Source organism: Rhipicephalus microplus, chromosome 4 (assembly GCF_043290135.1).
Source record: "Rhipicephalus microplus isolate Deutch F79 chromosome 4, USDA_Rmic, whole genome shotgun sequence".
Classification (NCBI taxonomy): Eukaryota; Metazoa; Arthropoda; class Arachnida; order Ixodida; family Ixodidae; genus Rhipicephalus; species Rhipicephalus microplus.
In genome coordinates, this window is record NC_134703.1 from 96,791,714 (window position 1) to 96,935,892 (window position 144,179).

Here is a 144,179-nt window from a genome sequence, read left to right on the forward strand (position 1 = left end):
GTTATTCTTTACATGATCTACGATAAGACACTCATATTCATTACGACCGTGAGCGGAAGCATCACGGAAACAATATGTGATGGTCAACGACGGCGTTTCTGACTCGTTACATGTACACTCAGGAGTGCGGCAAGGATCTGTGCTTGCCCCATTATTGTTTTTAGTGTACATAAATGATATTTATTTCTCAGTTCAATCACCTGGGAAAATCCGACTTTTTGCGGACGATTGTGATATTTATGCCGACATTGTTCAGCATTCTGATCAAGTCAGACTCAACGATGCTTTGATATCCATCTGCGCCTGGTGTGGTAAGTGGGGCTTGAAGCTCAACGCATCAAAAACGCATTCATCACAGTAACGAACAAACAAAACCCATTAGAATCCCTATATAATATTGATAACGCTTACGTTAAAGAGGCTACGCGAGTGAAATATCTGGGTGTCACGCTCACAAGCAATTTAAATTGGGAAACTCATATAGATAGCATCTGTAGCAGTGCGTTAAAGAGGTTAGCATTTTTAAAACGTAAACTGCGTCACACTTCACCTTCTATAAACCTAATAGCTTACAAAGCGCTTATCAGGCCTAAGTTAGAATATGCAGACCTGGTCTGGGCGCCGTATCAATAATACCTAATTAAAAAATTAGAGAGGATCCAAAACCTGGCTCTGAGGTTCATTTACTCTAGCTACTCTCGTTTTGCAAGCGTCTCTGCCCTTTGCGAGAAGGCAAATCTGAAAACACTCGCTCATCGTAGAATAGTCTCTCGATTAAAATTCATCTACTGATTGTACCATGGTCACTTCAACATTCCACCGAATCGCTATATAACCAACCCGTCCGTGCACTTTGATCATATTTATCATGATAAAACAGTTAAACAACCATTCAGTCATCTGAACGTTCATCAGTACTCATTATTCCCTCATGCTCTCTCAATATGGAACAAGTTACCTCAGGAGGTCGTTAATGCGGGCACGACACAATCGTTCGCCCATCTCGTCAATGACCAAACACTTGATTTTTATTATGCAATATATTACCTTCCTCATTAGTGCTTAGATTTTTCGTATTTCGGTATGAATGCCATTATTGCTATGTATTATTTATATTTTCCCTGATGTTGAGAATTTCCTTATTTTTGTACCTAGTATTGTATTTTCTTATATTTTTATATTCTGTTTTGTCACTGACATTAGTTACCCACTCCTGCTTGGGCCCGAACAGGGCCTGCAGTACTTGTAAATAAATAAATAACATCACATCTTGTGTGCTAAAGCTGTCATAATTTATAATAACCCGTTTACTGAAAGCAGCACCAGACACAAAGTTGCTGGCCTACAATACACTCATTCATCACGCCCTGGAGCGTGCAAACAGTGCCTGGTTTATTTACACCAGAAACTTACCAGCAAGTGGGAAGGCGTTCAATGAAAAGCGCTTAGGATAATCGTCAACAAATTTACCCAATCAGATTCGTTAGGAAGGCTGGATTACTAACCCCTAAAACGTGACAAAATTGGCTTGCTTAAATGTAATGTATCATCTAGAGCATACTCATCTAAATCTAGGCAAGTCTCACTAAATAAGCCATATGGCCCAGCTGGAACTACCCGCCATAAACACTCTCATAACCTGGCACCTTACAAATTTTACCCAGATATGTTTCAAAATTCTGGGTATTCGCACTTGCTGTCAAAATATAAAATACCCTGTGCCCCTTCATTGCCACTAGCATGCTCGTAGCCACTTTTTCAAAACTAGTAAAAGGCGACTTCATAGCCTTCATAGCCTCCAACGTTAATACGGTTTTACTTTTTTTCTGTTCTCGCTTAAATAAAGGGCCAACGTGTTCATAGTTGAAAAATTAACTGGTATGTTAACTTAGGTTTTTGTATTTGTAGTTGAGTTTTTCCTTTGTTCAGTTCTTTTTCTTTTCGATGTACTATATCACTGTTAGATTTTACACCTCTCATAATCTCTATGGGATTGACAGTGTGTATTAAAAATATTACCTAAATAAAATGGCAGCCGTAAAAATAAGAACGAACCACTGTACAGACGGAACAGCGACTATGCATTTTTTTCAGTGTCGGAGTTTTGATGCGGTTACATCTAAAAAGCAAAGCACTGGTTCAAATTTTACATCTCTTTTTAATGGGTTATGAGAGGACAAAGTTTCTAGTTGGTTTCCACTGTGAATCGACAAATAGCAAGCTTTTCAATCATAACTATTTTTACACTTTGTGGTGCTATGCTGTTCTTTTTCCCCTAATCAGTGGCCATGTGTTTTTTATTCACAAATTCACCCTCGTACGGCCCGTTTTTAGGCGCTTGGGGGGATTATTATATAAATGACCGCAAAGAACAGCAGTTCACCCCGCTTCTGCTCTGAATGCAGGGGAACTTTTCCTTCATTAGCCATTTTCACTTTTCTAGAAATACGTCTTCATGTGCTTGTACTAGTAGTTCAAGCATTTATTATAAAGATAAACTGGACAGACTAGAAATCTAGTGCCCCGGATATATACATGGTGAATTGCGATGTCTGCCCGGCAAGGTGGTGCTACAATTCTAGGATCGCACTGGTAGATTTGTGCCAAAACAAACGACTGCTGACTTACTCTTTAACTTATCCCCCCCATGTCAAACCCCCCCATGTCAAATATCTCAGGACTGACTGATCACAAAAAGGTGCTTACTATTTCTTAGAATAGAAGTCACATAGCGCGTCATAACCTGGGCGCGCCTTATGCGTACGAATGTAAAAGAACTACACGTGAAATTCACATGCTCTAAAGAAGATAAATCGCATGACCACAGGCTTTCTTTCTTTTGCATTTTATACAAGTACAACATTTCATCCTTTGCCGACTGTATAAATAGCATGCCACATAACGGTCTGTCTACTCCAAAAGGAGGCAGACAATCGATGGCTACCTTTGCAGTACTAATAGTTTTGGCCGTTGCCATGGTGGTGTCTTCACTTGATCTACACACGTTGATTCAGAACCCAAGCCTTCTTCAATATCAAGACCCCTCAAGGGTGATTATTTTTCATGTTCATTTTCTCGGTGTCAAGAGGTTAAGTTTTTTGACGCTGATTGCTATTCTACTAGTATAGCTTACGTTTTTTGTATTCATGACGGATAATTTTTGTCATAATGTCCTCATAAACTTTCCTCATATCTTCAACATTACGTAGCTGTGGTCACTGCAGCCTTCAGTTACATTCAAGTTAAATTTATGAAGCGTTTTTGGCGTATTTCTGTGGTTACGGGCAATAGAGCAATTTAGTATCTCCCAGGTGCCCTGGGTTCCTAGGTGACCTCACCACACTCAAACGTTTATGTTTCATAAGTTCATGACGCTGGCAGCCAGGTTGACGGCGACCGTCTGCCTTGCCCGGTGCGAAGAGCGAAGCGAGTTTTTGCAGTCCTCCCAGGCTTACCCCCGAATGCAGAAATGTTACTTGGCTCGCGACTTCAACTTAACTTGAGCAAATCGGCGTGAAGCAAGCAGCGGACTTCAAAACGCTCAAGTCAGCCTTTGCGTTTCATAGATGCTCAGGCTGTCTTGCTTGGTCAAGTCAAGAACGAGCTTCAAAGCAGAAACACGCTGCTCACCTGCTAACGAGGGTAATTTTGAAGCTGTTCGCGTAAGGCATGCATTACAGCAAAAAATACCATACGTTTTAAATTAACAATAAAAAAATTGCCTGCAGCTTCGCTCGGGGGAACACTGAGGAGGATGCGGAGCATATAATTGGTTAACGGGGTGTTAAAGTGCGACTTACTTGGGTCGATGGCTAAATTGGTTAACGTGGTTGTGAAATGGGGTGTTAAATTACGACTTACTTGGGTCGATGGCTAAATTGGTTAACGTGGTTGTAGGAGGGGGTGTTAAATGAGTGAACACGTACACACGTATGCGAAAGGGCGGCGCTTGTCGAAGGGACGTCGATCATTGTGTTTGTGGATTCGTTTGAATTCATTTCACCGCGACCTTGGACGTCGACGCGCCGTACAAACCAACCGACGAGCGGCAACTGAGCGAGCGAGCGCCGACCTTGAGTATATATACAGTGCGACGGCGCATGCACTGTCAGCTGTCGAATGTTCGAGAAGGGGGAGAAGCGCAACGGCGCATGCGCGCGCGTCAGCTGCCGATGTTCTCGAAGCGCGACGGCGCATGCGCGCGCGTCAGCTGCCGACGTTCTCGAAGCGTGACGGCGCATGCGCGCTACATTATACAGCTAGCGAATGTTCGTGAAGAGGAGAAGCGCACGCGGTGTGTAAAGGAGGAAGGGTGCACAGATGGTGGAGGAGTGAAGCGCGCGCGGTGCGTAGAGGAGGAAGGGATGCACAGATGGTGGAAGAAGGAGGAGGAAGCTTGCGGACGGCGCCGCACTACAAGCCTCGAGTATTAGACGCTCCGCATCTAAAACGAAGGGCCACAAGCATATTCTTGCCATTTTATGGCTAACGAGTGGCACGTGGTGCCAGCCGCCACAGCGATGCGCAGTGTTGCTTCTGTAAAGCGTTCGTTGCCCGCTGGTTTTAGTGGCCACCCAAATGCGGCGCGTTTCTTCACGGTTGCGTGTTTGGAGGTGAAACAAGCATCTCGTTGGGTTCTTTCGTCGTTTTTTTTTTCTTCAATGGAACGCCACGGCACGTATTTGTGCTCACCTGGCTCACAAGGTGTCGCGATTTTCACGGTATTTGCCTTTCTGCTCACCTGTGTGCATGCCTGTGATGGGCTAGGTCGCAGTAAATATGAAAAAAAAACAATTTCTGCGAACAAATGTGATTCGTATCCTTCTGTTGAGCTTCCTAAACAAGAGAAAAAGTGGGGGTCAGGACATTGCCCTCAGCAGAATTCTGTCTCGCGAGGTGCAGCAATGTATCGCTGCATGATGGTGAAGAGAGAGAGATAAGTAAACGTTTATTTTGAAACAGTGCCCCGAGCAATGCCCGGTGTCACCTTGAGGTGGGAGGGCTCCTTAGTCCAGGAACCCTCTGGCTTCCAGTGCCTTCTTGGCCCTGGCAACGAGTTGTTGTTGGTCTTCCAGGTTCTCGGGGGCGAGCTTCGCCTCACACGTTTCGGTTAGGTCTTCGCTCGTCCATCCTGCTTCGTTATCAGTCGTGTGTTGTTGCAGATTACGTCTGGCAATACACTGGCATGGAAGAACAAAGTGCGCCAGTGTGTCCGGTACGTTGCAAAGCGGGCACATAGAGCTATATTTCGTTGGGTAGAGACGGTGCATTAGGGCCCCATGTGTGTACGTGCTGCTTTGCAGGCGTCTCAGTATTACGCTTTCCTTTTTAGATGCGGAAGCATCTTATACTCGCGCCTTGTAGTGCGCCGTCCGCGCCGTCCGCGCCGTCCGCACCGCCTTAGTTGAGCTAATTCATTACGTCTGATACAATAATCACTCGTTCTCTGCTACTGCAATATTCACGCGTTCATCAAGTATAAGGTTATTTGTTGCACTTCAAAAGCATACATGTGTCCGAGTTAAAACGGTCAAAGTTTCACATTAAATGCACCAGGAAGGTAAAGTATTGGTACGGAAACCAGTAACACAAACATGAGCTTGTACGGTAAAGTTAGCTATTTAAAACCTACGCGAGCGTCGGTGCACACTGAACCATGCCTGTGTATTCAGGCATGTGTCTAACTCTGTTACCAGCCACTAAACTGTTTTAGCGGGACGGCTCAGTGCTCTCCCATAGTTGAGTACGAAGTACTCAAAATCGTTCAACATATTACATGCGGAAGCATCTTATACTCGCGCCTTGTAGTGCGCCGTCCGCGCCGTCCGCACCGCTTCTCGAACATTCGACAGCTGACGCGCGCGCATGCGCCGTCGCGCCGTCGCCCACCATCTGTGCCGCGCGCGCTTCTCCTTCGAGAACATTCGACAGCTGACAGCGCATGCACCGTCGCGCTGTATATATACTCAAGGTCGGCGCTCGCTCGCTCAGTTGCCGCTCGTCCGTTGGTTCGTCGCAATAAATAAAACGCCGCCCTTTCGCATACGTGCCGTACGTGTTCACTCATTTAACACCCCATTTCACAACCACGTTAACCAATTTAGCCATCGACCCAAGTAAGTCGCAATTTAACACCCGTTAACCAATTACATGCTTCCGCATCCTCCTCAGTGTTCCCCCGAGGGAAGCCGCGGGCAATTTTTTGTCATTTTTGGGTGTGGTGGAGGGTATACTCGTTGCTCCAGCCTGTAATGCTGGAGTAACGACGAGTAGGTGTTTTGAACAACTTCCGTCTCTTCAACGACGGGTCGAATGTCCTGAGGGCAGGGGGCAGCCCGGCTGATGTGCTCGCGGGCAGTGGCGTGGGCCGTTTCATTTCCCTGCAGACTCTCGTGTCTTGGCACCCATAATACACAAGTGTATGGGAGTGGAGTGCTTCGTCATTTAAAAATATTGATGGCATTGGCTGAGATACGGCCCTTCGCAAAATTTCTGCAGGCGGCTTGCGAGTCGGTGAAAATTACGGCGGCATCTGTACATGCTGTGATTGCTAGAGCGATTGCCGATTCTTCTGCGGCGTCGGAATTGAGTGCGTTGACCGTGGCTGACGCTAATTCTTGGCCTTGAGAATCGACGGCGCTGATAGCACACGAGTTTCTATGCGGATACTTGGTCGCGTATGTGTAGCGGGCGTCCGGGTCTTGCTTGAACTTTCGTCGAATAGCGTTAGCTCTAGCCTTGCGTCTCCTTTTGTGGAAAGTAGGGTGCATGTTGCGTGGAATAGGTGCGATGGACAGCGACTCTCTATTGTACAGCGGGATGCGCTTTTTCCGGTCTGCATCGGCGATGAACGTGTCGCTGTAGTTTAGGTACCGGAGCACCGACCTGCCCGTGGGCGTGAGCTTGAGCCTCTCCAGCTGACTGTTTCTATGCGCTTCGATGAGCTCTTGCCACGTGTTGTGGACGCCCATCTTTAGAAGACGTGTGGTAGTCTCCATTGGCGGAAGTCCCAGGGCTACTTTAGTGGCCTTTCTTATCACGTTATTGTCACGAGCAAAACAAGACCTGCAGCAAGGAATTCACTTGAACCAGAGCAACGAAGATGTTCTTTTCTTCGCAGCCCAAAAACGCGTATGAGCCACAATGGCTCGTTCATCAATGGTGGCATTACCCCCTCTCCCAAGAAGCATCTTCTCCATGCTGTACATGAAGGCAAAAAAAAGAAAATTAGATGAAAATTAGCATGCGAGCAAAATGAATTGCGTAAGGCGGAATAACGTAGTTGGTTGTGGGGACAAAATTTAAATGAGAAATAAGAAAAATAGAAAAAAATGTAAGTAAAATACGAAACAAAAACAAAGACGCGAAGTTACCAATAAAGTCAGTCCCTCACTGGCGATTCACAGTGCCAAAAGTATGGTTTGAGACGTGAAACGTGAATGGCTTCAGTTTGCGGGGTGAAACGAGAACGTCTCGAATTGCCTTGTGGGAGAACCTCGTAAGTGACATCGCTGAGACGTCGTACAGCCTTACAAGGGCCGAAGTAGCGCCGAAGCTTTTCTGACCGTCTACGCTGTCGGATAGGGGTCCACACCCAGACTTCATCACCTGGCTTAAAAATAACTTCACGGTGGCGAACATTGTAGCGGCGCGCGTCTGCGGTTTCGTTACGTTGAATACGGTGACAAGCAAGTTGACGGGCCTCTTCTGCGCACTGCGCGAATTTGGCGGCATCCGTGTGGTATATTCCTAAGTTATCGGGCGGGAGCATGGCGTCGAGCATCGTCGTGACGTCGCGATCGTGGACTAAGCGAAAAGGTGTGGAACCGGTACTTTCTTGAACAGCACTGTTATACGCAAAAGTTACGCAGGGAAGTATGGCGTCCCAGTTCTTGTGATCGATGTCCACATACATTAACAGGATGTCTGCAATTGTCTTATTGAGTCGTTCAGTCAGCCCATTTGCTTGCGGGTGGTAAGCCGTTGTTTTACGATGTTCCGTGCCACTTAATTGCAAGACTTCCTGCAGCATCTCTGCGGTGAAAGCTGTCCAACGATCAGTTATGACGACAGCTGGAGCACCGTGACGTAAGTCGATGCTGTTAACAAAAAATTGGGCGACATTTGCTGTCTTGGCTTTTGGAAGTGCCTTGGTTTCACAGTAGCGTGTTAAGTAGTCTGTAGCGATCACAATCTACCGGTTTCCAGACGAAGACGTGGGGAATGACCCCAGCAAGTCCATGCCAATCTGATGAAAGGGCGCCTTTGGTGGGCCAATCGGGTGCAGTAGTCCCGCTGGTCGTAAAGGTGGAATCTTATGCCACTGACAGTCGCGACATGTGCGAACGTAGTGCTTCACAGTCTTCGCGAGCCGTGGCCAGTAGTACGAACGTTGAATTCGTTGCAACGTGCGCGTATAGCTGAGGTGTCCGGGCGATGGCTCGTCATGACACGCACGTAAAATGTCACCACGAAGCGTAGTTGGCACAACAAGCAGATACATAGCTTGTGTAGGATGAAAGTTCTTTTTATAAAGCACTCTATCGCGGAAACAAAAGGAGGATAGTGAGCGTGCGAAGCTTCGAGGAAGGTGGGAATTGCGTCCTTCCAGGTAGTCATTGCAGGATGCCCCGCCACGGTGGTCCAGTGGCTAAGGTACTCGGCTGCTGACCCGCAGGTCGCGGGTTCGAATCCCGGCTGTGGCGGCTGCATTTCCTATGGAGGCGGAAATGAAGGAGGCCCGTGTGCTCAGATTTGGGCGCACGTTAAAGAACCCCAGGTGGTCTAAATTTCCGGAGCCCTCCACTACGGCGTCTCTCATAATCATATGGTGGTTTTGGGACGTTAAACACCACATATCAGTCAATGCAGGATGAGCTCCGAGTCGCGACGCTGTTGCTCAGCTGAGCGGGTTGCTGATACGGCAGAAAGAAAATTGTCGTCGTCTTCAAGGTTAGTGTTGGAATTTTCAACCGGTGCACGTGAGAGTCAGTCGGCGTCGGTGTGTTTCCGCCCAGATTTGTGGACGATGGTGACATCGAAATCTTGTAGCCGAAGGCTCCATCGTGGTAGACGACCTGAGGGATCTTTGAGATTCGCGAGCCAACAAAGGGAATGGTGATCGCTAACTACCCTGAATGGGTGGCCATACAAGTATAGGCGGAACTTTGTTATGGCCCAGACAACAGTGAGGCATTCTGTTTCGGTTGCAGAATAATTTTTCTCCGCTGGGGATAACGTTCTGCTCGCATAAGCGATCACGCGCTCTACGCCATTATGCCACTGAACTAATACCGCTCCTAGTCCAACGTTGCTGGCGTCAGTGTATAATTCCGTGTCAGCTTTCGTCAAAATGACCAAGTACAGATGGAGCCTGGAGGAGGTTTCGGAGGGTGTCGAACGCATGGCACTGATCGGGACCCCAAACAAACGAGACGCCGTCTTTTGTAAGCTTGTTGAGGGGTTCAGCAATCTTCGAGAATTTTTGACAAAGCGCCTGTAATACGCACTGAGGCCCAGAAATTGGCGTTGGTCGCGCTTATCTGTGGGCACGGGAAAGGCGGCAACGGCGCGGGTTTTCTCGGGATCTGGGCGGATGCTGGCTTGGCTCACAACGTGACCAAGGAACTCCAGTTCTTCATATCCAAAATGACAATTATCGGGTTTGAGAGACAACCCCGCTGTTCTGATTGCCTGAAGAACTGCATGAAGGCGTTGGACGTGTTGTTCAAACGTGTCTGCAAAGACCACGACGTCATCAAGGTAAACAAGACATGGTTGCCATTTGAGCCCCGTAAGAACCGTATCCATCATTCTTTGAAAAGTAGCTGGCGCTGAGCATAGACCGAAAGGCAACACTTTAAACTCGTACAGGCCGTCGGGAGTAATAAACGCCGTCTTTTCGCCGTCGCGCTCGTCCACTGCAATTTGCCAGTAGCCGCTACGTAAATCCATGGAGGAAAAATATTTAGCGTTGCGTATATGGTCCAACAAGTCATCTATCCGGAGTAGAGGATAAACGTCCTTTTTGGTGACCTTGTTCAGTTTGCGGTAATCAACGCAAAAACGCAACGTACAGTCCTTCTTCTTTACTAGCACAACTGGCGAAGCCCAGGGACTGGTCGATGGCTGAATGACGTCGTCCTGAATCATCTGCTGGACTTGGTCACGTAACGCATCCTGCTCTTTTTGCGACACCCTATAGGCTTGTTGTCGGATAAGTCTCTCGGTGGGTTCCGTGATGATACGATGTTGAGCAAGTGGTGTCTGTTTAACCTTTGACGTAGTGGCAAAGCAGTCTTGAAATGAGCCGAGTATACGCAAAAGGCTTTCTCGTTGAGCCGAAGGTAGTCTCTTGTTTACGTCGAGAGCGCTCGCGAAGGCCTCGTCAGGGTGGCCATTCAATGAAAATGAAGCTAACGTAGACGGACCATCGGCATCGGCAAGTTCTTCACAATATGCAATGGCAGTGTGTCTCGTTAGGTGGCGATATTCGTCGCTGAAGTTCGTGACCAGCAGGTGAGCATACCGATTGCTAGTCTGAATGATTCCTCGGGCAACAAAGATTTGTCGTGAAATAAGGAGAGACAAATTGGCCTCATAAATTACCGCGTCAGACACGTCCTGTGGCAATACTACTTTGACAAAGAGGCTGCTTCGAGGCGGGAGAGTCAGAGAATCGTCGTTAACACGGAGCGCTCTTTTCCGGAATTGCGTACTGTCAGTTGCAGCGCAAAAAGGATCCTCGAACGACACAAGAAATTCACGGAGGTCGATGACGGCGCCGTATTCACGAAGGAAGTCTATTCCTAGAATGACTGGCCGAGAGCACACGCGCAATACGATGAAATAGGCCGCAAATGTCGACGTACGTATTCGAATGCGTGCCGTGCACATACCAGTAGGCGTCCCCAGATGGCCACCTGTCGTGCGCAACTGGGGTCCTTGCCATGACGTGGTAACCTTCCTCAGTTCAACTGCCAGTGTGGCGCTCATTACGGAATAGTCGGCACCGGTGTCGACGAGGACGTTAACAGCATGATTGTCGACGAAGACTGCAATTTCGGCAGAAACAATCGTTTTGCTGTCGGAGAACACTGCAAAACTGGAATCGTCCTCGTCCGGTCGTTGCGTCGAAGGAGGGTGTTTTACAGTTCGCCGGGCCGCGACTTCACCCTCAGTTGGCGCCGTTACTAGTTACCCTGCGGGGCTTGGTGACCGGCTCTTGAAAGGAGCGGAAGACGATGAGGGCAAACTGGTTGACGTAGACCGGCGAGGCGATAGTGATCTCGACTGGCAGTGCTGAATAGTCGAAGGAGTACGTTGGCCTGTGAGAAAGGTTTCTATTTCGCGGGGGCGCTCACCATAGCGCGGGCATTGAGCATCATTGTGGAAGCTGCGGAGACCTAGTTGCCGGTATTCACAGTTCCGGTATACGTGACCCGCTTCGCCACAGTGAGAACAGAGCGGACGGTTATCCGAGGTGCGCCACATGCTTGCCTTGCTACCACTTTGTCTTGAGATAGATGGCAGATAAGTGGGTGGGCTCGAAAACCTTGAGCCGAGAGGTGGGCTCGAAGCAGTGTCGCGGAATGGCTGCATAGCCTGGTACCTTGGCCGCTTAGCAGTATCTGTAGCCGGTGGCGCAGGGGATCGCAATGCATCTGCGTATGTCAGGACTGGGGCCTCGGGAATCGGTGGTGCGATTGGGGCCAAGGGTGTGACGGCCTGCCGGACTTCTTGTCTGATTACATCCGCGAGGGCTGACACAGGTGGATGGGATCCCACTGCCTGAAGCTGTCGCAATTCATCCCAAATGATATTTTGAATGAAGTCTGCGAGGCCTGTCTCTCGTTGTCAGAGCTAATAGAGCATGTGGTGGCCGGGATTTGGCGTTCGTATTGTGACGACCACTGCTGCAGCGTACGTTCTATTGTGGCTACCTCACTGATGAACTGGGCGACTGTCGTCGGTGGATTGCGCACGACCCCAGCGAACAGCTGTTCTTTTACTCCGCGCATCAAATGCCGCACTTTCTTTTCCTCGGGTGCTTGAAGAGCCGAAGCATGTCCTCGACAAACATGGATACTTGTTCGTTCGGCGGTTGGTTTCTGCAGGATATGGCTTGTTCAGCCCTCTCCTTCCTCTCGGTGCTGTGATAGGCGTCACGTAGCTGTCGGCTAAGCTCTTGCCATGTTGCAAAGGAGCCCTCGTGGTTCTCGTACCACGTCTTCGCAGAATCCTCCAAGTAGAAGTAAACTCGGTGCAGCTGGCGAACATCGTCCCATTTGTTGATACTGGCAACCCGATCAAACTGGTCGAGCCAGTCATCAACATCCTCGAAGATGTATCCATGGAACAGCTTTGATGCCTTTGGCACGTGAAAAACATCGAGAAGAGAACCATGGGAATCACTGGTTTGGACCGCCTGGCTTGTCATCGCAGTTGCCATACTTCTGGGTGTCGATGCCAAGGGACGAAATTTAGGGGGTAACCCACGCAGGCGGCGCCTGATTCTTGCTCTGGAAGATGTAGCTGTCTCCACGATGGCCGACACAGCATAAGTACACGTACCCAGCGTCTCCACCAGTAATGCCATGAGCAAAGCAAGACCTGCAGCCAGGAGTTCACTTGAACCAGAGCAACGAAGATGTTCTTTTCTTTTTCGCCACCCAAAAACGCGTATGAGCCACAGTGGCTCGTTTATCAATGGTGGTAATATTAAGTTTTTCAATTTCAACGGTTTTCAAGTTCAGGTATGGCGTGCCGTACGTAATGCGGTTGGTGAACAAAGCTTGCATTATACGTAGCGTGTCGTGTTCCTTGAGTTCCTTTTGTTCATTCGCGATCCTCTTGACGAGGTGCGTCAGTTGTGATAGTGTCTGTTGGAGTCTCCGTATGGCGGTAGCTCCCGATCCATCCTTGTAGATGTGAACTCCAAGCACTCGCAGGGTCTCGACTTTTGGAATTAAGGTCCCTTTCAGCGTTACGCTTGGATCAGGCTCGTCGTATAGAAGGGGTCTGCCTCTTGTTCTCGCTTAGAGGACGAGGCGCTCTGATTTCTCGGGGGCATAGGAGAGACCGCAGTTTCTTAGATATCGTTCGATGGCATCTACGGCAATTTGTAGGCAGGTCTCTTGTCTCCCAGTGTTCGAAGCCCTGGTCTAAAGCGTGATGTCATCAGCGTAGATCGCGAGCCGTAAATCTGGTATTTTGTCGAGAATTTTTGGCAGATTGATCATAGCCACATTAAAAAGTAACGGCGAGATGACCGAACCCTGCGGCTTTCCTTTTTTCGGTAGTTGGAAGCTTTTGCTGCGGATGTCGCATATGCCCACAGTTGCCGTACAGTCCGTCAGAAAGTTTCTGACATACGTATAGGTTCTAATGCCGCAGCCAACGTCTTCGAGGTTGTTGAGGATCACATCGTGGCTGACGTTATCGAAGGCCGCCTTGACATCGACTCCGAGTATGGAGTACTTTCTTCGATGGGTTAGGTGATCAAAGAGGTCTTCTTCGAGTAGTAAGAGCACGTCATCCGTCGAAAGATGCTGCCTGAAGCCAAACATGGTGTCCGGTAGGTGTCCACTATCTTCCAGGTACTGAGTTAAGCGGTCGTGCACCATGTGTTCGAACAGCTTTCCAACGCACGAGGTGAGAGAAATCAGGCGTAGGTTCTCAATGCCAACTGGTTTGTTAGGCTTAGGGATCATGGTGATTTCCGAGTGCTTCCATACCGCAGGTAGCTCTCCTTTATCCCAGCAGTCGTTGTAATATCGGAGAAGAGACGCGGCGGCCTGGTGCGGTAGGTTGCGTAAGTGCTTGTTGACAATCCTGTCTATTACGGGGCTGGTATTTCTTGTCAATTCGTTAGGGTTGTGTGCAGTTCAGCCAGACTGAAGGGCCAGTCGAGTTCAGTGTTTGGTGCACCAGGGTATTCTTTGGTGTGAATTGAAGACCCAGTGGGTGCATAACCAAAGAGCTTCTTTTGAAATTTTTTTAGGAGGTGTTCTTTTGCACTGGCGTAGTTTCGAATATGCCTCTGAAGGTGCTGCTTCTCTGCAGCTGTGGAGGGTTGCATGGCTAGAAGTGTGCTAGCAGATGCCAGGTCTTCTTGGTGCTCAGAGTCCCCTGCAGCTTGTCACAGAAAGCGTGCCAGTTCTTCATGGCCAATTGGCTCGCATAATCTTGAGATTGCTCGGTGAGGAGAGAAATGCGTTTCCGTAACTTTCTGTTTAGTTTTTGCCGCTTCCACTGTTTTAGACATCCTCTTCTAGCCTTTCAAAGGTGGGGATGTGCGTCGACGGCAGGTGTATCGGCGTCCAGCTGTATGTCCTTAGTGAAGCGTTTGGCTATCTTGAGCACATTCTTAAGCCGTTCTTCAATGTCGATTATGGTGGTTTCGACGTCGAGGTCATTCCTAAAGGATTGCCATTTCGTTAACCGTGCTATTCCAGGCTTGGTGTGTTTACGAGTGTACGCTACGGAGAGTTGGATGATGTGATGATCACTACCTAAAGTTTCCGGTAGCACACTCCACTCTGCCCCAGTGGCGTTCGCTGAAATGTAAGATCGGGATTTGTATCCTTGAAGACGCTGTTCCCGATTCTCGTCTTCTGAAGGGGGTCGTTCCACAGGGTTAGTCTGTGATGTTGAGCAGCATCGTACACCCTAGAACCCTTCCTCGTGGTGATATGACAGCCCCATGCCGTGTGAGAGGCGTTAAAGTCTCTCATTATTATGATCTGGTGGCCTCATGGTGAAGCGGATAAAAAAACCGTGATAGGGGCACCTCTTTTCTATGTGTGTGGAATTTTACGTAGCGTTGTGCTACAAGCCATGCCTTTCTGAGCGAGAAACAGCGCCCTAGACGGGACGAAAAGATAGACGAGGTACACAGACACAGCGCCGAGTCAATTTTGTACCGAGAGAGGCGAAAATTGTCATCTTGTCGTCGTGTTTAAGGAAAACAGAAATGACCGTTGTGGTTTCGGAACACTTCGGCGTCGTCCCTACCGAATCTATTAATACGCACGTGTGTGTAGTCGACACAGCTTGTAACACCAGGGAACTCAGCCACTTCATAGAAGTCCCGCATAACTATAGAAAGTGCTGCCAGCTGCGGAAAGCGCACCAGCATTGCTAACAGGTGCTTTGCGATGAGTAGCGTAACTTTTCCTTCTGCATGGCAAACTATCGACTACGGAATGCGGATGAGATTCCCGGTGACTGTTTGGAATGTGCCAGCGCCATAAAACCCAAAATCCATCAGTAGCTGTAACACTGGAAAAACAGGCTGTCCTCGGTTGTCCCCCCTTTCACGGAGCGGCAACATACCCAGCAGCTGCCGCACGGCGTTCTTCGTGAATCTGTATCGAGCGTGGAATTGTTCCTCATCGTACTATTCCATCGTATTTCCTCGGTCACGTAAAGCGGGTCCAAGAATCTTCGACAGGCAGTGCGCCTCAGAAAATGGTACGCTAAAGCGAGGCAAGCAAACTCAAAAGCCGCCACCCTCCGCTCGACGTCCATTCGAGAGGTGGCCATGTTGGAATAGCGCATGAAGTCGCTTTCAAGCTATCCCCACAGCTGACTTGAAACTTGTCCTGACTTCGACCGAGCCAAGTCACCTTCAAGTCGTCCGCAACTTCGAGAACGATTTATGGTGACCGGCAAGACTGTCTTGAGTCAAGAACGAGTTAAGTACGAGTCAAGTAACTTCTCTGCATTCGGGGATTAGAGTGGCGCGGCCCACCGGGAGGACGAGAAGGCGCACACAACAGGAGAATATTATGGCGTATTCGGTTGACCACTCTGGTGCTCTTGGTCAGAGTTGCCAGGTACAGAGGCTGCTCGAAATCGGAGCACGAGAGGCAGCGTACCAACTGAGTACATCGGTGATCTCAAAGCGGTTAGAGCAGCGCGCTTATCGCGCCACCGTGCAGCCAGCGCGGGAAACTGCCGGGTAAACATTGCTTCGTTGCGTCAACAAATGGTGCCGATGAGTTCAGTGGACATGTCTAAGTTGTCCGACCTTTCTAATACTATTTCTCTCTATCTCTCTCTCTCTCTCTCTGACATGTCTGTATGTAGCGAAAGCCTTCTGATCTCAGCACATAAGTCTGGTGAGCGTCCTTGTCCGTGCTCCTATTTTCAAGGCAAATCACCAGGCCGTCTGCAAGGTTCTGTAGCGATAGCATTGACGTTTCCTCCGCCTACGCCAGCCGCCTATTTAATGACATGGTGCATTTATTGCTTCGTAGATGTGAATTCGCCCCACACAGGCGCAAAAAATGGCTGTAAAAACACACGTGTACGAAGTATTACGTTCCTGGCGATACCCCTTCCGAAATGCACGCTCGCGTTCCTCAAATTGTTCACCTGCCGGCAGCCACCTGATTGGTTAGTTTGTGTCACGTGATCCATCCTCCATGTCAGATCGCGCCACGCTCTCACTGCAAAGTGAGAGTGGTCAGGAGCGCTTAGAGTCAGCGGCCGATGCTCTGAAAGAACCAACCAATTGTAGTCCGAGCACTTGAATTCTAAAAGTGCAGCCACTTTTCAGAGCGCTACAGAGCACTCGAAAACGCCCAACCGAATACCCCATTACTTTGGTTTGCCCTCGGTGCATTGCCCAGATGGCAGGAAAGTGGAATGGATTGGTAGTGGAAGAGAAGGGAGGGGGTTGGTAAGGCCTACGTTTGAAGAGGGCGTCATATGTGCTGTTTACTTGTAGTAAGGGAAGACTGAGGGGGCGATACAACTGCTTTTCCGCACGAACATTCTCGATAGGCTCAGCAAAGGTGCACGCACACTCCTTCCAGAAACTCCCCGATAGGCTCGCCTGCGGCCGTTTTCTCGACCTTCGAGCTAAAAAATCGGTGACCTCATCACCAGGGTTTCCCGATTGCGCGACCAACCAGATGAGCTCGACGGTGCGGGACATAGGGGGATTCTGGGTCAGCATGGTGTAGGTGGTACGGTGAACTCTGCACCTAGGATAATATAGCAATGCAATTTTCGAATCGCTTATGCTGCACGTGACATTGTAACTGCCAAGCGCTTGCACGATTGCCATCTCTTCCGCTTCTCAAGGTGATGTCCGTTGAGTTGATTATTTTATTATTGGAGTGGTGCGTGTGTAGGCCACCACAGGGGCTGCGTGCTTATCACATGCGGCATCTGCCCAGATTCCATCTCGTTTAGCAGGGAACTGTATACTAGATTGTAATAAACCGGATAACCTCCAGTACAACTACAATTGCCGTTACACACGCACCGTCACCACAACTGGTGTTAGGCAGTGGTTTGCGTGATGGACCTAGTTACGATCTGTACATTGCGGTTCCAAGCTAAAAGTCATGGCAAGTCGTTTATCAGCAATAATGTGCTGCATTGAAACCACTATTTCTAAAAAGTGGTGCTTCATAACATTCTTAAACCCGCCCAAGCTGCCCAGTGAAGTTTCCTGGGTTTTTGTTACCATAATGGTAAATAGAGAGTTCTTTAAATGCAAACTCCTGTGTCTGCGTAAAGGCTGGTCCGGTTGTACGAAGCGTCATTAGTAGTGAATGAATATACATCTGAACCTATCGAAGTAAGTAGAGGCATTCGACAAGGCTGTCTCTCTCCGCGATTCTCTTTGTATTGTGCATAGATCCATTATTGAAACAAATTCAGAAATGCACTTCAATACACGGTTCTCCTCTCCCAGGCTTGGGCGAAGTGAAAGTAGCGGCATACGCCGACGACATCTCGTTGTTTATTCGGAACATATATAGCGACAGAGCCTTTTTGCGAATTTTTCACACGCACAGTTACATGTCGGGAGCACGTCTTAATCCGGGAAAGAGCAAGGCATTGTGCTTTGGGATGCACAATGAAGAGTTCCCTGACGGCGCCCAAATCGTCCAAGGAGTTAAAGTCTTAGGTGTGGCTTTACTTTCAACTGGTGAGGTAGCCCGCACGCTATGGAAAGAAATCCAACACAAAGTGAACAGACGCATTGAAGTCGCCAGAACCTTTCAACTACATTTTACTGAAAGGGCTTATCTAATTAAATCTAGCATAACAGCGCCACTGCTTTATATAGCCTGAATTGCTCGACCACTTCGTCGGGTTTTGCGGAGAGTGGCTACTGCGTGCGGCTCCTTTTTTTGGGCTGGCCACGCCGAAGCTGTCGCTAGAGCCTTGGTCCGCCTGCCAGTAAAATGGGGAGGGCTCAGTGTTCCCAACCTTGATGTAATGTGCCGCATGTTGGCTCTCGAAAACACCTGGGCACTTTTAAAGAACTCATCGTATCGAGGCAGGCAACTTGTAGTGTATCTGCTTGGAACCTCTAGAAGACTTTTTGGTTTAGCAAACGACGCGGGACTAGCTGCTGACTAGCCACCAGCGTATTACACACATGGTAGAAAATCTTTGCAACAATGGCGAAATGATTTTCTAGTTGAAGAACTTATGAAAATGTCCCCTACCGACATGAGCAAACTAATAGCATTTAAAAGCCTATCTGAGGAACAACGCCAGAAATGCCGGGCGCAAAGACGTTGGACTCTTGCAAACACGTCTCTCCCCTTCGAAGTCCGCGACCTAAACTGGCTTAGGGAATGGGTGGCTTTACCAATGGCCGACCGCCTTGCGGCGTGGGGCGTGGCGCCCTCCGCCACATGCTCGCAGTGCGGTCGCGTCGAAACACTGAACCATGTCTTCCATGAATGTATAGCAGCACGCACCTCTTGGCGCATGGTTGCCATAATGTTCCAAATATGTATGCAGTGGAAGTCTAGCCACAGGGATAACTTCGTCGTACTCTTAATCGCTATCCGAGCCTTCGTCTTTTGGAAACGAAGGGGGCTGCTTTGTCTGAGGGGACGCTTCCAGAGAGCCATGTTTCCCCTACTACATCGGCAAAAAAACACAATGCTTATGGATCCTAATGCAGAACTACTCATGCTGGGAGAGGAGGCTTTCCTCCGATGCTGGTCGACGCGATTTATTATCCTTAAGAAAAGAGAGCGTCCATGCCTTTCCTCCTTTATTGAGCAGGTGGGCTAGAGCTTGCACCACTGTGACATTACAGTGTGTATTTTCCTTTTCTTCCTTAGAAACATGTCCTTTTGTGAAATATTCTTCTTGAGCGTGAGAGCAAACTGTCCCGACAGGTGAATGCTAAGCATCATCCTACACAGTTAATGACCCCCCCCCCCTCGTTTGTTCACATAGCCTTAATATTTCTGTAAGTTTATTCATCTCGATGTCATGAATGTCCTGTCTCTGTTGTACAGTTTCGCATTGTACGTCACTGCATATGCAATAAGTTCTTTTCGCTGTATATAACAGCTTGCATTGTACATACGCATTGTTCGCCATTGTCCAGTTTTATGTGTGCACATAAGTTGTGTATGATATATCCGGAAATAAAATTCTCCTAAACGAACGCTGCCGATGGCGGTTTCACAGCGAAAGCTGTGTATGGTTAAAAGAAATGAAATGCCACTTGACATCGGTATCATGACTTGTCTACATCGGCTGCGTTATCAGTTCCTTCGTTCGCAGCGTCGTACCGTACCCAAGAATGCGCGTCATTGGCTGCGAGTGTGAGACCCATGGTGTCGAACACGCTCGCGTCAGTTTCTACTAAGATCTTCCACGTGGGCATATGGTTTCCTAATATACACTAAAGGGAACTCTGGCGCTAGTGTCTAAGAGAACCGTAACGCACGGGGCGAGCATGGGAACGATGGGTAGTACACAAATTTATCTAATCTTGATACTTCTGGCCTGCTTTTGGCTCCGTATGTTCGTGTGGCTTGGAGCTGTTTCCTCACGAGACGAAAATCAGCAAATGTTCAGCGATTGCGCTTCACCACCTTATCCTTTTAGAGTTACCTTTTGAAATCGGGTCACGAAGTTCAATAGGGTTGATTCTTTCTTTCAAAACAAAACCAAAACACAGAAATAAACGAAGACGAAAGTGCGATTTGCCGCCCGCAAGAACGAATACTAGGCAAATGTGTGTACTACCTATCATTCCCATGTTCGCTGAATGATCGCAGTGACAGAGTCCCCTCTAGTTAATTTTAGAATTTTCTATGCACATGGGCAAGCCACGGAAAACTCGCCGGCCAATTATTCAGTCCGGGCACAAAAACGAAACTTGGAGGCCGAGTGGCAGCAGGAACTGCGTACCAATGACTCGGCAGCAAACGGGAACGCAAGCACCGGTGGCAGGTGGATTCCACAAGCCAAGCCGCCGAGTTAACTCGCGATGTGAAACACTTGAAACAACGCCCCATTGAACAAGCTCTGTTGCGAATTCGACAGCTTTAACGTGAAGATTGCACGAGCGAGTCTGCCGGGGCGAACGCTCGCTTTTGGTGGGAGTTTCTCTATTGGCACTCTGGCTTCAGCTGCGGTGCCTGAGGCCCTCTATGGTTCAAGAAAAATCACTGTGATTAACGCATTGTGAAACGCATTTAACCACTTATTTCGCTCCTCCTTGAACCAAATCATGCGAGGCACAATGTGCTGCATGTGAAGTAAACACTGTGATAAACCCAACGCAAACGTGCGTCGAACGTCATCAAGAAGCACGAACATGTAACCAATAATTGTGAAGGGCTTCAGTGCAGCATCGCGTTGAACCCACTGCCAAACACCGGGGCCGTACGTCACATATCTTGCTGGTTAAGCATTTGTACGGAGTGCTTGGGCGGTGACATTTCTTAAAACCACTAGCATTTGAATTATCTTATCTTTCCTCGCTGATCCTGGGTAGATATATACCGTCGATCACCATGCAGTGGCTCATGCCCACCTATCGAGGCCTCTGTTACATAGTTATTGTGTCACGTTGGTATAGAAAAAAGGTTTTTCCCGACGTAGAGTGTCAAGTTTTTTAAACGGAACACAGTGACGCATGGCCTGCGCGCTTCGTCGGCTGCTGGCAGTGCGTTCAAATGGGAACGAGAGCAACCACAGTCTATTTTCGCGACATCTCGCAGCGAGCAAAACAACCATCTTTTGCAGATATAAAACGGTAAGATTGCACCCCCCCCTCCTTGAAAGTGATTACCGGCTCGAGCCTAATCATCTGCAAGGGGAAGGGGGTTGCAATCTTGCCGGTGGTTTCATATCAGCTACGAATTATTGTTTTGCTCGCCGCGACATGACGCGAAAAAAGATTGTGCTTGCTTCGCTCCCACTTCAACGCACTGCCAGCAGCTGCTGGAGCGAGCAGGCGACATGCTCCCGTGTTTTTTTTCATAAAAATTGACACTGTACGCGAAGAATTTATCGTGCTGTTAGTGCCCTGACCTGGGAGTTTCTCCCAATCTTTGGCCTTCGCTAATATATATTGGCCCGCACCAAATTAAAGAGGCGATCACGAGAGCATGCAGACGTAGGCGGCTGTGTACGTAAGTACGTAGCCACAAACGTTTAATGCACCTACAGTTCATTAGAGTTACTTCGCACTTAAAAAGAGAACGGCGACGAATGTATTTCATAAGGAGCCTTAGTTGAGACGCAGCAGGAGTACCGACGTTATATTTGTAGGGAAAAATTGAGGACAGGACGCCTTGTGAAACTCGTTACTCGTTATACAAGAGATTATAACAACTAACAAATTAAAAAAGGGGTCATACGATTAAGCAAACAGCAATGTTCATAATTCCTAACATTCGAAAGCAAGCCGACCTGTGTTGTGCTTGTAAGCCCTCTTGGTTCGGATGAAAAAAGTCTTTACTGATCACACTGGCGAAAGGGGTCGATGAAATGCACGCCACTTCTCCTCAGGTACAGGTAGTGTATGCACGATACCGGAGGTACCGGTGCGTGACGGCAACCTGCAAAGAGCGGTTGTCAACGCAAACCAAGAGATATGACGGATGATTTGAGAGAAAGCCTTTGAGGTGGTGGAATTAAACAGAGAGGTGCATAGGTGGGGTGGCTTTCAACGAGACAGAATTCATTTCAATAGGCGGCTAGGTCATGAGGTGGGTTGGCGATGTGCAGGACGCGCAGTAGCTTTTTGGGGCGGCACGCGGGCTCTTCGGGGTTCGAGATAGCTAGTAACGAGAAAACAACCAGGGAGACTCTTCGACAGGTGTTATAGGCAGATACAATTCCAAAGTGGCACCAGTATCTAAGATAGGTAGAGTCCGGGGCAGAAATAGACGTAGCCATAGGCGCCGAGCCAATTCAGACATGGGTATATTAACATGCAGGGTGGCAGGAACAGGCTGAAGTGTGAAGAGATAGAAGAATAGCTAAGGGAGGAGAGGCCGATGGTATACGGTTTTGTAGAAACACATCTTTGGGGTATGAAACAACCTCTTAAATTTCCGGAATACGCGTGGAAATATTGTAGTAGAACAGAAGGAAGCAGAAAGGGGGTGGTATTGGGGCATTCATTCATAAAATTACAGACTGGCAGAGGGTCAAGCAGGAGTGCAAGGAACATTTATGGCTAAAAGGGAAAGTGGCAGGGCAAATGGCACTCCTTGGTTTGGTGTTCTTGTTGACGAGAGCAAAGGCCAAAGAGGAAAACCAGGCAATGGTCGAGTGTATATCAATGGATATTGAGGAGTGAGGATGAGCGTGCAAGATAATTATACTAGGAGATAACAATGCGCACAAAAAGATATAGATGGGTATACCGACGGAACTGGCAAAATGATCATGGATATGTGTGAAAGGCATGATTTGATCATTTGCAATAGTACCGAGAAGTGTGAAGGGCAAATAACATGAGAGGTAGGAAAGCTGCAGTCGAGGATAGATTACACACTGATGTCACATTGAATGTATAATAAGCTCAGAGAAATGCAGATAGATGAAGCTGACTCCAGAAGTCTGGGTAGCGATAACAAACATATCAAGCTAAGTTTTGGAAGAGCAGTGAAAGTGGGAAGGAGGCAAGAAGAGCAAATACAGGAAAATTTTTATTCAAAAAGGCAATCAGAAATGGCTACTAAACAAATTGAGAACGTAATCACTGCAAATAATAAAACAGTGTGTACATGCACGAATCTAGTTAGACCGTTTGGGCTAGGCTTGCTAAGGCACGTGACAAGTCACCCCGGAAAAGAAGACAGAAACCCAAGAGTTGGTGGGACGAGAAAGTTAGGAGAGCCAAAGCCAAACGTCAGGAAACCTCTAGGGAACACAGACATGCTAAGCAGCGGGGTGAACCGACAGATGCTGTTGAAAGCAAATGGGAAATCTTTCTAAGCTGTAAAAGGGATGCATTCCTTCTGATCAGTGAAAACATTAGGAGAAAGGGAGCTCAGTGGCTGGCAGAAGTACATAAAAAAGACAAAAAGGCAGCTTCGAGATATAGGAACCATCCAAACTCCCTAAGATATGAGACTAGCCTAGAGCAGAGGTTTATAACTACAGCTCAAGGTGCTAGGCTAGAAGGGGACGAAGCTATTGAATATATAAGAACAAGGGTGACAGGAAAATGTCAACAAAGAAGTGCTTTATGCACCACAATTGACAAGGAGGAATGAAGTGGCGCAATATCCCCTTTTTCACAACGAGAGTGGGAAAACGCTGAGAAGAGGGTTCTTAGTAGTACATCAACAGGCCCAGATGGCATTCCAATTATGCTGATAAAGACATTAGGTCCGAAGTCTAAGCAGGCTTTGAGAGAGGCAGTAGGCAAAACAATAATCGATGGGGAAGTCCCCGATGGATGGAAACTTAGCAGGATGAGCATGATCTACAAAGGAAAGGGGGACAAAGCTGACATACACAACCACCGTCCTATAACAGTGACATCAGTGGTCTAAAGATGGTGATGCAGATTATAAAGGAAAGACTGCAGGCCTGGATAGAGGATGAGAGGGTGCTGGGAGAACTGCAGAATTCGTTTCGAAAACACAGGAGGTTGGAAGACAATTTGTTGTCACTGACGCAGTGCCTTGAAATAGCAGAAAAGGAACACAGGCCCCTGTGGCTAGCATTTTTCGATATCAAGGGAGCGTACGATAGCGTGATTCAAGAGAACCTGTGGGGAATACTTGACTCGCTAGGTGTGGCAGGTGGAGTCACTGATCTTTTAAAGGATATCTATAAAGGTAACAAGGCCATTATAAAGTGGTAAAAACAGTGCAAAAAACAGTGTGTTATAAAGTGGGAAAAAGAGGTATCCAAGTTGCAGAGGTAAAACGGGGGCTTAGGCAGGGGTGTCCTCCGTCTCCCTTGTTGTTGATAAAGTACCTACAAGAATTGATGGCCAAATTAGAGGGAAGTGGACTGGGCTTCAACCTCTCTTTCATCAAACAAGGAAAACTCATTGAACAGGCACTAGCAGCATTGATGTACGCAGATGATATAGTACTAATGGCTGACAACAAGGAAGATTTGCAGAGATTGATGGACATCTGCGGTAATGAGGGAGATAGGTTAGATTTCAGATTCAGTAAGAAAAAATCAGCAGTCAAGATTAATAATGATAATGAAGGTAGTGAGCATAGAATACAAGAGGTCACGTTTGACAAACCAGATCAATACAAATATCTGGATGTATTGATAAGCATTGGGGCCGTGTACTAAGGAAACACGAAATATACGTGACGACTAAAGGTAACAGGAATGCAGCGGTGATGAAAAACAGGGCACTGTGGAAATACAATAGGTATGATGTTGTGAGAGGGATATGGAAAGGGGTCATGTGCTGGCGTTCGGCAATGCAGTCTTGTGCATGAGATCAGAATTTCAAGCAAAATTGGAAATTAAGCAACGTGGAATAGGTAGGCTTGTCTTGGGAGCTCACAGGAATACACCAAATCAGGGAGCACGAGGTGATATAGGATGGACATCATTTGAGGGCAAGGAAGCTAGCAGCAAGGTAAAATTTGAGAAGCGAATAAGAAGAATGGGGGAGGAGCGTTGGACTGGGAAGGTATTCAGCTTACATGAAGAATGTCGATACAAAATCGAGGAAGCGGACCAGAAAATTGACCAGTAAAAACTTAGAAAACAGCAGGAGACCCAACCAAAAGGAATTATTGATTAAGAAGAAGGTGAAGGAAGCTGAGACCGATATGTGGAGAATTGGCATGATTAAGAAGTCTGCACTCGAGTTCTATGGAACGTTTAAGCAGGAAATTGCCAAGGAAAGGATCTATGATAATACTCGAGGTAGTTCTTTACTGTTTGAAGCCAGGATGGGAGTATTGTGAACCAAGACATATCGGGCCAAATACGAAGGGGTAGACACGGTATGCAGTACGTGTGGAGAGGAAGATGAAACAGCTGAACACTTGATAATGTTCTGTAGAGGACTTCACCCTATAGTTCAGGATGATGGCACCGAGCTTTTCAAAGCACTGGGTTTCAGGAACAGGGAGGGCGAATTAGACTTTAAGCGGGTAGGATTAACTAGATGGAGGTTATATTGTGACAATGGAACGCGTTTATTTACAGTTTGGGTAATGCAGAGGTGTAGCTCAGCCAAGGATCCACAGCGTCGCTCGCGAGCCAGTCGAGTCTCTTCCTCCTCTTCGTCGAATCTTCGCTAGCGCGTTTCACCTACCGGTTCGCAGACGATGCCCTCTGGGCGAGTCACTCAGATGGTTGATGGTGGCACGGTTTCAGGCGCGCAACGTTTGTCAGTTGTGTTTTGCTAGAGCGGCGACCATTGCTTGTGACGCTCGAGATTACGTACGTGACGTCGCTGAGGCGGTCAAGAATGACGAATGGACCGGAATAGTGAGCCAAGAACTTTTGGCACAAACCACGTTTGCGGACTGGTGTCCATAACCACAAAAGATCGCCCTTATTATAAGATACGGAGCGATGGCAGACGCCGTAACGTTTCTTAGAACGCTGCTGGGATGCCAAGGTTCGGAGGCGTGTGATGCGACGGGCTTCTTCTGCGCGGCAGAGCGTCTCGGCTGTTGAAGTTTCCACGTCTACTGTAAAAGGTAGTATAGTGTCGAGACAAAATCGTGGCGAGCGAGCCTACAGCAGGTAACATGGAGAGTATCCTGTAGTCTCATGCTTCGCGGTATTGTACGCGTACGTGATGTAAGGTAGCACTTCGTCCCAGTTTTTGTGCTTAGAATCGACATAAATAGACAGCATGTTCGTGAGAGTCCGGTTCGTGCGCTCTACGAGACCATTGGTCTGCGGGTGATATGGTGTGGCATGGCGGAAATTGCAGGCAGACAGACGCAAGATCTCTTCAACGACGTCGGCAACGAACTGACGTCCGTGGTCGCTAATGACAACGCGTGGAGGACCATAGCGGAGAATTATACAGCGAAGCATAAACTGCGACACGTGCATGGCCGTTGCAGCAGGTATTGCCGCAGTTTCTGCGTAGCGCGTTAGGTGGTCAACACAGACGACGACCCATCGATTGTTACTGCTCGATCGTGGAAATGGACCGAGCAGATCGACACCAACAGTCTCGAAGGGAGAGTTAGGAGGTGGCACATGATGGAGAAGTCCTGGCGGCGTAGCCGTGGGACGTTTGAGTCTTTGGCATTGTTCGCATCCAGCAACGTAATTTTCCGTGTCGTGTCGCATCTTGGGCCAATAGAACCTTTGCTGGATTCGTTGAAGCGTTCTGGCGAAGCCCATGTGGCCGCAGGTTGCGTCGTCGTGTAAGGACCGAAAGACGTGAGCCCGTAAAGTGCGTGGAACAACTAGAAGCAGACGGGCGCCTTGTCCGGAATAATTCTTCTTGTAAAGGACGCCGTCATGAACCACAAAAGAGCTTGGGTTTGCGTGTTCATTTGCGGAGGCGAACAGAGAATCTAAGGAGCGGTCCTCTTGTTGGGCTGTCCGGAAAGTCGCGAGATCAGGGAACTCAGAGGCAATAGCGCCGATATACTGGTCGAAGTTTTCAGCGTCGCACTCCGTCGTCGGTAGAGGGAGGCGCGATAGGCAGTCGGCGTCTGCGTGCCGGTTACCGCTCTTGTAGCATACTGTGAAGTCGAACTCCTGTAAGCGCAAAGCCCATCGCGCCAGTCGTCCAGATGGGTCTCGGAGGCCTACCAACCAGCATAGAGAATGATGGTCGGTGATTACCGAGAAGCGACGGCCGTAGATGTATGGGCGAAACTTGTGCACGGCGAAAGCAACTGCGAGGCACTCCTGTTCTGTGACTGTGTAATTTCGTTCTGCCTTGCTCAACGAACGACTCGCGTAAGCGACCACGTGTTCAGCATTGTCATGGCGCTGAACGAGCACTGTACCAAGGCCGATTCCACTGGCATCTGTGTGGATTTCCGTTTCAGCAGAAGGATCGAAATGGCGTAGTACCGGTCCTGAAGTCAGTATGAACCGAAGCTGCTTAAAGGCTGCTTCGCAATCCGGTGTCCAGTGGAAAGGGACATCTTTTTGCAGCAAGTCAGTCAGTGATTGTGCTTTATCAGCGAAATTCGGAACAAATCGACGAAAGTAAGAACACAGGCCCAGGAAGCTACGCAACTCCCTGGGGGACTGCGGCTGCTTGAAGTTGCTGACAGCGGCGACTTTCTGCGGGTCCGGTCTCACGCCATTTTTATTAACCAGGTGTCCCAGAACAAAGGTTTCACGTTCTCTAAAGCGACATTTTTTGAGTTCAGTGTAAGCGCAGCTTCCTCGAGACAGGTTAGAACGAGGTCAAGGCGACAATTATGTTCTTCAAATGTTGGGCCAAAAATCACCACATCGTCCAGGTAACACAGGCAAATTTCCCATTTGAGGCCCCGTAAAACGGTGTCCATATATCTTTCAAATGTGGCGGGGGCATTACACAAGCCGAATGGCATAACATTAAACTCAAACAGACCGTCGGGTGTAATAAAGGCCGTCTTTTCTTTGTCAGCCGGATCCATGGGGATCTGCCAATACCCGGATCGCAAGTCCACCGATGAAAAATAGGACGCTGAATGCAGGCAGTCGATGACATCATCGATGCGAGGAAGCGGGTACACGTCCTTCTTAGTTATAGAGTTGAGACGTCGGTAGTCAACGCAGAACCTCCAGGACCCATTTTTTTTGACCAAGATAACAGGCGCGGCCCAGGGACTTGACGATTCTTTAATCACGCCAGAGGTTAGCATCTTGCTGACTTGCTCTGAAATCACCTTGCGCTCTGACGCGGAAACTCGATAAGGTTTCTGTCTGAGGGGGTGCGCAGACCCGGTGTCGATCTTGTGACGAGTGCGTGTGCTGGGCGTCTGAGGTCTATGCGACTTCCGTGCAAAATCAAATACTTTAGCGTGCCTGGCCAGCAGTGTAACCAACACTTTGCGCTTATGCGAGGGAATAGACTTGCTAACCATCTTATAAAATTCGTATTCCGTGCCGGATACATCAGCATAGTCCGAATTCGCCGCATTGCTGAGAGCTCCTATGCAGATACTGCACTTCCCTTCAAACATGGCAAGGCGCATTCCCTCTGGTAGAACAGACTCGAATGAGCAGTTAACTACCCATAATTTAGTTTTTCCCTCGGTGAGAGACACGACGCAGCGCGGCAGAAAGAGTAGACCATGCCGGTAGAATAGTGTCTTTAACTACAACGAGTTTGTCGTCTCCGCTACGCTGAGGCTGCTGGGCGAGGGCGGACAACAGAACCTCGCCTGCCCCGCAGTCGACAGTCGCACGGCACTCTTGCAAGAAGTCAATTCCAAGGATAACATCATGCGTGGAATCAGCGAGCACTGCGAATTCTGCCTTGAACGCTTTACCAGCAACACGAACAGACACAGTGCACACACCTACTGAACACAAAGCCGTGCCACTGACTGCTCGAAAAGTAGAAAATTTATCCCAATAAAACATAACCATGCGGCCAAGTCTCTCCTTGAAAACTAAACTCATTACAGAAACTGTTGCACCGGTGCCTACCAGAGCCATCGTGGGAACATCGTCAATGAATACATGAACCTTGTTGTGAAGCATGTGAACTAATAGAGGCATACTTGTGTGCAAAGCGGTACGTCCGGCGACCTCGCCTCCATCGGCCGCGCCGGCTAGTTTCCCGGTGGCGGAGAGGAAAGCCGCGGCTAGGGACGGGGAGATGGGGACCGTCGCTGGCACGTGGTAGGTGGCGTCAAGCTCCTCACAGAGGCAGGCGAGTCACTGCGGATGTTCGGCCGGTGCCCGTGCTTCTGGGCAGTTGAATCCGAAGGCCAGTAGGCGTAATCGGGCTGTTGACTTCACCGTGCAAGCATCGCTTGTCGGTCAAAAAACGTCGTGCGTGGGCGACGTTGCGATGGGCAAAACCGGGCGATATGTCCGCGAACGCCGCACTGGTAGCACACGGGGCGTTCCCGAGGCACATTGAATGCTGCGGTGTAGAGAGGATGCTCAGGGAACTGTTGCCACTCGGACACAAACGGAGGCGGTTGGCTGTCGTAGCTACAACTGCTGCGGGGCGCATAAGACGACTCGACGTAAGTAGCCTGTGGTGGCGGAGCTCTCAGCCGTGGACTGCGGGTGGAGTAACTGCGCTCGTCAAAACTCGCAGCATTGATGCTTGGGGATAGTGTATCACACTGCGGGTCTCCAGCTTGCATGGGAACAGACACATGGCGACGCAGTTCCTCCCGTACAATCTGACGAATAATGGAAGAAAGGTCGGCAGGTAGAGAATTCTGGCAGACATCGACGGTGGCAACAGTCGTGACGTTGGCCAGACGTCCGAACTTCGACGTGATGCGACAAGTTTTAAGAGCCTCGAAGGTTCGGCAGTGGTTAATCACGTCGGTCACGCATTCCAAGCTCTCCTTGCCAATGAGGAAGTGGTAGACGTCATCGGCGATGCCCTTGAGTATATGGCCCACTTTGTCTTCTTCCGTCATGTGGGCATCTACCGACTTGCACAACTTCAGAATCTCTTCAATGTAGGTTCTGCATGTCTCACCGGTGACTTGAGCCCTCTGCGACAACGTCTGCTCGGCACGTTTCTTCTTCGTTGCTGGGTCTCCAAAGCATTTCTTAATTTCCTCCACAAACTGGTCCCAGGTTGTCAATGTGTCTTCATGGTTCTCAAACCATACCAGCGCCGTGAAATCGAGGAAGAGCCCCACGTGAGACAGCTGGCTAGCCACATTCCAACCGTTCGAACGGCTCACCCGCTGATAGTGGCTTAGCCATTCGTCCACGTCATCGCCGGGTTTCCCTGTGAAGGTTCGCGGCTCCCTGTAGTGGTAGGGCGACGTCCTTGCGGCTGGTTGCTGGTTGTCTCCGTCCGAGCTCATTTCTTGAGGTAATGGTGCCAAGCCCGCTAGTCGACGACTGCGGCGAAGCTCGTGTAGCGGTTCCGTCATTAGGGGACGGTGCCTCTCTGGTATCACTTGGTAGTAGCTAGCTTACCCAGCACCTCCACCACAATTGTGACGATGGAAGGCGTTTATTTACAGTATGGGTAATGCAGAGGTGTAGCTCAGCCAAGTATCCACAGCGTCGCTCGCGAGCCAGTCGAGTCTCTTTCTCCTCTTCGTCGAATCTTCGCTAGCGCGTTTCAATATGATTGGTGGCTAAAGTCAAGGCACGAGTGAAAATTAAACCCTTCACTACAAAGTAGGAGTCTTCAACCTCATTATTTAAAGCAGAAAAATAATATAGCTTTTGGTCCACTAAGTATTACGGCTTGGTGGCGCTAGCCACCGCCTGATCTAAGGGGTGCAGCCATATCAATCCTTCCATCCATCCATCCATCCATGGCGTCTATTTGTCAACTAGTCATTCAGGTGGTGTTAGAAAGCCAGGCGATACTAGCAGATGCTAGCTCCTTCAAAAAGAGCGGCACAATTGAGCCTGCATGTATGCCATACTAGGCTGAACAAGACAGGACTGAAATGGTTTGCGGGGTGATTTCATTTATTTATTTTTCCTAACTCTTTTGCTACCACACCTATTCAAATCAATCAACGGTGATCGGCGCTTTGAATCATCGATTTCGGCATGTGGAATTTATTTCTAGTGCACCCAGAACTTCTTAAAGTGAGTCCGGTCACCCAACTATGAGAATCAATATGAATTTGCCAGTTTTGGCACACAGTGATTTTAAAAACACTTTTCTCTCAACCAATGTGCTTGTGTTGTAGAGAAGATGCGCTTGACTGTTGAACTTGACAGTAGTACGTGCCCCTCGTGAAGCTCTGTAGTCAAAAGTAGAACCTCTGAAAGTCAAACATCAAATTAGGGTGTCACCTTCGCAATGTGACAGTATTGAGCAGTAATAATTGCCAGAAGTGTATGCCAGCCATACAATAAAGACCTGTTGCTGGGAGTATGGGAACATTTATTCTACAACAATATTTCCGAAGGTTGACCGCATGTTTAAAGTGTGGAGGTAACCTTCTCAACCAGTTTCCAGCAGCTTTAGTTTCGCTTGCATCGTTATATCAGACACAAGGTCAGATCTAGTGTCACTAGTGGTTTCGATGGCGTCGTCGTCACGCGCATATGGGTGCACACCTTCGCTGCAAATGACAAACGCCGCTTGAAACTGTCTTGCAACAGAACCTGAATATATAGAGCACGGGCTTAGAGTCCGGGGATGACTGCACCTCAGCTTTATTTTTTATGGTGACGATGTTTTACGTGAGCATGAGACATATTCGACAGTTCATATGTTTGTTTTGTTTATAGCCTAAAGTTGTCTCTCGCACCGCAAAAGCGGAGCTGCTCACCTTTGTGCTCAATCGTGTACCCTGGTGATGTGCGAGGTCCACACATCACCGAGGCTTGGTGTGTGTTTCACCGGCTGCAGAGCTTTTCCTCGCGGCCAACGGAGAACATCTTGGCCCTAAATACAGAGCAGCGCGAAACATTTTAAAACAGTGCGCGATACTGTTCATTTTTCAATGTGATGTGCAAATGTGCTAAGAAATATGCTTTTATACATTACTGAAACGCCAATCTATGCGGAGTGGAGAGAGATCGCTCAAGGAAAGAGCAGATGCTAGACGAAGAAAGTTCATTGGACATCTCATTTGTAGAGCGATCATTCACATCATAGGCATTCATCTATATTGAAACAATTCACATGTTCTTATCGCGAAAAAAACTCAAAATTACTGCGAAAAGTATACCAGTTCAATTGCCTCTCAGAAAAATGAAACAATTTAACCGCATGACCGGAACAAGAAGTACCACCTCGGTTCTGATATTTAGGGGCAAAGCTTCTCAAAGCAGCACTTGTTTGTCCCTCGAAGTAGTCGTAGTCATAGTCGTCATGCGTAACCAGTATTACGTTTTGACGTGCAAGGTGGTGTCAGTGTGATATTTCTCCTGTGCGTTGTTGAACAACAAAAAATTCACAGCGTGCGCGTTAAGTAAAAGCCGAGTTCTCCTGTCTCTCATTCCTCATTAGCAGCCATTGGCATGTACATTGAGCACTATCTGACAAGAAAGGGGTGCTACCTTATACTCGCTGGGCGTAACCTCCTTGGTTTTAGAAAGGTTTAGCGAGCGTTGGGCCGCAGTGCCATGATTACAGTGAACTAGTATATACTGTCACGATGAGTCACAAGTACTGGGGGATTTATTAAACCACAGGGTAGCTAGCTCTAGGACGATTCGTCAGTCGTGGCTGGCTCTCGAGCAGAGAAGAAGCACGCCATCTTCCTTTTCCTCCAGCTTGAGAGCCGCTCTAGCTGTCGACTCACTACGTGCTGGTGGCATTAGGCCCCCTTACAAAAAGAAAAAAAACAAGTCCCAAAAAGAGGAAAGAAAAGTACATTAGCAGCACCGCGATGCTACTACTTAGGCACGTGAAAAAAAGATTGAAATTCGGATAAAGTGAAAGTAAAAATTGAAGAGCGTGCCAATATACGAAACGTCAATGAACGAGAAAGCAAGTTCACAAAAATAAACAAAAAACACACAGGACGCTGTACGGTAAAGGAAAAGTTACGAACAACGCGCAATAAATGGTTTCATGCGCAACACATGAACGACATCCGGCCTCAGTCGTGTCCTGTTCCGTGCATGGGGTGTTGAGTCCGGAACCACTTCGTAGTTCACGTCACTGACGTGGCGTAACACTTCATATGGACGAAAGTACCGGCTCAGTGACTTTTCACTAAGACCACAGCGGCGGACGGGCGTCCACACCCAAACTTGATCTCCGGGGTTGTAAAACACTTCTCTGTGGCGGGTGTTAAAGCGTCGTGCGTCTGCTTGCTGTTGCTGGCCGATGTGCAGTCGCTCGAGCTGCTGGGCTTCCTCAGCACGCCCTGCGAATTCTTCGGCGTCAGTTGCCAAGTCGTCTTCGTCTTGACACGGTAGCAGAGAGTCTAGCATGGTCTGCACTTCGCGGCCGTAGAGAAGCCGAAATGGCGTGAATCGCGTGGTCACTTGCACGGCGGTATTACACGCGAAGGTCACGTAAGGTAAGATCCGGTCCCATTTTTGTGCTGTACGTCGATGTACATTGAGATCATGTCTGCGAGGGTGTTATTCAATCGCTCGGCAAGTCCATTGGTTTGCGGGTGGTACGCAGTTGTCCTTCGGTGTGTGGTGTTGCTCAGTTTGAAAACTTTGTCCATAAGCTGCGCCGTGAATGCCGTCCCTCTGTCCATTATTATACTGAAAGGGGCACCTTGTCGTAACACGATGTGGCGCATGAAATATTGTGCTACCTCAGAAGCCGTGGCTCGTGGGATTGCCTGCGTCTCAGCGTAGCGTGTCAAATTGTCGGTCACGACGACCACCCATTTGTTGCTGTCCGCAGACAGGGGAAATGGCCCGAGAATTTCCATGCCGTTTTAGTCAAACGACGTGCAAGGTGCTTCGATAAGCTGAAGCAAACCAGCTGGCTTTACAGATGGTTGCTTTTGGCGCTGACGTTCCCGACAGCTCTTGACGTACTTCTTGACGCTTGCTGAAAATCCTCGCCATTAGTACCTCTCGCTCACTCTGGCAAGTGTCCTTGAGTAGCCCAGATGACCGAATGTGGGTTAGTCATGGCAAGCAAAGAGGATGTCGTCTCGCATGTCTCGAGGAACCACCAGCAGGTAAGCACGGTTGTTCGAACGAGCGTTCTTCTTGTACAGCACACCGTCTCGCACGCAGAACGACGTCAACGAGCGGGATAATTGGCGTGGTATATTTGCCCCCTGGCCCTCTAAATGATCAATGATTGGACGAATCTCTGCGTCATCTCGCTGCCGTTTGCTCAAGTTTGATGCGCTAACGGCGCCCAGGAAGCCTTCGTCTTCTTCTGCTTCCTGACTGACGGCATGAAGGGGTGCGCATGACAGTGTGTCAGCGTCTTCATGCTTACGGCTGGACTTATGGACGATGGCGACATCAAATTCCTGCAGCCGCAAGCTCCACCGTGCGAGCCTTCCTGAAGGGTCGCGCAGGCTTTACAACCAAGAGCGCGTGATGATCCGTCACTATCTTGAAGGGACGACCATAAAGGTACGGGCGGAACTCGGTGATGGACCACACGACTGCGAGGCACTCTTTCTCCGTAGCGGAATAATTTGCCTCGGCACGGGATAGAGAGCGGCTGGCAAAGGCTATCACTCTTTCGACGTCCTCTTGATTCTGAACGAGCACTGCACCGAGCCCAATGTTACTAGCGTCGGTATGGACCTCCGTGTCAGCATCATCGTCGAAATCAGCGAGAACGAGTGCTGATTGCATGCGCTGCCACAGCTCGTCAAAAGTTTCTTGTTGCTCGTTTTCCCAGACAAACGGCGTGTCCTGCCTTCTGAGACAAGTCAGAGGTTCTGCTATCTGTGAAAAGCCATGAATGAACCGGCGATAGTAGGCGCACTAACAAAGGAAACGCCGGACGGCTTTCTTATCGACAGGAGCTGGTAATTCGACAACAGCGGCAAGCTTGTCCGGATCGGGCAGGATTCCTTCGGCGCTAACTACATGTCCAAGAAATGTTAGTTCTTTATGGCAGAAGTGGCACTTCTGTGGCTTTAGTGTGAGGTCCGCCAATCGGATAGGCACGCTGCGCAGGCGGTGAAGGTGCTGCTCGAACGTGGTAGAGAAGACCACCACAACATCAAGGTAGACAAGACAGGTCTGCCAATTGAGCGCTGTGAGGACAGGGTCCACCATTCACTGGAAAGTTGCCGTCGCTGAACACAAGCCAAAAGGGAGCACTCGAAATCGGTGTAGGCCATCTGGACTCACGAAGGCTGTTTTCTCACGGTCTCGCTGATATACCTCGATTTGCCAATAACCGCTTTTGAGATCGAGAGAAGTGAAATAATGGGCACGACGAAGTCTATCCAGCGAATCATCGATACGTGGCAGCGGATACACATCCTATATGGTGACGTTGTTAAGCTTTCAGTACTCGACGCAGAAGCATAGCAACCCGTCCTTCTTTTTAACAAGTACGACTGGAGATGACCACGGGCTGTTAGATGGTACAATAACGCCATCCTCAAGCATCTTGCTGACTTGCGTACGTATCGCTTCGCGTTCTTTAGCCGACACGAGGTAGGGGTTCTGGTGTATCGGGCGTGCGTCCTCGTACGTGATGATTCTCTGTTGAGTGATGGACGTCTGGCGGATCTTTGTGCAACTTGCGAAGCAAGACCTGAACTCGAACGAGAGCGCACGTAGTGCAGTCTGGTTATCGGTGGGCAGATGAGGATTGATGTCAATATTACTCACCGACGTGTCGGCGGTATCCACTAGTTTTGACATGAGACAGTTCGTGACGTTTGCTACTTCGTGGGCAAACGCTATCGAAGTGCCACGGAAAAGATGTCGATGCTCGTTGCTAAAGTTGCTTACGAGCCATTCAGATCGGCCATCACGAAGGTGTATTACACTTCTTGCTACATAAATGCCTTGCTGCAGGAGGTGTTCTAAATTTGTCTCGGCCACCACATCGCCATCACCCAAACCACATCATGTTACGTCGACTAGAAGACTTGCTCGTGGAGGAAGCGTCACGCTCTGTTCAGAAATACGGAGTACGTCGACACCCATTCCGTCATCCTGCACGTTGATTGCTCGCTGGGCTGAGAACGTGACGTGGCGCTCTTGCAGATAAATGATAGCTTCATTTTCCTGCAGAAAGTCAAATATAAGAATGACGTCACGGGAGCATTCGCGTAGAACAAGGCAGCTTGCTACAAATGTATACCCTTGAATCTGTACTCTAGTTGTGCAGGCACCCAGTGGATTAACGACGTGGCCACCAGCTGTCCAAATCTGCGAGTTATGCCACGGCGTGATCACTTTTTCAGCTGCGTTGTCAGTTTCCTGCTCAGTATGGAATAGTCAGCGCCGGTGTCCACTAACGCATTAACTGCACCAACATCAATTGTCACTGCAATGTCGTGCGAAAGCTGGCCATCCTTTGCAGCAGTATGCGATGTCGGACCGCTTTCTGTACGGTTCTGCGTCAATAGGAGGTCTTCAGCGCTTCGATGTTCAGTGACCCCGCCCCTAGAGGTCGCTTCGGCTGGTTTTCCCGGCGGGGGCTGGGAGACCATGTGGTAGAAGACCGCTGGGGCGCTGATAAAAATCGCCTTGGTGATGGCGAGCGCGACTGGTGCCCGGCAGACGGTGGAGCATGCTGCTGGGAGATGTAGTATTCGATTTCACGTGGTCTCTGGCCGTAACGATGTGGCGGTGAGTACGCAGAGAAGCCGCGAAGCCCAAGACGGCGATATAGGCACTGGCAGTAGAAGTGATCAGCTTCTCCGCAGTGAAAGCACAGAGGCCGGCGATCAGGTGTGTGCCAAACATCAGACTTCCGAGGAGACGTGCGCCGATTGTCGATGTACAGAACTGGTTGCACCGAACGATGGGTGACAGAAGCCCAGGAACAAAGTTCAAGGGTGGTGGCGTGTACGTGCCTTGGTAGTATGGTACGTGCTGCGCTGACTGAAGTGAAACAGCAGGAACAGGATGGACGAATAATGGAGGCGATGCAGCAGGGCGTTTAAAGGCTTCCACGTAGCTTGTCTCACGACAGTATTCAGCAGGAGCTGGCGCAGCTGTATCAGTGGGCAAGGTGTCTCGGAGGGCCTGGTGCAGTTCATCCTTGATTACAGTTGCAATAGAGCTAACCGTAGGATGTGGTGTTACGCCAGCCTTTTGCAACTCTTCACGTACTATATCACGGATGAATTCACGTAGACAGTCGTTGCTAGTTCTAGTGGCGGTGAAAATGTCGGCAGTAGACATGCCCCTGACTTGCCTGTCGTAGTGGTTGGATCGCTGCTGCAGCATTTTTTCCATTGTCACGGCCTTGGACGAGAACTCCGCGCCCTTTTACGGAGGGCTGCGTACGAGGCTGGCAAAAAGCTGGTTCTTGACACCGCGCATCAAGTGACGCAACTTCTTGTCCACCGTCATTCTTGAATCGGCCCGTTGGAATAGGCGCGTCATGTCTTCGACGTACGTGGTCATGATTTCGTTTGGCAACTGGACGCGGATTATCTCGTAGACTTCTGCAGATCTATGCCAGTGCTGATCGCCACGAAGGAGTTGAACAAGCTATTCTAGCCACGTCGTAAGCAGTTCCTCTCAGTTTTGATACCACGTACGTGCCCTGTCTTCGAGATAGAAATAGACAGGACCCAGTTTCGCCGCGTCGTCCCACTGACTCTCAAGGTGGCTACGCACTCGAAGTCCGCCAACCAGCCCTGAACGTCCTCGTGCTCCGTGCCATGGAACGTCGCCGGTGCCCTGGGCTTTCCAACGTATAGCGGTTCGACGTCGTGCTTCCCGTGCCGGTTGACGACATTTGCACCGAAGCGCTGGTCATGTTTTTTGACGTGGTGGGAGCAGTATCGTCGACTTCCGGAGGCAATCCCCTGATTCGGTGGCTGGTCCGATGTACGGGAGTATTGACTAGCACTGGACTCGTATTAAGGCTTCCTGGGGGGGGGGGGGGGGGGGGGCATGCAGCATCCGTGAGACTACCCAGAACTTCCACCAGTTTGTCACAATGAGTCACAAGCACTGGGAGATTTATTAAACCACCGGGTAGCTAGCTCTAGGACGATGCGTCAGTCGTGGCTGGCTCTCGAGCAGAAAAGAAGCGTGCGATCTTCCTTTTCCTCCAGATTGAGAGCCGCTCTTGCTGTCGACCCACTACGTGCTGGAGGCAATACCATGAACTCGAGGTGGTTAGAGGTGGGAAGTAGACACGAAGCGCAAGCCGTAAGAAAGTGTGACCTCTCGTTTAGTCCTTGAAATGACCGCCGGATGGCAGTGCTTCTATATGCGGAATATTTGATGAATAGATGCGAGACGGTGGTATTTGAAATGTTGAATAGATGAACGAATGGACACACAGACAGATGCATGAACGGACGCATGGATGGCTTCATAGACGAATGGACGCAAGGACGGACGCAGGGGCAGATGCATGGACGAACGCAGAGACGGACACACAGATGAACGTACGGACGCAAGAGCAGACGCACGCACGAATGGGTGGATGGACGCACGGATGGTCACACAGACGGATGCATCGACGGACGGAAGCAAGAACAAATGGAAAGACGGATGCTTCGCCCCACTCTCCATCATTCACTCCGTGGATTTGCTGCCATTTTTTGCCTGTGTGAAAAGGAACATTTTATGCAACATTTGTTATTATTCATACCTTCCTCGGTCATTTATTCTGAAAATGTACATTCTAAATTTTCTTCGATCTGCATATTCTTGCATTTATAGTGTTTTTATTTCACTTTTTACCAGCTCACAACCGAAAATCACACGATTTTAACGTGATAGCAATCAAAAGATTGTTCCGCAGATATTCCGGTGTCGGCATCGGCGGCAGCATCGTTGGCTTTGAAGAAAACATAGTCATCTTGTGCATGAATGAAAATTCAAGAAAGATGCAAATAGAAAACATATAAAATATTTGGGGTCAGAGTGATGTTCGAACGTTTGCGTGGCAATCTGTGTTCTACCACAGAGCCACGCATCTGCTTGAAAATACAGTGAAAACAACATCACCTGCTTGTGAATGCAGTGAAAGTAACACACGCTTTACAAACGAGCGCGTCCAGTACGCATTCTTTACTATCCAACGAGTAATATCGCAGTAAAAATGCGTGGCACATGCGTTCGTTGCGCTCGGGCGTGAGAACTTGTGATTATCATGATTTCATGGTTTAAAGCCAGCCATCTACTACAAAAGTCACATATGCTACTGCTCCTATTCTTGTAAGGCCACGTAGTGGGTGCATAGCAAGTTCGGAGAGATTTCACGCGCACATTTACAAGTATTTTGAAGCATGCTACCCATTACACGGAATGCAGCTATGTGAGAAAGCTAAACTGACACGAGCCATTAAACTCAGTACGCATTCGGTAAAGGATATAGCTATCACGTTCAACTCTTGAAAGTGGAGCTTATTGGTCTCTCAATTTTTCACATGTTTAATAATTCCAATGTATTTTTGTACTACAACATATATATTTCGGAAAGAGCGTCTCATTGTGCAAAATTTGGCGTGCCGCAACGCGTGCTATGTTATTTCACAAACTGGCCAAAACTATCTTCCCGAAACTATTTTGATGCAGTAACAAAATAATGTAATACCTGTTCATTTCATTAACTTATGTACATCTGAAAATACCGATTTCATTAATTCTCTTCATTTCCAACATTTTTATATGTTCGAATGTATACTCAACTTGATCATACGTTTGAGTATTTCTTTTGAGAAGTGACAGCGATGATCAAGCTCAAAACACCGGTGTCCAGTACGTAACTTTCAGATCTGTTCAAATTTAACCAGTCCAGTTGCTTCGTTCCCGGCTGAGGCACTGAACTGGTCATGCTTGTTAAGTCTAGGAGGCAGTGCATGATGCGTGTCATAGGCGACAAGGGTAGCCCGTACAAGAACAAAATGACAAAACATGTCTAAACGAGAAGTGGTCATGTTGGGACAATGCTGTCGTCTCTGTTATACTGTATAGATACTGTCACGTGTTCACAACGATGATGAAGTTGGCAGTCGGTGTGTTGAGGACAAATTCACTTTTCGGCTAATTTGTGCCCAGGGTGAACTCTGGCGAATTTACGTTCGTTCTATTAGTTACACCTACAGAGGCGACGCCTCTCAATGCAGAGTGAACCTGACAGCTATGCTCTAAAATGAAATATAACAATTAATGTGGTGTAACATCCCCGAACCACCGCATGATTATGATAGCTGCCGTAGTGGAGGGCTCCGGAAATTTTGAGTACCTGGTAATATTTAACCCACGCCTCAATCTAAGCACACTGGTCTCAAGCATTTTCGCCTACATCAAAACTGCAGCTGCTGCAGCCGGGATTCGATCCCATGAGCTGCGAGTCAGCAGCCGAGTGGCTTAGTTTTTTAACCACCACGGCGGGGCCTCCAAGATGAAGGATTTGTTACAATATCTTGCCCTCCCCCCCCCCGTAACTGGTGAAGCAAGCCATTCCCTATTTAGGGTGACAGTCATGAAAAAAAAGGCGAGAAAAATGTGCCTAATCACCAGTTACGTACCTGGACGTTCGTAGTTACATATGCTTACCTTTTCCTCGTTTCAGTTTATTACGAACAGGAGTGAAGTTTATCTTTTGCGTGCATCTCTACCAGCGGACACGGCCCGCCTTATACCACCTACAACAACTCCCTGTGTGCGATCACGCTATTGGACTAATGACACAGAAAACGTTCAGCGGTCTCTCGATGTTTATAATAAAACGAATCACAGGTAAGAGTTTGAATATTTTCTAAAAAAACGTGGCATGAAGTGAAAGTAACCGAAAGTAAAATAGCGTCTCTTTTATTTGGTGTTGAAAGTTAGTGTTACATAACTCATTAATACAAGCTGCAGAGGAATTGGAATAGACGTTTTTTTGGTAGACTATATATATACCGCATCGGGAAGAAATAATTTCCAGCATTTGAAGACGAAAAAAATTTGTCTTATTAAAGTCACCTTGAAGACATTCTGTCACGCCTGTGATCTCGCAAAGCTCAATATTATCAAAACTTGAATGTAGAAAAGTTCGAAAAATTAAGAAATATTAGCCTGCTAAGGCCCACAGCATGCCCTTTCAGGAAAAAAGAAGGCATCGATCGCTCGAATGGTGCCAAACATGAGAAAAAAAATGGCAGCATATCCGCGGAGTGAATGATGGAGAGTGGGGCGAAGAATTCGTCCGTCCATTCGTTCTTGCATCCATCCGTCCATGCGTCCGTCAGTGTGACCGTCCATGCTTCCATCTGCCCGTCTGTGCGTGCGTCTGTTCGTGCGTCCGTTCCTGCGTTCGTCCATGCAGCCGCCCCTGCGTCCGTTCATGCGTCCATCCATGCAGCTGTCTGTGTGTCCGTTCGTTCATCTATTCAACACTCCAAGTACCACCATCTCGCATCTTTTCATCATATATTCCCCATATAGAAGCACCACCATCCAGCGGACATTCCAAGGACTAAACGAGAGGTGGAACACGCACACTTTCTTATGGCTTGCGCTTCGGGTCCACTTCCCACCTTTAACCACCTCGAGTTCATGGTATATACTAGTTCACTGTATTCATGGCACTGCGGCCAAACGCTCGCTAAACCATTCGAAAACCAAGGAGCTTACGCCCAGCGAGTATGACGTAGCAAACTTTTTCAGTCAGATAGTGCCCAATGTACATGCCAATGGCTGCTAATGGGAAATGAGAGGCGAAGAAATCGGCTTTTACTTTCTTACGGCTTGCGCTTCGCATCTACTTCCCATTTTTAACCATCTTGAATTCATTCATGGTATATACAAGTTCATTGTATTTATGGCACTGCGGCTCAACGCTCGCTAAACCTTTCTAAAGCTAAGGAGGTTACACCGAGCGAGTATAACGTAGCAACCCTTTCTTGTCAGATAGTGCTCAATGTACATGTCAATAGCTGCTAATGGTGATCGCAGCCTGCGCGTTAAAGCCGAATGCTCCTGTCTCTCACTCCCCTTTAGCAGCCATTGACATGTACATTGAGCACTATTTTTTATTGTTCAACAACACACAGAAGAAGTCTCTCACCGGCACCACCTTGGAGGTCAAAATGTTATACTTGTTACATACTACGAGGAACGAACGGGTGCCGCTATAAGGAGCTTCGCCCCTAAAAGTGGTGAATCACTCGGCTGTTTTCAGTGGTATGTAGAAGCAACGAGGGGGTAGAGTGTGGCTTGAAATGGCACCGTGTTTCTCGCCTGTGGAAACCATTGTTAGTCAAAGGATGACATGTGTGATAATTTTCAGATTTATATTTCGGGTTGAACGTCGCAAAACATGAGAGACGTCGCAGTGGAGGGCTCCAGAAATTTCAGAATACCATGACGATACGGGGTGAATCTTTTAGTGTAAGCTAACAATCATTGCTTAAAGAGTAAGCTTTGTAATTTTTTTGGTGTTTTTATTGTCAATCTTTTACGAATTGTTGCAACAATTCAACTTTTTTTCTTCTTAGCAGTTCCAAGTCGTATAATATTACTCTTACCGTACAAAAAGACGACTGGACAACAATTCTGTATATTAACCCTCAAGGTAAGTCAAATCTCCACCATGAACAAGGCTGGTTCGGAGCTTTTTAGCATGTGGTGGAAAGAAAACATTCACATTGTTTTAATTTCACTCCCTTATATAAACATTCTCTTTTAAATAAATGTCTAGACAGGTAAAACCAACTATCCAGGGCAGACAAAGATAGAGGATGAGCCGGTTGGTCAATTATCAATCAATCAATCAATCAATGAAGCTTTATTTTCATAAATAGATATATGCAATTACAGGAATTATTTGGACCGATAGCCTAAAGTGGCTAGTGGACGGTCCAATACAATGTGCAACATAAAAAAGTGTACAGGTCAGCTCTGAGGTAACAACATAAAAAAACAATCATGTGATACAGATAACACAGTAATACATTTTTTCTTGCAGATATGCATACTTATTAGCTTGCAGCTAGTTTCTATACATAGGCACTTATTAAAAAAATACAATGAAAATCGAATCACACACACATGCTTACATGTCTTGACTCCACAGAAAAAATGATTTACATGCCATGCTGAAATTACGTGCCGTTTTAATCTCTAGGGGGACCGTGTTCCATATTTTTGTTCCACTAAACTGTATCAGTCTTTCTCCGTAAACATTAAAACATTTGGGCAGATTGAAATTACCATTCGAAGCATGTCGCGTATTGCGTTTAGGAATTGAAAAAAGATCAGCAGGCAAAGGTGAATTTCTATTAATTATGTTATTTACTGAAACAGCAATTTTGTAGTCACGCAACATCGGAACCGAGAGAATGCGTTGTGATTGGAAAATATTACTTACTGATTCACCTTGGCTTATGATTTTTATTATTATTAGTTAGTACTGGCTAAAACAGTCTTAAGCTTAACAATTTTGGCTAACTCTCAGTTAGGCCTTGATACTGTTTGCTACAGTCAAGCAGTTTTGCCTATCCGCTCGTATAGCAAGTAAGAGAGGGAGTTTCGCTGCAAGCACAAAGTAATGAATGCATTAGCACCAAATGGCCATATCATGCGCACAAAGGATAGCAGTTCACACCTTTAGCAAGAGCAGCTTCTGGAACGAGTGAAGTAACTTTCGTGCACTACGCTTTCAATGCAAACACTGTCGTGAAAGACCAATTGGCACAAAGCTTTGAGATATCTGTCGAACCCTCTCTACACATTGCGGGCGGGAAGGTATGAAGTCGCCTCTATTGTTCGCTCCAATTTGTGCGTGAGGTACGATAACGCCGACACGCCTCTTGTGTAGCATTGGCTGTCCGCGCTCTACACAAATACGAGGCGGAAGCCTTGCTGAGTTTTTCTTTGAATACCTTCGAAAAAAATAATTAGTTGGAGTAAAAATGTACAGTCTGAAGCAATAAAAAGAACAGACTTATTCACAGCAGGTATCTGTTTAGAGACTAGTGCATTGAGCCCACATTGCACGTGGCTGCTGCAATGGGGTATTCAGAAGGAGGTGTCTTGCATGAAATGCATTAGATCTCTGAAGGTGAACTATGAGACCTACACTACCAAAGTTGTCTGTTTGTATAAGGAAGTATACCAGAAAGAAGCCACCACTAGTAGATAGCGCGGCCGCATCCTACCGGGCATTTATAACTGCATACACATGTTGCCGCTCAAGGGTGATCGCTATCAAAGCTTTTCTAAAGTAATGTATTAAATGTTTATGCATCGACTTAATTTCACGCCATTGGCATGATTTTTATACCTTCTTCTTCATTTCATTGTCAACCTTTCTGATGAGACCTCGCTCTCCGCAGTTATGGGTCTCCTAAGTAAAAAATGCCCTATGACAATCTTTTTTTTTTTTACTCTAGTGCAATATTTGTTTGGGGCTCGGGAAAAGATGAATGTATGGTGTGCCTTTTTTTGTACCATGACCACTCCTGTTTCTTCTAAAATAGTCATTCAGCTCCCCATATTCTATAACATTGAAACATACATAGTTCCAAACTTCCCAAGTAGTAACAGTGAATTAGAAAGCGACAATCTGTCGCACCCCAAAATAAGGTAACTTTTGTTAGGCAACATTCGGTTTCAGCGTTTATGCCTTGTTGCGTTTTATCGCCCATTGTTATTCATAGCCAGCCCATGCGTCCTATTGAACGAATCAGTGTGAATTGGACACCTGAATGAGTCATTTGCTCTCGCGAGGCTTGCGTGTCGGCTGTGGGGAAATTTGTTTTTGTGCCTGCAGCGTTTCGTGTATTGTGGTATGAAGTAGCTACCCCATCTTTTGGATCTGAGTCAGACGAAAACACGTATTAATTGATAACACATATGACTACACAGTGCACTTCCTGATCCCGATTTCCAGAATGGTCTGCGGTCTCTACACGTTCAACAGACTGTTATTTGGTTGTTTCTGTAGGACTTGCACCAGGCAGACGCCTATGGTACCTCGTGAATAGATTGATATTAACCTTTTGAAACCGCAAAGGACAGTTTGTGCAGAATAATCCATGGCAGCTGGAACGATGTAAGCTTCTACCACACCGACGGTGGAGAGTGTTTTTATTGTAGCGACGTAAAAATACGTCCCTAATTGTCCATAATTTACACTAGGCAACTGTGGCAGTGTTGCTTTGCCACATTGGCGATTGCTAAAGAAAATTTTCATAAATAAAAATAAAAGTAGGCCAGTTGTTTGGGCCCGAATCCAACTTCGGTATTCCGCGTGGCAGTCAGGTGATATATCATGAACCCACACTATTGCTTGTGACCTCGGCCTAAAATTCTTAACTTCGTCGTTATTTTTTTTGAGGAGTCCCATACACACATGCATAATGTTGCAGAGTATAAGTATACAATCGCACCAGGCGTTGCACCATGCAAATTTTCCAATGTGAGGGTGGTTTGAAGGCGAAATCCTTAAGAAAATCTTCATGCATATTAGCGGCCTTCATCAGCTTCAGTGCCAACGAAGAATGTTGTAGCAAAAGTGCACGCACTGCCTTACCAACGAATACTTCTCATATTATCGGAGTTTCAAACAGACAATGTTACGCACACAGCTGTTCGTTTCCTTCCAGCATGGTTGGAATGTCCGCAAAAAAGTGAAGATTTTCGAGCAAGTGTGAAGGTGGTGTGAACGGTGCCCAGCTTTGCTACCACGTTCCACTCATGAAGGGGAAGCTGAAGCACCTTCAAAGTTTTTGTTTGCGATTTTAATTCCTCACCTTTGATATTATCGCGTTATTATAGCATATCATGTTTGTTGTTCCTTCTTTGTTTATTCTTTGGTTCTAATCACTGTTCTATTTTGTTCATAGCGTTTATACTAACCAGTAGTTCTTATTGCACTTTTCTTTCAATTATGGGAAGAAAGAGCACAGGAAAATATATTCTTTAAGATCTCACGGCTCGATTTTTTTTCAGGGCAAAATATTACTATACTGAACGTCTCTGATGTTTATATAGGCATCTCTTCGCGAGCAAACGAAACGGGGTACCTTGTTTTATTTAGTGACGCTCATTGCCTTATTCTGGCCGAAAAGGTTAGAACAGGTAAGATTGAAGCATATTACAATAAGAAAAGTTCATTTGATACTCTCGTTGAAATTTTTAGTAAAGCAACTTTATTTTTCTTTTTTTTCTTTCTTTTAAAAACATTATGCAATTTTCTCTCATCAATATTGTTTGATACATCATGTGCAACGCTATATAAGCTAGAGAGCATTGGTACCAAAAATATTTGAATAATATTAGCTTTTATACCGTGAGTTTTTTAGCTATCTCAGCGAAAAAAAATTGCTTTGCACTTTAAAAACCGGCGCACACTTTTATTTACTTTGTTATTGTTATCTTTTCTATTTTAATTAGTTGCCCATTGTTTTTATGTGGCGAGATTCGACACGAGAACGCTGAGGCTTTGTAGATACACAAGGAGGCAGATAGTTCTGTAAGTACACCCCCCATTTTCTCATCAAGGGGTGCTATGCATGATGGCCGAAACTTCTTGGGCAGACGACTTCTCTCCAAGCTCTTTCTACGGCGGCATGCATGAGGACAGTGCGGTGCTCGTGATAGCAGCGCTAATAAAATGGCTACAACGCGCGTGACGTCACATACGCACGTGAAGCATTGGCGGTGGTTATCAAAGAAACATCGCGTGCGTACGCGTCAGTGCCAATGTCAATCTAGATTGGTCCCGAATGTCGGAACGAAAGCGGTCTGAAACCTATTAAGAAAGACATTAACAACCGCGTGACGATTGTAGCGCGAATTGGTGAGGAAGGGACAAACAACCAAAACAAAAAACTCGATATAATTTGGTCTTGCAATCGTCGTAAATTTGTAAATGTCAAATTTAACTATAAGCTTACATTGTATGTCAAACCTGGCTAAACGTAGCATCGCCTCAATTTTTCGTCGAGTGCCATAAAAGAGGACGGGGGACATATCCAGGCAATTCTCTATCATAGCTTGTGTTTAGTTCTGCGTGTTCATTGGATCGGCGCATTCCCAGGTCCATGAGGCATCGGTCATTTTTCCGTGGTAGTTTCGTGCGTACCTCAAGTAGTTTACTGATTAGAGACGAAGCTCTTTAAGCGGTGTGTCATGCGTCCCCAATGTATGTATGTAGTAGTAGTAGTAGTAGTAGTAGTAGTAGTAGTAGTAGTAGTAGTAGTAGTAGTAGTAGTAGTAGAAGTAGTAGTAGTAGTAGTAGTAGTAGTAGTAGTAGTAGTAGTAGTAGCAGTAGCAGTAGTAGTAGTAGTAGGTAGCCACCTCTGGTTTAGTCCTCGGAATGTCTGCTGGATGGTGGTACTTGTATATGATGAATATATTGTTACGAGAAGGAGACCGACTCGGAGGGATAGTCACCGATGTATTTACAGCCGCTTAAGCGAGCAGCGCCAGCCACAAAGATTAGCTCGCGCCAGTCTATCTGCTTTGTCTTCTTCAAATCCATGCACTGGCACGTAGCATGACCCCCGGCGGCGGAGGCACCGTCCCGGTGCTTTAAAGGTCGTTATCTGACGCATTCTTGTAGGGCTTGATCCGCGGGACGTGTACAATGTCACTGGACCGCATAGTAGATGATGATGGATAGATGGGGCTTATCTCGTATGTGACAGGTGTGACTTGACGCAATATACGGTAGGGTCCCGTGTAATGAGACAGACTTTTTTCTGATATGCCAAGCAGACGATGAGGGGACCAGAGTAAAACGAGGGTACCGGGAGCGAAATGTACATCTCTATGTTCCGCATCGTACCGACGCCATTGGTTGGTTTGCGACGCCATCAGCTGAGCGCGAGTGAGCTGACGGGCATGATCGGCTCGCGCAATCGCGTCGCGGGCATACTCGCAGGTGGACGAGGTGTGAGCTGAGATGAATGTGTCCAGTGGTAAAGTCGGCTCTCTTCCATGCAATAAGTAGAATGGCGGAAAGCCCGCTGTGTAGTGACGGGATGAATTATACGCGAAAGCTGCGTAGGGTAAGATAACGTCCCAGTCTCGTTGGCTGGGCGACACGTACATGGCGAGCATATTTGTTAGGGTACGGTTAAATCGTTCCGTGAGTCCATTCGTTTGAGGGTGGTAAGCGGTTGTCAGCGTGTGTTGCGTGGAACAAGAACGCAGGATGTCGGCGATGACTTGAGATAGAAATGTACGGCCGCGGTCTTTGAGAAGCTGTCTCGGAGCACCGGGAATCAATATAACGTCCCGTAACGTCCCGTAACAAGAAGTCAGCGACGTCGGTTGCACAGCTGGTCGGTAGAGCTCGCGTAATAGCGTAGCGTGTAGCGTAGTCTGTAATAACGGCTGTCCATTTGTTTCCCAATGTTGATGTGTGGAAAGGACCAAGCAGGTCTAATCCAACACGGTAAAATGGTTCCGCGGGTATGTAAATTGATTGAAGATGGCCAGTGGGTAGCAGTGATGGTGTTTTACGACGTTTGCATAGGTCACACGTGGCGACGTGTCGGCGTACCAAGCGAGCAAGGCCTGGCAAGAAGAAACGGCGCCGGACGCGCTCGTGCGTGCGGGATACGCCAAGGTGTCCACGCGTAAGAGTATTGTGAAGTTCGGTGAGAACACAGCGGCGCAAATGCTTAGGCACAACAATGAGAAGGTCGGACCCGTCTGGTAGGAAATCGCGACGGTATAGCACACCCTTTTGAATGACAAAGTAGCGGACGGAAGCATCACTTGGGTAGCATTCCATACGGCTGATGATGTCAAGCAGCACTGGATCACGCTTGTGTTCTTCCCCACTATTAAGGAAGTCGGACACTGACATGATCGAGTTCTCCGTGGGCTCGTCAGTGTCCTCTGGATCGTCGACAGGGTACCGGGAGAGCCAATCGGCATCATTGTGTAGGCGGTCAGATTTGTAGACCACCGAATAGGAAAACTCTTGCAGGCGCAAAGTCCAGCGACCAAGGCGGCCTGATGGATCTTTCAGAGAGTTGAGCCATCAGAGCGCGTGGTGGTTGGTAACTACCTGAAATGGGCGTCCGTATGATAAGGTCGAAATTTTGCCATCGCCCATACAAGAGCCAAGCACTCACACTCTGCGATCGAACAGGTACACTCAGGGGCGGATAGGAGGCGGCTGGCATATGCAATAACGCAATCATGGCCATGTTGTTTCTGAGCCAGCACTGCACCAATGCCATGTCCACTTGCATCTGTACGGATTGTCGTAGGGGCAGCGGGGTTGAAGTGTGCCAGAATTGAAGGAGTAGTGAGAAGAGCGACGAGAGTCGAGAACGCAGAAGCCTCTTCGGAGCCCCGTGAAAACGGGACTTCTTTCTTGAGGAGCTGAGTGAGCGGCCTCGTTATGTGCGCAAAATTTTTCACGAAGCATCAGAAGTAGGAGCATAGTCCGATAAGGCTACGTATATCCTTCGCAGATCGTGGTACAGGAAAGTTTTTGACGGCGCTGATTTTTGCCCGGTCTGGTTGTACACCGTTGGCGTCTACTGAATGGCCAAGTACTGTCATTTGATGGCCTCCAAAGTGACATTTGGATGAGTTGAGCTGCAGGCCAGCGTGACGGAAGATTCCTAAGATGGCTGAGAGGCGCTCTACATGAGTTTCAAATGTTGGTGAGAAGACAATGACGTCGTCCACGTAGCACAAACAGGTAGACCATTTGAATCCCTTGAGCAGGGAGTCCATCATTAGTTCGATGGTGGCTGGAGCGTTACAAAGGCCGAAGGGCATGACCTTGAACTGATATAGGCCATCGGCGGTGATGAATCATCGGCGGTGATGAATGCCGTCTTTTCACGGTCCATTTTATCTACCTTTATCTGCCAGTAGCCGGAACGAAGGTCTATGGAGGAAAAATAATGGGACCCATAGAGGCAATCAAGCGCATCAACTATTCGTGGCAGAGGATGCACGTCTTTTATGGTAATTTTGTTGAGGTGTCGATAATCAATGCAGAAACGCCATGCATCATCTTTCTTGCGGACTACCAATACAGGAGAAGCCCAAGGACTGCAGGATGGCTCAATGATGTCCTTGGCGAGCATTTTGTAGACCTCACTTTGGATAATGTGATACTCGGCCGCCGACACTCGATATGGACGCCTATGAATAGGATGCTCATTACCAGTGTTTATGCGGTGGGTCATACCGATAGCTTTCCCCAAAGGACGGCTGCTGAGGTAAAAAACGTCAACGTAGGACAGCAGAACCTGGTGGAGCTCATCAGTCTGCAGCGGCGTTAAGTTGGAAGCGATAATCGACGTAATAGCGCTGTCGGAGCAAGTGGTAGATTGATGTGGAGCGTGGGGGTCAGAAGGAGCGGCCATCGTGAAACCATTTACTGCATTGTCTTCTATAGTGCAGAGCAACGCCAAAGAGATCCATTGTGGCAGAATTTGAGGTCTCAAGATAAAGTTGACAACTGGGAGGCACGTAGAATTTCCTGCGACGAACAGAATGGTGTGCGGTATTGTAATGCCGTTGTTTATGAGGACATCGGTGAAAGGGGTCAGAACATATTCACCGTCGGGAACTGGTGGTATTGAGAGGAGCTCTATGTAGGTCAGTGTCTGTGGAAGGAGGCGCGCGTGTCCCGTTGTGCAGAGGCGACTCGGCCGTTGTGCAAGAGGTTCTCTTGCGGGCAAGTGTAGACGGAGCGTACTGGTGGAACAGTCTATGAGGGAAGAATGCGCGGACAGGAAGTCGAGGCCTAAGATTACGTCGTAGGGGCATCTATCAAGGATGGTGAAGAGAACAACTGTGTGTCGATCCGCAACTCTCACATGAGTGGAGCACATTCCAACGATAGACGCTATTCCACCATTCGCAACACGAACGAACTGACTGGTCGCAAGTGTGAGAACCTTCTTGAGCTTGCGGCGAAAATCACTCGTCATTACGGAGAGTTAGCGCAGGTGTCGACAAGAGCAGTGGCATGTACGCCGTCTACTTGTGCGTCTATAAGGTTCCGCTTTGACAGTATCGCCAAGAGAGGATTTTCGGTCAGTCCGGGAAATGCAGCGCCACCACTGGGGGCTGCAGCACTTAGGTTTCTGTCGGAGAACCTCATAGGAAGGCGGGAGAAGATGGTCGATGGGGCTGTGGAGAACGAGACTGGCGACGTTCGAGGGATGGAGGGCGGGAGTAGTGGTATTCAGAAGCAGGTTCCTGGGCAAAATGGTGGCGGCTGGTCTCATGGCGATGGGCAGGACGTGCATAGAAGGGACGGGAGGATGGTTGTGCAAGAGGACCCCAGCGACTTCTGCAATGGCGAAAAATGTGCCCGATTGTGCGACACGAGAAGCAGATCGGCTTGCCATCGTGTGTTCGCCATGCGGATGGATTACGGAACGTTGAGGGAGAGCTGGTCGGGAAGTGACGTGTAGGTATGTATCGGGGCTGGTCGTCGGTGCAGGGAGGTGGTGAGATAGAGTAAATTCCCAAGCTGGTGATTTCCTGCCGGACGACTGCTTGAATGAGAGGCAACGTAATTGGAGGAAAGAGGTCAGGGGACGTTGGTCCCACCTTAGCTGGAGCAGCCGCTCCAAGTTCCCGCCTGACGATTCGCATGAAGATGTCATAGGTGTCTGGTGGCTGATATGTGTCGAGACACGAGGACGTCGCAGTGGTGTTCGGAAGGCGCTGAAACTGATGGGATATGCGTCTGCGTTTAGCTTGTTGGAACCGGCGGCATTCTTGAATTATTGCATCAACAGATGACACATTGTTGAATACCAACAAATTGAACGTGTCGTCGGCGATGCCCTTTGGGATATGTGCAACTTTTTCAGGTTCGGACATGTTTTCGTCAGCTTGGCGGCATAGTGAGAGGACAGCCTGAATGTAACCGATGTAGGGCTCTGAGGAAGATTGTGCGCGAGTCGACAACTCATTTTTCGCAGCTTCACGATGACCAGAGATGTTGCCAAAAAGCTCATGGATCTTTTCCTTGAAGCTGTCCCAGCTTGTTATGTCATGCTCGTGGTTGTCAAACCAAACACGAGGGGTTCCGTCGAGATAAAAGATGACATTTGCGAACATAACAGTGGGATCCCACCTGTAAGTGGCGCTGACGCGTTCGTAGAGGCGTGGCCACTGGTCGAAGTCGGAACCCTGGCTGCCCGAGAACACGCCGGGGTCTTTGAGCGCGAGGAGCGTCACGAAAGTTGTCGTGGGCGCTGGGTTGACTGGGTTGACAGGCCGGGCAGAAGGGCGGGCGAGCGGAGAGGATGTAGCCGAGTCTTGAGTTGTCAAGTTGTAAGCCGCGAGGAAGCGTCCGCTTCGGAATTCCGTGGCGAGGACGGGGATCGCACAACTCCGCCAAATAAGTTACGAGGAGACCGACTCGGAGGGGTAGTCACCGATGTATTTACAGCTGGTTAAACGAGCAGCGCCAGCCACACAGATTAGCTCGCGCCAGTCTATCTGCTTTTTCTTCTTCAACTCCATGCACTGGTACGTAGCAATATGATGAAAAGATGCGAGATGGCGGTACTTGGAGTATTCACTAGATGGATTGATAGACAGAAGGTCAGATAGACGGACAGACGGAGTCATGGTCGGACGCACAGACGGCAGATGGACAGACAGGTATACAGACGGATAGATGAACGGGCCAAAAACAGACAGGCAGACGCACGTACAGACAGACGGACGGACGCATGGACGGACGGAAGCAAGGACGAATGAACAGACAACAGCACGGACAGATTGATCGGCGCTTCACCCAACTCATCATCCTTCACTCCGTGGATATGCTGTGATTTTTTATGTGCTGTTTATTCGTGTGATATTTCAGAGCTGAGCTAGCTCACAGAGTGTGTAGATAGCTGCTCCTCACCCTGCCGACTGCTTTCGCTGATGAACGGCCGGCATGATCTCGCCTCTGGTGACAGTGAACACCCCACGCTAAGCAATGGGACGCTGTGCTATACAGCTACCAAGACTATATTTTCATATAGCTTTTGCATAGCCTTCATATAGCCTTTGAGACCACTGCTTCGTGGGCCTGCTGCAAGGCCCAGAGTTGGTCACCGAGGCTGTAGCTGCACAGGGCACCGGCCCAGTGCGGCGGAAAGGTTCCGGATATAGCACCTTGCGGATCTTTGGCACAATCTCAGAGCATGTGATTTAGTGTCGCAACCTCAATAGTCCGAACAATAAGATTTCAAATATTCTAGTTCAATCAAAGAGGTTGAACAAAAAAGCACAGCATATCCACGGAATGAATGATGATGACTCGGGTGAAGCGTACGTCAGTCCATCCGTTCTTGCGTCCGCCCGTGCATCCATCCATGCGTTGTCCATCTGTGCGCTCGACCTTCCATCCATTCGTCCATGCAACTGTCTATCTGTATGTCTGTCCGTCCATTCATTCCTCTCTTCCTCTCTTTGTCTGTCCGTTTGTCCATCCGTCTATCCGTGCGTTCATCTGTTCTTCCATATAGTGAACCTTCCTAGTACAGCCATCACGTATCATTTCATCACATATTCATCACACACAAGTACCGCCATCCAATGCATATTCCAAGGACTAAACGAGAGGTGGCAACCTACTACTACGACTGCTAATACTACTATTACTACAACTTCATACATCGGGGACGCGCGACCCACGGCTTATTGAGCTTCATCTGTGAAATTGCTGAAGCAGAAGCTCCCGCAATGCCTTGGTATAAAAAGTGAAGCCAGCTTTTCCCCTCCAATGATGTCGGAAACATGCTCTTTTCTGGTAGTGCCCCCTTAGAGATAACGTGGCTTCGGTATGTTAGTATAAATTCTACGTTAATTCTCTATTAAAAGATAGTGGTTCCCAACGAAACAACACACATCAACGAGTACGGGTGACTGAATCTCCCATGAACTTTGCCTCCTATTAGAGATATACTAAGAAAAACTAGTAACACTAGGACGCACTTGTAGCACTATGTAACGCTCAATAGTTTCCTGGTCGTAGTTTATTGCAATAGAAACCAGAACTCTTAGAGCCGCTTAGGTACCGGGGGCCGCAAGCAAATCACCTTCATGCCTTTTATAAAGCACCAGTGCGCCTCAAGCGTTCGATGTCGACGCCACCAAAGAATACCTTGCCAAACTTGCAGTCGCGCGTGTTAGTGAAATGCTGGTCGGTTGCTCCATTACTGACCAGAAATAACAGAGATGGAGGCTCAGCAAGTGTCAGAAATGGCCAAAGTATGTGCCGGAAGTCGCTAGAGAATTCGATTGACTGCGGCGGTAGAACGCGTTGCCCACTTCTCAGAGACTGTCACATTAGGGCGTCGTTTCGAATGATCACGGCCCCCCAGCGCTGCAAAAGAGAAACGATGTGCCATATGACGTTTGAATGCGTTGCAGCCAAAGTCGCGTGGCACGTCCTGTGTCGTCAGTTCGAAGCCTCAGTTTCTTCGTTCGGACAGCGCAGAAGGGGCTTATTTGAACAGCTTGTACTTTATGCAGCGATGTTCATCTTGTGGCGTCAGCGCTGTGCAGCCGAAGCATGCCAACGACCCCAATGAGTTGCGTATCCAACGTCGCATGTTGTAGGGTAGCCAACCGGATGACTTTTTTGTTTAACATCCTTGCCTTCTCTCTTTGTTCCTTCTTTCCTGGAATGATCATGGTTCCCAACCTTGCCGAACAGATAGAAACGCAGTGTGAAGAAGCCTTCGCCAGAAGATGGCATTCATGATTTTTTGGGGGCGAGGAATGGGAATGCTGAATTTTTATACTGACATTTTAAAAGCCTCTGGCAAAGCCAACAAAATGTTGCTTTTCTTCGCAAACAGTATGTGATCATTGTTAAGGCTTTGCAATTTTTGTGTTTCCTTTTCTTTTTCTTCGTAAATATATCGCAGTGCTATAAGTTACATCGCGTAGATGTCCTCTCGTTTATACGTGCCACTTGAGTGATCTTCTTATACCAGATGTAATCACCTGAAGTTCTGTTACCAGTATGCAATAACGTTCTTTGCTTCAATCGCTGAAACTTGATAGTTCATTAGGCTCCTAGTAAGATGACCACCACAGCCGCCCTTTTGCCATAGGCATGGCTTCACTCATGCGCAATGGTTTCCATTCCGGCAATTTTTTTAAAACTTCATTGGTTTCAATTACCTTGTGTGCAATTAGAAAGATCGTGATTAGTACGAAGCTATTTAAAATATTTTATGTACGACAATCATAATTGTCATTATAATATTAGTGTTAAATTACATTGTTTAACTTATTGCGTTTATGATTAAGGTAACGTTAATTAGCATAGTTTAGTTATCCCGTCAACAACCATACTTTTATTAGAATGGTCATAGGTTTACATGGCTTGTTGAGCATGGTTTTATTAACATGTTGCGTAATTATCTCGGTCTTGACATGACTTGGCCAAATTAGCTTGGTCATAGTATGTCCTGGCCTAACTGGCCAAGTATACCACCCAGGCAAATGGATAGTTAGCCGGGCGCACCTGCCCCGGTTCTAGCAGATGATGGAGACGACGAAGCCGGAGTGCACCGGCCAAGCAGTGCCTTAGAATGTAGAGGCCTACCACTATGATTAGCACGTGGCTTCGAATTTACCTGCGGCCGCGATGTAGTAAGGTACTCAGCCGGATTTCAGAGGTCAACTTGCTGATTTCTTTAAACCACACTTAGCGCAGGCACTGAAAACGTCTAAATAATTGAAACAACCCTCGCTTTTAAAAAACTATCACCGTGAAACTTTTCTGACAGTTTTATTGCATGGGTGCACTTTGGGCACTCAGCGAAATGGCAAATCGATAAAGAATATGCCTCTCGCCTAAAAACACCGCCATATTTTGTCGACAATTCTTGACGCGATGCCGGGTTACACCGTAACTAGTGAAACATTGTGCACTCAGGGGTGTGTTCGACGTTTTCGTACTGTTGGCTCATTCAAAGGGGTTTTCGCCAGAGCTCGGAAAAATTCTGAGTTTCGCCAAGCTTGAAAAGAAATCGGCTTCTTTTAAGGCTGCATGCGCGAAGTGTAGATTGGCACGTGCGGCTGGCATTGACGGCAGATGGGTGATGTCACTATCAGGTTAGATTGTTTTGTTGTTTGTTTACTTCGTTAATCACGGGTTCAGAGTAAAATTTGCAGTTCAAGTTTAGAGGTAGCCCCGTTTAATTCTTCCTTTTAGTCTATCTTGTGCCTGAACATTATGTGTTTAATTCTAAATGCAGGTAGCAAGTAACCACTTTATACCGTTCGCTCCGGTGTGCAACAGAAATTTCTTAGCTACGTGGAGCTTTGCGGACTTGATTGCGCTCCCAATAAAATAGAATGCCATAATTGGGCATCGCACAAAACTAAACACACAAGAGAAAGAAATAGGACAAGCACTGAAAACATAACAAGAGAATGAATACGGGCAAGCGCTGGAAACACACAAAAGATGGAAACAGGGCAAGCGCTAAAACACACAAGGAAACACGAGAAGTGCTTAACAATTGCTTCGCATGAGAGGCATGGCTAAAGACAACACAGCTGCTTCATTGCTGTGGTCTAGTGGCTAAGTTATTGGGCTACTGACCCGCAGATGGCGGGATCAAGTCCCGGACGGCGGCTGCATTTCCGATGGAGGTGAAAATGTTGTAGGCTCGTGTCTTCAGATTTGGGTGCACGTTAAAGAACACCAGGTGGTCGAAATCTCCGGAGCTCTCCACTACGGCGTCTCTCATAATCATATGGTGGTTTGGGAGGTTAAACCCCACATATCAATCATCGAAAACAACACAGATATCTCCATCACTCTTCCCGCGGGCACAATCAGACGAGTGGAGAAGACATGGTCCTGGGCCTATACTGTCAACAACCACTCCGGTATTGACACAACAATCACCAAAGTAAGGAAGGTAGGAGACCAGGTGGGTCGCATAATTCGCAGGGTCTCCAATAAGACGTGGGGACTTCGGTGCACAAATGCGTTGCGGCTAGCGCATGCTTTTCTCACCAGCATAGTCATTTACTCTGCCCTTTAGCTCCCCCTCCACCAACATGAGAAAGAATAAATTCAAGCAATCAATAAAAAGATAATAAAGTGGGTTCCTGATCTTCTGATATCTAAATCAAACAGGCGCCTCAAGCCATTGGGTGTGTTTATTTCGTACCAAGAGTTGGGGCAAGCCCATCTTGAAACCAATACACACGGCTAGTCCAAACCAACTTTTGCCAACTCCTGTTTGCACATCTGCACATATAGCATGACTTCGAACAACAGGAGTGGGTCAAGGTGTCCGAGCTGTGTCCCATCTGGTTTTTCTCGTTCAACCTCTACCCACCAAAAACGAACAGACGTGGACACACCAGGTGGGATAACGTGCGCGCTCAGGAGCTGGAACGAATATTTAGACAGAAACCAGGAGTATATTTCGGGGACGTTGCGACCCCAACCTCCGAGGGCTAGTGCATGGAGGCTGCTGTTCATGAAGGCACACATGGCGATAATCAAGCCTTAAGGGTGTATTATGTAATACAGGCTGAGGACGTCGCCATTGCCCTTGCGGCCTCCCACCATGATTTCAGATATATCATCACAGATTCTCGGAGAGCATGTCATAATTATATTCACGGGTACATATCGCCTTTATTTGAGGCAATACTGCGCTACTGCATACGCGACACGGACCCTCACCCGAAACACAATATATACAATCCGGGCCGTCAGGGATTACGGGGAAATGAGGCAACTAATGGGGCTTCCAGAAGGCTCATTCACGGGCTACCTTCATCAATGTGGATGGATACCGACGGGGAGGGTTGTCCTCTCCTCCGATATAAGGAAATTCTTCATTATTATCGAGAAAGTCATCGCCGCTACCCTCTCCTCGCAAGAGGTTGGAAGAAAGGGGAGGAGTGCATTTCGCTTCGACTCCAGAGCAACACAATGCTATGTCCTGCCATGGTCAAACATTTTGACTATGCGGTCACAGGACACTGGCAACACTGTGGGGAGGTGGCACACCTACCACATGGTGCGGGTGTAACGAAATAACGCAGCATTTAGTCCTCATTGAAACCCTAGGTGAGAGGGCTGGGAGGCGACCCTGCTCGGCTGCTAAGACCTTCAGGCTCAGTATATAGGCTTTCGTTCAGAGAGCTAGGACGTCAACTTTAACACATATTGTCCTGGAATAAAGAGTCCACCTAGTCTGTGGGATCTGTAAAGAGGTCCTACATTTTTTTTCGAAACAAACATTTTTCACGCCACCCCGAAACTGTCAGATAATTTGAAAGTCGGATTCCACTGGAGCACACGTTCTCGAAATGCAGATTTGGTGACAGCATTCTCGTTCGCAGCTACCTGCTCCGTTCTTATTCCAGTTTTACGCACAGGTGGGGGGGGGGGTGTGTTGCAAAGTTAAGGTTAACCTGGCCTAAAAGGTCGGCAATTGTTCTGCCTGAGCCTCTCTTAAAATAAAGGGGCTTGTCGCCAAATGGCACTCAGTCTAGTGTCTCGCAGGAAAGTCATGAAAATAGGTTGCATGGTCTTCCTCGTCGCCATGGGTCCTTCAGGAAAAATCACATCATCCAATGCCCCATGCTTGAGACAACCTTCTGACAACCTTGAGAAACCTGACACTATCTCCCATTGAAATTCAACATACTAGTATGTCTCATAGGATGTGGCACCAAATAAACAAAAAAGAAGTATGAATATTTCATTCTTCCGGGTGTTCTTCGGGCTGCCCTATTCAAATTTCTGAAATTCTATATTCCCTCAGAACACGCAGAGCGTCGCGGGCGCAAAATTTGTGCGCTTGCGTTACTGGGAATGTGGCGACGTCCGTGCACATACACCTTAGTGTTAGCATCAGAATCATCGACGTGACTTATTACAACAGTCATAAACCACCACGCCTTTCGCTATAAAGTCACTCATCCGCATGTACAACGCATCTGTTGTAGCGTAGTATATCACGTGCATCTCCCTTATTCCTGCTTCTATTAAATGCTAAATCTGTAAAACTTACAGGTACCAAATTTTGTTCTCGGCTGAGGATATAAACGTCTTTTGATTATACGACTGCTCATTATTAATTGTTTTCACCCACATTGAATTCTACGCCAGGATTTCTCTTTAAAGTTGTAGGTCTAAGTTTATACTCATGCGGCAGCTTGAAAATAATATTAAGGGCTCTTATCACCGAATATCATGAATCAAGGATGGACTCTTTTTTTCCCTGAATCATTCAATCTTTTAGCAGTAATTCATTAGCCATTAATAGCACGTGTATACCTTAAAAACTACGGTTCACCCGTCAATCTGAAGCGTTGGCGAGTGAAACCGAGCCAAACCGCGTATGGCTGGCTACAGGTAAATGGTCATACTGATCAGGGCCTGTTCGACGTACTTTACCGAGTGAATGTCATGCATTTGAGAATTATTTGCTGAATTGTGGGGTAGACCCCAATGCTTTATGTTTACGCTTGTTTTCATAATGCATGTTCACGTATGGACTTCATATTTTCACTATAGACCTGTCAATCTAACAGAACTAAATTGAATTGTGAACTATTTATGTTTGAAAAATGCTACGTTGGTTTCATTTAATCGCTTGTTTACTTTCCAGCACGCATCAAGCGCCCTTGGCTTCGCTGTACCATGTGGGTAACGCAAAATCGTTTAGAAAAGCCACCAAAATGTTGCAAGTTTGTTTTTGAACTTCTGTGCGCTTACATGGTTGATTCTGTTGACTTTTCGGACAAATCATGCCTAAATAATACACAACTCCCTTCAGCTGCTTGAGAAGCTTCAACTTCTGCACAACATCAAGACTGTTGAGGAAAACGGATGAGCTGCCTCATATGACTTCACACATGTCCAAATAAAGATTCTGGTAGCAGAATACATGCAGCTTGAAGAGCATTGTAAATACATATCGATGGTTGTGCGTCATTACTTAAAAAAAGCCCGAATGGGTTTTGGACACAGAACTTCAATTTATGTTTAGATGTCCAGCGTTATTTTATTTGTACGTTATGATTCCACATGTACATATCATTGTTCCACAGTGAGCAAATTAAAGCAGCGATGTTTCTATATTGAGACAAAAACAAAAAAAGAAACCGTATAAAACTAGTGAGTGGACTGGATCAAATGATTACACAATTATGTTCTTTCCGTCAAAATGAGAAAAAATATCAGATCGGAATAGTCACGCGATTACCACGAAGAAAGTGGAGGCTATAAGTTTTACTAGAACGCTCTGTACTACCATTTGTTTGCTCAAGCACACTTCTCTCTAGTAAAGTGCGAATGATTGTGAAGGGCCAATAACCAGACAAAGCATTTGTATAGGCTGGCTTTTGTTAACATCCTGTCAACTACAAGCTACAAAAAAGTGATAAACATTATCAATGCCGAGAACCGCACGGTGTTAGTTGTGAAGGAATGTCTTACCCGTCATGCTTACTAACAACCCTCGTAAATGTTGAAGTGCAATTAACCTATTTTCACGCCCTCATACATCTTCAACAATTTTTAATGATCATCAGCTACACGGTGCTAATTCTGGTGAACTTTTTTACAATGCTTTCTCTTCTCTTTTTACTCATGAGTCTGACATTTTTAAATGCGAAGCATTTCCTAGTGCACTTCAGTGACATTGAGCGTATCTATCTATCTATCTATCTATCTATCTGTCTATCTATCTATCTATCTATCGATCTAGCCACCTACAATATTTAGCTCGCCTGGCCGTTCCGATAGTGGTATCGCTACCAAACTTGATATGACATTACATGACTTTATGAAGACTATATTTGACTAGTCAGAACATGTAACTCAAGATATGTATGTCATGAATGTCATGATTTACATTTCATGGTCCTGCAGCTCTTGCGGTGGTTCCACTCACATGGCATGTTGCAAAACTGGTATGCTATGGCATGATTGCATGGGGAACACAAGAGACAGACCCTAACATGATAAACATGAGATGCATGTCATTTAACAACATGACTACACGCCGCGCTTATGATGCGCTTGCGGCCGTTTCCCTAGCTTTATTTGTACCAAATTTGGTATTACGGGACATGAATGGATGACGAAGGTATGATACTGGTGCAGACATAATAATCATAAGATGCGTGTAATGTAACAACGTGACTACATGCTACGCTCATGATGCGCTCGAGGCCTTTTCGCAAGCTTGACATGTACCAAATTCGGTATTATGTGACGGCAATTGGTGGCGAAGGTTTTTGACTGGTGAAAACATGATAACCATGAGATGCGTTTCATATGAGAACATGACTACAAGCCACTGTGAAGGCGCCAATAAATTTTGACGTGACGTGGTGCGCTTGCTCGCCGGCGTTCCTTTCATTGCCTCACGCCGGCGAAGCAATGCCAGGCAGGCAGGCAGGCAGGCAGGCAGGCAGGCAGGCAGGCAGGCAGGCAGGCAGGCAGGTGAAGAACTTTATTAATATCCGGAGGCGGCGCTCAATACCCCTTAGGAGGCAACACCGGTGGGCCACTCCCACGATGGGACGAGGAGGTTAAACGGTGAGGGGGGGAGGAGTGGGATGGGGAGGCTATGTCGTGGGCCCTCTGGATGGCCCTAAGCTGGTCTCCTTTGTCGTGGCTTGTGAGGAGACAGGTCCAGTTCGCCTCCGTAGAGGGAGACTCGCTGCTCGCGCGCATCGCAGGGCATTGCCCCAGCATGTGTTGGAGAATACATTTGGGATGACCACAGCGCGGGCACCCCGAATTTATGCCATCTATGTATTTAGAGCAAGTTAGAGGCGATGCACACGCCTCCGTCTGTAAGAGTCGTAGAGTTATGGACTGAGGTCTTCTTAAGTGTCGGTACGGAAGTGGGTATTTCCGCCGCTCCAACTGGTAGTGTTTGCAAATTTCATTAAAAGTTAGCAACGGGTATCTGAAGAAACAAGTGACGTCCTCAGCCTTCGAGAGATTCTCCCCGGCGTTAAACGTGAGACATTGCACCCGGGAGTAAGCCAACTCGTTGGCATTAAGAGTGGTTCCGTGTGCGTGTCAGCCAACGTTTGCCGGGAACCAGATTATGTGCTTTTTGCCTGACCAATTGGCAGCAGAGAGAACGCGCGCGGCTTCCCGACAAACTGAGCCCGTCATGAAAGCCCGTGCGGCTGCGCGCGAATCCGTGTAAATGGCGGTGCGATCGGTGGCACCGAAAGCTAGTGCCACAGTGACCTGCTCGGCGCGATCAGCATTTGAATTTAACAAAGTCATAGACGACAAGTGTTCGCCTTTGAGTGTTGTAACCACTGAGACAAAGTGGTCCGTAGAGCTGTACTTCGCTGCGTCTACGAAGGCCACGTTATCCTCCATAGCGGCTGCGGTACTGAGTAGGGCTCGCGCCCGTGCCTGACGTCTCCCAACGTTATGGGTGGGATGCAGCAATGCCAGGCGCCGGTCCTGCCATATACTCGCAGGCGCGCGCCGCACTGCGTTGCTTTGACGCATGCGCGGCCGTTACGAAAAAAGGTAGACGCAGTGTTGTCTGGATAACGCATCGGCACGAAATGCAGCATGTCGCGATTCGCGCTGCTTGCCGTCGGGCCACGCCGACGTATGCTAATCGCGCCTGGCCTCAGACTATAGAGTACAGTGCCTAGAATAGTGCCTAGAATAGTGCCTAGAATATACTTACTAGTGTGCCGACCGCGGCCTTAGCGGTGGCACGGATAATGATGACTTCCACCGGTGGCCACCAGGAGGCGATAGCCGCAGGGACCGTGCTATGCCATTGGCTGAGCGGCCCGAGCCGGAGCCCGAGCGGAGCGGTGTCAGCAGCGTCTCTACCACGGCCGTGTCTCTACCAACACTCCAGCCAACGCGCGCGTGCGGTAGGCGCTGATGGGCTCTCCCAGCCCACTTAGAACTGCCGGCAGGTGATGCGTAATCAAAGCAATATTTTTTCGTTGCACTTACACACTTACGTGCGCATCGTTTTCTATAATACAGTACACGATATCGAGTGTTTGACAAAAAAATTCAAAAAATAATGAAGACGCATGGCTTCCGAGGAAACAAGAAAACTCTAATGAAGTTCAATAAAATTCAACAGCTAAACTAGCGGCATTTGGCTGGTTTAATTATGCCACAACATTTTTAAGTCAATTTTTCTATTGTAGGATGAGATTTTCCCATGAGCTTCAATAGTCAATTGAAGTAAACGCTCGCTTAACCCATTAAACGCAAATAGTTTATTTTCATAACTAATATGTTCCGAGTGCTAGAGCACATATTCAAATTTCTTCATTCTTGGGGGTTTTGGACACATTGATTGAAACACCCGGTACAGATGCGGACATTGTCGACTGGTGTAAGAAAAAAATGAATATTAACGCAACTGCATTAAAGAGCCCATTTCGTAGTTATGCCGGTGTCGGTGACACCATTCTAAACGGGAAATCATCTTGGCCGTGAAAAGAAATCGAGAGAGTTGCAAATAAAATGAAGGACAAACATTTTTGGTTTGACTTTTTTGCGGGGAATTACACTGATGACACCATCGGCTGTAATTTTGAAGGAACGCAATGAGCGCTAAACGCAGCATTCCCTAAAATGGTTCTCACTAACGATAGCCGCCGCAGTTAGTCTTCGATCCTATCGCTTTTTGTTTTTCTTTCTCTCGGATCAGTGTTCTGGGTCTGCAAGGGCACTGAATAATAAGTTCCGCTGGTTGTTAAAGCAGTATCCACTCACACAATATGAAAAAAAATGGCAGCATATCCACAGAGTGAATGATGGAGAGTGGGGCGTTCGTTTTTGCTTCCGTTCGTCCATGCGTCCGTCTGCGTGACCATTCATCCGTCCGTCTGTGTGACCATTCATCCGTCCATCCGCCCGTCCATGCGTGCGTCTGTTCATGCGTCCGCCCCTGTGTTCGTTCATGTATCCGCCCCTGCATCCGTTCATGCGCCCATCCATGCATCTGTCTCTGTGTCCGTTCGTCCGTCTTCAACACTCCAAGTACCACCATCTCCCATCTTTTCATCATATATTCCATATACAGAAGGACCGCCATCCAGCAGACATTCCAAGGACAGATCGAGAGGAGACCCACGCACAATTTCTTACGGCTTTCACTTCGTATCTACTTCCCACCTTTAACAACCTCGAGTTCATGGTATATACTAGTTCACTGTACTTACTCATGGCACTGCGGCCCAACGCTCGGTAAACCTTTCGAAAACCAAGGAGGTTACGCCCAGCGAGTATAACATAGCAACGTTTTCCTGTCAGATAGTGCTCAATGTACATGCCAATGGCTGCTAATTGGAAATGAGAGACAGGAGAATTCGGCTTTTACTTTCTTACAGCTTGCGCTTGGTATCTACTCCCCACCTTTAACCACCTCGAATTCATTCATGGTATATACTAGTTCATTGTATTCATGGCACTGCGGCTCAACGCTGGCTAAACCTTTCTAAAATTAAGGAGGTTACACCCAGCGAGTATAACGTAGCAACCCTTGTTGTCAGATAGTGCTCAATGTACATGCCACTGACTGCTAATGGGGATTGCAGCGTGCGCGTTCACTAAAAGCCAAATGTCCCTGTCTCTCATTCCCCATTAGCAGCCATTGGCATGTACATTGAGCACTATTTTTTATTGTTCAGCAACGCACAGAAGAAATCTCTCACTGGCACCACCTTGGAGGTCAAAATGCTATACTCGTTACATACTACAACGGCCACGCGTGATGAACGGGTGCAGCTATAAAAAGCTTCGCCCCTAAAAACATTTGTGGCCCTCGCGTACCTTCAGGATTCACTGAGAGCGTCACTGTGGGGTATGGGGCAAAAGCTGCCGAAGCAGCTGCACCTTGCAGTCACGTGGTAATAAACTCTGAAATGCAGATTAAAAATCACGTGATAAAAACTCCCGACGTGGTAAAACTGGATTTTGACGTCTTTTTATTACGTGCCTCAGAGGCGGTGGTAAATATATGTCATGTACCATCTTTTACTCGAACACAAGGTAGTAATATTAAATGCCAGAGAGTTTTCAGAGGTCATGAGCCACAAAAACCCCAAACTCGGATAGTTTTTTGTTTGCAGTGTATATTGGGTTCCTTCATGATGCGCTTGCGGGTATTTCGCCAGCTCCACATATACCACATTTAATGTTACGTCATGTAAATGGATGTTGAAATATATGACTGGTGCAAATATGTCACTTCCGCCACTGCCACTTCCGCCACTGCCACTTCCGCCGTCCGATGTCACTTCCGCCGTTTTTGCCCTCTCCCGCCATACCTAGGTACCTCCCTCGATACTTACGGCAGTTCGCGTGCTGCAGTGCGGTTTGCTGGGGGCTCGTCATCTGTTGCTGTGTACGATGATGAAATGGAAGCATTGTGGTTTTTTGTTGTCGTACTTTAACAAACTCATCAGATCGGGTAGGCCTCGTTTGTTCACTCGATACAAGACCAGAAAATCAAGATGTGCGACACGTATATCAGCCACCGCGTACACCGACTGCCCGCCACGACCTACGAAGATCCATTATCTCGCTTTCACTACAAACACCACAAATTGCGTGTTCCAAGAGCAAGTGAAACCCCAAAGTCTCTCGAGCCGCAGTTTTAAGAGTGGATGAGCGAAGCGCAGCAGCTCCCATCGAAAATGAGTCGTGCAGAGCTAGGCAAGTTAACAGGAGATATAATATTAATTTTAATATATTGCTGTGGCCCACGCTACCAAAATAGCAGCGCCCCCCCCGCCCCCGCCTTTGTTTTAAACAGTGCTGATGCCTGAAACTGAAACAGATGTATAGCCTATTTGATTGAAATTTGTGGAAACAGCCGAGGAAAATATTATGCCAGGTAGATAGAGACTTTGCGTGGTGCGTGCCGCGGTAATGCCACTCATCACTTTTTTTCGCGTATGTTTAGACATCTTTTTCACCTTGTATTTTACTTTTTTGTACGCTTATGTACAGAGGAGTCCCTGAAAATGATGGAGACCGTGTTAGGGAATTAAGCGACCAATTTTTCAAAATCCTTACCCCCCAACTCGAACCAATCGGCAAGACTTCAAAGTGAACTTATAATGGTTCGCATCCATTTTCACAGTTTATTTCAATGCAATACTCGAATTTCCGCAATAGCCATCACGATAGCCATCCCTGACGCGCTGATTGTGCACGCAGTGGTCGCGGACATGTTTGTATGTACAGTAGTATCTTGGTAAGCTATGTCTGTTTGCAGGTAAGTGCTTGGCTATAGCACTTACCTGGAATGAAGTGACACCTAAAGGCGCAATTATCACCAAGTTTCTTCAAGTGGTTTTTTGTTAATCCGCGCCTGCCGAACACGTCGGTACTTTTCGGAAAATCACAATGTGTGTTCTCAATTTTGGGTAATAACTTTCGGCGAAGAAACACCCCGAAGCTCTGCTCCCTCTTCGGGGACTACTAAATCAAATTGCCTCACTAGCAGCCCTCAAACTTGCATCGTGAGACAAAACTAAATGGGCGCAAGCACCAGGAGACAACACGGCAGAGGTGGGTGACGGAGTCGGTAGGTACCCGGGAATGTTGGTGGCGCATTTCGGAAGTGACGAAGGGGCGCTGCGTGACGCACGTGCACAATATGTATAGCACCCGCGAACTCATGCGGAATTGGCATTCATATGATGGATTCCCCCGTGTGCTTTAGAACATAATGTGGAGTCCATCAATCACCTTTTTGTTCTACTGTCCACAGTTTAATCAATATGCCAGGGTTGTACCATGTGCCTTAAGAAGATTTCGTGATCGGCTTTTTACTGAAGGAAAAATGTCAGGCTGGCACCACAGATTTTCTGCCCATGAAGCAATGTGATCCATCCTAAAGGAACACTAAAGAACAAAATTATTTGTCGGGTACTAGTAAAGTACAATTTCACAATACCGAAAACACCACTCTTAACACGACACGACGCTTATAGTAAGTGAGAAAACGTGCGAAAAAAAAAAGGTGCTTGGAGACGCTCGCATGAGAACTCCGCGCACCAAACACCGTGACGTACTAAGTTTATAACGCATTTACTGTGTCCTGCATAGCTTCTACTCGATAAAAATGAATTGTCGTTTATGGGCGCTATAAACTTCGCATACGAAGTTAGGGAAACTTTCATTGAGCCGATGTACCTAAAATTCGAAAAATACAGTTTGCAATTTGTTACCACACGTTCGGTGACTTTGCACAAAATTAAAAAAAATTATGACAGTGAGAGTTCTTAGGAAGCGGTTTATCAATCTAAACCAAGTCATTGTTCCTCTCTACTGTTCCTTTAACTTTTTCAAGGCAACAGAATCAAGTGATCGTGTGTAGATACGTTGTACATTACATGTGAATTCTGAGACTGGTACGCTCAATTTTTTCTATACCTAGTCTATCCCCTTATTACCATTCTCACGCGCACTTCAGCCAATTAGACATAGTATATTAGTTGACCTCCTAGCCTTTTTTGTATTGTCCATCTTTGCACTTTCTTTCGGAGCTCAGTATATTGTGGGTTTCACGACGTGTGTTGTACCTGAGAGATGCTTTAGCACTCACAAGCATGAAAGAGAGCAAACGCAGAGCACGGCGTTGGTTGGGTGGTCTTGACGGCAAGTCGAGCAAAACCACTCTTAGCAGACATCGGTGCTAACAGTGCATCTTTACAGTGAGGTTGTGTCATAATTTCATGAGTGTTTTCGCAAATATGCCTGATACCCCACCCCTTTCTTTCTATTAAACTGTATTGCTGAGGCAGCGGTGTCAGTCTTTCTACTTCAGCGCAAGAGTTCAAAAGAAAGTGCGCTCTCTCTTCAATGGCCACAGCAACTTTCAGGTATGCATTAGCATCACGGGACCCAGGCAAGATAATGGGAAGTTCTGACTCGAATGAAGCTCGCCACTGTCTGTCGTATCGGTTCGCCTTCCACTTCCATATACTGCGCAAATTGGGAATCGTAGGAAATAACACTCAGCTTGCGCGGCATGTGAGCGAGCTCCTGCTGCTCAAGAAACATTTATCAGAACACGTCGTCTAGTATAGCCCCCCTTTCCTCGCCACGTGGCGTGCTCAGCTTGATGTCAAACTTGAGACCTGAATTGAAGCCGTGACAATACTATCAAGAAGTGCAGCATGCATCTCCATCACTTTCACAGTGTCTAATACATCGAACGTGGCATGAAATGAACTATGTTTTCACGTACGTACTACTTGTACCGTGAGGCTTTGGTAGTACCTATGTACTCTCCCGTAAGAGCGCTGTCACTGAAAGGACAAGATGACAGCTGGCACTGTTCATGGACAGACACCAGCGCACACAGCCGTCTGTGTGACAATACTATCGAGAAGTGCAGCGTGTATCTCCATCACTTTCACAGTGTCTAATACATCGAACATGGCATTAAATGAAATATGTTTTCACGTACGTACTACTTGTACCATGAGGCTTTGATAGTACCTCTGTACTCTCCCGTAAGAGCGATGTCACTGAAAGGACAAGATGACAGCTGGCACTGTTCATGGACAGACACCAGCGCACACAGCCGTCTGTGGTTGCACTACATACTACTAGGGCCCATACGTTTTTACAGCAATAGCTGTTATGAGATAACAACTCGGGTCACGCGTAATTGCATGTTACAACAATTACACAGTGGGGCTTGAACCCGGGTCCACTGGGTGCCAGCCCAGTATTCTACCACTGAGCTACTCCGGTGCTTGTGACTTGTTGTCGAACTTGCCTTAGGCAGGCTTGATGTCGGGAAAGCAATCGCATTATTACGACTTATAAAACGTTTCACAACAGCGAAAAAACAACCAGTCGTCGCACAATGCGATTAGAGTAGCGAGTGGGCCGTCCAATGCTCCAACCTATTACAAAAACTTGTTCTTGTTTCCCTATTAATGGTAGCGCATACCCACTTCAGCCATAATTCCTCATCATCGTCAGCCACTGCATGTACAATTGGCACGAAATTCCTAGCAAGTGTTTAGCTTCTCATAAGAATAACGATGGCTGTTTACACATGCCTTCCATAAAAGGGACGTCTTTGCTAGAACACTGAGCACCAATGCCACGTCAGGTCATGTGCTACGCTTCACTCGACATTGTAATCGATAGGCCTAATAAGCCCACGATATGCACATAACTACTCCAGGTACGCAAAAACGTCGACCCGCGTCTTGAGACTTGGTTCAAAGTGCAGAGCTAACAGCTACTTGCTGACTGCTGACATTTCGCTTGAACACAGCATAGCGAATGCTGGCCTACTACCCAAAAGTTTATTAATAATGCCCTAGTTGGTACCAAGCAAGTGTGCTTGCAGTAGTTACGCAATAAGTGTTTTTAAGAGGCTCTGAAAGGCCGCTCTTCTAGCTTTCGCTGTCACTGTACTGCGCTTACGCAGCAAGCCTGGCGTTTTTTTTATTGCAGCTAATTATGCATAGTATTATGTCTCAAATCATCTACGCTTCAGTAAAGTGCCCTTTTTTAGCAACTTTGCTGAAAGAAGCGCTTTCTTGGTATACTTGAAGAATAAGCACATGGAGACTCTGCAACTCTCTCATTGAAGAAATAACAAGTATAAAGAAGAAAAGGAAGTATGTCTCTCAGGATGTGAAAGAAAGACGACGTCAGCATACGTTCTGTATTCCTCGTAAATGTGTTCATCTTGTCGCATCGCATCAATTAGGTTGTCAGTAAGACTTTTTTGGAATGAGACGCAGGCATGACGTATGCATTGCCAGCAGGGCGTCAGAAAAGCTTTGCTTGTAAGAGTTAATGTACATTGCGACATCCTACTGCTTCTGTTATCGGGAAGCTCTGCTGCGTTTTTCATAGCTATATTAGAGATGTGTCCTAAAAAGAGTAATATAAAAACCTTCTACAGCGATGACATTTCGCTTGAACACAGCATCGCGCGCTCTTACGAGGTCGTAAGTATTGCAGAGCATTCGTTCTTTTTTCTCAATATGGAGTGAAATATTTTATCTCCCTAGTTCAGTTAGAACCATCACCATGCACAAGCAGTGCCGGTGCCGCTTGCTTTATTAACGGGGCAAGTACGTAATATTGACGTTCACCTATGTGGTATGCGTTCTTCTCAATCGGGAGATCATTACGTGAGAAAAGCAAAGCGTGGTTGCATGAGGGTTTTGAAATGCCCGAAGTGTTAGGGCTCCCTAGGCATCATATTATTCTTGAAGATTGCACATATTCTGGGAATTTCTTTCGTGACAAGCATTCAGTAAGTGGCTGTTAGCTCTGCACTTTGAACGAAGTCTTAAGACGCGGGTCGACGTTTTTGCGTACCTGGAGTAGTTATGAGCATATCGCGGGCTTATTAGGCCTATTGATTACAATGCCGGGTGAAGCGTAGCACATGACCCGACTTGACAGTGGTGCTCAGTGTTCCAGCAAAGACGTCCCTTTATGGAAGGCATGTGTAAGCAGCCTTCATTGTCGAATTCCTGTTTGTACGAGCAACGCAAGACGACATCCCTCTCAGTAATGGGAGTACGTACAGAAAGTTCATTGCATTGTTATAGAGCAAATGAACACTACAGTTGACGTTAGGCAAGCACCATCATCACAACTGACTTTAGGCAAGCAGTGTTGCACTACATTCACGATCAGTCCCAAGTAGTTTTTGGCTAGTGGTCCCTGCAGCATTCTTTTTTGTGATTCTTTGCTTTATTGAAGAAGGATGAAGGAAAAAAAGGACGAACAGGAGACTAGCTGTTCTCAGTTTTGCTCACTGAAAGGTTCAATTACATTCACATGCTTAAAGCAGCGTATACGCTTTAGCTTATAGGCTTTATCCAAACAAAGGTATGTTTATTCTATTCTTACATAATTTCGCAGTTATTTTGATTGAATACTTCGTACAAAGTTTTCAAGAAGCAATTATGCTGCTTTAGGTACGTGTTGAAACGTTGATTGATTGATGTGTTTAGAAAAAAATTATTTACAGCATGTGCAGAACAAAAAGGCTTCATACCATTCCAGTAACAGTGCACATACACTTCGGCACATCTATATTTCCCGACTAACATCACTACGTTACAGTGAAGACATTTGCTCTAATATACATGACAATGTTGGTATATATATGTACACAAGAACTCAATGCGATATCATGATACAATGGTATAACGATACAATAGATGCAATGAAACACGATATGTAACAATTGAAATCATATAAAACAACTCAACGGGCGCTGCTTAGCACCAAGTCGGTCGAAAAACGAGTTGTATCCTTTCGTGTTCCACCTTGACGAAAGGGCACGACCAATGCCGCAGAAACGCGTGCTCCCCGAGGATGAAAAGCTCCTCGGAGAGGAACGCGAGGATCTCTCGTCTCATTCTCCCCAGTATCGGCCACAAAGCACGCCGGTGGCAATTGGCAGCTACGGCCTCACATCGGTTTTTCCATCGGCCTCACATCGGCCTCACATCGGTTTAACATCGGCCTCACATCTACATTGGCCTCACATCGGCCTCACATCGGTTTAACAGCCCCGCAACTATTAACAGAGTGGAGAAGCGGCTACGCGGAAATCGGCCGTTGTACACGAAAGTTTGCACACCCTGTCCCCGAAAACCAGCATTAACCGCATGCCAAAAAAGGCGGGAAACCACACATTCAAACGTCGCATGTCGAGTGGTCTCTACCATGACGCAGTTAGGGCAAGTGGAAGTGCGAACTACCTGCCATCGCTGCAACCGATCTCGCGTAGAGAGCAAGCCCCAGCCCAACCTCTAGACAAAGTCTCTGAGATGCCCTGGACTGCGGCAGTTATTGGTTTCCAAGCGCGATTCATTACAGATTGACGATGCTGGGGCACCAAGGGCCGTAGAAGGGCGGCTATTGTGTCCACCACTTTAGAATCGGCCACCTCTATCTCTGGGCACGTAGCTTCCAAACGTCGGTGAAATGCCAGAAGGGCTCGATACAAAGATGGTAATTCAGTTGATTGGGGACCTTGGTTTATTTGGCTTTCCGGCAAGAAGACACGTAGTGATGGCCCCAGATGGTAGCGAGCCAGTGTCTGAGCGGGCATACCATCATTGCTTAGTATTCGCAATAGAGTGTGGAAGCACAATGTAGAAGCCATGACGGAAACGTCGGGGAATGCAAAATCAAATTTGAGGTTAAACGTCCCAAAACAGCTATATGATTATGAGAGACGCCGCAGTGGAGGGCTCCGGAAATTTTGACCACCTGGGGTTCTCTAATGTGCACACCAATCGGAGCACATGGCGTGTTGAAACGTATCATCTATAAAAATTTGATATTTTTGTATATTCTGAGAATTTTTGCACTGTGATCACTATCATATCGAACATTTTGCTTACGTTCCAGCAAATGGCACACAGAGATACGTATTTATGTGAAGAAGTTGCTTGTCCAGAAGCCATCACAGGCTGATTGATTTATTTGTAGAGTTTAACGTCCAAAAACCACCATATGATTAAAAAAGACACCGTATAGTGGAGGGCTGCGGAAATTTCGATCACCTGGGTTTTTTTACGTGCAACCAAATTTGAGTACACGGGCCTACAACATTTCTGCCTCCATCGGAAATGCAGCCATCACAGCCGGGATCTTATCCCGCAACCTGCGGGTCAGCAGCCGAGTACCTAAGCCACTAGACCACCGTGGCGGGGCAAATCGTCACAGGCTAAACACACCTGTGCTTTCAGCACCATTACTATTACAACCATCACCGAGTTTGCAATACACGTTGTCATTTCTCTATATACGCAACCAGCAAGCACTGACCTGGAGAGATGAGGTTATTAGATGACGGCGCTTGGCCATATTCCTAAGGTACTATAGTGGGAGCTAACATGTTTCAGTTGCCTCGCTGCGGTGGTCTAGTGGCTAAGGTACTCGGCTGCTGACCCGCAGGTCGCGGGCTCATATCCCGGCTAAAGAACCCCAGGTGGTCTAAAGAACCCCAGGTGGTTTAAATTCCCGGAGCCCTCCACTACGGCGTCTCATAATCATAAGGTGGTTTTGGGAAGTTAAACCCCACAAATCAAAACATGTTTCGGTAGCGGCGCATATGGTATTTCCACTGAGTATCACAAAACGAGCAGACTTTGCTCATTACCCACTTTCTCAAAATGAAAACATCAAACAATGACTCATATAGATCTCTCTTTTGCTGGCACTGCAGCTATAATGGTCCTATCATGTTCATTAGATAACGGGTTACGAGCGTGGCGTGACACTTGCTATAGTGTCAGTCATCACAACGACAGCACTTGCAACCCTGAACACTGTGCCGTGTTCTCCATTCATTACAACTAATGAAGCAATAATGTACTGTCATCAGTATCGCACATTTTTCTCTTCTGGCCTGTATTGAGAAACACATTCAATTTGTTAGATGTGTGAGATTATCGCATGTAGAACATCAAAGAACGCGTTTTGTGAGCGTTTTAATAGTGCTTCACTGTATTCATCCTCGTATCCTTCTAGAAATATCTTCTACGGGCGCATGACAACCGGCACCTCGATACGAACTGTACCTTCATACATAACAAGAATTGAAAGCGAGTGAATGAAATTACAACCGATGCTACAAGCAACTTGATATCGCACCGCACCAGTGCCTTGCTCGTTTTGTTGTTTCACAACAGCTTCTATCTGCCCTTCATAAACAACATTAACCTTGCTGGGCCTTCCGGGCACTTTCCAGAAATGCAAGAACTCTACGCAAGCAATCTGGTAGTTTACATCGCCTGTTTGGAGCTTATCTGGTCGCAGTACACGTCATTAGGTAAGTATCACTATTTGTTCATTAGGTTTTATTTATAGAAATATCTAAGTTTTCGCGTAACGCCGTTTACTCATGTTTCCGACGTAGTTCTTTCACTCACACACTTCGTAAGCTACACATAAATATACACTTCAACTACGAAAAATTCGGCAGATCCCACTTACATTGGCATCCGACGTTATGCAAAGCATGCGGAGGGATGGTGAGGTTGGCCTAATTTTTTTACTGATTAACTTGTCATGCAATGACACTAAATATTCCTGCAGACGTTCCACACGCCGACATATGTTGAAGAACACTAAATGTTTATTAACAAGCTGTTTCCGCTTTTGCCATGATGACAACAGAAATCTCAGTATTAGCAATACTAGAAGCGACATACTGATATGCAGCGCTCGTACTCGCAAGGATGGCAACTCTAGACAATTTTACACAAATCAACTTCAGCAGACGGTGCTTAACAAAATTTAACGTTAGGCCGACGTGATGGCGCTACCATAGGAGTACATGTGTAATGTTTATAAAATTCAATAGCTAACATTGCAATCGCCATTAACGGTCTACGAACAATAGGCTCTATTTGAAAAGTAGTTTTGAGACATGATGTGGCTATATGGCAGAATGCTTGCCTGCCATCAGACTTGTTGGGTTTGACTCCTGATGGACCCTCACATTCATTCCTTGCCGCTCAAAGCTGCTGATGTCACTTTTTTTAACGCTTCCAAGTTAAAATCGCCCGTGTGTGTTCTCGTCGTTCCTGATTGGATGCTAAGTGTCAGTAACTCTTGACACATAACTGCATATTAGTGCCACTGTTTGGCGGGAAGTGTTTGAGACGTGCACGACAGGAATAAGACATTAGACAGGTGTAGTTTACCGTTAGCGTGGTAGCGGACGTTAAGAAAATGTGGTTACCGTGAAGCAAACGTTCGTTGTGGAGAGCATCTTATAGTTTAGCGGGATAGCGTTTACGTTTTTTAGGTACCCCAGCTGGAATAATGGTGCCGCATATTGCAGGGCTGAGAAGTAAGAACACTGAAAATGAAAAGAAAACAAGAATATCTGCCTGTGTCACCACGCGAAGCATTGTTAGAAGTTTATTTTAATAATAGGAAGAGTAAATAAATATGAACCACGCACCAAACGCGAAAACAAATATGTTTCCGATTTGTATTCATAGATCTTGCAGATAGGCCTAGACACGTTGGAAACAGGAAGCTATGTTGAAAGCTATGCGAACTTATTGGTAGTACTCGGTCGTCGAAGATAACTGAAGGCAAGCGAAGCCACTTTAAACAGTCTTCTACTGCTAACTGAGTCTTTCAATAACAACGCGAAAATCACTTCGAAGCGGGCGTCCGAGAGCGCCACCATGTTTTACATACACTGTGTACATCTACGTTAATACGGTAACGCCAAATGTGAAAAACAGCCCCCGTATGGTAAGCGGTACAGGTAACGTACGTATCTGCGTGTACGCACTTCGGTCCCGCTATCACGGTACACCCAGTATCCCAGTAAGCCTGGTATACTATAACTGTCTATTATTCATGTCTTGATCCGCGCGTCATATTCGTCAAACCATCTTAACTTTCTTACTATAGTTGGTTTGCTCCTAGTTAGGGGGTGATTACGAAAACACCCAAAAGTCAGTGGCTTGAGTGATAGGTAGATTAGATAGATAGATAGATAGATAGATAGATAGATAGATAGATAGATAGATAGATAGATAGATAGATAGATAGATAGATAGATAGATAGATAGATAGATAGATAGATAGATAGATAGATAGATAGATAGATAGATAGATAGATAGATAGATAGATAGATAGATAGATAGATAGATAGATAGATAGATAGATAGATAGATAGATAGATAGATGCTAAAAGTGCTTGCAATACGCAAAGAAATGATTGGCATTAATTATTGTGTCGTAGATATTGAGGCTTTCCTCGGATATCATATTCTTTCAGTGGCACTGCTCTGTTCTCTTTTAATGTAACTGTCTTGGTGCAAGTAGGTTGAGGTTGGTATTACCTTGGGAGCCTCGGCTACTCCATATCAATATTTTTTTCAGCGAATAAGCACAACAAAGTTTACCTAAAATCAACAATGAGCGAAAAAAAGTACCATGAGTGGACTGAAAAAAAGAGAGAAAATATGACAATGTTTAGTTTTCTTGCAGTAGTTCACAATGCAATAGGAATTCTAACTCGCACGTTTCTCTTTCTATTCACCGTATATGTGTATGTGTATATGTGTATATGTATATAATTGAATCGCTCTCATATTTAGATTTAATAAAGTCTGATATAGAAGAAAACAGTGCTAAACTTGTAAATTATATTATCTGATGTTTTTTGCACAAAATGCTGAATTACGAGCTTTCTGAAATATTAGCTTACTAAATATACATTGGGAAGGACGACAGTGAGGAAAAAAAGAGAAAAAAAATTGGCAGATCCCACGTACAGTGGGAATCAATGAAATGCGAAGCACAAATGAGGAAGGCTGGTATATCACTTTAATTGGTATGTCACTTTAAAATTAGTACAGTGTTACGAGGTGGAGGTAAACGATGCAGTACATCACTTCCGTGTCATGATTATCATGTTTGGATGTGTAGTTTACCTTCGTCATCTATTCATGTCACGTGATACCAAATTTATTATTTCTGGAGCTAGGCAAACGGCCACGAGCCCTCTATGAGCATGGTGTGTCGTCATGTTCTTACATGACACGCGTTTCAGGATTATCATGTTTGCACCAGTCATATTTTGTCATCTATTGACGTCACGTAACACCAAATTGGGTATATGTGGAGCTAACAAAACAGTGGTGAGCACATCATGAAGGGCCCAATATACTCCAATGCAGTGTGTACGTGCGCGCACGCTTGGTACTGCGACGCGACATTAGCAAAACGCGAGCACTCTATAGACCCAATCCAGGTAAGTAAACATAGGTAGGCCGATGTCGACATTATGGGTAAAGTTATTGCGGCGTCCACACGCAATTTCAAAAGCGCTGAGGAATGCGGTGTGCGCCAACAAACAAAACTAAGTAATGATACGCGACTCACATCCATCCGTGACACAGCTCCTCAGCATACCGTATTTTAAATGCGAAGTATTTCTTAGCAAACTTCGGCGACTTTGAGCATATCTATCTATCTATCTATCTATCTATCTATCTATCTATCTATCTATCTATCTATCTATCTATCTATCTATCTAGCCACCTATGACTTTTAGCTCTCCTGGCCGTTTCGATAATGGTATCGATACGAAACAGGGTATGACATAACATGACTGCATGAAAAACATATTTGACTAGTCACAACATGCAAATCATGACAGGTGTGGGCAACTGTGGGCACAGGTTAGCCAGATGAGGACAGAGGACGTTCGAGGACAACGAGAGACTTTTATATACACGAAGACGGACAAATGGATACACACAACATAAACTCACACATATATACACGCGTTCACGGTCCTACGCGAAAGGGAGTTAATGTTCTTGTTCGTCCACTCACATTCTACTCTTGGGGCGTGAACGTTGCGCTTGACCTTGAGCTCTCTGGTAGTCAGGAGGCGGTGTGCCTTGTGCTTGCGGAGTTCGTACCGAGGCGGGACCCGGTCTAGAAGATAACCGCCAGAGGCATCCCAGTACGGTGGTCAACGCCTGGGCTTGCCTGTACACCCCCGAGAACAGCGTACCGCCGACTGCCGCGAACAGACCTGGGACAGCGTCTCGCTCCGAGACCAGAACAGCAGCTGGCCGTGATGAACGTTGCTTCAGACCAAGGTGGGGGTGAGGTGGGGCGATGCCCAGTCCAGGACGCACCCGAGAACTTCTACGCCGAGACGAGGCCCGGACACGGAGGGTCAGAACGAGCAGCCAGGGCGTGGCCCGAACTTGTCCTTGCTCTCTGCTCTCTGGGGTTAGCCGAGCTGTCCCCGTAGCTCGGGAGCTTTTCACCACGAGCACGCGCATAGGCGAGCTTATAGTTTTACCGCTATCACCATCATGATGATTCCCGCGCACCCTGAAATACTAAATTGGCCCCGCACACCGATTTTCTACGTCAAAGCATGACGCACACTCTCCAGGGCAGCGTTTTTTACCACATCTTCTCCCCAGTTCAAGAACAGCGAAACGGTGGGATAAGAAGGTCAGGTATGTTCATAGAGTAGACAACGTATTACCCGCGTCATGATTTCTTTGTGTGTCTATACGAGTGATCGGACAGTCTAGTCAGTAGTAAGAGATGTGCGGCTAAGATAGTCGGCACCGACATTATCTGAGCCCTGAATGTATTCTACGTGGAAGTCGTAGTCCATCAAGAGTGGACTCCAGCGTAGCACTCGTGTGTTGATTTGTCGGGCAGAGTTGATGTATTTCAGTGGCTGGTGGTCTGATTGCAAAACGAATGGCCTGCCGTAGAGGTACACATGAAATTTCGCGACACCCCACACGATGGCGAGGCATTCTCTCTCAATTGTAGAATATGCCACTTCACGCGGTAGCAGCTTTCTACTGGCGTAGGACACTGGATGCAAGAGACCATTGTGTTCTTGTAGGAGGACAGCTCCCAAACTCCGTGATGACGCGTCAGTGCGCAATACGAAAGGCCTTTCGAGCTTACGCGTTTTCAGTGTGGGTCGCCTTGACATCATTGCCTTGAGCTTTTGAAATGCAACCTGATGCTTGTCGTGCCAGTCCAGCTTATTAGGACTTCCTTTCTTCGTGAGCTCGGTAAGTGGATGTGAAAGCTCGGCATAGTTGGGCACAAACTCTCGGTAGTAGCCGGTAAGTCCGACAAAGGCTCGAAGCTCTTTCTCACTTTCCGGCCGTTTCACTGACACTATTTTGTCTGATGTGTCCTTCTGAGGTTGTAGCAGCCCTTGTCCCACAATGTGACTAAGGAAGCTATTTGTCGGGGAACCTATCTCGCTTTTCTACGGCTTGATAGTTAAACGCGCCTCGTGCACACGTTGAAATACCTGGCGTAATGTGACCATGTGTTCGTCCCATGTTGCGGTCGCAACAAGAACGTCATCAAAGTAGTAATAGACATTGGGAATGTCGCCGACGACTTCTCGCATCAATCTGTTGAACACGGCAGGTGCAGTCTTTATGCCAAAAGGCATAACCCAGAGTTGGTATAGGCCCGAGTCACAGGAAAATGCTGTAGCTTCTTTTGACGTACTGGTCATGGGTACCTGCCAATATCCTTTGTGAAGTAAACTTGGAAAAGTATTGACGCCCAGTAAGCCGTGCAAACATTATGTTAGCGCGTGGAATTGGTTCCGCATCCGGAACGACCACATTGTTAAGTTGACGAAAATCAATGCAGAGGCGCATCGTGCCATCCTTCTTCTTGACAACCCCAATCGGCGCTTGATAAGCAGATGTAGACTTCTCTATTATGCCCAGCCATAACATTGATTGATATGTGGGGTTGAACGTCCCAAAATCACTATATGATTATGAGAGACGCCGTAGTGGAGGGCTCCGGAAATTTCAACCACCTGGGGTTCTTTAACGTGCACCCAAATCTGAGCACACGGGCCTACAACATTTCCGCCTCCGCCCAGCCGTAACATTTCCTGGATCTCTTTCTCAATAGCTTCCTTAACAGCGAAAGGTATGGGGTATTGTCGGACATGTATGGGCTGAGCGGTGGCCGATTTCAGCTGGCACTCCACAACATCAGTCTTTCCCGGTAAATCAGAAAATATGTCGTGGTAGGCGGAAAGGAGCTCGTTGACTTGGTTTCTTTGTTCTCTACTAAGGCTAGGTGCTACAGATACATCCTTCCAATTCTGCGTTTGTGCAAGTGGGGCGTGTAATAAATTTTCTGTGCCTTCGATTTCCACTTGATGGATTGACGTTACAGCAGCAGCTGTCGTCATTGACGTGTCCGAGGCATTCCGCAGCTCGTACTTTTTGAGCATGTTGATGTGGAAGACAGTTGTTCTGTGACCGAGGTCCACAGCATAATCCAATGGGCTTTTCTTGTCTGTCACAGTAAAGGGGCCCTTCCATGTTAGTATCAGTTTGTTGTGATCGGCGGGTAGCAGCACGAAAACTTTGTCACCCACGCTTAAGTCCCGCTTCTTCGCCTTGCGATCATAGTAAGTCTTCTGACGAACATGTGCCTTCGCAAGTTCCTGAGATGCTATTTCACAGGTTCATTGCAGGCCTTCCCGCAGTTCTACGATGTATTCATAGGTTGACTTGGTCGCGTCATCCTACTTTGGGTTAGTCCACAAGTCTCTCAAAATCGTCATTGGGCCGCGAACGTATCGGCCATAAAGCAACTCGAACGGTGAGTATCCCGTACTCTTTTGTGGCATCTCCCGATACGCGAAAAGGAGGGGGCCGAGGTAGCGGTCCCAATTTTTCGGGCTTTCCCGACTCATTCGGCGGAGCATTTGCTTCAACGTGCCGTTGAATCGTTCCACTAAGCCGTTTGCCATCGGTTGGTAAAGGGTTGTCGGTAATTGCCTGATAGATAGTAGCCGGCTGAACTCCTTTATAACCGACGACATGAAGCTTGTCCCGCGGTCGCTTACAATTTCGCGTGGTAGACCAATTCGCGACAGCATTTCCATTAGTCCCTCTGCCACGACCTTGCTTTCACTCGAAGGAAGTGTGATGGCGTCTGGCTATCTCGTTGCAAAATCCACCATGGTTAGAATGTACCTGTTGCCCTTGGAAGATGTCGGTGACAAAGGACCGATGATGTCGATGCCCGCACGTGAAAACGGGGTTTCAATGATTGGCATGGTTCCTAGCGGAGCCCGACCAACCAAATGGCGCGGGACAGTCCGCTGACAGATATCGCAGGACTTCACAAACCTCTTGGTTTCTGATTGAACACCTGGCCAGAAGAATTCGGCAAGAATACGGTCAGTTGTTCGAGATATCCCTTGGTGTCCGGCGAGGATACCTTCATGGGCTAGTTTGAGCACAGTCTCTCGCAGTTGTCTCGGTACGACCGGTTGTTCGAGTTCCTTCTCCGAGAGTAGCTTGTGTTTCCGATACAAGATACCATCTACAAGAAAGAAGCAGGTTTCGCGATTCTTTACTAATAACTTTTTACCAAGACTCTCATAACAATGCCGTAACGATAGGTCATTTCTTTGGTATTCCTCAAGCGTCACTTTATCTATGATTGGGTTAGTGGCTTTCAGAACAGGTAGCCTGGTTGTGGCACGTGTTTCTTTCACTGCTGCAGCACTATCACCTAGTGGTACTTGATCTGCGGGTCTATGAGGTGTGCAAGTTGTCTCTACTGTCATTGGTAAGTAGCCTGAATCGCTTCCGACATCATTTTGCGTGTCGTCCGCGATGATGGGCACGGGCGAGTTAGCGAGTTTCCTGACTACCTTCCCTCCGCTGTAATCACGATGCCTCTCACGATGCTGTTGGTGCTTGTGCGAATATTCTAGCTCTGTAGATCGGGCACCTTCGATAATGCCTAGCACGACATCGTATAGAGGGTTCTTCATGCATTTAACTCGCACGACACCGGTGAAGAACGGTGTGTCAATACAAACGATTGCCTCCGGCAAGTTGTGCACTGTTCTGTCGAGCAGAAAAACCGGACTTGTAGTGCCCGTAAACTTCTCTTCCGGGACAAGCCTTTCTCGTACCACTACCGTGTTGCATCCCGTATCTCGAAGTACAGATACAGTTTTGCCCTCAAGCAATCCTCTCACTACAGGCAGAGTTCCGACATCAGCCACAGTTGAGGTATACGTTGACGTCATATTCACGACCGGGATAGTCTCCCCAGTCTGGAGTACGACGTACCCTTAATCCGGTTTCTCCGGTGTGTCAGCGATGTCTCCTTCTTTGGGTGACAGCGTGCACGACGCCAACTGCTTTTCCTGGGTTTGAGTTGTCTCCACAGACGAACCGTTTCTGCCACTCAACCAGCCTGTTGCTGACTGGTTATTTCTTGTCCGAGACCAACATTCAGAGGCACGGTGCCCTGTCTTATTGCGCAAGAAACAGAGACTTTGGCCCTTAAACTGGCGCTTAGCAGTTTCTGCTTTATGAGCATCTGCTGAGCTCTCCTCATACAGCTTGTCTTTGCCCAAATTGAACAAATCTTGGGCTTCGAGAAAGCAGTCTGCGTTCTGCGCAAAAGAGTGCAATTTCTTACAGTTCCTCTCCTTCAGAAATACCCTCAGGGTGGATGAGCATCCCTTCATAAAATGTTCTGAAATCATTACGTCGCGAAGAGCGTCATATGTTTTCTCGACATTTGCCAGCTCCATCCAACGGTCGAAATGACCTGCTTTGCGAGAAGCATAATGGAGCCCCGTCTCCTTGTCCTCTGGTATTGCCTTGCGGAATTTCTCGCGGTATCCTTCAGCCGTATACCGGAATCGTAACAGCAATGTTGCCTTCACCTGATCATAGTTGGTGGCGGAAACAGAGTCAAGTTGACTAATCACAGATAACGCCTCTCCCGTCAGGCACAAGCTGAGCGAAAAGGCCCATTTGCTTCAAGGCCACTCCTGAGACACCGCGGCGCGCTCAAAACGCTGCAGATATGCGTCGAGGTCGTCTCGCATCTCGTTGAACGGTGGCAATAGCTTGTGCGGGCCACAGCTATCCATTACAGCTGGGGACGCTGTGTCATCGCTTACCGGTCTCCCTATCTCTCCCGCGTTCGAACCAGTCTTCTGATCTTGCAACTTTAGCTTCAACAGCAAAACGCGCTCCTCGGCTTGCAGCCGTCTTTTCTCCAGCGCTATCTTTTCTCGCTGCTCGTCGCGAACTTGCGCACGAAGGTCCCTTTCGATAACGCGCTCCGCGTCAACCCATTCCTGCAGGGCCGATCCTGTTAGACCCATGTCCGTTCCGATCGCGTGCAATTTCTCTAAATCCATCGGTTCGTCCCGCCCGTCTGGCTTTCGGCAAGAAGGTAAGGCCGATCTATCCTGGCAGGCTCGCCAAAATTTGTGGGCAACTGTGGGCACAGGTTAGCCAGATGAGGACAGAGGACGTTCGAGGACAACGAGAGACTTTTGTATACACGAAGACAGACAAATGGATACACACAAAATAAACTCACACATATATACACGCGTTCACGGTCCTACGCGAAAGAGAGTTAATGTTCTTGTTCGTCCACTCACATTCTACTCTTGGGCCGTGAACGTTGCGCTTGACCTTGAGCTCTCTGGTAGTCAGGAGGCGGTGTGCCTTGTGCTTGCGGAGTTCGTACCGAGGCGGGACCCGGTCTAGAAGATAACCGCCAGGGGCATCCCAGTACGGTGGTCAACGCCTGGGCTTGCCTGTACACCCCCGAGAACAGCGTACCGCCGACTGCCGCGAACAGACCTGGGACAGCGTCTCGCTCCGAGACCAGAACAGCAGCTGGCCGTGATGAACGTTGCTTCAGACCAACGTGGGGGTGAGGTGGGGTGATGCCCAGTCCAGGACGCACCCGAGGACTTCTACGCCGAGGCGAGGCCCGGACACGGAGGGTGAGAACGAGCAGCCAGGGCGTGGCCCGAACTTGTCCTTGCTCTCTACTCTCTGAGGTTAGCCGAGCTGTCCCCGTGGCTCGGGAGCTTTTCACGTGGTACGCGCACGAGCACGCGCATAGGCGAGCTTATAGTTTTACCGCTATCACCATCATGATGATTCCCGCGCACCCTGAAATACTAAATCGGCCCCGCACACCTATTTTCTACGTCAAAGCATGACGCACACTCCCCAGGGCAGCGTTTTTTTACCACAACAGGAATGTCATGAATGCCATAATTTACATTTCATGGTCCTGCAGCGCTTGCGGTGGATAAGTTCACATGGCATGTTGCAAAGCTGGTATGGTATGACATGATTACAAGGCGAACACAAGCGACACACTTTGACTTGAAAATCATGACATGCGTGTCATATTACAACATGACTACGTGCAGAGCTCATGATGCGCTTGCGGGTGTTTCGCTAGCGTCACATATACCAAATTCGGTATTACGGTACGTGAATGGATGATGAAGGTATGTGACTAGTGCATTCATTATAATCATGAGATGCGTGTCATGTAACATGACTACATGCCACGCTCATGATGCGCTGGTGGCCATTTCCCTCACTTCACTTATAACAAATTTGGTATTACGGGACATGAATGGATGACGAAGGTATGATACTGCTGCGAACGCTTGTCATGTAACAACATGACTACCTGCTACGCTCATGATGCGCTCGCGGCTGTTTTGATTGCTTTACATGCACCGGACTTGGTATTACGCGATGCCAACAAACGACATAGTTAAATGAAAAAATAAAAACATGCTAACTACGACATGCGTGACATATAACAATTTGAATACATTCCACTCTCATGATGCGCTCGCGGCCGTTTCGCTAGCTTTACAGTCATTTTATGCCATAGCAAGTTTGGTATTTATACCACTATCCAAACGCCCAGGAGAGCTAAAAGTTGTAGGTGGCTAGATAGATAGATAGATAGATAGATAGATAGATAGATAGATAGATAGATAGATAGATAGATAGATAGATAGATAGATAGATAGATAGATAGATAGATAGATAGATAGATAGATAGATAGATAGATAGATAGATAGATAGATAGATAGATAGATAGATAGATAGATAGATAGATAGATAGACAGACAGACAGACAGACAGACAGACAGACAGACAGACAGACAGACAGACAGACAGACAGACAGACACAGACAGACAGACAGACAGACAGACTCCAATTCGCCGAAGTTCGCTAAGAAATGCTTCACATTTAAAAAGGGACGTAGAGAATATGTTCTTAGTATCTCTTGTTTTCTTTCGCGCCTAAAATAAAATCGGAGAGCTGGTTTTACTGAAGTCTGTATTGCAACCTAAAGCCTCTCAGGAGGTGAAATAAATATTAGCATCGTCAGATATTTTGATTTCTTCGAATGTCTGGCTATAATTTTTATATACTTGCCACTCATGCGGTTAAAGGTCAAGTGTTTAAAAAAAAATGTGGTTAACGATTAGGAGTACTCGGTACTCTTCGATGGGAGAGCTTAAAGCCGTCCCGTGGACCGCTTTACACCATCGGAGAGGGCAGGGCAACAAGAGCGAGAAGGAATAAACTCTCTACAGCTTCAGACAGCCGTGTAAAGAAAGTCGAGTGTAAGAAAGTCGAGTCAGAAAGTCGAGTTGAAGGGGGGGGGGGGGGGGGTAGAAAAACTGGGTAACGATTTAGAGTACACGGTGCTCTACTATGGGAGAGCTTAAAGCCGTCCCGGGGGCCAGCCCATTTGAACATTAGATTGCTTATTATTATTAACTGTTATATCATGATTACTGCTGTGTAAATAAGAAGGTATCACCATCGATTCAACCTTTTGATAAGGTGCCCTTGAACCCTTTCAAAATTATCACTATCTGGTTAATTTTTTCATGACATGCTTACTTTAGTGAGCTTTGTTTTTGGGCTACTGTTATTAACTTTGAAGTCTCGATCTTCCTCTGATCTTCTCATTTATCCTAGAGTCCATGTAAAAAATTACTAGAATTCGTTCCTTACCATTTACGCCCCGAACTTTCGTACTCAATATGCTGGACAACTTGACAAACAACGCACAATACTCATGAGGGATACGAGCAACGATTATTTTTTGGAAGGGCGCGCACATTTTCTCAACCTAAAACAATGTTCTTTTATTTCGCGGTGACCTGCCGAGTGCTGTAATATTATTTGACAACGAGAGCACTTTTCTACAGCCAAAGTTTTGAGTTTTTATGCATGCGTAGTGACATTTTCTAAATTTTAAGCGTTGTTTCAAACACAATATTTAGGCTAGCTAATCACTCATAGTAGATTGCAAATGCTGAATTTGTTTAGGGAATGAGAAGACCACCCTAATCTGAAGTTTGGACCACCCAGTAAATGGGGTTGGGTTTAATTTTGTGCTTCGTATACCACGAAACCAAATCAGGGGGTCTGGCATGGGCCAAGTGTTCTACCCACTCTCCACGCCACTGCTGATAGTTTACAAGTGGTACTGCCTTAATATTTAAAATCTCACCGGGTATCTGCACACATGTGAGACTTCTTGAATGTGAAAGCCATCTTCTTTTTTCAGTTGTTGACAGGCACGCGAACATATAACCTTCGCGCATAAGCAGCACTTTTATATAGGAAGCGGCTTATGGTCGAGCTCCATCTGGTGCACATGGTCACCATAACTACGCATGCCCAACAACTTGCCCAGCCACTGCCAGAACGTGCTAGCGCGATCGGGCCTGGGTGAGACGCTGTGTGCAGAACGCGCTGGCAGGCGCTAGCGCATTTGGTTCTGCGTAAGTGGCTGTTGGATGGATGTTACACTCAGCAATCACGTGGTGGCGTTGAGGAAGAAAATTCGGCAGACGTGCGATTACGCACATGCTTCCGCGTAGCGTGGCGATGAAACCGTGTGGCATGCTCCCACGAGAGTTCGGGACGAGTAACAGCAAGATAAACTTCCGTAAATTCATGGTGTGCCCCACTTGCAAGAACGCGTTAACATCGGGCAATGTGCCCGTATTTAACACAAATTCAAGCCAACCCATGCACTGCTTCGCATGCTATACTAATGGTTCCCTTTGGTTGGATATTGTGTATTTTTCGTATATTTGTGGTGTGACTCTACTCTGTTCTAAATAGGGAAGTAAATGCCCTTGAAGCACATGCCCATGAAGCACATTCTGATAAAACAATGTCTTGCTATTTTGTCTCGACTTATGGCGCTGACAGACAAAATAGTGGCTGCTGCGCACGATACTTGAAAATTTGGGAGGCTGCACTGTCCCTGCCTTGCCACCCTCCGAAAGTGGTCTGAACAGAATGACGTTGTGCATCGCCTTCAAGATCGCAGTCACCTCACCTGCTTTTGCACTGCCTCTGTGATCGGCAGACCATTGACCAAGTTAACAAGCTTGCGATGAAGTCACGAAATTTGGCGATCTTTGACGTCATTACGTGATGATGAACCCTGAACACTCGTGTGGACGCCGACAAAAGACGCTAATTCCAGACGTTGGTTCATTTCCTCGTTTGATGAGGTGTCTAAGGCTTGAGCCGTAAAATATTTTTGCAGCAAGAGTGCATTCAGGTGTTGTTGTTTTTTAGGGGCGAAGCTCCTTATAGCGGCACCCGTTCGTCCCTCGTAGTCGTAGTCGTAGTCGTAGTGTGTAACCAGTCTTACGCTTTGACCTCCAAGGTGGTGCCTGTGGGAGATTTCTCCTGTGCGTTGTTGAACGATAGAAAAAATATCGCAGCGTGCGCGTGAACAAAAGGCCGAATTTTTCTGTCTCTGATTCCCCATTAGCAGCCATTGGTATGTGCCAGTAGGAAACGTTAGTAAAAGTACGTATAAGTGTTAAAAGCCGACTTCTGCTGTCTCTCATTCCCAGTAGCAGCCATTGTTTACCTCCAAGGTAGTGCCTGGTGAGATTTCTCCTGAGCGTGATTTAACAATAAAAAACGTTTGTTCAAAACGCCGTTGATTGATGAATTAAACCAACGAAAGACACCAGATGTTTTGTACAAGCAAAACAAAAAGACGCCAGATGTTTCTGAAGCAAAATAAAAAGAAGACGCCAGCTGCCTAACGAAAGACGCCACGTGTTTTCTAAAGCAATGATTTTATAATCAAAACTATATCGATACAGGATTGTAGTTGCCGATGCTCATTGCCGTCGGTGTGTGCTCGTATGGATAAGGATGAAAGGCGGGCGCGCAGGGCAGCAACGGCGCGCGCTCGCAGACAAGACCCTGATGTGAGAGCACGCGAGGCCAAAGCACGCCGGGAAGCTGCGTGACGTCGCCGCCAAGATCCGGCTGTACGGGAACAAGAAACCACATCAGCAAGGCAGCGTCGGCAAGATCCCGCCATACGTGAACAAAAAGCTGCAGCGGCACGTCAGCGTCGGCAGGATCCTTCCGTATGGGAACGAGAGGCCGAGGCAGCACGTCAACGTCGCGAAGCAGATCTTGAAAATGTTTGACACTGGGAAGCGGCAAGGAAGCGCGCATATCGCCAGGCGAAATAACGGAAGAAAATTTCACGGTACTACTTCAAGCAGCTTCGCCCAATCTCATCATCATTCACCTCATAGATCTGCCTCAATTATTTTTGTTGTTATGATGAAGCGAACCGCTAATATTTTTGAACTGAGTTCAACACTGCCGAGGTCTTCAAATAACACTAAATCTGAAACAGCAGCTGTGAGAGAAAGGAATCTGCCACACGCCATCTACTTCTGACAGGGAGATTCTTTATTTTGTTTCATGTGACCTTGTTCATTGTTGAATGGTGCATGCGGTGCAGAAGTCTTTGCGAAAAATAAATCAAGATAACGTGTGTGGAGATACATACGTTAGTAACACTGAGAAACAGTCATGGTTCGCGGCGTAAAACTGATGATTTTTCTTGGTACGTGTTATCTAGGGTATATCTGGGAAAAAAGAATTATTATAAAACATGGCGATGCAACTGCAGGCACTTCTTCCATGAGCGTGATGAAAAATCATTGTCTCATTCAGTTTGCCCAACTGAACATCATTGGGTGCCGGAGAAGTGATGGAAGGTTATTGAACCAATCTTGATCTAGGTTATTATCTATTTCGAATACAAAATGTTTATGATAGGTACAGATCAGGTATCCTGAAATTTTTTTCCTAAAATTTGTACCGTTTTCATTTTGTAAGTTCCCTTCCTCTAAAATTGAACAATATTTTATAAGACTACTCAAATATAGACCAATCCTCCACAGTGGGTATAAGCCACAAGTGAAGGTCAGCAAGAACAAGAATAACAATAAATGCGCTATGCGAATATTGAGTTCATGCAGAGTCATGACCACATGTCTGCCTGCTTTAGCAAAAGCTTCTTTGGTTCTGAGCGTAATGACAACTATATGGTGAGCTTTTCCAAACAGTCTGCAGCATTGTCTAGCGGCGATATGTTTTTCCGAGAACACAAGACAGCCATGAAAGCTGTTTCCGCTGCCTTAGTCAAAAAGGAGCAGCTGCTTGCTTAGCCTTTCAGCGCATTGTCACTCGACATGCTAGCATATAGTGGCTCCTAGTTCTGTATATCTTATTTTCGTTTGCGGGCTACTAATTTCGGCTTGTTTTTTAACTAAGCTTTTGAAGGTTGTTATAAACAACTTCCTTAGCGTTTGTGGATGATTACGTAGCGTTATAAATACAATAAAGCAAAGAATACGACCTAATTAGCTTAGTTGAGAAACAATGTTCCCTCTGCCCTCACCTTTGGGTCGCATCATTCTCAAGACAAAAGGGCACCAGTTTTTTTTCCGTTTTTTTTATTTTACGTTCTCCTCAGTGATCAGCTGAAGATTAATCCCAAGTTTCAGAAAGCTTTGTATTGAGTTGATAAATTGATTTTTTGAAGTAAAATACTTGCAATAAATTTTTACTGATCAAACAAATTTAAAACTGTGTTATTACACTCTGCGATTTCTAAGAAACAAGTCAACAATAAAAATACGTTTCTTTGGGGTTCCCGATGATTTTTTTTTTTTCAAGTAGTCCTTTGTAGTCATAAACCCAGTGCCATCGAAACTTATATAAACAAATTCAGTACTATGCATACAGGCCTACTGGATGCAGTGCAGCAAAGCCATCGCACGTATGCTAATTTTGAAAGGAAACTCTACTTTCGCGCAAATATTTTAACATTTCAGTATGCCTCATTTCGTTTCCAACGTGTCGCTTTTTGTGGAATTTTTAAATGCGAAGCATTTCTAAGTGAACTTCGGCGATTTTGACCCTATCTATCTATCTATCTATCTATCTATCTATCTATCTATCTATATATATATATATATATATATATATATATATATATATATATATATATATATATATATATATATATGTCCATCTACATATCTATCTCTTTATCCAGCTGCCTACGACATTTAGCTCTGCTGGCCGTTTGGATTATGGTGTCGAAACCAAACTTGGTATGGCATAACATGACTGTATGGCGAACATATTTGACCAATCATAGCATCTAAATCATGATATGTATGTGATAAATGCCATAATTTACATTTTATGGTCTTGCTGCTCAAGCGGTGCTTTTGTTCGCATCACATGTTGCAAAACTGGTGTGGTGTGACATGATTACATAGCGAACACAAGCTACACACCCTAACATGAAAATAACGATATACGTATCATGTAACAACAAGACTACACGCCACGCTCGTCAGTCACTCGCGGCCATTTCGTTGGCGTCTCATATACAAAGTTTGGTATTACGGTACGCGAACAGATGACGAATGTATAAGGCTGGTGCAAACATGATAATCATGAATTGCGTGTCGTGTAAAAACATGACTACTGCCACGCTCATGATGCGCTGACCGCCGATTCGCTAGCTTCACTTACACCACATTTGGTATTACAGGACGTTAATGAATAACTAAGGTATGAGACTGGTGCAAACATGAAAAATGTCACAACTTTGCTGCAAAAGCGAAGCAATGATAGTGGTAGCTACAATTTGAAAGATCACGCGCATAATGGAAGGCAGATCTAAACGTGCCCCACGTTTCTCGCGCAAAAATTACCCACGAAACGTACTCACAGGTACGGTTGCACGCCAATAAGCATATCATTTGTTACTTCGCTGAGTCTGAAAAGCACGTGCTTTTCGCGAATGGAGACTGCAATGATTGCCGTGACCTTTGTGCGCCCAGTAACTACAGCAGATTTGTTCCACGTAGAGCCCGAGGTCAGCCAACCCGAACGATTCTCCCCTCCTCGCCACCGCAAGTTAGGGGCGCGCGAGGGAACGTCACTTTCCTCTCTAAGCCGGGGAAAAGTATGCGTAGGAGATTAGAGCGGGCGCCGCTGTGCGATGTGCGACTAAGAAGGTTCTAGAGAACCTTTGGAGTGGCAGTCCCGGCCGCCGCCAACGGGAGAAAGTGAAGCCACCGACGGCCATATTGCACGAGGAAAAACGGGGCGGAACCGCCATAGACGGCAATAGAATACGCGCGCTACGGGCGTCGGTTTGCAGTCCACGATAAAGAAATGGTATGGAAACCACTTTTAGGCTACACCAACGAATAAATGCCTTGTCTTGCTTATAAAACAAAAATATTTTATGCGCCCATTGTCAGCTGCACGCTTTCATATCAATCTGTTCTCAAGGGATGCTTCGTAATCGAGCTTGCTGGTGCACTATTGCGGTAAAGAAGGGTTGTAGTATATATTGGGTGTTTTATTAAATGTGCCTGCAGATACTCAAGATCAAGGAAAACGCGACATTTGCTCGCCTCTTTCATATATGCGCTTGTGGTGGTGGTAGAAACATTTTACTACAGAAAATGTACCATAGAGTTGCGGCATATTGCATGATTGAGGGGCAAGACCCCATTCCAGAATGCCAATGGAGTTGGCCGCTGCTCATCGGCGCTTCACCAAAGAGCGTTGAGCATCCAAGGTCAAGCAGCCGAGCAGGTACTCCTCCAAAGCCTCTATAGTTGGCATGAGGAAAAGGGGTGAAAAAGGAAGGTGGTTAGTAGAGCATGAAGCGACGACGTGGTAGGTGTCGGCCAGCACCGGGCAGGTCGAGCAGTTGCCAGTGATGTCCGGCAAAAAATGCCTGGCGACCGCCGGACTGAGATAGGTGTTCGTCTGGATGCGGCGCTGTATTCGCTCATCCACTTTCTCCAGACCACTTGCAGGGTCCGGGTACAGGCAGCGCGAAACCCGGTAATAGGCAAGAATTTTGCGAAAGTGCGTCAGATTCGTATATCCATATTTCAACTCGGAACATGGAGTGGCAACGCTGAATACCCGAATAAGAGAAGCGCGGGCAGTGACGTTCGCCACCTCGTTGCCGGGCAGGCCGGGGTGGCCTGGGGTCCATGCTATACGAATGGGTTTAGGGTTAAAGCGCTGAGAGGCTGCCTGAAGTAGGTGAGCTGCCAGCGGGGCAATGGAACCCTGAAGGTACTGGAAACAGGCTGATCGCGAGTTTGTCAGGATGATGCGTGAGATGGAATGCGACGCGGCCAAAGCAATGACAAATTCTTCAGCTTGTGTCACAGTGTTGGCTCTTAAGGAGAGGCCATCAACGCGTTTTCCCTCTGTGGTCACGGCAACCGTGAAGTGACCTGAGGAGGATAGGCCCGAGACGTCTACGTAGAAAACGTCAAGGCGGTCAGAGCGTCGCGCCTGAAGGGCCGCGAAACGTGCTAGTATGCGGCCGGGATGTAGCTCGCAGTTCATGTTACGGGATAGTGGTTCCACCCGTTGTTTTTGTCGCCAAAGTTCTAGCGACATCCAAAGATGAAGTGACGTGGAGCCGAAGAACTCGAATTTTCCCGACTGATGAAACGGGACCAGACGGAAGCAAAACTTGGAGTGGAGGTAAGTCGAATACCGAGAGAATAGTTGATTTAGCTGGAGAGCAGTCCAGGCCACACGAAGCAGCGTAGGAATTACCAGAAGGGCAGCCTTTTGTAGCCGATTTTATATTTGTGCTGGAGAGCCGGTGTTGGTCCAAATTTTAATATCGTCGGCATATTGTGCGAGGTGTATTCCCTCGACTTCACCCAGAAGGGAGGGGAGGTTCTTCGTGGCCAGGTTAAAGAGTGAGGGTGACAGGGCAGCACCTTGGGGTGTACCCCATGTGCCTAATGGGTACCGGCCATGTTCGATAGAATCAAGGTAGATGTATGCGGCACGATAAGATAGAAAGGCTCGAGTGTAATTGAGTCTTCTGGCTGCAGTTTGTAGAGAATCCATATGTTATTGTGTGTGTGCGCAGATTACCAGAGAATATATAAGAAAGTTGAAATAATAATGCTAAAGTTAGAAAAGAGAGTTAATTAAGTAAACTGGCAGTCACCAGTATTTTTTCTATAGTTATCAAATTCTAACCAATTTACAAGCGGAACCAAAACCGAAGCACCGATGTAGCGTGCAACCAACCAACTAGAGGAGACGTACTCCAGGAGACGTAGCCCAAATCAATCGTTTACAAGAACAATTGCAGTGGCGTTAGTTCTGCATAATATTTATCCACTTCCATTGGTGACATGGGTTGTCATGGCAAGCACACCCTTCAGAGCTATAGCTCGATGTTTGAGATTTATAAATAACACCACTCACTCATTTTGGCAACTTCGTCTATCGGCGTTTTGGTTTCGGTGTCGTCGGCAAGATAGAAAGAATTTCAAAGGTGTCTCATCTTGTTTTAGACGTAATTGCTTATTATGGTGACCACATTCTATTAAAGCTACGTCAAGAAGGTAGAAACTAACAGGTTTTTGCAGATGCGCTCGGAAAGCAGGAAAAATCGAAGGTGCACTGCCAGGCTGCAGTTTGGTTGTCTGCCCCGTTCTGTCGAAACAGCATTCTTCGAACTGAATAGAACAGAGGTTGTCACCATCCGTAGCCCTTCAACTATTTTTTCGAACAGCACGTTCCCAAGCGGAACACAGCACACTGTCTTTCGGAAACATGCAACTGGTAATCACTGCATGGTATATTCTCTACGTTTACGAATTCCTCAAAAAACATGCACCAAATACGATATTCACTTTCGAGTTTGGTGTAAAAAATATGCATGCACGCCTATGTCTTTCCTTTTAAGACAACACCAGAAAACTTGGAAGTCAAAGTGCATTCAGACGTCCTACTCGTTCCAGTGTTAGATACGTGCAGACATATAATGCACGTGCTTGCTCCAGAAATTTGAAACTCATGGACAACGTCGTGTCAGCGAGCATTTAAAGCTTCAATTTACCTTCCATAAAGCTATGTGCATGTATTACAAGCATGCGCACCTTTCATACTGTTTCTAATTTAACAGCATACGCGAAAAGCCTGGCGATCGTCAGCGAAGGAAGCGAGAATAGTTACACGTGGAAGGTGACCCCAGGCGTCTTCTTGATGCGATTTGTGCAGCCATAAGCAACGTACAAAATCACCGTGGCCTTGTAAAATGTTTAACTGCTTTACAAAAGCATGTCAGAGTCTCCAATCGCCACTGCGAGGGCGGAGCTATGAAGCGCAATTTTTCGTCTGCTTTTGAGTCTTTCTTTTTCCAATATGGCGGCAACCGGCGTCACTTATCGGGGCACACCTCCACTCCAGAAGACTACCTTTCTAGCGACGTGTGCTCATTGCGCCATTTTTCTGGTAATGCCGAAAACACAACAGCGGTAAGTGGTAGATATAAATATCTTGTCGTTTGAACGAAGGAGAAAGTTCTCCGAGGTGGCTCAGTGGTGAACGCCTCGCATTCACGACGCTGAGGTCCCGTGTTTGATCGCGCAGGCAGGAGTACTTTTTTCCTGGATATTTTTTTCTTTCTTGTGTATTTATATATGTAGATACGTATACATACACGGAGCATGATATCGACGTCGATCGACGCCGACGCGGGCGACGAATTTCAGACGAGAGTGTCCATATATTTGCTATCGCAATAAAACGTGAGATGCGTGTTTTGTAACAACTTAACTACATGCTAAGCTCATGATGCTCCCGCGGCCGTTTCGCTAGCTTCTCATGTACCAAATTCGGTGTTACGTGACGCGAACGGACGACATAGATGAATGACCATCAAAACATGTTAATCGCGACTTGCGTGTCAGCTAACAATATCACTACATGCCGCACTCATGATGCGCTCACGGCCGTTTCGCTAGCTTCACATATACCAAATTTGGCATTACGGGACGTGGATGGAAGACGAAGGTTTGTGACTGGTGCAAACATGATAATCTGGAGATGCGTGCCATGTGAGAACATGACTACATGCCCCACTTAAGACGCCAATACACTTCGACGTGACCTGGCGCTCGTGTGCGCCTGCGTTGCCACGCCAGGCGCTGGTCCTGCCATGTACTCGCAGGCATGCTGTGTTGCTTTGACGCATGCGCGTTTAAGTGCGTCCGGCGTCCCTCTGCCACAAAAAGAGGAAGACGTCGTGCCGTTTGGATAACGCACCAGCGCGAAATGAATCATGTCGCATTTCGCACTGCTTGCCGTCGGGCCGCGCCGACGGGCACTGCTCGCACCTGGCGTCTGACTATCACCTTTTCATAAACGCCTCCCTGAGCGCCGCCATAGCTCTCCTTGGGCTATGCAAATTGGCGCGTCCCCTCGAAAACGCACTGACAACGCTGCGCCCTTAGCCTTTGTACTCGCCCGCACAGCCCATCATGGCGGTGTTTTTTTCCTTCCTGTGAAAAGGTTAATAGATGGCTCGCGTTTTGCGAACGTAGCGTCCCTGTGCTCAACCTGCGCTTGCGTCAAGGTTACGTTGGACTAAATTGGGCCCTTCATAATGCGCTCGCCATCGTTTTGCTAGCTTCACATATAATAAGTTTGGTATAACGGGGCGTGAATGGACGGCGACAGTATATGACTGGTGCGAACTTGAAAATTATGACATGCAAGTCATGTAAGAACATGTCAACACACACCGTTCATAGCATGCTCGGAGCCATTTCGCTAGCTCCGCATGTACTAAATTTAGCATCACGTGCCGTAAATCGATGACGAAGGTAAACAACACATTCAAACATAATAATCATGACAAGAGAGTCGCGTATGCCATAATTTACCTCCACCTCGTAACGTTGTGGTGATTTTAAAAAGACATATTTACCTTCCTCTTTGTGCTTCGCATGTCATCGGTTCTCACTGTACGTGGGATCTGCCCATTTTTTTCATCCTGCTAAAAGGGAACAGTTGTGGTGAAACACTATAGAAGTATAGCTAGCTTCCTACAAAATAATTATTGGTACATGTAGCACCACTAATTGCAGGTGGCTATGAAGAAATTCTACGGTAATAACGAAGCAATACTTATGTTCGACGCTAACATTTGTAGTCAATTCAAGTACTTCACTAACAAAGCCTTTAAAGTCTCTAAATAACTTGTGTCTTTGGATTGCTGACTACCTGTTCACAGGACATGATGCTGTCTACCCTCGACTACTCGAAGAACAATCTGATCATGGATTCTTACTTGTCGCTATCCGACCTGGCCAGAACCTGACACTGCGGAAGGCATCTGTAATGCGGGAAAAACTTCCGTTGACCACATTCGAACAAGACAAAGAAATTATTTATTATGTGAGCAGCTTATGTCATTGTTGCCTAATGAATGAATAGTTTGAGCATAACGGGATGTTTGATTTAACTCAAACCGTAGGATATTTTTGGTTAATGACAAGGAGGTTTAAAAAAGCTTGCCTACTGGGGAGAAAGAGGAATAAATCATAGGAAGATCACCCATGTGGGAGTATGGTTTGTTACGCTGGAGAAGAGGACTGAGATACGAAAAAATCTATGAACTGATGATACCAAAACAACGGCGTGGCGTGTAACAACACTGCTGCGTGTCATACACGTCGGAAATAGAATGACTCATTTGTATGTTGAAACCTTATCGCAATAAATTAAACTTCTCAGGCGCAACATGCTCATATATATTTACATATAGAGACATGTCAAGCCTCATTACCATTAAGGATACTAGCTGTGTCCCCGTGTCTACTCAAAGCTCCCTAGCGTTGCACATAAAACATCCAGGATATGTTGCACAGGCATAGTGTACGGTCACCTGAGCTCCCCGAAGAACAATCTGAGTTAAAATAAAAGTAAGGTTTGGTGTAGCAGTAGCCAGAAAATCGGTTTCTGTTTCAGCGGGAAAAGAAAAGAAGCCTGATGTACGTGATTTTCTTCCTATCTAAACCTTGTAGCATCGACAAGAGGCTCAATTTTGAATGAAAATTTTCGTGGCTTAGCATGGAAGGCAAAATATTTGTTAGTTCTATCTACAGGCTCAAGGCATCGTTACGCGAGGCAAATATTGATAAGATTCCACCAGTTATCATCATCATCATCACCATCAGCCTGACTACGTCCATGTTCCGCCAGTTAACCCGGTCCTGCGCTTGCTGCTGCCAATTTATACCCGCAAACTTCTTAATCTCATCTGACCACCTAACCTTCTGTCTCCCCATAACCCGCTTCCCTTCTCTGGGAATCCAGTTAGTTACCCTTAATGACCAGCGGTTATCCTGTCTACGCGCTCCATGCCCGGCCCATGTCCATTTCCTATTCTTTAATTCAACTATGATATCTTTAACCCTCGTTTGTCCCGTAATCCACTCTGCTCTCTTCTTGTCTCTTAAGGTTACACCTACCATTTTTCTTTTCGTTGCTCGCTGCGTCGTCCTCAATTTAAGCTGAACCCTCTTTGTAAGTCTCCAGGTTTCTGCTCCGTAGCTAAATACTGGCAAAATACAGCTGTTATGTACCTTCCTCTTGAGGGATAGTGGCAATCTACGTGTCATAATTTGAAAGTGCTTGCCGAATGTGCTCCACCCCATTCTTATTCTTCTAGTTACTTCAATCTCGTGGTTTGGCTCTGCGGTTATTACCTGCCCTAAGTAGACATAGTCTTTTACAACTTCAAGTGCACTATTACCTATCTTGAAGCGCTGCTCTTTTCCGAGGTTGTTGTACATTAATTTAGTTTTCTGCAGGTTAACTTTAAGACCCACCTTTCTGCTCTCCTTGTCTAACTCCGTAATCATGAGTTGCAATTCGTCCCCTAAGTTACTCAGCAATGCAACGTCATCGGCGAAGCGCAGGTTACTAAGGTATTCTCCGTTAACTCTTATCCCTAACTGTTCCCATTATAGGCTTCTGAAAACCTCCTGTAAGCACGCGGTAAATAGCATTGGGGAGATTGTGTCCCCCTGCCTTACACCCTTCTTGATTGGTATTCTGTTGCTTTCTTTATGAAGCACTATGGTAGCCGTTGATTCCCTGTAGATTTCTTTCAGAATGTTTGTATATATTTTACCTACGCCCTGATTCCGCAGTGTCTGCATGACGGCTGATATTTCTACTGAATCAAACGCCTTCTCGTAATCTATGAAGGCTATGTATAGTGGTTGGTTATACTCTGAGCATTTCTCTATTACCTGATTGATAGTATGAATGTGGTCAATTGTTGAGTAGCCTGTTCGAAATCCTGCTTGTTCCTTTGGTTGATTTAATTCTAATGTTTCCTTTACTCTGTTAGCAATAATTACCTTTGTAAATAGCTTGTATACTACAGAGAGCAAGCTGATCGGCCTGTAATTCTTCAAGTCCTTGTCATCTCCTTTCTTGTGTATTAAGATGATGTTAGCGTTCTTCCAAGACTCTGATACTCTTCCTGTCAGGAGACACCTCGTAAACAGGGTGGCTAGTTTTTCTAACACAATCTGTCCTCTATCGTACAGCAGATCTGATGTTACCTGATCCTCACCAGCAGCTTTACCTCTTTGCATGCTCTCCGAAGCTTTTCTGACTTCTATCATTACTGGTGGGGTGTCATCTGGGTTACTGCTAGTTCTTATAGTATTAAGGTCTTGGTTGTACAGATCTCTGTAGAACTCCTCCTCTATTTTAACTATCCTATTCATATTGGTAGTTATTTTGCCTTCTTTGTCCCTTAGTGCATACATCCGACTTTTGCCTATCCCAAGTTTCCTCTTCACTGCTTTGACGCTTCCTCCGTTTTTCAGAGCGTGTTCAATTCTCTCCATGTTATACCTTCTTACATCGCATACCTTACGTCTATAATTCAACTTCGAAAGCTCTGCCAGTTCTATTTTGTCTGTTGTACTTGACACTTTCATGAATTGACGCTTCTTAATTAGGTTTTCGTTTCCTGGGAAAGCTTGCCAGTGTCCTGTCTAACTACCCTGCCTCCAACTTTCACGGCACACTCCGTAATGATACTCATCAGATTATCATTCATTGTATCTACGCTAAGGTTGGTTTCCTCACTAAGAGCCGAGTACCTGTTCTGCAGCGACACTGAATTCCTGTACTTTCCCTCTCAGTGCCAGCTCATTGATTGGCTTCTTGCGTATCAGTTTCTGTCGTTCCTTCTTCAAGTCTGGGCTAATTTGAGACCATACCATTCTATGGTCACTGCATCGTACCTTGCCAACCACTTCCACATCCTGCACATTTCCTGGGCGTGCACTCATTAAAAGTCTATTTCGTTCTTATTTTCGCCATTAGGGCTCCTCCATGTACACTTGCAGTTTTCTCGTTTTCGGTAGAATGTATTTAAAATCCGTAAATAATTGCGTTCTGCGAATTCTACAAGTAGCTCTGCTCTGGCGTTTCTGGTACCGATGCCATAATCTCCTACTGCCTGGTCTCCAGCCTGCTTCTTTCCTACCTTTGCATTAAAGTCGCCCATCACTATAGTATACTGTGTTTTTACTTTACTCATTGCCGATTCCACGTCTTCATAGAAGCTTTCAACTGAAGCGTCATCATGGCTGGATGTAGGCGTGTAAGCCTGTACTACCTTCATCTTGTATCTTTCATTCAGTTTAATTACGATACCTACCACCCTTTCATTTATGCTATAGTATTCCTCTATGTTGCCAGCTATGTTTCTGTGAATTAGAAACCCCACTTCCAGTTCTCTTCTGTCTGTAAATTCCCGATAGCAAAGGACGTGCCCATTCTGTAGCACCGTATAGGCCACATCTGTCCTCCTAAGCTCACTGAGCCCTATTATAGTGAGGTTAGGAGGACCATTTAGGTTCATCAGTTATAAGAAGCACTTTTGCCCTGAAGTCACAGATTCATCAATCCTTTACAACACCTTTACCATGACACTGGTGGTGGTGTTGACTCGTAGATTTTGTTTTTAATTTATGCATCTGTTTTATTTATAAGCTGTTGACAAAGTACCACTTAATGATTCTGAGCAATTTTGGAAACCACTTTTGCCTAAAACTCGCTGCGACTCATGGGTATTGTTTATTATTAAACGTCAGCTTTACTTAACACCTGTTAAGATAGTGTCGTTGCAATCTGTGACCATTACTGTATGTTAACCAGCGATTATAAAATATTTCTCTAACACCACGCACTAATGTACAAAAGATTGCAAAAGTTTACTTTATTGTGGTATTTTTTGTTTGTTAAAAGTAATCACAACGTTGCTTCAAATTTGTTTATGAATATTTTTTACTAAAAGATTGTGGAATGTTCAGACTGTTTCAAAAGTAGTTACGTTACCGTTCTAGTGCTGATTTTTGTTTTGCTACCTTACTATTCTAAAACTATTCGTATGGTACATCGTTTGTACTCATATCGCGTGTTGTTTACTTGTGTTATTCATACTATCTTTTATATTTGCGAAACTGTAAGTGTACATGCCTGTGTTCTCTGTATTTTCCTATTTGGTAACGCATTTCTTGTCCAGTTTACTTTATTTTATTGTATTACCTTTCAGCACAACCTTGTATATTAACTTGTGAAATCATATGTGTTGTCCACGCTTGTAGAAACCGCTGCATGGGGTGCACAGTAAGAATAAAAGAACGTTATCTTCGCAATCAGCGCTATTAAATGTCCCCTACCAACATGAGCGAACTAATAGCATTTAAAAGCATATCTGAGGAACAACGCCAGAAATGCCGGGTGAAAAGACGTTGGACTTCTACAAACACGTCACTCCCCTCCGAGGTCCGTGACCTAAATTGGCTTAGGGAATGGGAGGCTTTACCAATGGCCGACCGCCTTGCGGCGTGGGGCGTGGCGCCCTCCGCCACATGCCCACAACGCGGTCGCGTCTAAATGCTGAACTATGTCTTCCATGAATGTACACTAGCGCGCACCTTTTGGTGCATGGCTACCAGAATGTTCCAAATAAGTATGCAGTGGAAGGCTAGCCACAAGAATAATTTCGTCAAAATCTTAAAGGCTATCGGAGCCTTCATCTTATAGAAACGAAGCGGACTGGCCTGCCTGAAAGGACGCCCTCAGAGAGCCATGTTTCCTCTACTACATCGGCTAAGAATCGTAATGCTTATGCATCTTAACGCAGAACTAGTCATGCTTGGAGAGGAGGCTTTTCTCCGACGTTGGTCTACACAATTTATTATCGTAAAAAACAACAGAGTGTCCATGCCTTTCCTCCCCTATTGAGGAGGTGGGCTTGAGCTTGTACCACTGTGACATTACAGTGTGTATTTTCCTTTTTTTCCCTTATAAACATGTCCTTTTTGTGAAATATTGTTCTCGAGCGCGAGAGCAAACTGTCTTCACAGGTTAATGCTAAACATCACCCTACACTGTGAATAGATCCCCCTTGTTTGTTCACACAGCCTTACTATTTATTTAAGTTTAGTCATCTCGATGAGAGGAATGCCCTGTCTTTATTGAACAATTTTTGCATTGTACGTCACTGCATATGCAGTAAGTTCTTTTCGCTTTACATAACAGCTTTCATTGTACATACGCACTGTTCACCATTGTCAATTTTTATGTGTGCACATAAGCTGTGTAAGATATATCTGGAAATAAAATTCTCTTAAACGGCTATTAGGTTCGTATGCGACTCAGCACAAAACGTCTATATTTGTAGACCCATATTCAAAAGTAATCTAGAAATCGGTGGTAACCAGAGATTATCTTTGTGTATAATACAGAATACTTTACACATTACCCTCCATCCCTTTTCACCTATACGCAATCATAGATGAAATAGCTCGCAACACATTGACTAATTATGAAATAAACAATCGTCACTGCAGATGAATGGAAGCGTAGTAGAGCAGGACATTTACTGTGATCCTCAAGCCCTGACAAGCGTCAGCCTAACACGCTACAAGGGACTTCGACTGGTGCGTACGCAATCATTTTCAGTTGCTTGCCTATCTTCAGTCGAAGCACAGCCATATTGAAATAGTAAATATGACAGAATTTGATCACAATATTTAGCCTATGCTGCGTGTAAGAGGCACAAATCATATGTTAGTGTTGCACGAAAAAAGTTATCTGAGTCGCCTGGCAGGAAAAAAGAGACAGACACCTGTGCGAAATCTGTGTAATACCCGAGAGATGGTGTGTAACACTCACGCCAAGCACTAATAAAGAATTTTGATTTTACGTGCTCCAAAAGTGACTATTGTATGGTGCAGTATTCTGGAATTGGTTTTCCTTTACCGTTGTAGGTCCCCCATATACTGTATTACCGCAGGATAAATTAATGGGGAGTGGTCGATGGGGAGCAGAGAGTCCCACGAATTTTGCTTAATTCTAATATGCATTCTAAAGTTATCCAAGTAGTATGGAGTGCTTAAGAATTAAATGCCAAATGAGGTCTCACTCTCTGTTAATGCCCATTTTGTTTACTAAGCAGATGTATAGATGGAAAACTTTATGTAAAAAAAGAAACCTTGCAGGGTTACCGGATCGGGCTCAGGCCAGCCCGACGTTTTGTGTCGTGAGACGTAGCCTTTCCACCGCTGTCCGGGCCCGCTTACTAAGCAGACTGTACTGGCGCTTCACCCTGGTAAAGACAAATATATTTGACACGAGGGCGTTGTGAAATATAAAATACAATATAATCCCTGTATGGTGACGGCGAAGAACGGGGGATAACGAAGAATAAATTGATTCTTTGAAGAAGCGCGTCAGGTGGAAGTAGGTAACATAAAACCATGACAGTGCTGAGCATGGTAGTCAATCAGTGAAAATCTTGCATGTAAATGCCAACTATTTTATCTTCATAGATCATTATTATTTCAACACAATATTGAAAATTTCAGTCTAGACCCTGGTACATATGAGACTTATACAAGGTGCATTGCTCACCGTGTCGTGGTCACGGTTTAATTAGAATCAGCGGTGGCATTGTAGAATGCTACGTGTCACAAGTGAGCGCTCAAGAAAGCGCTCACCTCCGACTTTGAATGGCTACGCAAAACCAGACACCGATCATAGGTGACAGAAGCGATGCTTGTTTAAGTATCAAAAGACATCACGCGCACATCTTCTCTCCCCCTCGAGACGGCCACCCGCCCCCGACAACCACCTCGAATCAAGCACCAAGAAAATTCGAGGACCGTCTGGAAGGTAAAGGGTGACGAACTGTAGCGCTAAATCACGGGACGCAGAAACTGCGAGAAAGTTCTCGACTTTACCCCAGCTGGGCCTGTGCGGTGCTCCGATGAAAATCCTGAAAGCTTCGAGACCCCAGTGCCGAGCGGATATAAGCAAGCTGCGGGGGGATGCGCGGGAGGTGATGGAGTCAGTGTGGTTCTGCAAAATTGCGGAAGAAGGCCTGTCTTACAGTGACAGCGTCAGTGGCCTATGATGACGCCGACGAGGAAGTTTTGTTGTTGAAATGTCGTAAGTCGATCTGGAAGAATCCAGGGACGCAGACTTGAGAGTGGGAAAGTTTCGAAAAGCATTTTTTTGGGAAACAAACCTTGGACGAATGGGACGACAACTAACTTTGAATTTGGTGCGAGTGTTTCCTGAAAGAGAAGAATTCATGTTTAGTTCAAAGAACTTTGGACCGAATACGTTTGAAGAGCATTCAAGTTTTTAAGTGTTCTTGGATAGCTAATGCATGCGATTGCATTGTAGTGCGAGTTATTTGGGCCTGTTGTTATGAATTTATTGGGGTACCGTGTGAATTGTATTTTGTATTGACAACGGCTTAGTCGGCATGCTTCTGTGTTTTTGTACTACCTTATCTGAGAAATAGTTTGTTTTGTTACCAACTCTCAGCTCTTTCTCAATATTTGGACCGCAATCAGCTATTTCAACAAAGGAGGCAACACTAAATTGTCCGCGCTTTGATGGTGCGTTTCAGGGGGCTGATACGTCAGCCTTTGGAAACAGCCCGGCGTTTGCCTCCCAATTATTGGGACAAATAAAACTCCGATATAAGAAGGCGTGGTTTGCAGATATTGATAACATACGCAGCAGTTAAGGCAGGTAAAGAACGGCTGCTGTAAAGAGAGACAAACGTATTTGCCAACACACATCGCTTACGTATGTGAAATTCATCAATGGCAATATAATTATTATGTTAATAAAATAAACTTATAGTAAAGAAAACTACATAATGACGAGAAGGACAAAACACGAAATAATGTGTTAACGAATTAAACTTAGAGTGAAAAAGACTACACAATTACGAGCAAGAGTAGGGCAGTCATAGGCGGGACAAGGCTAGCACCTGTCTCAGTCTGGCTCCTTTATTTGTGTCGTCGTTGAGGCTAGCTTCATTACGTTAAAATGCAATTAGGACAAGATTCCTGCCTACTTATGAATATATACGCCGCATTAATCGAGATTTTAGCTCATACAAGGACAGATGCGTTTGTGTGCATTGATAACGGCAGGCTATTGTTTTTATAAATATGTATTTTTTTCATTCTTCCAAGGTTGGAATCCTGAGTCCTACAGAGCAAATAGAACCGTCAGCTTTTGAACAAGACAAGACAACTGGTCTTGTGAAGCACTACATCATACCTATTATGCTGCAAAGCTCCGACAACGACAAAAATATGGACTCAAACTCACAAGGTAATCATTCCTCTTCAAAGGTGACTCGATATTTGTTTCTTCTGTGCAGACAATATTACATATCCAGAGAGTAAAGTATCATCGTTAGTGCATGCGCAATATTTGTATTCTCACAGTGGTTTCTTTTTTTTCAATATTTTTGCTCCTTCAGTGCTGTTTGCGTTGGATATTGAGTTTAGAATTGAAAAGTTTTGTTTCATTTATTTTGCCAGTGATAAGACATACGAGTATGTCTTGATTTATCACGTCACGAAGAAGAATTGTGCGTCAAGCCTAGACGACTGCCGTCGACTAGGCTTGACGCACAATTCTTCACTACTTGTGTAGAGGTGACCCGTGGTCTTTTCGAAACGAGTTTCGAAACTTTAAAAGCACGACAGTGAGATTCCTTCTGATGTCGCAGGCACTGATGACGGTTCTAATTCAACGCTGTCTGCGAGTCGTACTAAAACAGGCCGTGCCGACCTCACCGAAAGATCTGGAGAAAGTATTTGTAAGTGTGCAATTATATATTACACGTGTGTTAGTGACACATGGTCTGTGTTTCTTCTAAAGCAGAAACGAAGAATTCCATGCAATTAAATTGAAAATTTGTTTGAACTTGAAAACTATTTACAGCGTTTAGCAGTGATTTCTCTGTTTCTCCTTATAAACATGTTATTGAAACTCCGTAAGGAGAGTAGGAAGAAGTCGGTTATGCACAGAGGTGCCTGAGTATTATAAACAGTAATCGAGCTTGATAAGCAGGCTGTAGTTAAGATATACTGATGAAGTAAGTATTACATCAAGCAATAGTTTTCTGTGTCGTCGATAAAACCATTAAGCACCTATTGGTACTACCTGACTTACGCAAACAAAAATTTTCATTTCCGTATAGTTCTAAATTACGTGAGTGGAATCATGATCGCTGTCGATAAGATGTGGAAGTTAAGGGGACCAGGGCACCACTCACCTCCCCTCAGAAAAGCAATTAAACAATGCTGTGCTCTCTTAAGGCTACCTAACTGATTTGGGATTTCTTATACGGAGGCGGAACTGTTACGTCGGGTAAAACACTGATTTTTATCTGCTCCTCTATAGGTTTTATTTAATTTCCCTTTTACCCAGAACAAGTTCCCACATTCCACTCATCTTTCATTGATCTCTCAGCTTTTCTTTACTCTTCATGGACCTCTACTCTTACTGAGCAGGAGAGGACACAAGAACATACATTGAGCGCTGACCTTATACTATTATTCTGCATCTTGTAGTGCACGCGCAGCCCAAACGCGTGCGGCCACGAGAGAGCTTTGGGTCTTAGGGAGCAGCAATGCCGCGTTCACCATCGCCTCCCGGGACTAATACTACTGCACATGCGTGTTCGGACAGCCAAGACGCCGAGTGCAGTGCGACAAGTACAGAGTGCTGCTCTAAAACAAGTCGCGCACCTCATTGCCTGCGGGAACACTGAAAACGCAGTACAACGTTCACTGCAAAGATGGCAGGAAAGCAAAAGAGGCTTATCCACGCCATGGGCGAAAGTAAAAAAGAAAGACTACCGCGAGCACGTCTGCGTAGGCGAAACAGTTGACGGTGACACGCCGCTGAAGGAAATGTGCCCTTGCGACTAGGCTGCACGCTGTCACGATCAATGACCACAAGGCCGATCGCTGCAGTGAGGGCAAACTGCGTTCGCGTTGGCTTCGAGAGGCACGGCTTGGCGTAGTAAGACCACGCGACAAACACAACGAACCGCTCTTTGGCCTAGCGTTCGAAAGGGGCACCGAAAGGTAAGCGTTCACCGCGGGCGCAAGGCACCGTTGGCTAATCGGAGTGAGCCTCAGGAACAGAGTTATCATCACGGGCTCCCGGAAAGCATGTGCTCATTACTTGGTAGGGAGATATCCCCCCTAGCCAGCCCAATTCTAAAACGGGCTCTCGCTGATCCAGCCCCGAAACGCATCGTATGGGCTCCTGGCCATCAGGACTTACGAGGTAATGAGGCCGCTGACGCGGCCGCCCGAGCGCTTACCCAACAGGCTCCTCACCTTGGCTCTTATGACTAGAAGGCCGATACACCACTGCTGCGGTTCAAAGAAATTCTGACCTATTATCGCGACACTCACCGCCTTTACACGGCTCCTGCAAAGGAGCTGAGTAAGGCGGAAGAGCGAACTCTAAGGCGCCTGCAGACAGGTACTCTACTCTGTCCTGCAATCCTAAAACATTTCGATGCGAACACAGATGGGCGGTGCCCACACTGTGGGGAGACGTGTGATATCTTTTACATGGTATGGGCATGTCCGAAAAATCCCCACCTACCCCCTTCCCCTACCCCTTCCCGAGAAGCATGGGAGACTGCCCTCCTGAACTGCTCATCACTAGAGTCTCAACAGGCTCTGGTGAGACGGGCGCGAGTAGGGGCCTCGTCATGCGGTGTCCCGGACTAAGGACGCCGACCATGTAGCGGGGACATGCTTTGGCCCCGTACCTCTCTCTTTTATAATAAATGTTTTTCATCATCATCAAGAACAGAAGGGCTAACAGACAAAAAAGAAAAGGCGTGTTCACCCTTCGCTGTCAAGAGAGGTCTCTCACTCCCGCCTGGTGTGCGTGCGAAACGTCTCGGGAGACTCGAGCGCCGCACTATCGTCGACATCTGGTACGATCCAGTGCCGGCTGGCAGGGGTTAACGTCACTCCCACTTTCCCAGTGCCGATGGACGGCAGAGGAGAGGAGATTCATGTTGGGACATGAGAACGGCAGAACTAGCCCGCCACGCAAAGGCGGCAGGACAGCCTCAATTTCTGCAAGCACTGTTTAACTCGTACCTAACACTTGCGCATCGACCTGATTTCGGCTGTGTGCCTTACGATTCGCGGATAACATTTAAATGAGGTTCGTAAGGAGACTATGACTCAACAATTCAAGGATTATTTACATACCGTTTAGAAGAAGCAACGTTATTGTCAAACGTTCGGTGGACCTTTGCGATCAGGTTCTTATGTTTACAATAAGCTGATGTCCTCAATGGGCTTAGTGTAGAATACTAACTGGGGCTTCCCGTGCGAAAAACACCATAGAGGAAAGATCTTGGCGTCCTTTCGAGTGCACCAAAATTTAATTACATGGATCTTTTCTACAGGAGTTCAACTCCCGACTTTCTGTTCAGCAGTTGAGTACCGCAACCCCTGTAGCATCGCGCCAACTGTAATATATACTTTAGACGCAAAACTTGAAATACAAACCTTGGACTCCTTGCGTATTGTGCACCGTTACTCATGATTTATTTCATAAATATTCATGAATGAGTATAAAAAAAGATACCGTCATCGTCAGAAAATACGCGACTTTTCTTTGGAAGTTTTCAAAAAACAATATCTATAAAATTTTGCGAAAAACGCTAAGGTGCCAACGTGACACCTAGAAAATATGTGGTGTGCTTTACAAAAGTCGCTACCTTAAATATTATGTTTCATTAGGAAATTCAATGTTAAAGCTTCACATAAAAATTGTGTGCACAAAATCTTTCACGCTAAATCAAACAGAATATTTCAAATAAACAAGCTTTGCAGGTACGTGTATGTTACCATATATATTTTGTATAAGGCATTTAAGAACAGTGTTCAGAATTTTCGTTTCATGATAAGACATGGTCACTTACACTACGATCACTGGTATAACAATGACAGATTATACATAAACCCGCTTTAAGCTAATGAAAAAGCTTTTAACGTAATAAAAAGAAAGGGGGGCAATACGCTTTTATAAGGGCTAATATCTACGAAATATAAATGTGAAAACTCTCACTATATGTAGTACAATGATTCATTTATCATCATCCTATGTTCCGACTCGAGAAGCTATGAGGGCAACAAATTTTCATGCTCACGTGTTGAATGCAGCAATTTACTATAAATGAAACTTGCCGATTTCAAAAATACTCTGAAGTGTGTCGCACCTTTCTCAATAGTTGATTGACAAGTAAAAAAACACAAATCCTGGTAGTGGTAAAGAATGAACCTAAAAAAAGCAAATACAATTGTTTGATTCTCAATCTCTCTGTTTCCATTGCAGATCCCGTAAATGGCACTTGTGAGACCCGTCTTGTTGTAGACACGGCCTACTTTAATGCATTTCACCGGAACAAGGAACGGCTAGTGAATTACCTAGCTGTTCTTGTTGCATTTGTGGGTTAATAAATATTTATTTCTAACGCTTACGCTCACTAGGATAAGTCGGACGGCGCAGAAAATATTAGGAACAAGACGTTTAGTTGTTCTCTGGAAAGAAAAATTGCTCAGGCCAAAACTGGTCTTGTTCTGTGTATTTTATTATCGCTGTTCTGCAAATATTTCAGATCATTATTTGCTTAGTAAACTTTAAAGCAACAGGAGCTCTTCAAAGTTACCATGAGAGTTTGGCTTTTTCTGGAAAATAGAGTATAATATAAGCTTTAATTTGCGATGCCTTTCACAACAAAAGCTGTTATGACCACGAAAGCCGTTTTTTTTTTTCTTGCACCGTAGTTTCTCGCCACCGCCACCGCCACCACCATTGATCACAACTTCTATTGCGCAAAATAGAAAAAAATTATTTACACCGGATGAAGTACCCGGGCATTTTGCCGAAAAGTTGTCGAATATACACTACTATTTATTACACAGCCGCGCCTCTGCTTCAAACTATTTTGCAAAAAGACCTTTTACAAGTGCAATATCCAGAAAATAGTCACGCTTAGATATACCATATAACATGATAGAAGAGTAAAACAACAGCCAGGTGCCATCAATTTCGAATAGTACAATGAGTATGTCGTTTGAAGCATCCCACGCACGATAGACTGAAGCTTCTTCAGCACACATCAGACGCATCTTCAATCAACATGTTCATCGTAATCAGACATAGTATGAACAAAGAGGACAAAATGACTTTCAGATATGTTGCGGGTACCTTGATTATTCGCATAACGAGGAATAAACGCATAGTAACAGCTTCTTTAGTTCAGAAAAATTACGATAATTTGTGGCGCAGTACGTAGTATTCTAGTATAACGATGTTGCAGAGAAGGAGAGGCTCAAGAGTCTTTGAAATAATTTTTAATTTGTCCTTTCTAGGCAAACCTAAAGTTCCATACAATCCAACGTAATATTGTGCAGCTCCAAGTCTCTGTGACAGGAATAGTAATTCTTTCGGTGAGTGGTAAACGTATCAGCTCGTACATTAAATAGTTCTGTTGTGATAGCAATTATATTTACACTCTCGGCTGGATTTCGCCACCGGTGTCGGCGTCGATGTCATGCACCGTATATGTACGTATCTATCTATCTATCTATCTATCTATCTATCTATATTAATATATATATATATATATATATATATATATATATATATATATATATATATATATATATATATATATATATATATATATATATATATATATATATAATATGAAAACGCGAAGAAGAAAAAAATCTTGAAAAAATTTCTTCGAAACTGCGTATAACACTGCAAGTTTCGTCGAAAGACGATGGTCTTGCGTCTGGAGAGAGTGAACAAATCGTTTATTTATGTTATGTGCGAGAAAATTGGTGAATGGTATTCTGGAGGCGCTGCGTTAGAGTGCCTCGAGCGTCTAGCGAAAGTGAACGAGCGCATCGAGGAACGTTAGACTCGAGCGCCATCTCGCAGTTATCTTCGAAAACGAAGGCATACGCGCCGGCGGAGAAAGTTGCGCGCCTTTCTCGGAGGTGATAAGGTGTAGAGCGCAATGCGACGGGCAGGTGCCGCCACCGTGTCGTCGTAGCAAAGCGTTCGAAACACTTACCTTTTTGAGCATCGCGTTGCACTGTCAGCGCAGCGCGATAAACGCAACAGTCCTTAGAGTTACTTGTGTGTGCCTCTTCTAGTATAAAGACAGACATACAAAACAATGACGTGTTGTTATGACGCCTCAGATATGCACAATAATTGCATTTTAATTGAAAACTCGCATAGCTGTGAAGGCCATACCTTCAGAAATATTGGTGGGCGCTGCGGATGGGGTTGGCCGTTATGTGCCGTTTGAGGTATCCTTAAGAACGCACAAACAGACAAATGTACATACAGACAGACATACAGACAGACAGACAGACAGATTAAAATATTTCTGTCGAAGGTCCCTAAAAAGAGTATCGTCTGTAAAAACACTCCGGCGTTCGGAATCGAATGTGTCACTTCCGCGTCGTGAAAGCGAGGCGTTAACCACTGAGCAACCCTGGAGAACGTTCTTCGCCGTTCAAACGGCAAGGTTACTATATCTGCCACTTACTGCTGCTGTGTTTTTGGCATTACCAGAAAGATGGCGGAATGAGCGCACGTCGCAACATCATGCAGCGGCGGCCGCTCTGATCTCCTACGCGTACTTTGCCCGGCTTGGAGAAGGACAGCTACGCTCTTTCGCGCACCCTTATCTCGCGGTGGCGAGGAGGGGAGAATCGTACGCCTTGGCTGGCCTCGGGCTTTACGTGGAACGATTCTGCTGTAGTAACTGGGCACACAAAGGTCACTGCAATCATTGCAGTCTCCGTTCGCGTAAAGCGCGCGCTTTCCAGACTCAGCGAAGTAACAAATTAGCCGCCTATTCACGTGCCTTCATACTTGTGAGTACATTTCGTGCGTAATTTGTGCGCGAGAAACGCGGGGCACGTTTCGATCTGCTTTCCATTCGGCGCGTGACCTTTCAAATTGTTGCTATCGTGTTCATTGCTTCGTCTTTGCGGCAAAGCTGTGACTTTTTTCGAAAGTGTTTTAAAATATATTTTAGAAAAGGACTGGTAGAAAGCATTGACTTTACATTAAAAGTACCCAACGGCATTACTTTGAAATCCTTTGAACCAGTGTTCATCAATCCAGCTTTAGCTCATGTACACTTTATTAACAGATCACACACATCAAAATCTCAAATATATTTGTTCAACACCATATTCTTGAGTATTGACGCTGAAATTAACTTGTATTTGTTGTTTTAGGTGTGATTTAGCTCATTCTTATTACTATAAAGGAGGTGGATATCAATTACTCATGAAAGGTCACTGGTAAAGTAGTGACCCATTTTCTGCAAATTCCTTGCTTAGGATAATTTGTTGTGTGGCCGAACCACCAACCGGAAAAAGAAACTCATTAAAACATACGTTACACCAAATGGTTCATTAGGTGCTGTAAGATTAAGTAGGTGCTGCCAATATGATCGTACCAAAGTTTAACTTTAGCCATCCTTTGCACCTAAAGTTGGGTCTACAAGAGGTATTATTGTTTTTAAACTTGTGGCTACAAACTCTCATGGCTCCAGGGTTTGAACACAAGAGCGTACTTTTTCTTGCTATTAGGAATTCGAAAAATACAAGTTGTTTATATGTAATTAGGAACGTCAAGACGCCATTGCCCTAAGCGAATGTGTGGATGTGAAAGGCTCTTTTTCTCTTCCCTTCAAAATACCACATATATGCTCTTACTATATTTATCGCAGAAGGCACAAGAGAGCTTCATAAAGAAATATGACTACGGTGACAGAGTTATGCTTGCAAAGACACTGGACCAATTGAATTTATTCGTGCAAACTCAAAAGCTTTTTAAGGAGGACGATGCCGTCGTTCTTTTCACAGGGTAAGGGCAACGTGTCTAATCCCTAGCTCGTTTTTTAGCACTCTCAGCAAGCTGGCCACTGTGGTATTTGGACATCGCACAAAATATTTTGTTGATATGAAAGCAACTGAGACGTAATGTTTTCAGTAATGTTATTTTTTTTACATTTCACATGTGTAACATTTTTTGCTACCCTCAAATCTCGAGCATCTTGTTGTCGTGGCAGAAATGCAGATGCCTACGAAAAAGGGCATGGACTACTTGATTCATAAATACTGTGAGAATGTAAGTCTTTATGAGTCAAACGTGGTAGTAGAAATAATAGAAAAACTTTATCATGTAGAGAAATAAGAAGGCTTGTTCACCAGTGCCTCGTAGAAAATGTGGTGTGCAAAACGGAGTCTTCATGCCAGTGTGTGTCTCCTACTCCAAGACTACACTGACATGAGCTTTGTGTTCTGCACTTTACATAAGTCCTAGCTCCGTAGCTAATGTTCCAGCATTGGTCTAGACAGCAGCGCTTCGCATTCGCTACATGTGCCATCTGCGCCATGCTGTTCTCCTAGCTCTCCACATACCCACCTGCATACATGAAAAGTTGTCGGTGTTGCTTTCCAACACTCTATGCGCCGTTGGGTCGAACTTGGCCTATCACTACAGAGTGCATGACGCCAGGTTATTCAAACTACGTGGGGTTCTTTAGCTGCATTGCTGGCAGTTCAGCGCTCTGTCTCGTCTTTTTTATCCCCTCTTGTCGTTTGCACAGTTAAGCACTCTTTATCATCTTATACCAACACGCCCAATCCTACTGCCTCGTTAGCCGGCTTTCGCGTCTGAATATGCAAATGTTTTTTGCATATATTCCCTTCAGTAACTCAACCTTTGTGACTGGTAGTGTGCTTTTTAAAAACTAGTTTATGTTACACGTTGACAGGTTGGATGTGGGTGTGTTGTACACAAACCCACCGAGTCTGTACACCGGCATCGTTGGTAAGTTTGCAAAATATGGAGACTGGCAGGTGCGTATACAGTGAAAAAATATAGAGTCATAAAATTACGCTAGGAAATATTCAGAAATCGGCGGCTTAACTCGGGAGAAACTGGTTCAAAGTACTACATAATCAGATATGCCAATAGGTTTACCCAAGAATATGGGAGAGATAATAGTAACTGCATTGTAATCATTAGAACTTGATATAAGAAAACCCTACGTTTCTCAGTGTTACTACATTCTCGTGTTTTTCTGAACAAAAATCTTTGCTTCAAAACCCAGTTATTGTTGTTGTCACTGAAATGCACCCCCGTGTTGTGGCTAGATCAAGAGAACTGGTGCTGAAGGAATCAACATTCGTTCAATGCGATATAATGAGTATTATATATCCTACTGGTACTGTGTGCTATGTATATACTATAAAAATGATGTGTGTGTACTTTTATTTTTATTTATCCTTATACATTTATAAAAAGGCGGTGAAATTCTTCAAAACCCTAATAAAGTTTTTATCCATCCATAGATTTATCTCCCTCTCCTTCCTCTTCACAGCCATTGTATCTAGTGCCTGCGCACGGTAGTAAACCAGTGACTTCCACCAGCTTAACCTCCCTGTGTTTTTCTTTTAATCTATTTCTATCTCTCTCCTCAATCAACAAAATACTGTCCTCGATATCTCTTTCTCACAGGTATGCAAAAGAGGTTGCAGCTTTCCAAACTAGCCTGTCGCTGAAATCTTCTTTCAACAAAGTGCAAACAATCCTTGATCTTCCTGTGAGGAAAGACTTCATGGGAAACAATAGAAGCTGACGGTGAACTTAAAATGCAAATCCCAGTGAAGGTGTAAAGTGATATTTTGAACAATACATCAGCACAACCAAACGCGACCATCGATATAGCTTCTGTGATGCATGGCATCGAACGCGTACGTGCGTGTATGGAAAAGAAAACTGTACACACAGGTGCTTGCCCATACAGGAAAAGGAAGATTCATAACGTCACTATTTTCACTAGTGCAAGCCCGCCATTTTCGAAGACTAGCGCATAAGTCGTGTCAGGGGAGCATTTTCTTAACAAACTCAAGCAATAAGGCATCTTGCCTACGATGAAGATCAACGACGTGTGCCGCGTAATTAATTACAATTATAATTTGAAGTGTTTACTCAGGCACATCACGTCACAGGAAATACAACACTTTCGCTTTATTTATTTACTTATTTATTTATTTTTCATTTATTTATTTATTCTACGCTAGAGGCCCGAAGGCAACACAGGGGGGAGTGGTGAACGAAAATTTATACCAACATGGGCAGTAAATAACACAACAGGAACGTAATACAACAGTGCAATAAAACAATAGACTAGAAATACCAGTACATACCACTTAGCAAGGAAATGCTTTGCAATAGTCTCATGAAGAAACAAGGTAACGTCATATTATTTTCTGCATATAAAACTTTACGACAGCAATAAGATGACATGAATTCCAAGTTAAACAATGTTAGCTATAGCCTTGCGAAGATGTTTGTTATCAATGATGGAGACCATGTCATTGGAAAGGTGGTTCTATTGCAGAGATGTTATAGGGGAAAAGGATTGACTAGATATTTGGTATTTCCTGCTTGAATTCCGCCTTAGAAGCAATGGTCTCCACGGTGCGATAAGTAGTGTGATTATGAAATGAAGTCATTTTGAAGGAATGGATGGTGGTGTATCGTATCAAACAGAGTTAAGCGAGCTTTTTTTCTCCGTGATGCTAGTGATAGAAGACATACTTTAGCTTTCATTGAATACATGCTGGAAGTACGGTTATAATTGGAATAAATGAGACGAACAGAATTGTTTTGAAAGAGCTCTAGAGAAAAGATGAGGTTTTCGTTGTGCGGCGTACTCTAGTTTTGAGGCACTAATGACTCATAAATTAATAATTTCAAAGATGATGGGGCATTACAAAATTTGTGAAGTAAGTAGCTAAGCGTGCTGTAAGCTCTGCTGATTATGTATTCAATTTGAAGAGACCAGGTTAGGTTTGAAGTTAAATGAACGCTTAAATATATATATAAGTTCAAAGGATCTAAGGAGATATTATTCATATGGCGAAATGGAAGAGTGGTAGAATTTCTATGAATACGTAAAATTTTACATTTTTAATATTAAGTTGTATTCACTAAATATTACACCAATCACCTACAAGGTTTAGATCTTATTGAAAAGCATTAGAACCATCAGTACTGATTATTTCACCGTAAATTACGCAATCGTCAGCAAATAAGTGAACATGAGATGTAAAAGTAGATGGCAAATCGTTAATATAAATTAGAAAAAGAAGTGTGACTAGTACTGATTCTTGAAGCATGCTGGAGCGAACTTCAGTTAAAGGTCAGCCATGATTATTAGCAGTAACAAACTGATTTTTGTTACAAAGAAAATACTCAATTTATTTCAGTATGTAACTAAAGACGTTCAAAAGACTCAGTTTGAAAAGAAGTAGTTGATGGGAAACTTTGTCAAATGCTTTACTGAAATCTAAAAACACACAGTCAGCAGATGAGGTGCAATCTGAAATTTGGTGTATCCATGAGTGAATGATATTCGTTGCGTTTCGCATGAGTATGTTCTACGGAAACCGTGTTGAGCTGTGATGAACAATGAGTTGGAGTCGAGGAAGTTCAGCAGGTTGGGGAAAATTGCGTATTCCAGAAGTTTGCAACAGGTGCTGGTTGTGAGATTGGGCGCTAATTCACAGTTGAGTTTTTGCTGCCGCACTTGTGTGGAGGAAGTACCTTTCCTATTTTCTATTGCGAAGTAAGAAAAGACGAGTCTGTGCGTTGCTATAAGATTTTGATCAATATCATGGAACCGAAGAAGCTAGGGCTTTTTTTTTAAATTTTGTTGTTGATGCCGTCGAAGCCTGGAGCTGAGTTAAAGAGTAATTCAACGATAAGTTTAGCAATGCCAGATAAATGAACTGTTACAGGACCCACGAAAAGATGCTCTGATGCGCTGATGTCTGGTCGATGAATGTTGCTTGAAAACAAAATAAAAAAATCAGAAAATGTGTCGTCCAAAGTGATCGCGCTACTATTAATTGAGAATATGGTGCCTTGTGTGTTTTAGAATGATAGTGCTATCGCAAGAAGAATGTAGTTTTAAACATGTCTGGCAGTGTGTGGGTTAGCTAATAATATTTAGCAGCTTTTAGACCAGATGAGTATGTACGATTAGCAGTTTCATAAGATTCTCTACGTGCTTGGTTAGAAGACAATTTAGCTGAACGATAGAGCCGTTTCTTTTTGTTAGACAGGTGCTTGATGCATGAGTTATACCAAGAAGCGTGCCTGTTGGAAATCATGGCACGGTGAGGAATGTATTTTTTTTGTAAACAACCGTACCTGATCGACAAAAGTACTCGAGTTATTCTCGATTGAACGAGTACCAAAGTTAATGAAAAAACTGTCGAGGAATGAGTCCACTGCACTGTTAATTGCCTAAAAATTACCTTTGCTATAATTGAGGTTTATAGTATTGGCGTTACAATAGCAGGAAAATCGACGGCCTTGTCTCTGTGTGTCAAATGTAGAAGCGCGATAACAACAGCAAATAGACATGACAACAGGCAATCACTCTAAAAAAGCATAAGTGATGTTATCAGTAGAACTTGTAGAGTAATTGTGAAGAAAAAAAAGTGGGCAAAAATAACTTGCCACTGGCAGGGACCTAACCTGTGACCTTCAAATAGCACGTCCGACATTATGTATACCGACTGAGCTGCAGTGGTGGTCCTACCCTTGTCCGCTTTCGGGGGTATATATATGTACATCTAAACGAGGCAGTGTTAGTCAGCACCGCTAGTAGCCATGACGGTGAGTCTGGAACACATTCTTTTTCTACCTACTTCCTATCGTGACGCCTATTGTGTTCGCATTATAAAATGCATTGAGCCGTGATTGAGGCCCTTACTTTGGGTAAATTTAGCCTTACGGGACGTGTAATCCCGAAATTCCAACGACAGAAGCAACAGCTTGCAGACTTTATTGAACCAGTCAATCAGCGCGAGCTGGAAGTGATAATAAGGGGCCATCTTTCGATCATAGTACGTCCTTATAGTTATTTGATGTTTTCCACATTCCAGGACTTGCAGAAGTAAGAGCTGCTTGCGGCTCTAAAAAGGCGGCAGTAGTGGAAGACCTGCCCCGGACATTCACCGCCGCTCACACCTTTGTGCATGAGGTGGGACACCTGTGAGTAGCGTGTTCATCAATATGCCTTTCCCAAGTAGGATACTTCTCTAGAATGCTAAATTTATTGGCAGTGAACGTGGCGAGTAAGCTCCAGTAGGGCTGACACTGTTGCTAAATTTCACGCAACTACATCAACAAAAAATTGCCCGCAGCTTCACTCGGGGGAACACTGAGGAGGATGCGGAGCATATAATTGGTTAACGGGGTGTTAAAGTGCGACTTACTTGGGTCGGTGGCTACATTGGTTAACGTGGTTGTGAAATGGGGTGTTAAATTGCGACTTACTTGGGTCGATGGCTAAATTGGTTAACGTGGTTGTAGGAGGGGGTGTTAAATGAGTGAACACGTACACACGTATGCGAAAGGGCGGCGCTGGTCGAAGGGACGTCGATCATTGTGTTTGTGGATTCGTTGGAATTCATTTCACCGCGACCTTGGACGTCGACGCGCCGTACAAACCAACCGACGAGCGGCAACTGAGCGAGCGAGCGCCGACCTTGAGTATATATACAGCGCGACGGCGCATGCGCTGTCAGCTGTCGAATGTTCTCGAAGGAGAAGCGCGCGCGCGGCACTGGTGACGGCGCGACGGCGCATGCGCTGTCAGCTGTCGAATGTTCTCGAAGGAGAAGCGCGCGCGGCACAGATGGTGGGCGACGGCGCATGCGCGCGCGTCAGCTGTCGAATGTTCGAGAAGCGGTGCGGACGGCGCACTACAAGGCGCGAGTATAAGATGCTTCCGCATCTAAAACATGTTTATATTGTAGATAAATGTATGAATGAAAGTGCGGACCCCTCCACCATCCCTGTATTTGTGAATGGTGAATTGGGGTGTATTGATCAGTTTCATTACCAGCGAAATACCATCACCGGTAATCACCACCTAATGTTGAAATATTCATGGCGAATATTGCTATAAACTTGGTGCAACAGGCTGCACCTTTTATTACGTTTAGAAACTAGTCGTGATGGCACTTTTGTTCACTCACCTTAATCTCTAAACACAAGCTGGAATAATGCAAAAGTGTGACTTCAAAAGTGCTTAATAGTGAGTAAGTGAAGACGCATGAAAAAAAAATTGCAATACAATGAACAAGAAATTTGATTTAGCTTGGCTGAGGCTGTTAGTAGGGCTTAATTTTCACGTGCTCGTCGGCGTGGCACTCATGTAGATATTGCTTTCTATAGCTTTTACCTTGGTGCTGTCATCTAACTTTTTTGTTGTTTGGTAAGATCAATTCGATTCACTTGTGTACATCAATAAAGGTCCTCTTTGTACATTAGTACTTCACCAACTACTATTATTGCGGGTGCAAGTCAGTGCAAAATGTGGTAACTCTCTTGCGATATATCTCCGAAATCAGTGTTATCGAAAAAAGATGGCAAATATTTTAGAATGTTACCACCACACAACGTTATTTGAGATGCTTAAAAATATACCTGATTCAGCCTAGGTTCAGAGCATGATGGTGCCTCGCTGCCTCCGGATTCACCAAGTCGGGTAGACCCGAAAATATGTTCGGCCTACGAGAAACACATCATGTCACCAAGGCTCGGCACCGGAATGAAGCAGGAATTCTCCTGGTGTAGCGCCGTTCAGATAGCAGCTTACCTCTTGTGAGTATTCCAAAAGAAAATCAAGGAAAAGCACGTTTACACGTAAACCCTATTTTCCTGCCCAAGATCCACGCAGCTGTCAAACTACTTTACGTCACCATCACAATTCTAGCCTTGATAATGGGACAACGTTTCTTAGATATGAAGCATCTTCGAGTGGGGTTGATCCCGGTGAACAGGGTAACCACCCTTAATGCGCATGCACGTCCACTACCTTTCTCTCCTCTCATACGCTCCCCCCTCTCTCCCCTCGCAACGCCGACGCAAGCATCGTCTGCAAGCAAACTTCTTGATTGAAGAAAATAAATAAATAAATCGGAAATAAGAACATCGGGAGCTTCGCCTCTAAAAATGGCAGCATATCCACGGAGTGAATGATGGAGAGTGGGGCGAAGCATTCGTCCGTCCATGCGTCCGTCTGTGTGACCGTCCATGCGTCTGTTCGTGCGCCCGTCCCTGCATTCGTCCATGCATCCGCCCCTGCATCCGTTCATGCGTCCATCCATGCATCCGCCTGTGTGTCCGTTCGTCCATCTATTCAACACTCCAAGGCCCACCATCTCGCATCTTTTTATCATATATTCCCCACATAGAAGCACCGCCATTCAGTGGACATTCCAAGGACTAAACGAGAGGTGGCACACGCACACTTTCTTACGGCTTGCGCTTCGGGTCTACTTCCCACCTTCAATCACGTTGACTTCATGGTATATACTAGTTCACTGTATTCATGGCACTGCGGCCCAATGCTCGCTAAACCTTTCTAAAACCAAGGAGGTTACGCCCAGCGAGTATAACGTAGCAACCGTTTCCTGTCAGATAGTGCTCAATGTACATGCCAGTGGCTGCTAATGTGAAATGAGAGACAGGAGGATTCAGCTTTTAATTTTTTACGGCTTGCGCTTCGTACCTGCTTCCTCCCTTTAACCACCTCGAATTCATTCATGGTATATACTAGTTCATTGTATTCATGGCCCTGCGGCTCAACGCTCGCTAAACCTTTCTAAAACTAAGGAGGTTACACCCTGCGAGTTTAATGTAGCAACCCTTTCTTGTCCGATAGTGCTCAATGTACATGCCAGTGGCTGCTAATGTGGATCGCAGCATGCGCGTTGACTAAAAGCCGAATGCTCCTGTCTCTCATTCCCAATTAGCAGTCATTGGCATGTACATTGAGAACTATTTTTTATTGTTAAACAACGCACAGAATAAATCTCTCACCGGCACCACCTTGGAGGTCAAATGTTATACCTATTTAGAGTATGTGCCACAGGTGGTTACGTACTACAAGGGACGCACAAGCCACGCCATATTGAATTTTTGTGTTAATGTATGCTAACATAATCATGTATATTAGAGCAAATGTCTTCACTGTAACGTAGTGATGTTAGTCGTGAATTATAGATGTGCCGAAGTGTATGTGCCCTGTTACTGGAATGGTATGAAGCCTTTGTTTTCTGTACATGCTGTAAATAAACTTTTTCTAAACAAGGAGCTTTGCCCCTAAAAATTCTCAGTGTGTGCGTTAACAAAAAGTGGACTGCTGGTCACTGAGTCCAATAGGAGTCTTCGCTTTCTCATTGTTCATTAGCAGCGACTGGCATGTTCCAGTGGGAAACGCCGGTGCACAACTGCGTGCGTCGCGCTTATCCAGATTTGTCCCATGAGTAACGCTTCGATGAGTGCCAACGTCAATGGCACCACAAGTGTAAGCGTTAGTGACTACTCTTTCAATCAACACATAGTTTTCTTTTGAGGGAGATAAAGTACTTTTTTAGTTCCGCTCAAGAGAACTAGAAGGCGAAAGCAACTTTATCTCTCTTCCCTTTAGTCGATGTACTGATTCGCCCCCGCGAACCACCGAAAGCTACCTGCTCTTCACCTAGTTTCACATGACCTCCGTAGCCGGTGGACTTCCCGTCAAGCTGTGGTGTTGTGCGATGACTTCATCATGCCACTTGATCACATTGTGTGGCATAATAGTGACTTTATCGTGGCATTGCCAATCTCGATGACCTAAGACTTCCTGATGGTGGCGCGTGATGTCATAGCGTGATAACTATCTTCGATCACTTGTTTTGATGACGATGACGTTCACGGTAAATTATGTCATTTATGGAGGCATTCGTCTTAATGAAGACCTGGCGGTAGAGTTATTCGATGATCTTTATGTCAAATGAGTGTCATTCTTGATGAAAAAGCACTGAAGAAAGGCTGTAAACAGCGTCTATTTATATTCCGATGGATTTTTATATCTTGACGGTAACGTGGCGGCACATTCGGCGGTTGCGTAAATCCGGCCATATTCTCCTACTTTTTTTCTCTGCTCTCCTTTTGTTCTGGTTGTCTTGTATTCCCCCTTTTAGCGGCGAAGCACCTTAAAACGGCACCTGTTCGTCCCTCGTAGCCGTTGTGGTAGTGTGTAACAAGTATAACATTTTGACCTCCAAGGTGGTGCCGGTGACAGATATCTTCTGGGCGTTATTGAACAATAAAAGATAGTGCTCAATGTACATGCCAATGACTGCTATGGGGGAATGACAGACAGAAGAATTCGGCTTTTAGTTAACGTGCACGCTGCGAATTTTTTATTGTTCAACAACGCAGAGATGACAAGAAAAGATTGCTACGTTATACTCGCTGGGCGTAACCTCCTTCGTTTTAGAAAGGTTTTGCGAGCGTTGGGCCGCTGTGCCATCAATACAGTGAACTAGTATATACCAGCAACTCGAGGAGGTTAAAGGCGGGAAGTAGACACGAAGCGCAAGCCGTAAGAAAGTGCGCGTGTGCCTCATCTCGTTCAGTCCTCGGAATGTCCGCTCGATGGCGGTGCTTCTATATGAGGAATATATGATGAAAAGATGGGGGATGGTGGTACTTGGAGTGTTGAATTGGTGGACGAACAGACACACAGACAGATGCATGGACGGACGCACGGATGGCTGCACGGACGGAGAGACGTATGGACGGACGCAGGAGCGAATGCACGGATGAAAGAAGGGACGGACGCACAGATGAACGTGCGGACGCACGAACAGATGCCCGCACGGACGGACGGATGGACGCACGGGTGGCCACATAGACGCACGCATAGACAGACGGATGCTTCGCCCCACTATCCTACATTCACTCCGTGGATATGCTGCCATTTTTCTTTTTCAAAAACTATAGCCTAGGGCAACAAACGAGAAGTTTCTAATTCTGTCAATACACCTGCATTTCTGACATTTGAACGAACAGATTTTATTTCTTGAAAGTTACACAAAAACGAAAAGTAGTTAAAGCCATACGGCCTGGCTTAAATTCGCTACACGAAATGTTAAACGTTCAGCAAACAGTGCTAAATTGAATAATAATGATCGAAATACAACAAGCAGCAAAATAACACAACACAGCAATAGCATAAATGCAAAAATAGGCGACATAGACATACAACAGTAGGCTACAAGACATACAAAATAAAACATCGAGCCTCTTTTCATTGCATATAAATAAATCCAAAAGACACAAACTTACAGTGTTGTATTACGTATTCATGCAGTCATATAATGCACTCATATATTCATACATACATCGGCACATATGTATGTATATACTTCTGTATATACACGCGTTTTGTACCTAGAGGTGAGACAGTAAAATATATGTGGAACCCAGCCAGGAATATAGTGAATAGCATTATGTGTACTATAATCAATTATTGACGAAACATATTATGTGATATTTGAGTTGCATTAATGACAGGTTAAAACTTTATTTGTTCACCTAAATTATTCAGAAGCTGTGGAGTGCGATACGCAATTTAGGGCTCTACTATACCCAGTCCTGGTAGCAGGATCGTGAATTATTTGCCTACGAAGTGAATACTTGAGTGCACTCTCCTGCGCCGTAATTATGTGGAGTTTATTTTTATGAATGTAAAGTGATAGCTAATATTCACACACCTGTCCTGCTTTGAGTATACCATGTTTTATAAATTGTGGACAGCTAGACATCTCCCTGGGATTGCCGTAATATTCTTCGAATAGACTGGGAATTGTTTTTCTGTAAGAGTGTAATTTTATTTAAATTCTTTTCACTTGTGCCCCATACAAGCATACTATAATTAAAACGCGAATAAAAAAGAGCGTAGTATATCATTTTATTTTTAGCCAAATTTGTATAAGTGAATTCATTTTAAATATACACCAAACAGTCTTGCTTAGTTCGGATGCGAGATTGTCAACATTGGTATTCTAGGACAAATTTTCTTGGAACCACGCTCCAAGAAATTTTTGTGATTATCAGCCGTTGGTTTTTGAAGAAATGGTAATGTCATCCTCATAGAGCTTGTTGATAGCTTGGATTACGATGTACTTTCATTAAGATACATTAAGCATGAGCTTATTTTGATGAATCCAATTTTCTAATTTGAGTAAGTATTCATTTACCTCAGCTTCAAGGTACTCTACCAGATAAAAATATGTTAGTGTCATCAGCGTAAATGAATATTTTGGGGATCGTGGAATGTCACACAGGTCAATAATATAAGTGGTAAATGGTAACGGTCTTAGGATTGAACCCTGCGGTACACTATTTTTTTTACAGTTTTCATTGGGAAAAAAATGCTACCCACCTTTACATATTGTTTTATTTCGGTAGGATAACTTTTTATTAGTTTAGCTGCCATGCTTCTTACACCGTAATCATTCAACTTGGATATTAGAATATCATGCCTTCTTCAAATGAAGAGGTCTTCAAATGAAGAAGCCTCACCGCAGTAGTCTAGTGGCTAAGTTAATTGGCTGCTGACCCACAGGTTGCGGGATCAAATCCCGGCTGCTGGTGATGCATTTGCGATGGAGGCGGAGATGTTGTAGGCCCGTGTGTTCAGATTTGATTGCACGTTAAAGAACCCCAGGGGGTCGAAATTTCCGGAGCCCTTCACAACGGTGCCTCCATAATCATATGGTGGTTTCGGGACGTTACACACCACAAAACAATCATGCCCCGCCGCGGTGGTCTAGTGGCTAAGGCACTCGGCTGCTGACCCGCAGGGCGCGGGTTCGAATCCCGGCTGCGGCGGCTGCATTTCCGATGGAGGCGGAAATGTTGTAGGCCCGTGTGCTCAGATTTGGGTGCACGTTAAAGAACCCCAGGTGGTCCAAATTTCCGGAGCCCTCCACTACGGCGTCTCTCATAATCATAGAGTGGTTTTGGGACGATAAACCCCACATATCAATCAAACCCCACATATCAATCATCAACGAAAGAATAATTTATGGCTGATAGTGCTTTGACAACTGCCTTATCGTCTGCAAAATCAATGATATCAACATGGCCTTTTTAATTACGTTCAGTTAATTTAGTTACCTCATTTCACATTTTCTTGGGGTTATCGGGAATTTATCATATGTGTATTGATAATAAGATGTCCTTGTTCACTTGATGCCTGCATTTAGCTTAGTTTTACAAACGTGTATTAATTCACGGCTTGCGTACACTCTTCTTCGGGGGCTTTTTCGTTAAGAAAAGGCGCGGTCATAAATTCTCTTCAGTTTCTCAAGAAAAATATTGAAAGCCTGGTTTGTATCCCTTTCTGCGCACACTATATTCCAGTTCGTCTAAGCAACTTCAGCTCAGAATCGGTTTAGTGCATTATCGTTTATTTTGCAATCTTGTTCCGCGATCTGCTTTTTATTTTGTCTTGAAGATAATGATAAAACAGAAAATATGGTTAGGTGGTCACTTACATCGTATGACAATAACCCTGAGATGCCCCGCCGCGGTGGTCCAGTGGCTAAGGTACTCGGCTGCTGTCCCGCCGGTCGCGGGTTCGAATTATGGCTGCGGTGGCTGCATTTCCGGTGGAAGCGGAAATGTTGTAGGCCCATGTGCTCAGATTTGGGTGCATTTTAAATAACCCCAGGGCATCGAAATTTCCGGTGCCCTTCACTACGGCGTCTGTCATAATAATATAGTGGTATTGGGACGATAAACCCCACATTTCAATCAATCAAGAAGCCTGAGATACATTTTCTGCTTGAAATATTTGTGACACTTACATCAAGCAGCGTTCAAGACTTTTCCGATGTGCGTCTTGGCCTTGTTATCGTGTTTGCGCATGCGTATAAATTTGAAACCTCCTGCTGCCTCTTATAAGTTATGCGTGACAGTGCAGCCTTACAGTATGTTGAAGCGGAGTTATTTCATGTGTGTTTAAAAAAGTGAAGAATAATTTAGAGTACTTGATACTATACTACGGGACAGGAAAAAGCCGCCCCGTAGATTTCACACTGTATGGTACGCAAAGTAGTTTTCAATGAACTTAATTCATGGTAGAACGCTGATTACGAAATCACTATTACTATACTAAAGAGATGTTGCTTTCAAACAGGAACTTGACATGAACACTAGCTCAACTGTGAAGTTACCGCAAGCCTTCTTATCTGACTTCATTTCTTGTTTAAACCTTCGTCGAAGGGTTAGAAAATTTGTGCGAATTATCCCGACCTCATATTCGTTATACAACAGGCACGTGATTTTTTTCTTGAAGAACGTCCGCAGGCCACAAGGCTTCCTGTACACGTCCTAAAAACAAATCGATGGTACCCGCGACATACAGAAAACAACAATTTCTGAATTTAAACTGTTTCCCTAATATTTGAGTCGAACCACTGACTGCTTTGAGTTCTGCTTTTTTTTAATATTTCTTTATCAGGAGTGAGAAAGGAAAGTGCTTAAGTACGACTTTGTCAAGAGCCAGCAAAAAGTTTAGGTTTGATGATGTGTATCATACTCGGCCTTCTCTGAATGAGTTTTGTCGACGACACTACGAGGAATATCCTGGAACACGCTATTTGGGGGTAAGCAGGAACAACACCTCAGCTCATTAAGTCATAAATGATAAAAAGGTACAATAAGAAAGTTCTTATCAGTCAATGCAGGCACGAAAATACAGCGAAAGCATTCTCGCTGACCTACGTGGATTCCTATGTCATATTTTAATAATTACAACTAACAGACAGTATTAGCAAGGAATGTCACAGGCGTCGCTAGTGCTAATTGTATTTTTCATCGGAAGAAATAAAAGTGAACGAAAAGATCACTTACCGGTGGCAGGGGCCCAACTTGCGACCTTCCAATAAGTCGCCCGGTGGTCAACAAACTGCACTACAGTACCGTTCATCACGCCATCTATATTATCGTGTATTTATGCGCACTAAAAGCTGAGAGTGCTTGAAAGCGCCGCTGGTAACCAAGATGCCGAGCGTAGGCCACTCTTTCCATCCGCTTTTTTTCTTCGAATCTACGTTACAATCCCCACTAACAATACCCTATCCATTATTTGGCATCATTTTTCTTTATTTCTCATTAATATGATTTCTAACAAAGCAAACACAGCCATTAAATTTTTCGTTACCACGCACATATTCAAATCAATCACTGGTGATCGACGCTTTTGTATGGTCAATTTTGGCATGTTAAATTTGTTTCTTGTGCACCCAGCACTTTCTGGTAGTTAGTTCAGCCACTCAACTTTCACAATCAATTTGAATATACCCATTTTGGCAACAGTTATTTTTGACAGACTCTTGCGCGAACCAATGCATGTACGTTATTTGTTGTAAAAGTGCACTAGGCTGTCAAACTTTACAGAGGTACGTGTATCTTGTGATTATGCTACATTAACATCGAAGTTCTGTAACGAAAATCGCTTTTTTGGTTGTGTAATGAAAATAAAGTTAATAAGCGTGTACAGCCTCCAGCATTTTTAATCATATCACGCGAGCGTCGACCGCAGGCAGTATGAACGCCTAACAACAACAATAGCCTGCGAGACGTACACATCTGCATGCAGTCTCCTGCAGTAAGATGACTGCTGGCTTGCGCTCCACCCCCCTAATATGCTGCTGCAGAACTGCCTTCTTGTTACCGAAACCCCTGCCGTTCCACTGCCATATAATGAGATTGCTGTTATTGATAGGTGCCATGATGGCTGTTTAAAGAACCGGGGCCCTGCCCACATGCATGGGTCGTAAGAATTAAGCTTCATAGAATTGCTGCTGTTGTACAAGCTGCGGTTGCTGGTGCTGCCTGGTAGGCATCTGGTTGTCAACACTGCACTCGATCCTTGTTCGCAAGACTGGCCATGGCCATTTGAAGATTTTTGATCATGTCTTTGATCTCGGATCTAACTTGACCCGTGAGGCTGACCCCTTCTGATGGTTTCAGAGCCCGCTTTTTAGCTGTGGGAATGGCTGTGTCATATGACGAACTACTCGCAGTCCCGCGAGTAAGCGAAACGTTAGAGCCTGGTCGTGCTTTTTTAAGCACGTGTACTTCACTCGTCAGTCTTTGAATTAAGTCACGCACATTTCAATATTCGTGTTGTCCGTAGCTTTATCGTTATTACTGATATAGGTATTACTATGCTCTGGGTACGTATACGCACTCAGAGCATAGTATACTCTAAAAAAAAAGAAGGAGCGAGAGTGGAGAAACGGACTCCGTTCCTCCTTCAGCGAAGCGACTTCCTCTCTTTCGGCCGCTTTACCCGTCGCGCCCTCTCGTGGCAAGGACCAAAGGAGCAACGTTACTCCTTCAGCGTTGAAGTTTCTCCTCAATCACAGGGGTCTTGCGCGCGCGCACGCGCACGCCAAGCCTAGCCGGCCGCGGCCAGTCGCGAGCGATTGCTTTTACCTAAGATTGTTGTAAGCAATGCAGAAGTGACGTTTTTTTTTGTTTTATTAGTGTAGAGTAAAAGCCTCTCTTTTTTTATTGTCAGGCACTCGCACGATGCTCCGCACACTTCCATGTGTGTCTCTTGTTGTTTGATACTACCAATTTGTCACGAATACAAGGAGCTCTGCTTCCCAAGCAGTCTTGCTTTATCGATTACCTTAGAGTGTAAAAAAAATAATGAACTTTTCCAGTGTTGACATACTTGCTAAGCCCACGCACTTTTAGTTTCGCACGGCACCAACAGCACTCATGAATTCAACGAGGCACGTCAAAAAAGCATCACACTTCATTTTACGAAATTCTAGGAAACCTGATACCACTCTACAGTCCATGCGTGAAAGTACGATCATATACAATTGATAGAGTTATACGTGTCACTACCGCCTTTTGGATGTTCTTTGCAGTGTACCCCCATTTTAATACGGCCGCCGTGGCCAGAAGTCGAACCTGCATCCTCCAGCATAGTCACACGACACCCAATAAGGCTATGCTACCACGGCAGGTGAAAGCCCAAAAGGAAACTGGCTGCGAAGTTTCACCGAGCGCTAATTCGCCAGACCAGGTTACAACCATTAGAGACGTTTTAAACATATCATAACTAAACTTCTGTGAAAAGTGAACCAATGACTTCTGTAGGTTAAACCCAACTCTCAATCGCATTCGTTTTGAATTGCCCATGCCAGCACTGAGAAGAAGGAAGGAATTATGCACGCGTGCAGTATGTCTTTCTCGTCCATGATTCTCCTTTGTCGTGAGAAACTCAACACAAAATGCACTTCTAGGAGCAGCTGTGCACAGCAAGTAAGTACTAACGCTCACTCACCTTTGTGAAAAGAGTATTCCGAATCCAGAGTAATAACCACCACAGCCACAGCGCTAACAACAAAATGGTGGCACCCACAATGATTGCAAGTTGACACGCGAGGCGAATCGCGAGAGGCATTTGAAGCAGAAAAGTATGCACGCACAACATTCTATAAAGTTATTGTAAACTTGCGCACTGCAGCGATAGTTCCTCCACTCAAGTATTATAGCTGCTGCGACGCCAACAGCCACTGTCATTGCTCACGAAAAAATACCGTCGGATGCGAGGTCATCGCTTATTTCCCTCGCAAGACCCGCGTTGTAACGTACGTATACACTGCTAGGACGGTCGTTACTGCATCAAAAACATTTTCATTGAAGGGCGAGTGGTGTACTGTATCCATGGCTAACGGTCACACTTGTGGTAAGCACGTAAAAAGAATATAAGCAGACGTTAACACGAAACAACTAAACGAGGTCGACGTGACCACAGAACACCTACCACGACGGAGACAAAGTTTGGTCTGCATGCTGCGCCCTCTCCAAGTAACAAAAAAATACGTGACCTCTGAAATGGCTAATGTGCGGCAAGCGTTTGCACTCTCGGAGGCTTCAAGAAAAAAAAGTAACTGTGGCAGTGGTCGACACACAGCGCACCGTTCGGATTAGCGTGGACATTCTCTGCATGGTTTGGGGGTATCCGCCTGCGTGAAAACCTGATAAGCTCTAGTAATTATTCCGTTCATTATTCTGCAACGATTACATTGACAAACTCACGTTTGTCTAAGCATCAGATACAATATATTTACGTGTGCGCATGTTGTGGTATTGACACAAAACGTAAAAAAAGTGTAAGAAATCCTACTTGTACCTTGTGCCACTATGGTCAGTTGAAATTCATCGCTATATAAGCAGGTGCGCTTTCATAGTAGGGTGTGAGTAAACACGTCGAAGTGTGTGCCGTTGCTGTGAATGGTTGATTGTGCTCTTGTTGAGTACTTGTTAGCGTATATGTTAGCGTACTTGTTGCGTTTTATATGTGTAGTATGTGTGCATGTGTAGCTATATGCATTGCATTAGCACATATTAGACTTCCGGTATCAGCGAGTAATCCTGAATGGCCAGAGGCGTAAGCAATCCACAAGGGATCCGTAATAGTGGGTATGACAACGTACTTCGCGGCAGGCAACTTTTTTAGTTTCGTTCAGTCCCTCCAGATGGCCCCAACTACCACCTTCATCATGGCTATGACGCTCTCACACCTCCATCTACTTATATAACGTTGAACATCTATCTATCAAAGCTGCACTACTGAGTCGGAATGGTTTCGCTGCGATCGAGTCTTGGAGGCACATCTCGTGACCTGCGGACCCGTAAACGCATGGATAACGTCGCTGTCGCTACACTATGTGAATCGGCGAGAAATAAATACAGCAAACCTAGCATGCACTCCTCAGGTGAGGGCTCTACAGTGTCCGTGTCTTTCGGAGTGAACGTCGCTACGCTGACCGAACAAAACGTGCTTGCTCCGTCGTTCTCTTTCGCGATGTGTTCATTGCTACAGGTTCGTGTGCTTGTTTTTATAATCATTTCGTTCAATATCAAGCTCAGCGGTACCGTTTTTTTAACTTTCAGTGCCGTGTACTCCTTATCAGTCGAGAATCGTTGCATTTGCTAAGCCTACTCACTTCGCCGGGGGAGCAGCCATGTTGATTTTCATAAGGAGGAACATGTTTCTCCGTGGATGAGAAAGCAACGTTTCTCTATTTAAAGACGAACATTGGGGACATCGCCGTTCCTCTCTAAATGAGAGAACGTCTATCCATTTTTTTAGAGATATACCCGATAGCCTCTGCGAGATGGCCCCAGACGCGTCTGCATAGCTCACCGATTTAGTAGCGCCGGATCGCTTGCGGGATGTGGACCTGGAACTAGGCCGTGCCTTGCTTCAGGGTTGGCTCCGAGATTGGCTCTGCGATCGGCTCCGGGACCAGCTCCGGGATATACTCCGGTATCTTCATTTCGAATGGTGTTCCACGGACGGAAATTCTTCCATTGTGGGCAGACTTTGCTCGGCTTGCTGCTTCTCCCATCTACTTCTGCGAACCATGTACGGAGTCTTGTATCGTGCCTTACATGTCCTGTCCGCAGGAAGGCGCGCTCCGCTGCACAAGTCGCACTTTGGGTTGCATTTATGTCCTTGATCCGGTTTGCGCAATCCACAACCCCGGCACACCCTGTTGTTTAGATTGGGGCACATGTCCATTTGATGACCAAGGTGGCCACCTTTATAGCATACGCAGATCTTTTTACGATACAACCAGTATCTCAACAGCGTTTCGCCGTACCTGACAAGATTAGGCACCTTCAGTCCGCCAAACGCCACTGTCACAGTGGTTGTCGTTCCTATGCGTTTGGCTGCTCGCGCTGTTTGATTCCTTGAGTTTGCAATCTTGTGGTTTAACTCTTGGGGACCGTCTTCAATGGGTATTCCATGAATCACTCCTTTGGCAGTGTTTTCAGGGGCTGTCTCATAAGCGTTTACTTCGTAAACACTTTCTGGGATCCGCAATTGGCAAATGTGAACGTAGCAATCCGCGTTGGTACGTCTTGGTGGGCTCACAACCACGATATTTTGTCGGTTCGGGCAGACCGTGTCTTCCATGCTCGCCGCAGTCGAGCATAGAAGACATGGTCTTCCCAGCAGCTGCGAAAATAGCGGTCATGACGTCGGGGCACCAATCTTGAGTATATCGAGGCCTCCCTGGGGCCTGATAACGATCTTGATTCCTTCTCATTGAAGCGGTGGCGTCCTGCTAGCTTTAATGACTCCGCGTATGCCTCGCGTCTTGTGAATAGCTCCTTGCGCTTTTGGGCCAGAGCTTTCCAACACCGACCCATTAGGCGAAGCACCATCACGTCGTTGAGCTCCCGCCCTACGGGTGCCGTCTGTTCGCCAGCCTATGGCCTCGGTGACGTGAGTACGGCGTAATATCCTCACCTGTAACTTCGTAGAGGCACCTTTCAGTCGAGTTTTCCAGTCCAACTGCAGCGCTAGAATACATAGCCTAGCGGATAAAAACAAGTAACCTTGAGACGGTCTGGGGGAAAATGGAATGCAACGCTATCGTCTCGTGCCCTTCATCTGTCAGCGGACTGTGGCCGGGATACATGGGGGACATGAGCAGCGCCTATTTTCTGCGTGCCTTATTCGGCGAATGTCAAAGACTTTAAGACGGCACAGTGTGGGAAACGCAGCTCCCTCTGGTCAGCGTGTGGTGCCTAATCATTGATCAGTGTTTGATTACCGCTGGCGCAGTCGGGAGACCAAACGCTGCAGGCGCCGGACGCCTGCAATACGGTGAGCAGCTGACGTGAATTCTGTACGCGTCGAGTAGGCTGAGAAGATCTCCAGCGTGGTCACAACACAAAAGTTTTCACGAAAACAACAAAAAAGTGGCACACCTCCAAAATTGGTGTCCATGAATCTTCACAGACCTGTTGATGCCAAAACTTCGAAAATTCTTGCTCGATTGCGCCACGGAAACATTTAAAATGTGGGAGCGGATGCTCACATGTCTGTACACCTCGGCAATCACGGCGCCTCGCCTAACTGGCGTTGTACCACAAAAAACTTCCAGTCGCCTCATTTACGAGCTCCTTACGTCGAAACTGAAAGCACGTTTTCAATTTCTTTTCAAGCTAAAGGGAAAGTCTTCCTTTCGTTTTTCACATAACAGAAACGTGCGTTAAGTACAGGGAAATATTTTAAATGTTTATGTACCTCAAACAAACATATATTTGAATAAATTTTGCGAGAAGAAGAAATAAAACACTATCCGTGGACTATTTTCTAAAGCTATTCTTGTCAACCAATGTTATGAAAGCACATTGGTTAATGAAACTGGATGTCATCAAGAGTCTATACCGTGGCTGTTCATTCACCCACGCTATGGACTTGGTATTCGGGCGCTTTTAAAGACGATAGTCTTTCTTGGAAACCTCTACGGAAAAAATTTGGACTGTCTGTCTGTCTGTCTGTCTGTCTGTCTGTCTGTCGGTCTGTCTGTCGGTACATTTGTCTGTTTGTCTACCCTAACGATTCCTCAAACGACACCAAGCAGCCAACCCCATCCGTAGCACCCACCAATATTGTTCAAGCTTTAGCGCTCATAGTTGTGCGGTTGTCAATTAAAAAAAAATTGGCACATCCCACGTACAGTTGAAATCGATGACATGCGAAGCGTGAATGAGAAATGTTGATAAGTCACTTTAATATGAGCACAGCGTTGCGAGGTGGAAGTGAATGATGCCGTACATGACTTCCATGTCATGATTATCATGTTTGAATGTGTCGTTTACCTTCAACATCTATTCGCATCACGTGATATCAAATTTACTATATGGGGAGTTAGCGAAACGGCCGTGAGCACGCCATGAGCGTGGTATGTTGTCATGTTCCTACGTGACACCCGTGTGAGGATTATCATGTGTGTACCAGTCATATATATTGTTATTCGTTTACATCACGTAACACCAAAGTTGGTATATGTGGAGCTAGCAAAACGACCGCGAGTGCATTGTCAATGGCCCAATTTCTCCAATGTAGCTTGAGGCGCGCCCACGCTGGGCACAGCGACGCTACATTAGGGAAACGCGAGCACTCTATCGTCTGACGACGAGAGGCGCGACCAGAGCCCGTCGGCGCGGCCCGATGGCAACCGGTGCGAAATGCAGAGTTACTCAGGAAACACTGCGTCTCCCTCTTTTCGTGACGGAGGGACGCCAGATGCGCTGAAATGCGCATGCGCAAAAGCAACGCAACGCGTGCCTGCGAGTATATGGCAGCACCGGTGCCTGGCGAGGCAACGCACGCGCACCACGTCATGCCGAAATGTATTGTCGCTTTGACTGTGGCATGTAGTCATGTTCTTACATGAAACGCATCTCATGATTAATATGTTTGCACCAGTCACATATATACCTTCATCATCCATTGGCGTCACGTAATACCAAGTTTAGAATATGTAGAATATGTGAAGCTAGCGAAACAGCCATGAGCGCATCATGAGTGTGGCAGGTAGTCACGTTGTTACATGACACGCATGTCGTGATTATCATGTTGGGAGGCGTCACTTACCTATGTTGCCCATTCGCGTCGCGTAATACCGAGTTTGGTACCTGTGAAGCTAGGGAAACAGCCGCGAGCACATCATGAGCATAGCATGTAGTCATGTTGTTGCTTCACACGCATCTCATGTTTATCATGTTTGCACCAGTCACATACCTTCGTCATCTATTCACGTACCGTAATAACAAATTTCGCATAAGTGAAGCTTCACATATGACAAATTTGGCATTACGTGACGCATACGGATGACGAAGATGTGTGACTGGTGCAAACATGATAACCATGAGATGCGTGTCATGAGAAAACATGACTACATGCCACAGTCAAGTGAGTGAGTGAGCAAACTTTATTTAAGCAGCGGATTGAGGCGTGGAGCTAAGCCGCACCAGGGGCGGTGGAGAAACCCTGCTTCTCAGCCGCCTCCTGTGCGCGCTGGATGGCCCATATTTGATCTGTCCGATCTGAGCTGATCAGCGCGGCTCTCCACCGCGCCCCAAGCTGTTATGGGGAGACTGCATTGGCGTCCTGTATCTGTGTACATTCCTATAACATATGCTCTAGGGAGGCGCGTCTCATGCTACATAGTTTACACGAGTCATCTGGGTATAGTTCGGGGTAGATGCGATTTAGGTGCTTCGGGTTGGGAAATGTTCTAGTTTGAAGTCGCCTCTAGTCAACCTCCTGAGATCTGTCTAATGTGGAGCTAGGTGGCGGAAATCTGCGCCTCGACTTTTGGTAGAATTGGATAATGTCACAGAACCTAAACATTCCGTCCCTCTCCCACCTCTCATCTCCTCCCAGTACCTCATGTGAAGCTCTATTGCGAGTGCGATAAGTGAGACCTCGCGCTACGCCGTGAGCCTCCTCGTTGAGGTTGGGAATGCACGACGCACACGGGGTTTGGGCTGGGAACCATATAATATACCTTTTTTCGAATTCCTCGGATAATATGAGATTTGCCTTGCGGAGGAGCATGTTGGCTGTCTCGGGAGATATTCTTCCTCGTGCATAGTTACGGATTGCTGACTGCGAGTCGCTGATGACATACCTACACTTTGGGGAAATTATGGCCTGTGCAATAGCCACCTCTTCCCCAATTTTTGGATTATCCGAGCGTATGAAGCACGCGTTTACGCATTTGCGGTCGGTGTTTAATACTGCCACAACGTAGGATTTGTGACTAGGGTACTCCGCTGCGTCTACGAACAACGCTTCCTTGTCTCTGCCGTAGGCCTTAAGCAGAGTTCTAGCGCGGCTTTCTCTTCTGCCCTGATTAAATTCGGGGTGCATGTTTTTGGGCAGATTGGGGACCTGGGTCTTTTCCCTGCTCACCTTTACAACGGTCCCTTTACTTCCTTTTTGCTTATGGTAATTTATCCCCAACTTGTCAAGGATACTCCGTCCTGTGCGCGTGCTGGCTAGCCTCTCCAACTGGGCAATCTGTTGCGCTTCTATCAGCTCCTCTAAAGTGTTATGTAAGCCCAGTTGAAACAGTTTTTCGTTGCTGGTGCTATCTGGAAGGCCCAAAGCTTGTTTGTACGCTTTCCTATGAGTGTGTTGATTTTGAGTTTTTCGGCTGTATACCAGTTTAAATATGCCGCTACGTATATAAATTGACTTATAGCGAATGAATAAATAAGCCTGATGACGTTAGCCTCTTTCATGCCTTGGTGTTTGTTGGTGACTCTCTTCATAAGCTGTATTTTGTTGGTGACTTTGGTTACTAACCTCTTGACGGTTTCACCGTTTGTACCCTTAGACTCGATGATGAGTCCAAGGACTCTGATTTGTTGCACTGTAGGAATAGTCCTGCCGTTTTTGGTGTGAATTTGGATCTCTTCGTAAGCACGGTCCCAGTTGTATCCCTTGCGTGGTCTGCCTTTAGGCGTGGCGCGATAGAGGAGGAGTTCGGATTTATCTGGCGAGCACTTGAGGCCAGTACCATCAAGATACTCCTCAATAGTGGTGACGGCCTCCTGTAGTCTCTGCACTATCTCTCCGTCACTACCTTCACACGCCCAGATGGCGATATCATCTGCATATATAGAACAATGTATTCCGTATATTGAGTTAAGCTACGCCGGGAGTCCTATCATTATGAGATTAAACAGCATTGGCGATATGACCGAACCCTGCGGGGTACCAGCACTGCCCATAAGCCTTTTCTCAGATCTCAGTTCTCCCATTACAATAGATGCCGTTCTGTCTGTTAGGAGGTCCTTGACATAGTTATAGGCTCTTGATCATAAGCTTAATTGGAAGATCTGATGTAAGATAGCCGTATGCGATGCTTTGTTAAAGGCTTTTTTAAGGTCTAACCCTAAGATCGCCCGGGTAGCTCTTGTTTTGTTGTCTGGAATCGGCTGCTTAATTTGCAGCATCCATGGCGTCTTGCGTGGAGAGCCGTGAGCGGAACCCCAACATGGAATCTGGGTAGATTTCGTTCTCCTCAAGATAAGTGTTGATTCTGTCTAGAAAAGCGTGTTCCATCAGCTTCCCAGCACAAGACGTTAGTGATATGGGGCGTAAATTCGATAGATCGGGCGGTTTCCCGGACTTGGGGATGAGGATTACTTTAGCTTTTTTCCACTGTTTTGGTATAGTGCCCTCGGTGCAGCACTCGTTAATTTAATGCTTGATGTTCTTTATGGCTTTGTCGTCAAGGTTCCGTAGTGTTCTGTTAGTGATCCCGTCTTGTCCCAGTGCAGATTTGGTGTTTAGCTTCTGTAGCGCGGCCCTGATTTCAGCCACAGTAAACTCTTCATCTAAGAGCTCATTTGGGCCTCCCGAATATGGTCCGTGCTCTATGACAGGCATGGCGGGAATGTACGTGTTGCTAGCCTCAGCGATAAAGTCCTCCTCACTGCCGTTATACTGGTGCACCAGTTTACGCAAGGTTTGCTTGTGTGCTAATTTGGTGTTATCTGGCTCTAGCAGGTGTTTGAGCATGCGCCATGTCTGACCAGCATTCATTTGGCCATCGAGACTATTACAAACTTGGTCCCATTTTTGTTTGCTTAGCTGCTTACAATATTCTTCAATCTGTTTGTTCAGCTTGGCTATGCGCTTGCGCAAGGGCCTGTTGTGCCTCTGTCCCCGCCATCTATTCTGCAGTGATTGCTTGGCCTCCCACATGTGTGCGAGACGGCTATCAATCTGCTCTAGGGGTGGACTTGAAGTGATATTTCGCATTGCCTCGCTGACGTCGTTATTGACATCTTTGATCCGATCTTCTATATTGCTGATAGGGTCTTTTTTTTCGCGTTTCTGACTTTCCGAAACTTATCCCAGTCAGTCCATCTCATCTGTCTCTGAATTTTTGCGGGAGCCATGGTTTCTATCGTGATTTCTAATATTCGAAGATCACTCCCCAGATCATCGAAAGTGTTTTTCCATTTAGCGGTCCCCGCGTTACGAACTAACGTTAAGTCTGAAATGGTGTCTCTTGCAAGCCCAGTTCCCATACGCGTAGGGGAGTCAGGGTCAGTGATGAGAGTTAAGCCTGTTTTTTGAATATCCTGCCATAGCCTTTTCCTTTGGCTCTTGTGTATCCGTATCCCCAAGCACTGTGTGGAGCGTTAAAGTGTCCACCTATGATGAGTGGATTGGGTCCCGCTATATCTACGGCCTTCTTAAAGAGAAGAAGGAAGCGTTGTCGTATGCATGTGGGATTGCTGTACAAATTCAGAATATGCTCGGGGATTTTTTTTTCTCTTAGGGGCAAGTTGTGCGAGTATATGTTCAATTTCTGTGATGCGGGTGTCGTGGCAGATTGCTACGAGTCCCTTCCTTACTAGAGTGGTTAGTGTTCTAATATCCCCTGTTGAGGGGCCGATCGCCTGATATCCCGGTTGCTTAGCTAAAGCATGGGTTTCCTGCAAAATTGGAACATCCGGTTTGGTTCTGTCTCTAAGGTGCTGTTGCAAGACTGCTCTCTTCCCCTCATAGCTCCTGCAATTCCACTGCCAAATAATTAAGTCCCTTTTTCTGCGCTTCCCTAGTTTGAGTTGGCTATCGAAGAGGGAGGAGGATGAAAGGAGGCAGGTCTCATGAAATTAGTTGATATAGCCACTGATGCGGTGCCCTGAGATAGTGTGAATTTCCTTCAGTGCTTATCGGAAGGTTGGTAGCTGGAAGTATCGGAGGTGTCCTAGGGTTGAGATAGGCTACGTTAGCTTCGAGTTTATCTAGTCTATTCATGATCATAGATATTGCAAGCGAGAGGTTGTTGGTTGCCTCTGCCTGTTCCTTAACTGCTTTCTGTAATTCAGACAATGTTTGATTATTGTTCGAGTTTAGCGCCGTAGTTTTGTCGTTAGACACCTGAGCTTTCCTTTTAAGAGGTGGTGGGGTACTGTCCTCGTCCATTCAGCTAGCTGGCATTTTTTCTAGGCGCTCTTGATCCGCGGAACGCATTTGACTAGAAGTTCTATTTTTGCAGTTTATAAGACTTTGAATTTTCCGAGTAAGTTGTGATATCAATTCTCTAAGCTCAGCGCTTTCTTTTTTCAGCTCTGTTATATCACTGACATTATGCGCAGTCTCCCCCGAAGGCTCAGGGAGCGTCCCTTTAGCCACATCTGACAAGCTCACCGTGAATGCCGGGTTCCCTTGATGGCCATTGCCACCCTTTGGCTTAGACCGGGATCTGGAACGGGATTTAGTGCGCCTTCTCGGTCCCGGAGACAGGGTGGTGTGGCTGCGGGGCGTTGCGCAGGACCAGGACCTTGATCTGGACCCAGGCGTTGCGCTCGTCCGTAATTTGCACCTCCCGCGTTCGGTTGGCTTGGTGGTAGGGGAGTAGTTCTCCTCGAGCGTCTCTTGAAGTTGTCGGAACCACTGGCGTTGTTTTACAATGTAGCGTGTCTTGAACTTGGCCTTGTAGGGTTTGTCAGCCGTGGGATGATCCTTGCCGCACAGCTGACATCGTGGCTGACAGTGGTGGTCCTCGCTCGGATCAGGCGTTCCACAACCCGCACATAACTTGTCGTTTGGCCTCCAACACACGTCACTCCTGTGCCCAAGTCTGTTGCATTGTTTGCAAAAGTCAACTTGTTTCCTGTATAGTGAACAGCGTGTGAGCACTCCTCTGTACATAACGTGCGTCGGGACTCTGCTGCCGTCAAAAAAGACTATCACTGTCGTGGTGTTGCCAAGGCGTTTGGCTGCAATCGCCGTAAGATTTCGGGCTGTAATAATAGCTGCGCTGATGTCCCGTGGGGTTTCGTTCAAAGGAACTCCTTTGATTACACCTTTGGCAGTGAGTTCCGGGGCCGTCTCGTTTGGTCCCACATCATACAAATTGTCATTGGCTTTGATGTGCTTGATGTCTTGGTACTTGTCTGCATGGGCTTGGTTTGGGGTGCTAACGACCAAGATGTTCTGATAATTATTCGGACAAATCGTGTCCGTCTCTCTTTCTTCATAAGAGATCTCGGCCGCTTCATGCACAGCTTTGTCTAGCTCCGTTAAGCTGAGCTTGGATAGCTGCAGTCCTCCTCTTGGCCTTATAACTATCCTGAAGTCGCCTGTCGGCAGTCTTGGCATTTTGCTGACTCTGGTTATCCGCGATATCAGATTTGCACCACGCGTTCTAGGTGTTCGGGTAGGGCTAGGGCTACCACGGCGTTCCTGGCTACCTTTCTTCGCACGTTTTCTGTTTGGAACTTCTGTCCACCCGTTCCCTGTGTCATCTTCCTGTTGGGTGACGTCTTCGTCTTCCCGTTGGGTGGCGACTTCATTCTGCTGCGATACCTCCATTATTCGCCACAGTCAAAGCACCAATACATTTCGACGTGACGCGGTGCGCGTGCTCGCCGGTGTTCGTTTCGTCGCGTCACGCCGATGTCGCCACGCCAAGCACCGGTTCTGCCAAATACTCGCGAGCGCCCGGTGCGCTGCGTTGCTTTGACGCACGTGCATTTCAGTTGTCCGGCGTCCCTCAATCACAAAAGGAGGGAAACGCAGTGTTGTTTGGGTAACGCATCGGCGCAAAATGCAGCATGTCGCGCCGGTTGCCATCGGGCTGCGGTGACGGATGCTGGTCGCACCTGGCGTCAGACTATAGAGTGCTCGCGTTTTCCTAACGTAGCGTCGATACGTTGTATATTGGGCCCGTCATGATACACTCGCGGCCGTTTTTCTAGCTCCACATATACCGAATTCGGCGTTACCTGATGTGAATGGATGGCGAAATATATGACTGGTGCAAATATGATAACACTGACACGCGTGTCATGTAAGAACATTACAACTTACCACGCTCATAGCGTGCTCGCGGCCATTTCGCTAGCTTCACAAATACTAAATTTGGTATCGCGTGATGTGAATTGATGACGAAGGTAAACGACACATCCGAACATGATGATCCTGACACAGAAGTCATGTACGGCATCATTCACCTCTACCTCGTAACTTTGTGCCGATTTTAAAGTTACATATCAATGTTTCTCATTCGTGCTTCGCATATCATCAATTTCCACTGTACTTGGGGTGTGCCCAATTTTTCGGCTCGCTAAAAAGGTGGCATGCGTTTCCGCCTTTAGTTGCTGGCGTCCCGTAGCCGTGTTCGCAAGCAAGAAGATGCCATGTTGATTGATCATTCAGAATGAAACATTATTTAGAAACGTCGTTTACAACAAAATATTTCTGTCTGGGAAAGAGGAGGAGGAAAGAACTTTATTCAGAGTCCGGCGAGTAGATGGGGTGGGCGATTGGCCCCGCCTAGGTTACGTCCAGGAGTCCTTGAATCCTGGCGGCTTCCTCGGCCCGCTGGACGGCCCACATTTGGTCTTCGAGGACGTAACTGAGCATTGCGGCTTCCCAGCGCGCGCGAAGGTTGTCAGTAGAGGCCGCATACTTGTTATGAGTACTAATGCCTCTACATTCCCATAACATATGCTCCAGAGTGGCTCTGTAGTCGCAACGCTTGCACCTGTCCGTTTGCTATGTATCAGGATATATAATGTGCGATAGTGCAGGATTCAGATATGTCCTAGTTTGTAACTGCCGCCATTCGACAGACTGTCTTTTTGTTAATTTTGGGTGAGGGGGCGGAAATATGCCCCTGTGTAATCTATAATGTTTTGTAATTTCATTGTATCTGGTCATTCTGTCTTCCCACTCCCACTCACCTGCCACGCCGTAATGACCGGAGGAGGTTGGGGCGGCACTTGAGAGGGCATCTCGGTCGGTGAGCCCTAGAGCTGCGTCATGTACAGCCCCGTTGTTGCTGTCCCCCGCGATGGCATGAGCAGGTGTCCATATAATATATGTATTTCTGGGGCTTGTTCGACACCCTCCTTTGAGAATACGTAGTGCCTCCGGGGAGATGCGGCCGTTGGCAAAGTTTCTCACTGCCATTTGAGAGTCACTGACTATCACGGTTGCATTTGTCTGAGCTACAGCGAGCGCTATGGCTACCTCTTCCGCTGTCTCGGTACTTATGGTGCATATCGTTGCGCATGTCATACAGCGTTTGTTGCTATCGATTACGGCTGCGGTAAACCCCCGTTTGCGCTTGTATCAAGCAGCGTCTACGAAAACTGCGTCATTGTCATTACCGAACTCTTTTTGTATTTGTTTTGCTCTTGTCTCTCGTCTAGCTTTATTGTGTTCGGGGTGCATGTTTTTTGGCAAGGGTGGTATCATCATTGTTTCCCTGGTCTCTTTTGGAATGTCCACCTTAACGCCGTGTTGCGTGTGATACGTTATGCCTAGTCGCTCTAGAATATGTCTTCCTGCTCGTGTCTTAGAGAGACGTTCATATTGCGCCGTACGCTGCGCCTCAATAAGCTCATCTATTGTATTGTGCAGGCCTAGCTGTAACAGTTTGTCGGTGCTTGTGCTAATCGATAGCCCTATAGCAAATTTGAATTTTTTTTGAATGAGGCAGTCTAGCTTGATCTTTTCCGTGACTTGCCATTTTAAGTATGGCGCTACGTATACTATTCTGCTTATCACGAATGCCTATATCAACCTAATCGTGTTTTCCTCCCTCATGCCACTGTGCTTAGTTGCTATCCTTTTTATGAGTCTAATTATTTGGGCTACAGTTGCATCCAGTCGCCTGAGGATTTCTCCATTGCTGCCCTTGGCATCGATGAGCAGACCCAGTACCCCGATCCTGTCGACTATGGGTATGGTTTTTCTACGGCTGTTCTTAACTGTATTTCTTCTCTATGAGCAAGACCTTGCAGGCAGTTGCCTGGTTTGCGACCTCTACGAGTAGGTCTATACAACAACAGCTCTGATTTTTCCGCAGAGCAGGCTAGCCCGGTACCTTCCAGATACCGCTCGACCGTTTCGACTGCTGTTTGAAGCGTTTCCTCTATTTCGCCATCACTACCACTTCTCACCCATAGGGTGATGTCGTCTGCATATATAGTATGATTCAGTCCTTCGATTGCTTGGAGTTTGGTTGGCAGTCCAATTAGAGCCACATTGAATAACATAGGTGATAATACCGAGCCTTGCGGCGTACCTGCACTGCCCATCTCGATTTCTTCTGAAACTAGGTCCCCTATCATGATCTTTGCCTTCCTTCCCGTCAGGAAATCACGCACGTAATTGTACGTCCGTTGTTCCAGATCTAGATCGTTTACCCTTTTTAGCACCGTTGCATGGGTTACATTATCAAAGGCCTTCTTGAGGTCTAACCCTAGAATGGCCTTTGTCGCTGTTCCCGGATTATCTATATTCTTATGTTTTAACTGTAGCATTGCGTCTTGCGTTGAGAGGTTCCTCCTGAACTCTATCATTGTGGGTGGAAGCGCATCCCGGTCCTCGAGATAGGTAGTTATCCTTTCCAGAATCACGTGCTCCATGAGTTTCCCCACGCAAGATGTGAGAGATATGGGTCTCAAGTCCGCAATCTGCACTCGCTTGCCTGGCTTGGGTATTACAACGATTTTTGCCGTCTTCCATTGTTGCGGAATCTGTCCTGCCTTCCATGATTTGTTAATGAATTCAGTTAACTTAGTTATGGACTCCTCATCCAAATTGCGTAGCGTTTTGTTAGTTATGCCACCTGGTCCAGGTGCTGATCTAATACTGAGTTTTCGCAAGACGGCCCTCACTTCTGCCTCCCCGATCTCGTTGTCTAAATCATCATTTGCCAGCCCTGTGTAATCAGGGTGTGTAACGGGAAGCGCTTAAGAGATGTATGCTTTCTTGATTTCATTCAGGAAATCCTGCCCTGTACCTTGATATCTTTGTATTAACCGATTAATATTGTGCCTTTCAGCCAACTTGTTTCCGTCCGGGTTTAATAAATGTCTAAGGATGGTCCACGTTTTCGCCATTCCTATCTGGTTGTCCATGTCACTTCACTTTTCCTCCCACTGTTGTCTGCACAGCTGCTGGGCGTATGGCTCTATATCTCTGTTCAATTAAGCCATCTTTCTACGAAGTGTCCGGTTTTGCCTCTGGTTTTTCCACCTCCGTTGTAAACTTTCCTTAGCTTTCCACTTGTGGAGAAGCTTATTGTCTACAAACTCTAGCTGCGCCTCCGGTGGCACCGTTTGCGTAGCGGCCTCCACGTTTCGTTTTAACTTTTCAGTCCATTCCTCAATACTCCGTATCATTTCGTCGGGCTCCTCTCTGATGTTTCGGAACTTGTCCCAATCGACAAGTTTAAGCTGTCTGCCTTTTGCCTACCGCGGCCCTGCCCTCACCGTTATTTCAAGTATAAAATGATCGCTTCCCAAGTCATGTTGCGTATTGGTCGATTGCGTGTCCAGTATATTTTTGGTGAACGTCAAATCTGGCGTGGTATCCGCGCAAACGCTAGTACCTGTTCTTGTAGGAATGAATGGATCGGTCACGAGCGTCAGGCCCTCCTCCTGTGCGTCAAACCACAAGTTCTTGCCTTTCTGGGTTTCGATCCTGTATCCCCATGCACCGTGTGGGGCGTTGAAATCTCCTCCAATCACTAGCGCCCGCTTGCCCGTTATAGCGAACATTTTCGAAACAGCGTGCGGAATTTGTGCTTTCTGTATATAGGACTGCTGTAAATATTCAATACAAAAAGACTGTTCTCTGTTTTTCGCGTGGGTATGAGTTTGAGGAGAATGTGATTTATTGCCTTGATTTCCGTGTCATGTTGCACCACTGCGTGATTTCGCTTAACCAACGTTGCTAATACCTTTGTCTCCCCATCAGCACTGCCGAATGACTTATATCTCGACATTTTGACCAGCCCGTGCGTTTCTTGCACCATTATAACATCCGGGGTGCTGGTGTCTTTAAGATGTTGTTGCAAAATGTATCGTTTTCGATTATATCCTCGACAATTTCACTGCCAAATTATGTAGCTATTTTGTCTGTCCATGGCGGCGTTACAGGCTCTCTAATTCCTCGGTGGCACCGAGGTCCTAGCGTACGGTTTAAAAGACGTCTTAACTGGGCCCCCACCACTTGACGTCGATCCCCATATTGCTAGCTTGGCGTCGAAATCAGCCACTATTTGCTGCACTTTCTGCAATATCGTCTTGCCTAGCTCCTCGATTTTGGCCTCTATGTTTGCCTCAAATCTAACTTCTTGTTGTTCGATCTTAGTTTGCAATTTTCTTTCAATTTGTTCCATTTTGGCTTCCATGGTGATTGCGAATTCCCCTGTCTTTCTTGTGGCGTCGCCACTGCTTTTGGTTTCTTTACCACGCTTTTAATCGGAGCATTCTCTGGTTCACGTTTAACAGGGGTGAGGGCTGCTACCTCTTCCTCTATTGCTGCAGCTTTTTTCTCCATTATAACTTGTGAGGTTTCCTCGTTGCGTGTAACCCCTCCGTTTTTCAGAAAACCATTTTCTTCCCTGAGTTTTCTAATCTCATTCATAAATGCAACATTGTTCTGCCTGATCTGCGCCAATTCGTTCTCCAGCGCCTTAATCCTACATTGAAAA

General features: G+C 46.1%; 3 protein-coding genes across 4 annotated transcripts; all 3 read left to right on the plus strand.

The window, feature by feature from the left end:
• The first annotated feature begins 2,928 nt into the window (after positions 1–2,928).
• Positions 2,929–59,801, plus strand: LOC142813958 (uncharacterized). 2 transcript variants are annotated; one of them, XM_075891909.1, is made up of 5 exons: positions 2,929–3,050; positions 40,493–40,659; positions 42,402–42,478; positions 45,859–45,987; positions 59,511–59,801. In XM_075891909.1, exons 1-5 carry the CDS (start codon positions 2,937–2,939, stop codon positions 59,684–59,686), a joined length of 663 nt encoding a protein of 220 aa, XP_075748024.1. In that variant the 5' UTR covers positions 2,929–2,936; the 3' UTR covers positions 59,687–59,801. The 2 variants fall into 2 exon arrangements, with proteins under 2 accessions (XP_075748024.1, XP_075748025.1); XM_075891910.1 differs by having other exon boundaries at positions 42,405–42,478.
• A 13,836-nt stretch (positions 59,802–73,637) lies between these two features.
• On the plus strand, positions 73,638–108,367 carry LOC119184072 (uncharacterized). Its single transcript, XM_075891911.1, has 6 exons — positions 73,638–73,712; positions 95,723–95,886; positions 101,379–101,468; positions 104,025–104,166; positions 104,570–104,659; positions 108,223–108,367. The coding sequence occupies exons 2-6, from the start codon at positions 95,830–95,832 to the stop codon at positions 108,342–108,344; spliced, it is 501 nt and encodes a 166-aa protein (XP_075748026.1). The 5' UTR covers positions 73,638–73,712; positions 95,723–95,829; the 3' UTR covers positions 108,345–108,367.
• A 3,294-nt stretch (positions 108,368–111,661) lies between these two features.
• On the plus strand, positions 111,662–118,624 carry LOC142814385 (zinc metalloproteinase-disintegrin-like MTP9). Its single transcript, XM_075893121.1, has 4 exons — positions 111,662–111,792; positions 112,706–112,761; positions 116,895–117,003; positions 118,453–118,624. The coding sequence occupies exons 1-4, from the start codon at positions 111,704–111,706 to the stop codon at positions 118,622–118,624; spliced, it is 426 nt and encodes a 141-aa protein (XP_075749236.1). The 5' UTR covers positions 111,662–111,703.
• The last annotated feature ends 25,555 nt before the right edge of the window (positions 118,625–144,179 follow it).

Excerpts from the sequence above, each read along its gene's own strand:
- LOC142814385 (XM_075893121.1), top strand. The coding sequence starts at position 111,704 with ATGCTTGCAAAGACACTGGACCAATTGAATTTATTCGTGCAAACTCAA. Across the intron at positions 111,793-112,705 it reads GCCGTCGTTCTTTTCACAGG|GTTGGATGTGGGTGTGTTGT; the intron begins GTAAGGGCAACG and ends ACACGTTGACAG. Across the intron at positions 112,762-116,894 it reads TCTGTACACCGGCATCGTTG|GACTTGCAGAAGTAAGAGCT; the intron begins GTAAGTTTGCAA and ends TCCACATTCCAG.
- LOC142813958 (XM_075891909.1), top strand. The coding sequence starts at position 2,937 with ATGGCTACCTTTGCAGTACTAATAGTTTTGGCCGTTGCCATGGTGGTG. Across the intron at positions 40,660-42,401 it reads TATAATAAAACGAATCACAG|CAGTTCCAAGTCGTATAATA; the intron begins GTAAGAGTTTGA and ends TTTTCTTCTTAG. Across the intron at positions 45,988-59,510 it reads GGCCGAAAAGGTTAGAACAG|CACGCATCAAGCGCCCTTGG; the intron begins GTAAGATTGAAG and ends TTTACTTTCCAG.
- LOC119184072 (XM_075891911.1), top strand. The coding sequence starts at position 95,830 with ATGCGGGAAAAACTTCCGTTGACCACATTCGAACAAGACAAAGAAATT. Across the intron at positions 95,887-101,378 it reads ACAAAGAAATTATTTATTAT|ATGAATGGAAGCGTAGTAGA; the intron begins GTGAGCAGCTTA and ends TCGTCACTGCAG. Across the intron at positions 104,167-104,569 it reads TATGGACTCAAACTCACAAG|GCACTGATGACGGTTCTAAT; the intron begins GTAATCATTCCT and ends CTGATGTCGCAG.